Below are 144,179 nucleotides of genomic sequence, written 5' to 3' on the forward strand. Positions count from 1 at the left end.
AGGCTGATAACAAGTAGTTCAATCAACGCGGAGTTGCTTTAACCCCAAGTTAAGCACGCGCACGAGGATACATAAAGCCCTGATTAGTGGAGCACAGATTAAGCGAGTCACCATGGAGACGGAGGGAAAGAAGGCGCGGTCAATGTATTTTACAGCGCTTGACGCCGAAATTCTGATGGCAGCATATGCCGATAACATGCAAATTTTGCAGAAAAAAAGTAACACAGCCTCAGCTGCAAAAAAAAGGGAGCATGCATGGCAAAACATAGCCGACAGAGTCAATGCGTGAGTGTTAATTTAAACATTGATCTAGGGATTTCCACCCATTTAACACGTTATTTTATTATATTTTATTTTTTATTTTATACATTTTATTTTGTGACGTGATGTGAGCGCAGGTGCAACCCAACAGGCCCCAAACGTTCCTGGCAGCAAGTAAAAATGAAATATAAAAATATAGTCCAAACAGGTAAGGTGTAATTGTATTATGAGCCACAGTGCTTGGTCTGTTTGTCCGATGTAAATCAATTGCAGTTAGAGGCTACATTAATTTTCTTTCTGTAAGCACTTATTGAAATTATCTGAGCATTACAAGTACATATTTGCTTACTCTGTATGCTCAAATGTGACCCGTTATAGCCAACAGAAAAAAAGCGGAGGCCCGAAAAAAAGGTGGGGGTCCTCCACCACCACCACTCACAGAGCCTGGCCACTTGGCTTCCACATTTGTGATAATGTTGGCAGCATCACATATGATCTTCACAGTGCAGAGAACACAAATTAGCATCCATTACTATAATGAAATGATTTGTTAGTTTGAAATGCTACAGGGAACTATGTATCTGCACATTAATGCTGTGGAAAGACTTCCTGTTCACATAGCCTCCTTCATTTACTGAAGGAGCAATGATTGGAATGTGAGTGCCATCTATACAGCCAATCACGCCTGGGAACCCTGAAAATAAATGTAAAATTTAAGTAGTAGTTCAAGTATCACCACATCATGAATTAAGTTTTGTTCATCCTGTTACCTGCAATTTTGTGGAATCCCTCTTTGATAAATCTTGTGCGTCTATGACCTGGGAACACCACAAACGAGTGCAGGAGACATTTCAGTGCAACTGTAACATTCCTGACTGCCCGACAGACGGTAGCCTTGGAAACATGCTCAGCGTCACCAATATTATATAGAAAGCTCCCGTTTGCAAAAAACCGAAGTGCAATACAAATAATATGTACAGAACTGAGAGGATGTCCGCGATGTGTCTTATGAGCAATATTAGGCCTGAGGATGTTCTTCAAATAAATTATAGATTGTGCTGAAAAACGGTAACGTTCACACAGAAAATCATCAGGAAATGATAAAATGTCCAAACGCGCTCTAATCACTCTCTCCCGGCGGAGAGCCCTGCAGAGAATTTGGGCTTCAACATCTACTGGCTCTTCAAGGAAGGGGCACGCCATGTCTGACACTTCCTACAGTCAGGTTTCCGACACAGAGGCGGAGAAGGTCAGGGTTAGTTGAAGTAAACCTGCTAGGGGGCAGGTTAGCTTCACGGAGTGTGTCGTCATAGTAACTCACTCAGGATGAATCTAAACTCGCTTTGTGAAACTGAAAACCCAGAGTTTTCGTTAACTCAGGGTATACTTACTCAGTTTTTCCACTAAACCGGCTTCCTGAAATAGGGCCCAGATCTCAGTCCAGTATAAACAGTGGACTTTGCTACAGCATTTTGGCTGTTACCATATTGATTTGAGAAACCGAAGGCACTGCATGCTCTTACCAACCACAAAGCCACATAAGGAAGTTCTCCACTGGCTCCATGTTTATAGACCTCCATCTTTTATCTACAGTCTGTGGGTACATATAATTATTTACGATAGTTGATGTTAGTAAACATTAGATGAACTGATGGAGCACAACCGATATTAATGATATTACTGCTTGATCTAACAAAAGGCTTGCCTGCTTATGTTACACAAGATTTTTCATTAATCATCAGTGGATATTATTCACATCAGTGGCTGCAGTTTGGCAAGATTTGCATAGTTTTTTTAAAGGCTCGCAGACATCTCTTTATTTAGCAACACACAGCTTGCACACAGCTCGAGAGAGATGTCTGAAAACCCCTTAAAGTGCAGCGTGTTTTAGGAGGCACTTTAGGAATAAACATTTTAGGAGTGGATGAGGTTTAGATAAACCCCAGAAGATATTTTTTTACTCATAGCATTAGAGACAGAGAATCGTGACAGTAAAGCAACTTAAAACCTAGAATCTGCTTATACATAAACCCAAATATATCCATAAATTCAACAAACCAGTGACTAGACAGTTCGGATAAATGAGGGATTATCATAATAGTAGTTCATATAAACACAGGCAACTGAAATTTTAAAGGTACTTATATTTTAAGACACCATGTTGACTAAAATTGAATTATGAGAGTGTACAAACCATATTTTCATCCATCTTGGCTGTGCACAAAAGTTAGCTTTAGGGAAGTTTTATGGTCAAGGCTCGAGAGAAGTGTTTAATCAGGGTTTCCTACGGTGCGTGCGACACAGCAGGGTCTACAGGAACATTTTAAAATAGGTTACAGATACTGGTAACAGCAGCCATTAAGCAAGCTCACTGAATTATGACTCTCCCACAAATCAGAAACAATAAGGGCCAGTTCTGTATAATGAAACGATGTTGATTTATTATTCTAAAAAGTTTGAACTATGTTAATGGAGCTGCATCATTTAATTCACTCGCAGTCAGGCAAATGCACACTTGGATTGCATCTGCATTGAGCCATTTAAATCTGAAAAGCAGTTTTTTTGTGTGTGTGTGCCAAAGTGATTTGCGCGCACATTAGCATTGCGGTGTCATTTCTGTGTCCACAGTGAAATGTCTGAATGCCACCATTTTGCAACATCTCTGTTTGTCCCCCGTGCACAATGAAACGACTTTTCTGGCATTTTAAGCTTTAAACACTCCAGAGACCAATTTAGTAAAAGGTCTGTTTTCAGGGGAGAAAAAGGCTCTTTTAGTCTGAATGTCTGGGCGGAGAGCTGAAACAGAGAGAAAGAGACACATTTACAATTTACCTGGCTTAATGTGGACGTCCTCCTACATAGAAACACGAGAATTTATTTTAGTCTTTAACTTTAAATTAAGGCACCTTTGTTTACTTTAACTAGTTTTTTATTGGCATGCAGATGAGAAGCATACTGGCTCTATAACTACCAAGTGAATGATTCAAAAACTTGAAAAATTGTGCAAACCTGCACAAATAACCGAGCGCTAACAGTGCCCGAATATCATCAAGTCTTTCCAACTCAGTCTCATTCAAAAGTGAGGTTTTTTACCCAGTGAATCCACTGATATTTTACTTTAGATGCCAGTTTCCCGCTCTAAAGTGAATTCACACTTAGTGAATTCATTATAGAAGACAACTGCCACTTAATTAACAGACTGCATCCTCAAGTGATGTGTTACACCTTGAAAAAAGTGGAGAACCATTGAGATGCACAAGTTTGATTTTAGTGGTACAAGAACAAAGTCATCAGAAGTAGAACTATGTCCTTTAATAATGAATCACTTCAGAGGTTTTCAAACCTAACTTGAAAGTTTTTTTTCAAAGTTTCTTTCAAGGCTGAGAACAAATGCACTGCCTAAATTTGCTGAATAACTTTCCGCTGACTGGCTTTATCGCTGTGTAAAGGACCACACAGGTTCAGCCATATCTATAATGCATCATAATGAGTCTGTGTGGGATAATGTGTGTGATCTCAGGTTGCATAACACTTTATACCAGTGTCAGTGAATTGTAAATTGATCGTTACTTTTTACTGGTATCAAACGCATCATAATTATTGTGATGTTTCATTGTTATTAGTATCATTTGTGTTACTATAATTGTAGATTGTATTGTATAAAATAACGACTCTATGGATACATATTGTATGATGTATTGCATCATAGATATCATGTACAAACGTGTCGAGCCACCTCTTATTTCTTTATATTTTGCCCACAAGGAGCCAAACTTTCGAGTCATTGTTCTATTATAGTTATTCTTTGTACTCATTTTGAGTCCAGTCCTTATACCTGACCATTTTCAGGGCAATGTTTTTTGTTAGACGAACATTTAAGAATAAATAAGTCATCTAACTCAGGGGATGGTGCTGTGTCTACAAATAACAGACAACTCATTTTAAATTGTATCTTTGGGCACTTTGTTACTAGCAGCAGGTCACAAAAAATTATAATCTGTTCTCATTTCTTTAGCTGAATCTATGAAAAATACCAAAGATAGCATAGTTTTACAGACTTGAAATAGTATTTTCAACTCCAACAATGAGATTCCCAAATAGCTAATAGCTGGAAACTTGAAATATCTTAGAATGGCATGCAGTGTGTCCTTTATAATTAATCCTAAATGAATAGTAAAAAATCCAGCAAAAACCTGACACATAGCTGACACTGGACTTTCAACTAAGCTGTTCTCTGAAGCATTTCAGCCAGTAGTGTTGATGATCTCTTCAAAACTGAATTCTGATTGCAGATAAGTACTGTTAGATTTTCATTCACTGTGCAATACCATCTGGCAGCAGCTTCATTTTTCAGTATGACAATGATCCCAAACACACTGCCATCACAATAAAAGCATAGCTGGATAGAAAAACACAGTGGAACACTATCAGTCATGGATTGGCCTCCCAGAGCTCGACACTCGAGATTATTGAAGGAGTGTGGGATTGTGTTGAAAAAGAACTGAACAAAAAGTCAACCAACATCCTGAAGACTACTTAAAGAAATGACAAAACTTGACTAAGAGAGCTCAGACTGTGTTGAAGAATAAAAGTGATCATTTTTAATTTAATTCAATTGTATTTATACAGCACCAAATCATAACAACAGTCGCCTCAAGGCACTTTATACAATAATATAACAGAGAAAACCCCAACAATCATGTGACCCCCTATGAGCAAGCACTTTGGCGACAGTGGGAAGGAAAAACTCGCCTTTAACAGGAAGAAACCTCCAGCAGAACCAGGCTCAGGGAGGGGCGGCCACTGGACGTGACCGGTTGGGGTGAGGGGAGGAAGACAGCACAAAAGACATGCTGTGGAAGCGAGCCAGAGATTAATAATAAGTAATGATTAAATGTAGAGAGGTGTAAAAGCACACAGTGAGTGGAAAAGGTGCCTGAATAAGCATATTATAACCGATATGTGATATTGACTTTCAACCTCTGTTTTTGTCTTACTTAAAAAAGATAAAGCAGAATATTTAGCCAACATATCTTACACTTATTTGAGTGTTGGGACTGTCTCCTTATCATTATCAGAGATACACTTCCTCTTCTTTCAGCTGCTCGCCACAGCGAATCATCACATCTGCCTCCTCAGTCTATTACTAGCATCCTTCTCTGTCACAGGAACCCTCTAGGTGATCTGTGATCGTTCTCTCTTCCCTAGCAGCTCTGTCTTCACCATCCTTTGTCCAATAAGTTAAGTTAGCTACACTAAGAGTTCGCTGTAACAGTGGGAGAATATCTTTTTGTCATGTATGGTTGAGCAGGTACACAGCGATCCAAAAAGTGAGATGAAAAGTTCCTTTTATATTTCACTCCCAGATCTCTGAACCCTTTAATGGCCGGCCTGTTTTTGTTGTGTTTGTGCAGATCCTGGGTCTGGTCTTCTCCATGACAATGTTCTGTCAGGCAGTGAAAGTGGAGACCTTCTACGCCTAGCGATCGACCCTTCCCTTCCACCCTTTGGCGCACTTGGATTGTTATTCATCAGAGAGGAACGGCCATAGACCCACCCTGTTCTCCTCGTTCCTCTCTCCCTGCCTCTCCACCTGCTCCCCCTTCCCCCTCTTCTTTCCAGCGGTTGTCCTCTCTGTGACATTCGCTCTTGGATGTCACCGGTCAGTTTTCTTGCTAACTATCAACAAGCACAGTGTCAGTGTAATACCTGAGTTCCTATGGTTTGCTCTGTGTCGAAAGCTAATTTCTGTGATACATTTTATGAAACAGTATTACGAACATGTATAAAAAAGAAAACAAAACAAAATCCAGTGTAGCCCCTTTTTTAAAATCTGTGTTTCGGTTTTAAATTATTTTATGGTTTGTATGTGTTTTCAAAACGAGAGCTACAGTTGAGCAGTGTGCACTGTGTAAAGTGCTTTAAGTGCATGTCTCCTGCAATGATGTGTATTAAATGTTTTGGCTCAACCTTATCTTGTCATTCCTTAACAGAAAACACCATTCTGGTTTAATGTGTAGTCATGCTTTTTTCTGCCTGGTATCCTGGATACTAAACATGAGCAATAATGGATAAAAGGGAAAAAATGCCACGTAAAATTGTTAATTTGGCCTCTCTGCCACGGCACACTGCAGTCATTAAAACATTTTGTAGCACCTAACTAATCAGGCATTAATTAGATACTTTAATGAAACCTGTGACCAAGTCTGAAGCTTGTGACTTTTTTATTTTTTTATTGGCTGGAGTTTTTCATGAGACACGGGAATAAAAGGAGGAATTTAAATGAACAGTACAGTAGAAGGAGCCTTGAGACTGCCCTGGGGCAATTTCCCTTCCAGCACCAATCAACGCACCAATGACAAAGACTCATCTTTAAAGTCTCCTCTCGCCCTTTTATGACTCCCTAAGTTCCTTTTTTCTCCTCACCTTGGACCGTCGACTATAATACAAGAAATACACCGAGTGTGTACACCAGAGACAACCTTTGATTAAATAACCCCAAAGGGGGAAAACGCTTTAAGACTTGTTTTCATCTGTAATTTAAAGTGCTGCAGGTGCTGGAAGTCTTTTTTGCTTTCATTGTGATTTCTGGTCCATTGCTTCTTTTTATTTTCTTTAATTACAAAGTCATGACCTCAAAGGGCAAAAGTTCTAACATTATCAAATATGTGGAAATAGCCCTCCTGAAATCAACCCAAGAAATTACAGTCAGCAGCTAGGTAGAGCTACAGGCCTCATTACTGTTTTCATATGAATCCAAATGGACCATTTTCAGACATATACACAAGTGTTTCTTTTACCATATATGTACAGGATTATGGGAATGTTGGAAATAGGAAATGCAATAAACTGACAGAGCCTTTAACGATTCTGGAGATATCTTCAAAACAGCTTTTAGTGTTAAACCACTTTCCCACCAGAGAGTTGCAGATAATGGTTGCACCTGAGAGGCATAAACGGGCACTATTTTACAGAGAGGAAGAAGCTGAACTTAAAGATAGCATTAAGGCTCTGAGAAGAAATAAAATCTTTAAGTAATACGGCGACAAAAATGTATATTGTGGACCTTTTAATGCATGTCAGAACTGGGTGTCCTGTCATGGCTCGCTTTTCATTCTTCCATTTGCATCCATGTAATGGACCTGAGCGTGCATTACTTGCCCCAAGTTCACATAAATGGCATGTAAATACTACAATTCTTGCTATTTTACCAATTGATATGAATGTACAGCAATATTCACTGATTACTGATATATATATATACCGGCCAATCACATGGCAGCAATAAATTTAGGCATGCAGACAGGGTCAAGGTGACCTGCTGAAATTCAAAGTGATCATCAGAATGGGGAAAGGGTGATTTAAGTGACTTTGAACGTGGCATGGTCCTTGGTGCTAGATGCTGCTGATATACGGGGATTTTTCCGGCACAGCATTCTCTGGAGTTTAGAGAGATGGTCTGAAAAAGAGAAAATATCCAGTGAAAGGCAGTCGTCTGGGCAAAAATGCCTTGTTGATGTCAGAGGAGAAAAGCGAGACTGCTTCCAGCTCATAAAGAAGCTAAACTAACTCAAATTATAACCAAGGTATGGAGAATAGCATCTCTGAATGCAGAAAACAGAACATTGAAGCAGCTTGGCTACAGCAGCAAAGGACCACCCCAAGTCCCACTCCTGGCAGCTAAGAACAGAACAATCTCCTATTGGACAATAGGAGGGTGGACAGAAAAATGTTGCCTGGTACGAATTTTAGTCTAAACAACATGAAAGCAGGAATACATGCTGCTTTGTATCCACAATCCAGGCTGCTGTTGGTGTATTGGTGGTGGGGATATTTCCTTTAGCACACTTTGGGCCCAGGTTAGTAACTGAGCAGTGTTTAAACACCAAAGACTAAATCTCATTGCTGCACGTGGCCAGACCTTTAGGACCACAGTGTACCATCTTCTGGTGGCTACTTCCAGCAGGATAACGTATCATGATACAAAGCTCACATCACTTCAGACTGGTGAGGATTGTTTCCGGCCTCTTGTGGAATAGATGCCACAAAGCATATAGACAGTTCTGAAAGCAAAGATGGGGTTTTACACATTATTAGCTAGGATATCACTGAGTGATCCCTCCTCACTTTGAAGCCTCAAGATTAGCATTTTTGCCATCACCACATTTGACTTTTGGACCCAATATCTGGGCAAGAGTGATAAGCACCATATTAGAGGTTCAGTTCAATGTCTCTAATTAGGGGAGATGAGCCCTAAGACATAATCCTGACTTTCTGTTCTAACAAAATCCCCATTGCTAGTCATTATGAAGAAGAAAATTAGCCACAGAGACCAAAATTATCTCTGTAGCATGCTGTAACAGCATGCAAGTCTATGATGACTGACTCACTTGCTTTTGGAGTCAGCCTCTAGTGGCCATTAGAGGAACTGCAGCTTTTGTTTTTCCAGCCCTGGAGGTTGCTGCTTGCTTTTCACACATAAATAGTGCATGAGAACTATGTCAAAAGTATGCACTCCAGTAGCGGTGTTGGATCCCAGCATGCAATGTGTGAAAGACAGGAAACACGATGGAACAATCACAAGTCAATCCCATGGCCCACATAGAGACAGAAGCAGCTTTCACTCACACATTCACACATTTATTATTCATGTGGTATATCCCTGTTAAACTGAAGCATTTTCAAGTAAATCTCATACAAAGCACACTTTCAACAAGCACTTCCATTTTTCTAGAACATGTAATTGAACTTAACTATCCAGCAAGGACACCGATAATACTGACAGGATGTCAAAGACACGCAAATGTGACATTTCAATAAGAAATTTAATACATATGAGAATACAAGGAGACTCAGAATGGTGTCAGCACACAGCGGTTCGGGATTCTGTGTTATGTAAGAGTAAAGTTTGAAAATTTTGCGGTTTTGGAAACAGTGGACCACAGTAAGATCTCATATCTTGGGCTTGTATTTGAGTTTGTTTGTTTTTTTGTGTGTTAGGATGCCGGGGTCGTTGACCCAGTGTTTTGAGTTTATTATATCATTTATCATTTCTAGTCTTTGGTTTCTTTGTTAGAGTTCTATCTTATGGTTTATGTCTCTGTGTCTGCCCTGGTCCCACATCTCTGTTCCCTCTGTTGCAGTGCCTGCCTGTGAGTCTATGTCTGTAAGTTCAGTCTGTGTTATGTTTCCTGTTTTACTTTGAAAGTCCTTGTCTCATGTAAATGCTTCTGGTTGTGCTTCCTTTGTCTCGTTAGGCCTGATTTGCTCCAGTTGTGTTTCCCTCCTGTTACCCATTCCCCGATTACTCCTCTGTGTATTTAAGCCCTGTGTTTCAGTTTGCCTGTGTTGTGATCTACCGTTTACGATGCTGTGTGTTCTGTCTGTTTGCCTGAGTTTGGTTTTTGGAGTCTCAGTTTTGTTACATTTTTTGAGTTCAGCATTAAAGCTGTTTTGAGTTCACGTCTGTCTCCGGAGTCTGCACTTTGGGTCCTTTTCCTGCTTGCACACAGCCGCTCCTTAACATTTTGCCTGACTTGCTCTTACAAGAACGAAGATGTTGTTAAATTGGTTAGACATGTGTGGGAATTTCCTCAGCTCACTAATATCAAAACAAATATCCCTAGATTTTTTACATATTGATTTCAGCTTTGTCAGTTATAAACATTGGACCTTTATTACCTTGTTTTTGTAGGTTTTATTGGACCAACAATGAATGCAAACAGTACATGAAAATTATAGTCCTCGGTCCTTCGGTGAAAGAAAGCAGCCACGGCTGAAACCTTATTTCAACAAACAATTTGGATATTAAAATTCCCGCTCCCTGCCTGTAATGGCTCAGAACCTGCAATTATACAGAAAATAGAAAATATTCTAACCCCGGTGGCGATCATTATCCTCAAACCGCAACGAAAAAGAAAAGACAGTGTGTTGGTAAAGTGTAAAAGCAAGGTTCATGCTGAGCTAGGTTTAAATTCCAAAAACTAAATCTTTAAAACTTTAAACAAAATAAATCAGGGGATAGACAGCCCTTTTTTGAGGTTTCAGTTGGAAAAAACACACAAAAATAAATGAAAAATGACTACAAATTCACGTCAGAGGATCAGACGAGGGACATGTGATCAAAAAGACAGAAAACACTTGTTTTTTTTACTGTGTGTGTGTGTCTCTTTCACTTTCTTGCACCTGTGTAGTAGAGTCAAGGGTTTTTGTGAAGCCCATTGTGTCACATTCTGTCCACGGTCAGACTGCAATAGTCTGGATACAAAGAAAGTGACAAATCAGCAGCTGCAAAAAGCCCACAGGTGTGTGTAGCAATGCTAAAACAAGCGTGGTGCGACGTGCCAGTTCCATTAGCAGAGAAATGTGGTTGCTTTCAACACAGCAAGCCTTCTCCAAACCCCAATGCCTCTTCACCTCCTCGTCCCTCTGTTTCCTCACAAATTCACCTCAGTATTTTAGCACTTCTGCCCCCCCCCCAAACCTTCACATGCATTATTCACGCTCATGTTCGTGGACTTTCTCCCATCTTGTGCTTGATCAATAAAACATACCTGTGTGCTTGCTCCCTACACCCCTCAATCCTCTTGTCTCGCTCCCAGAGCGAAATCCTTGAGTCCCCGCTGAGGTGATAAAACAGGATGGCCTTTTCAAAGTGGGAGAAAATGACTACAATCCAGGCCATCTCTCACCAGCGTGAGTTGCGTCTCTAATTTGGTTAGCAAAAGGAAGTCCTTGTATTTGTCACACACTTAGAGAAACCAACCTTTTGTCATGTTCCTGGGTCTGTTGACCCAGCGTTTTAAGTTTTAGTTTATTTGCATTTTGTTTATGTTTAAGTTCATTAGATTAGCAAAGTTCATTTGGTTATTCGACTCCTTGTGTTTTCTTCCCCTGTATTTAAGTTTCCCTCACCCTTTGTGTTTCATGCTGTGTGTCTTATGTTATCAGGTTTGTATTATGTCTGTCTCGTGTTTCCTGTTTTATTTTGAAGGAGTCGTGTGTTCTTTGTTCATTGTATGTAGTTTCACTTCCCTTGTCCTGTCATTAGGCTCATGTCAGTCAGCTGTTCCTCCATGTGTTCCCATTTCCCCTAATCACCTCCTGTGTATTTAGGTCCTCTGTTTTCAGTGTGTCATTGTCAGGTCGTCAGTTGTCCACGCCATGCTTCCAAGTTTCATGTCAAGGTTGTTCTTGTTGTTTGTTTAGTTCTCCCAGTTTAGGTTAATGTTAGTTTTACTTCAGTTTGCCTTGCCCTTTGATTGTACCTTTTTTACCAGCCATATTAAACAGCTTGCTTTTTGTTAACATTCAAGTTTTGTTCCCTGTTCCTTGGAGTCTGTATTTTGGGTCCACTCTTCACAATACATACAGTCTCCCTCCGCCAGACTCTGACACCTTTATCTAAGTTTCCTCCAAGAAAGAGGAGGCACAATCCAAAATATTCTATCACCAGAGAACAAAGTAAGATAAATGAAGTTTAACTTCAGGCTGTTAAATTCTTAGAAATGCAAATCCAAAACAGACTAATATGATGCAGCACAGGGTGTCTTTTGTCCCCTCACTCCCAATGGCAGCAGATGGCTGCAGATGGAGGTTTCTTCCTGTTAAAAGGGAGTTTTTCCTTCCCATTGTGACCAAGTGCAAGACTGTTGGGGTTTTCTCTGTACTATTGAATGTTTTTGCCTAAAATGGCTCAGAACCTCCAACCATACAGAAACTAGAAAGTATTCTAACCTTGGTGGTGATCATTATCCTCAAACTGCAAAGAAAAAGAAAACTGACAGAGTGAAAAACTAAAGCTTTAAAAATTAATAATTAAATAAAACAAGCGTTTTTTGTTTTAGGGTTTGTTTTGTTTGTTTTTAAGAATATAGTGCACGTTGAGGCAACTCTTGTTCTGCTCTGGTGCTATATAAATAAAACTGAATTGAATTAAATGTTCTGCGTGCCAGATGTTAAAATGTGTTGCATCAAAGTGTTAAAAAAAAAAAAAAAACCTCCACGATTACGTGATTTGATTAGGATCCTCTGTATCTCACATCGGCATTCATTCACCCAAACATTACACCTACATATGATCTTGCTCCAAAACCATAAGAAATAACCTGCTGCTGCATCATCCTCCACTCCTCTGGGAGGCTCTCCATTTGCTTTTCTATTTTAGAATCTGGCTGCAGGGGGAGATGCTACTTCTGGCCCAATCATGGCCCACTTTCACTCGCTGGCTCACAGCTGATGTTCCAGTTCATCCACATTCCTACAGGGGATGATAATAGTAAGATAATCGAGCAGTAATTAGGTAACACTTAGCGTCAACTCACTGTGATGTATTACTTGACTCTGGGGTACAAAAGTGATGTTGAGGCACCGACTAATGAAAAAAAAAAGTCATTATTATATAATTTCTGTGCCAGTTCATGATTCATGAAGAAAGTGGTGAGTTTGATGAGTCACAGATATTTATGAATAAATCAGAACCTCCTCATTTTTTAATACTGCTCTCTGATCGCTGATTTTTATTTACACATCTTTGCTAGAAATTCAGCGACTACTTACTAACATTTATTATTGATGCTAACTCGTCTAGTGTATTTGTGTGTGTGTGTGTTATCATTTTAAAGTGCTTCTCGCTGTCTGTGATGTTGCCTGCCTCACATTTGAGCCTCATACCTGCCAGACATTTCCACTTCACTATGACAGCAGTCCAAGTTGGCCAGGGTGCTTAGACCTTTTTTTTCCCCCACAGCAGCATCTCATCACAGCAAAAGCACAGGTGTAACTGATAATATTAAAAATGACTGCATTTCATTTCATTGAGCCTGTTCCAGCGTCTTAGTATTGTGTATGCTGGCTCTGTGTCACAGCTCTCCGAGACACTCGATGGAACTGATCCACCATGAATGAAATTTGTTCACCTGTGCTTTCCCAGCTGGCCCAATTGAAAATAGCTGTCATGGAAAAGAAAAAGGCGAATATAACAAATTTAACTGATTCACTGGAAAGACGGCACTTATAATAGTATTTCATTGAAAATTACTGATTTAATCTACTACGTGTATCTGATATTTTCCCTTATCATGAAGGGGTTGGCTTATATTTAATAAAAACAACTTAACTGCAGCCGCTGAAAGCTCATAACTGTATCTGGATATTGTGCATCATGGCTCACTGTCATGGCTCATTGGGAAACAGATATGTAGTAAGCCAATTACATGGCAGCAACTCAGTGCATTTAGCCACGCAGACATGGCCAATGTGCTGATGTTCAAATCAAGCAAGAGACTCTGAACATGGCATGTTTGCTGGTGTTGGGCTGGTCTGAGTCAGCGAAGAACAGGTGACTGATGCTCCAGTTTGCTGTGGCTCTCCAAAGCTGGGCAACAGAAGGTTGGAAAAAGGTTACCTATGAGTCTCTATTTCTGTTGCCACGTTCAGATAAAAGAGTCAGTTGACCCAGTGCAAACATCATAAAAGCGTGGATCTATCCTGGCTTGTATCAATGGTTCAGGCTGGTGGGGGATGTAATGGTGAGGGCATTTTCTTGGCAAAGTTATTGCCCCTTAAATGTTTAAATATTTCACCCTAACTGAGTGTCACGGCTCATCAAGTCCATCCCTTCGTGACTAAAGTGTATCCATCTTCTGATTCCAGCAGGATGTTATCACTAAGCTCAAACTGGTTTCTTGAACATGGCAGTGAGTTCCCTGTACTCCCTGTAAATGGGCTCCACACTCATCAGATCTCAATCCAACAGAGCACTTTTCAGATGTGGTGAGAGATCAAATCTGCAGCAACTCTGTGATGCTATCGTGTCAACATGAGCCAAAATCTCAGAGGAATGTTTGAAGGACCATGACGAATGCGTGTCATGAAGAATTAATGCAGTCGTGAAGGGAACCTAGTATAAGCAAGGTGTACCTAATGAAGTGGCTGATGAGCGAATACACTTGACTATGTGAGCATGTTAACATCTGCATCATTCCACATGTAGTAGTGTCTCTGTGTATTGTGATTTGTGATCATACAGTATGCATTATCCTATTGTGTAACACAGGGTTTTTGACTCATTGAGACGACTTTAAAAAGGCTTCAAATTCTAAATAATTCCAAGTATTTATTCCCATCTTGTGCTTCAGTGAACAAAATCTGTGTGGTCAGACTTTAAACCAGCCATGTGAGGTAAAAAGTTTGACCTGGCAAACTCCCCTGCATGTGGTCATCAATCAAACTCTGGCTGGGGTCCTTTAAATCGCCACTGATCAACTGACATACCAGATTGCAGCGCAGTTTGTAAGCAGCAGAAAATAACTTTGGCTTCAGTAATTTTTTCTTTACATTTCTCAAGCTGAGAGTGAGAAAATACAAACCACACAGCACTGACTATTTTAATACTGCTCCAATTGCTTTTCCACAATGTGGGCTTTTTGTAAACTCTGGTTTACAATCCAGAACAACTCTTCCTCTCTTTATGCTGAATTGTGATGCCAGCACTGATAATACTGTCCCGGTGCATTAAAAGGACACGGCAGAAGTCTGGCGAGTGGCGACAAATGAAGAGCTGGGGGGTTTCTGCACAGAAGAATATATGTCCCTCACATTGTAAAATGTCATTTTTTAAAAAGCAGTTTAAATAATTTACGTATTTCATTAGCAGACATTTGTGTTTGGTAAATAATATCAGATTACAAAGAAATGCACAGTATTTCTATTCATTTAGCTCCCTGTTAAGTCCAAAATTGAATTTAAAAACCTTCTCTTAACATACAAGGTCTTGAATAATTAGGCCTTATCATATCTTAATGGCCTCATAGTATTTTATTATCCAAACAGAGCACTTCACTCTCAGAGGCAGAGTATTTAAAAGTAAAATGGAAGGCAGAGCCTTCATCTTTCAGGCCCCTCTTTGGAAATAGCTCCCAGTTTGGATTGGGGAGACAGACACACTCTCTTTTAGGATTAATGTTGAAACATTTCTTTTAGATAAAACTTATAGTTACGACTGGACTCTGAATTATCCCTCAGTTACTCTGCAATGGCTGCTGGGGGTGTTTCTTCTTTACTCTTGTTACTACTCTCATATGTTCACACAGCACTCTGCACTTAAACATTAGTTGTTTGCTCGCTTCCCTAGTGTGTTTTTTTTGTCCCGCCTCTTACCCATCCCCCACCCTGAGCCTGGTCCTTCCTCTTAAAAGGGAGTTTTTCTTTCCTGCTATTTCAAAGTGCAAGCCCACTGGGGGTCATCTGATTGTTGGGGCTTTTCTCTCTTTATCTTATGACAAAGTGCCTTGACTTGACTGCTGTTGTGATTTGGTGCTATATAAATAGAACAGAATTGAATTTGTGACAAATACAGTAACAGGAGCATAGATTGACTAACGTAAGTGGATTTTCTAGTTTTCTCTTGTTCCTTGAACACAGTGGATGTTACAGACAGCAGGGAGCTTGGAAATGTTCTAAATGATTGTCTTTGAACAGAAAGATCAAATATAATTTAGCTTCCAGTTTAAAGAATTTGCTGAGATTCCCATTTCAGAACCACACATCTTTGAAGCACTTCTTTATTTTAGTTATTTATTTTTAACCTGTGTCAGAAGATAAATTGGAGACGGCACAGACTGCCAGTGGCCCACCAAAAAAATCCTGCAGTGAGGTCAGACGACAGAATCAATATAAGATGAACCAAAAACAAACTTTTCCTCTGTCGCAAGCGGTTAAAACTTTCTTCATGTCGCTCTGTGGCTTAAAATGTGTCTCAGCTTCACTTCCTGTTGTTCACATATTAAGATGATGTGGTTCAGAGATCATTTACATAAAGGTTTGGCATACTTAGCTGATGAGCAGAGCACCTTCAGGTTTTTGAGTACTGCCTTCCATCTGATATAAACGTTTAAGGAGACCCTTGAGCTGAGTGCAAGCAGGCTCACATGCACAATTTAAGGCAGATGTTAAACTTTTATATACCCTTAAGTGAGAAGGAGTCACAGCTTTTGTCACAAAAAATAATTCCTAGACATGAATTCATAGAATTGTCTTATTTGCAGAGCAGGCAGGGTCCATCTCCACCGGGTTGTTTAGACTGCAGCACCTCGATGAGTGCATGGACGAAAATGAAAATGTGTGCAGACATTTAAGATTCCCGGTGGAGAAGTCATGCCAGCTTTGATGCTTCCACAGCGTTTCTCCTAATGCCCCAGTTTGCTGACATGTCTTGACAAAAATGTTGAAATGTGAATGAGCAGTCGCGTCCTTCTCGGGTTGAATAATAAAGCAGAAATCAGAAAGTCAGTCAATCAGTGGAGGGCTAAAGCTGCTGAAAACTCAGCCTTCTTAGGGTTTTCTGGAGTTTTTCTTTTTTATTGTTGTTGTTGTTGTTGTTGTACAATTTGGTTGCAGCCATGAACACAAAGCCAACGCCACAGGAAGCTGTGTGATTCTTGTTTGTCTCCCTGCTGTTGAGCGAGTGCACAACTACTACCAGATTACAATCTCCGCATGGTTATCAGAGAAAATCGGTGTTATCAGACACTTGCCTCCAGTCAACTAAAAATAAATAAATAAACTGAAAAAAAAAAAAAAGATTTGCTGCCTAATGTAGGGCACCTCAATTTGAATATTTCATGCAGTACACCCGAGCATCAAAACCAGTCCCATCTGAAGTTAACGCGATTAGAGGCACTGCATCATTAACACAATCGGGCGGAAATGATTGTGCAGGGCGTGCATTAGTGGTCTCAAGAACAGTTTTCCATCAAATTTTATCTTCAGTGTAATTTCACGGCGTAAGCTGTGCTCATTTCTGCCTCTAATTTAAGAAAGAGATGGCTGCTCTTATCACTAGTACACAGAGGAGCACTCATCGTTCCTTTTGAGTTGGGCTATCATGTGTTCCGTGCATTTGCCTGAAATCTTCACATCACCCTGTCAGCGTTCGCACACGTCTCCATCTTCCTACGCAATTACGGATAATTGTGGTATTGGAAAGGCAAGAGAGGAAAGCAACACTGCAATCTTCTAGTAATCCAATTCCACAATAGTTCTGCAGGGTGTAAAAAATCTAAAAGTATTAGTGCACTTTTTTTTTTCTTCCCAGCAACACAATGAGAAATTATTTCAGTATTTTGACATTTGAAATTTTTCAAAATTACACCTGGAAGGAATTCATTTCGTATTCCGGCAAACAAGATACCTTGGGCCTGGACTGGGATGTAAGACGGAAATGCTGAAAGGACAAAGAACAAAACAGCTCTGATCACAAGCTTGCAGAAAGGAGACAACAAACGGGGCACGACAGCCCCTCAGCTGCAGCAGGACAGGAATGGCAATAATAAATTATGTGCCAGAAAGTAGGGGCTCCCTGCCAGGGTCAAAAGCATTAACCATGCTGTTTAGAGTCCATAAAATAGTCCAGTTGTGCGCTGGAGGGGGAAACACGTTTATCTGGGGACAGTGTGGAGTCCCGCTTGCTTGAATCTGTGACAAAGACATCAGGCTTTTTTTGGAGACACGAGTAACCACAATATGAAAGGCAGCTGGTGCAAAAACGTGCAGAGCTGTCAAAGGAAAATCACACGAAAATGTTTTGGTGGTTTCAAACTGGGTTTCAAACTCAGGTGCAGTGCAGAGTTTCCCAACCTGAGGCTGGAAAAGTGTAGGCGGAGAGGTATTGGCAGCGGGAATGAAAAGGTTCACATGTTTAAGTTTGACTAACAAGAAGGGACACCTCCATTATCACTTCTTACTATTTTTCAATGAACTTTTCTCTTGTGAGAACCGAAATTTGTAGATCATTGAACTGCTGCATCATAAAGTCTGAAGAATCTGACCGGGACGTCTGTGTAGAACATTTGCTGTCATTTCTACAGAAACCTCACGTGTTCTTTCAAGAGACAATCCTGACATAATTCTCCATCCAACTATTAGTGGCAGTTATCAGGTCTACCGCCTAATGCAACATCATTAGTGCCTTAAAGACTTTAGACACCGCCTGAAGATATATGCCGTTATCGTTCATAATTCTTAGGCAGCAAATCTCAAGAATTAGTTATATTTATTTTATTTTTCCCCCACCCTGAGTTAGAAATCTTCACTTGCGTGCAACAAATTCACCAGTTTTATTCCTGCCTATACTCTGGAGGGATTTTCATGGAGAGGGTTCTTATATTATTCAGAGGTTGAATTATAGAACTTTTCATTTATGGAAACATTGTTGCACAAGAAAACGTTAAAAATGGATCACTAAGCCACACAGTTGGTGCTGGATGATGGGGTTTTGTTTTGTTTTACTACAGAGTCACAGTTTGGGAAAATCACATATATATATCACACTTTAAAGATTCCCTAATGAACTAAATGTGTATTGATCCAAGAAATGTAGTATGTGTTCCTGACTCACAACTACAGAGACCAGCAAGGGTAACCTAAGAGTAAGGACTAAAAACTAAAACTAAAAGTGTGCTTTAGCAATTTAATCAAACTATGACACTCGAGGAGTCTGCTGAAGCTCTCTGGGAGGGATGTTTTGAAGCCGGGGGCACCGACATCAAAGACTCAGTCACTTTTGGCACCGGGAATGGCCGGGGGGGGGGGGCTCTCTAGCTCTGGCTCAGTGGGATTAAGAGCGGCCATATGTAGCTGGGTGCTTGCTTCGGCAAGCGCGTACGCTAAATTGGATACGATACAGAGAAGATTAGCATGGCCCCTGCGCAAGGATGACACGCAAATTTGTAGCTGGGGGCCAGACCAAGCGGAGGTGTGAAAAACTTCTCAGTGAAAAGAGTCAGCCCTCCGAAACAGAGCTGCAGGGCTCCTCTCTGAGTACACCTGTTTAGAATCAGCAGATAACCACATGTCAAAAAATCTGAAATGAAATTATCTCTTTGAGCCTCCCAGCTGCTCCAGCAAAGCTGCAAGTTTATGATATGAGAGTGCAGATGTAATGGACAATTGCCAGAGGTGGTTCTACATGATTGACCTTCACCCATTTAAAGGAGAGTGTGATACGTGAAAGAATATCACCCATCAGTGATGGGCAGTGCCTTGCAGGAGGCCTTGTATGCAGCTTGAAACCCATCATCGGGTTAGAAAGAGTACATGAAGGGAGAAAGGGCTAACAAGCCACATACACGTTTCTTTTGGTTATTTTTTCTGCTGCGTATTGCTTGGTGTTATTTATAGTAATTTGAGTTCAGAGTTCACAGACGAGCCTTCAAAATAGAACTAGAAAGTGCATTTTCTGAAGAAACTGCAGTGTGAATGCTTGAATCTGAATGTATGCACTGAAATGAATTAATTACTGAATTTAAGTTAAAAATCTTGAATGAGATAAAAAAAAAAACCCGAATTTAACCTGAAAACAAAAGTGCTGAACTGCTAAAAGCTGAAGGTTACACAGAAGAAGAAGTTGGAAAAAAGCTGAAAATGTTTTAATTGTAAATTAGAAAAACCTAAGAAATGAGAAAAGAACATTTAGAGTCAGAAAACATCTGAATGAATATTAAAAGGTCATATTCTTTGAATCACTGAATGACTAAAATGTGATCCCTCCACTTGGACCCACACAGTTTAAAAAGTTTACATCTCTGAGCTTTGAAAGACAAGATGTTGGAAAAAGAACAACGATGGCGACGTTTTGAGGGTAAAATGATGGCTTTAACACTGTGGACACAGCAGCAGTTGAAAGAGAAGTGTTTAAGATGAATCTTGGTACAGTGGCAGGCAGAGCTCGTTAAGCAGGCAGGTGTGAGCCTGGTTGCTATAGTGACTGCACCCAATGGCTCCATACACACGGACACAGACATGCACCTCACTTTTGCTGCTTAAAATGAACAGAAAAGTCAGGCCGAAACAAATCGTTCCCAAATGAAAAGTAAAAGTCGTATTGACAAAATTCTTTCACTGTGAGTGACAGCAATGTCTAGTCTACCAAATTCTCAGTTTTCATGTCTGTGGAGTTTATTATATGGACGTGGTGACAGTGGAAAGACACCATGCTCTTCTGATTTTCAAACGAACCTTCTGAGCCATTTTAACATTAGAGTCTATGGTAGAGTTGGAGGGAGGAGGCTGTGCATTGGTGACATTTATGAAAGAACCATAACACCTAGTACAATAGTAAACACATTGGATGAAAGAGGACAGCCATGGCTACGTTTTGAGGGTAAAATCATACCTGTAGAGCAAACGCTGCGGACACAGCAGCAGTTTTAAAAAAGATTTTAAGATTATTTTTTTTGCTCCTCTCACTCTAGCAGTTGAGCTGCCTCACTCTAGCCCCAACATTCCGTCCCATACACACCCATTATAAACTCTGAAACGGGTGAAAAAACATCATGAAACTTAAACTGGAACTGAAGAAAAAGTATAATAGATATTGAAAAGATAAATACAAGTTGAATAGTTGAATGTCTTGTCTTCGTTTTAAAGTTTGAATGGTGGCTCTATGTGAACGTATGTTGAAGTAGTAAGAGTTTAAAAATGAGTAAGTTGAATGAGAATTTGAAGGGTCTCCCCATTGAAATACATGGGAAATTTTTGTTGAATAAAGTTGAATAAAATTAAAAATATAAATGTTAAAAATGAGAAAAATACAAGCAATCATGTCCAAAAGAATAGGAATCTAATGGTGTTTGAATGGTTTTTCTAAGTTGAATGGTTTTGAAGGAGTAGGCTTTCAAAAAACGTACGGAATAGATAATAAAATAGAAGAATAAAGATTAGAAGAACAATACTGTGAATGCTTTTCAAGCATTCACACTAATTAGTGGAACTTTTCTCAGAAAAAGAAAAACAGCTGCTGTTGTTCTAAAACTAAAATCATTAGCTGAAAGATGCCAGAACCTGCTCAGAGCTTTAAGGTCAACATGATAAACACATGGGTTAATCATCACAAGCAGCTCTTTTTATGTTACACACCAGTATGCTAATCGTTTCTGCTGTGGACGTAACATATTTAACAGTGCCGCTTTAAGGTTGTGTCTTTTGTAGTTGAAGAGCTGATTTTAGCGTGCATGTTAGGAAAGGATAAAAATGTCTTCCTTTGGGTTTTATGAAGACATCTCTAAATCCAAATGTATTTGATTTACAAGTCTGAGGTCAACACAGTGATGTTAGCCTACTGATTCTCCTCTGCTTTAACTATGATGCAGTGCTGCTGGGTGGCAAAGGAAGCAGTCTTTTGTGCAGCGTATGACACAGTAGACGTGCCATAGAAGAAAAAGCACCGACCCACTTAATAGCATTAGGGTCATATCAGCCTCAATCCAGCACAAGGCTTCTGCTGGACTGTCTCAGATTTGCATAAAAATGTATGCAAATCAAATTTATGACAGAAAAATCTCTTTTTTTAACAAAATAATTCCACTAGAGGTTTGAGTGATAGCAGCGCAGGTTAATCCTGACTGTACAAAGTTGTAATCATATTTAAATACAACCCCAGGTGAAGAACAACACATGACACATTGCACCATGTCATTAATTATTTAACAAACACTTAGATCCAGCTTTAGCAGCCATGATCATTTTCTTTATGCCTTTATCAGTTTTTCGCATCATTGTTGGGGAATTTTGGCTCACTCTTATCTTTACAAAGCTACTTCAGATGGTTAAGATTTGCAGGAATTCATTTAATCACAGTTCTCTTAAAGTTCCATCAAAGTGTTTTAATCAGGTTGGACTTTGAGTTCATAGCTGGCTCAATGACTGCAAAGTTCCCAGGTCCTGTGGCTCCAAACAAGCCCAAATCATCACCCCTCCATCACCGTGCTTGACAGTTGATATGAAGTGTTTGTGCTGATATGCTGCGTTCGGTTTTCTCCACACTAGCCACTGTCCATCATAGTCAAATGTCTCCAATTTGGCCTTGTTCGTCCAAAAGGACACTGCATCAAACGTCTTATGATATTTGTTCAGATGCAATTATTTTTTTCAGAGAAAAGGCTTTGTTCTGGCAACACAACAAAGCCGCTACTTGTTCAGTCTTTCGCTAATTGTATTCTCATGAATTTAACAGGCTAACTGAGGTCTGAGTCTGAGAGCTCTTAGGTTTTTTTTTGCAGTTTCTCTGAACATTGCACAGTTTGACCTTAGAGTGAATTTGCACTTCTGGGAAGACTGGCTGCGGCCTTAAATTGTTTCCACTTGTGAATAAAATCTTGCTCACTGCAGAATGATGGACTTCAAATTGTTTAGAAGCGCCCTCATAACCCTTCCCAGATTGATGGGAAGCAGCACATGCTTCTCTAAGATCACTGCTGCCGTCTTTCCTTCTTGACATTATGTTAAGATACACCCAAACACTCCAATCCAGGAAACTGCTAACACGTCTCCTTTCTTAAAGGCGCTCACATAGCTGATGATCAGTTAATAAGAGACATTTAATTAGCAGCACCTGGCTCCAACTGACCTCCTTTACTTGGTTTCTCACACGGCACTTCTGAATTTTGGATGAATTTTTGTTAAATAAGTCATGGCATGGTGTGGTATGTCATGTGCGGTTGTTCATCTGAAGTTGTTTTTACATAATTTATGTTTGAATGTGCCCTGATACATCAAACCTTAGAAGTGAAGGAGTGTGTGCTTTCTTTCTGTGGAAACGGGGTGAACTTGCTGTCAAAACATGCAAAGCCATCGTACGTAGTCATGCTTTCAGTTTTATGGTTTAATGGTGACAGATTTCCAAAACTCTTAAATGTGTTTTAAGCGAGTAATTATGCAGGCTTTGTGGAAACAGCTGGGGGTTAAAGCCTCCATTATTTAATACAAACTGAGATGAAGTGAGACAGATTTTAGACATAAACAAATCATTAAAACTTGCATTCAGTTACTAAATACAATGAGCCATGGGGCTCTACACAGCCACCTTAAAGCGTTAGAGTCTTGGTTGTTTCAGGGGTTTTTTTTGCCCTGTTGTCTGAAAGGGATTAGCTGAGTTTTCAATGAAAAATGCATGGCGATGTTTTTTTTGGTTTTTTCGCTTGAACCTCAGGGCTGATTATTTCTTTTAGTCCTGAATATTTCATGTTATAAATGTATTTTAACATAACATGTGAAAGCAAGCAAGTTTGCAAAGGCTTAAAATATTTAAGATCAGACATAATAGTTCAGAATATATTTGTGTGTTTTAAACTTTTAGTGAGGGCTGACCGCTTTGTTAACATTCGGGTTGAGGATGGACACACCCCTGGAGATCTACAAGGGGAATTATTATTTAACGGTGGAACAAAACATTGGGTCAAAGCGCCACATTAACCATTTTAAAGCTTAATATCTTACAGCAATGTTGCCTGGAGTGCTTTTTTATAAACCTTGCATTAACATTAAGAATGAATGCTGTGATATACACGGTTACATAGGGGGCTGTCACTGTGTCCTGCTTTCTGGTATGTCCTTGGTAAGGCATCAGTGTGGTGTGTATACACACAACTTACAACATGTGACTTACACAAAATAAAAAGCAGCAGTACTCAGAGTGATATGAGTTTCCATCACAGAAAATTGAATCCCCCATCAGTGAAAACAGGTACAAATATTGAGTTGACGTATTATTTTTAATGTCTGCACTCTAATTTGATTTCTTTGTGACATGTACAGAGGTCTCCAGTGAACTCAGAGTACAGTGGGTGTGAAGATGGAGGCAGAAGCAGAGCAAAAATGCCTTTGGATGGTGACAGTGGGACAAAAATAGCTCAGGAGAATTGGCAGTGGACTTTCGCTGCCAGTCAGTGACCAGTTTCCTTCAAAATCTCAGTGGAGAGAATCATTTCTAAAAGGCTGGTGCGCACAGTCAGCCCAGCAGTATTTCCATCTGTAAGACCTTTGATACCTTCAACAGGAGACGCTGCTTTATTCCAATCTGACATTGTTTACTGAAGATGAAGAGGAATGTGCACACGACATAAATTAATGAGATGCTTGAGAATACAATGCACAGCAGCATTCTGAATTTCAGCAGGTCTGATAAAGAAACACAGATGAGACTCTGCGTGCTCGGTACACAAACAGATTTACTGTCCCAGAAACACTTTTTAAACCAATTTTTCTTTATTTTTTTTTTGGGGGGGGGGGGGGGGGGCAAGTTCACTGTGGCTGTGGCGCTGACAGTAGCGAGTCAGCATTAACTGCAAATAAAACCCAAGGAGCTGTATTAATTTGATGAACGAGGCTGACTGCAGAGATCGTAGAGGGCACCTTCTGGAAGAATATTAAATAGTTGTACATATAAAAACGGGAAAAGACTCAACTTTGCAACCTAAATAAAAACAGTGCCGCCTGAATAAAGAGGCTATAAAGTTGTACGTTAAGAGCCGTGCCAGCCGAGCAGTGACATTTTTAGATTCTTTACATAATTATAAGTATTTATACTGCACTATAAAACCCTCCATTTCAGGTAAAAAGTACTAGCAATGTGCACAATTAAGCAGCACTATCTATTAATCTCTGATATCCTGGTATTTTAGTCCCGGTCTCATGTTTTGTTTTAGTGTTGTTTGATGTGAAGCACTTTGTGATTCATCTTGAATCTGCTCTTTAAATACATTTAAAAACTCAGTTGAAGATATTATTATTTTATCTCAACTGATTATTTCTTATCGCTTTTTAACAAAACAATGAAATTAAAGAAATTGCATTTTCCCATTTTAAAAGCTGGAATCAAAACTGTTTGCATCATCAGCCCAATGCAATTTAATTAAAGCTTAGTTATTAAAGCTCAGAGCAGCAGGATCACAGCACTTTGGCTAAACTGTAGATAAACATGTCAAAATGATGCAGTTTAGTGCATGTAATGTTCAGTATGGGTAGTTGAAGTTATTAGTATAATTGTGTTTTATCAGTTAGCACCAACCACAAATAACAGACAACGGGGATGTCTACATCTTTGCAAGTAAATGGCTCATATTAAACCTATCAGCTGCAGAGACTTTAGATTTGTTAATCCAGATGAGCTCCATGAAAAGCAAGAAGTTTAAACTAGTATGCAGAAGTCTTCATGAGTAACTCTAATTATTGACTTTTACATTAATTACTGACAGCGGTAACCTCGAGTGATGCAGTGCACCAAGGCTTGAGTTTGGACAACAATCAAGAACCGGAGATAAAGATGTGAAGAGTACTAAAGCAAAGTTTATTAGAATTAACAAAGAAAACATCACAAAGACAAAATATCTATAAATCTATCTTATTTTCTTTGTCATACAGCAAGTTTACTCCAGACTTGACGAATAAACTTGGGAACTGTAAAGCAGTCACATTTAAAAGGTGGGGTGTAGACAATCAGCTAACCTTAAACTGTCACAAACATCCCAGAGAACAGCTTCTGTGTGAGGAAAATCTCTGGATTTTTCCTGTTTATATTCCACACACACACACGCGCACTCGCACACACACAAACAAACGCACGCACTCAGACCAGTGTTTTCACTTCGGTCTTTCTGTTGTTCAGACAGGATGCTACGCACTTTGCCTGGAGACTCTCGTCTAAATGAAGAGTGCTACAGTCATCGTGTAGCACCTTCAGGGTCTCAACAGGTGACAAATTATTGAAGTCTGGCAGATGACCATGCGCACATTGTTTATTTATAATTATTTACATATCTGCAAAACAACCAAACCATTCCCTTCGTCAGCGTCTTCACTACGCCTCGGGACCGTCCCCTCGCTCGCTCGGCGGGGCTCTCGATGCCACTGGAAACTAGTGGATCCTTGTCAGCTCCTCTACAATCTTAATCACCTCGTCCACTGTGGCTTCACGCTTCATGCCGCTGCCGTCATCGATCTGAAATTGAATGACAATTGGAGCTATGAGGCTCCAATACTGAGAAAACCCCCCCCCCAGTGCCACTCAGCCTCACTCCTTCACCTGCATTTATTATTTCACTTGAGTGGACATGAAATGATCTAAAAAGCTTCTGAAAAAAATTACTCAACGCTTAGTTTCTGCCAATTTTTTTATTTATCTATTATTATTATTATTTTTTATATGATTGCACTTAATCCATGTCATTTTTTTCATCACTTTCTGCTGCCTGTAGAGGCTCTTGGGTTTTCCTGCTGTGAACCGAAACTTCTTTCTACTGGGATTTAAATGATGGGCTTTCAATGAAAGTGCAAGCAAACAACACAAAAGAACTGATTATATTTTTTTCTTGGACTATGTTTTTTTTTTTTGGTCCGAAAATGACTAAAATGGATAAGGCTGGATTCCAGAGTCTTCTTTGGACAGAGTAAATGTGATGGCATCACTTGAGCTTCATAAAGCTGAGATTTTAATGGGCTTTTTAGCGTATTAAGATGCTAGGCTGCTGAAAAACAAAACAAGAAACTGTTAGTTGCAGGCTTAATTTTTTATATCAAATATGCAATCAGTTTTTAGTGTACCTATTTTTAGTTGCACAGAGACACCAGTGAGCAGCTAACATATTTTATTTTTATAGCAGTGATCCAACTTTAGCAGAACCCTGGCTTTAAACAGGCATCTCCTGGCAAACAAACCATCCAAATACTTTGGACTGTCTTTATTGGCTGCTCTCGGGAGGCAAACAGGGAACAGCCTTTGTTTATCAGCTAAAAGTGTAATTTTTTTTTTTTTAAATGCAGTAAGGCTAAGAAGACACAAAGCAGTATATTGTTATTTGTTTATATGCCAAAATTTATTTTTCCACCTGTTCTGCTATGAATGTTATTTCCAGTTCCCAGTCAGCTAATAAAAACTGTCCAAAGAGTCATTCAAAGTTCAGCGTCACTTTAAGCCAAAAAACCACAAATACAAACTGCATCCTTCTTCACCAGCTGCTCCGGTTGGACCTGTTGGCTTCTGTCAACCTCAGTTATTACACCAGCTTTCATATTTGTTTGTTCACTTGAAATTTACTAATAACAATATGCAACTATACTAGAGGGAATAACACTGAATTTACTTCAGTGATATAGATGCAAGTCCATCTCTGCACTCGAGCTGAGTACACATGCCATAGAGAAGAGAGCTGTCTCACAAACCTAACACAAAGTATTTCTTTACACCAAAATGGCACTGCCTGCAAGATTTCCAAAGCAATTCAAGTTCCTATTTTAAAAGTTATGATACAGCTGCACACCCGGGAACAAAGTGTAAAATTTCCCGAAGGAGCCTCAGACTTTCAAAACAACTGTGGAGAAAGAGCCTCCATATTACCGGCAGGTACGTGCTGGAGAAAGTGATGGAGGCAGGAACAGACAGGCTGTAAGCTAAACACTAAACAGGCACGGGCCTGATGCCTCGCTGCTCTTTTGAACATAATACAACTTAAATATGAAAAGAGACGTGAAGACAGAGGTTTGGGAGGCGGTTTAAGATTGGACTAGAGCTGCTATAAGACTGACGAGGCCAATCTGACAAGCTGCAAGCGCTGGCAATGTTTGTCGTGAGGAACTGATGCTCTCTTGGTAATCACTGAACGTTCCAGGAAGACGGGGATCCTGAGCATACTGACTATCTCAGTTAGCAGACTTGAATCCAAGTGAAAAGATTTGGTGGGATAAAAACAATGAGCTTTTACAAATGAGGCAGATGGAAAACAGCAATTATAGACAAAGGCAATCTGACTAAAGTCAAAAGGTTCAGAAAGTTTAATGTCTTTCTTAAATATACTGACTAATCATTTGCAGAGGCCAGCCCACACTTTATGTGTAATCAGTGATGACAGTACCGAGGGATGTACAACTCTTTCTTGTACTCAACTAGAGGTCATAAAGGGAAAAGTCATCAACAAACTGTTGGCTTGGGATGAATAATGACTTCTATTTTGTTTTACAACATGTTATCACTACACTAAAAACACCAAGCGGACTCTAAAGAGACCTCTGTTGGTGTTTACTCATCACTTGAAAACCATCCTGGTTAAATGTAGATCCGAACGGACATGAGCTCCTACCTGCAGAGTGCTGACAACCTCCTGCATCTTTGCCCGGCCGAGATCCAGGAAGCTTTCAATGAGGTCCCCGTCAATGAATCCCGTGGCCTGCTCCGTCTTTCGCTCCGTGTGGAAGGACCTCCAGGTGCAGCGCAGTCAAGGAAAATCAATACAAGGCAGTTGCTTCGCCTGAGGACAGCACCTTCGGTACAATAACGCACACTTTACCTCAGGCTGAGTCAACAGATATTCACTATAGTGAGAAAGCAGTCTAATAAAAGCAGCACTGCTCAGAAGACCAGAGAGAAAAGGTTGGTTGAGTCACCACGTTACTGCTGAATCCATAACAACTGTGCAATGCTTAATAATACTTTGGGGAATGTATTATCTAGACTAACATGCCTGGACAAATCAATGAAATCTAAAAAACAGAAAAATGCCCTTCACAATTTCCTAAAACCAGAGGAGATTTTCTTAAGCTTAGTTTTGTCTGACCAGCGCTCTAAAACCTAAAAACAAGCTGTCGCAGTACGTCAGTAGAAGATCAATGCAACCAGTAAAACCTCACATCAGAGAAATCAGAAGTGGCTCAAGTTTTGCTTAAAAATGATAAAATAAGTCACAAAAGACTTCTTTTGCCAACTGCTAAATTGCTTTAGTTTAAGCTGTAAATACAAATCAAATGATGAGACAAAAGCCTGTGGAGCCGAATACAAATTTTCGCACACTTGAAATATCTATCAAACAAATCAAAGCTAATTAAAAGAAAACAGTATTACTCCTCTCGCTTCTCAAACCACAGCTGCCAGTGCAGTTCACCTCCATCTTTCTGACAGATGGCAAGCGTACTATAAAAGTAAAAAGGATATAAGCTGTGCTCGATTTTTCCCACGCTCTTGATGACTTTGTTGAGGCGGTTCTGCAGGTCCAACAGGAGGCTGTACCAGCCCTCGGACAGGGATGTCACCAGACCTAAACACACAAACACGCACACGTTAGTCAAAAACACAATGGAGGCGTTACAGATTTTCACCTCGGCAGTCTTTTGCAGCAGATGGGAAATACTTCTGGGTTCACATCAGCGAGAAGAATTTTAAGGACTAGATTCATAATAAACTCATAACAGCTGTATAATTAATAAATCAAAAGATCATTAGTGTGACTGCAATCTCCCTAATACAAATTTCATGCTTGTATGCTGGGACTATGTTGGGTGTAAAGAAGCATGATTTCAATAGTTCAATAATTTAAAAGATTTCCAAACGGTCTCATTTTGAGACCGACTGTGCTGTAAATATTGTAGTCGCACGGTTTTGGGGGAGTGGTGCGCTCTTCTCTGTGCTACAAATTAAAGTTCTGGCACACAGAGTGGGCTAATCTAACGCTCTGGGGAAGTAATGTGCACTCAAACTGACTGCCACAAAAAACAAAACAAAACAAAAAAAAAGCAACTTGTGAACAAAGAGTTGCACTGATGTGCAATGCAGAACTTATTTCTGTGTCTGTAAAGTCATGAAAGTGCTTTGGGACATGAGCCTGGAGGATAGCAGGGCAACAACTAACTACCGTAATTGTCGGGCTATAAGCCGCTACTTTTTGCACAAGCTTTGAACCCTGCGGCTTTTAGTCAGGTGCGGCTTTTCTATGGATTGTCCATGATTTTTGTGATATCGTAAGACGATTTGTTTTGTTTGTTCTGCTGTTGTACGGCACTACGTTGCCTGGCGGAAGGATCGGGGTTCAAGAGTGGTATGTTGGTCACATGTCCATCCGCCAGGCAACATAGTGCCGTACAAGTAGCGCGAAAAACAAACTTCAAAGTAGCGCTACGCGTTCAGCGGGAGTCGTGGATGACCAGCGGCGATAAACTTGCGAAAAGCAAGTTATGCTCAACACCACCAGTGGATTCTGACAGCGTGGAAAAGTGTGAAAACATCCACGATCACCAACGGATTTCGAAGGGCTGGACTGCTGCATGATGAAGAGGAGGACACCGCCACGGCCCTTCTGAGGGTGTTCGACTCTGACACTGACAATGAGGATTTCTTTGGTTTTGAAAGTGACAACGAAGGAAAGAAGCTGAGAGTGGATGACGAAGCCATCCTGAGCCTGTTCGTTTCCGACACTGGAGAAGAGGACTTTGGTGGTTTTAGTGCGCAGGAAGAAGAGAAAGATGGTGGTGAATGACTGACTTTTCTTCTTGTTAAAGCCGTGTCACTGCACCTGAGCCTAAAAGGTAGTCCGAATCTATTTTTCTGGTGTGCTGTAGGTTACTGTTATGTACTACATGTGCAAATATGTACCCATAACTTGTTTTTCAAAATATTAATAAAAGGGGTGTGTCTCCAAACAGCCATCTCTTTCCTGACAATTCGCTTTGTGCACATTCTCTTACATATGATAAGTCAACATTGAAACACCTGCGGCTTTTGGTCAGGTGCGGCTAATGTATGTACAAAACAGGATTTTCCCCTGATTTTAGCTTGTGCGGCTAATATTCAGGTGCGCTTTGTAGTCCGGGAAATACGGTACTATAATCATCTATTAATCTGATTAGCTTTGACTGAGAAATGTCAGAAATAAAAATGTAAAACAAAACTTGGAGCAACAACTTGATATTAGGCACTTAACGCTTTTATGTTTAATAAAAAATGCTAAAGTGAATACGCTGTATGGCAATGTGATGGAAGCCTGTGCCGTATGCGTCAATAAACAGTAAATTCTATTTAATATGCTTTTTGTGTTGCTGTGACTGATGTGGAGCAACAGAGAGACTATAAAAGTGTTCCAAATAAAAGCTGCAGAAAAAAATGCGACATTATTTTTCTTCATCAGAGGGTTAATGAAAGGTCTTTGATCATCAGTCTACCCTCTCCTTCTCCCTTTTCCACTGGAGGATTAGTGCCAGCAACTCAGTGCACCCAAATACCACATTCTGCATCAACAGTTCTGGATGAAAAAAAACCAATGAATATGCATTTTCTCCTGCTGATCTTCTAGGAACTTGTATGTAAATTGGACTCATGTTGTCTTGTTTTGTTTAACAAACAGTCAGAAATTTTTAGATAGAATATATATATGAAGTTGGGGAAAAAATTAAATCGAGAGGAATAAATAGATAAAAACTACAATTTATTCATTTTGGCCTCATGCTAGAACAAAACATATTTTGGAGGTTTAGCTAAAAGTGAATCAAAAAAACTAAATAAAACATTTTAAACTTCATCACACTGATTAAGCTCCGCAACTCCTTAGAAAATACTAACATCCAGTATTCTCTATTTGACTAATAACAAAAGTAAAATATTTAGAATTTACATTTAGCATTGAAAGACTGTTCCTAAAGCTCTGCCTTTCCCAAATAATGGACTCTCCCGCGTTACTTCAATCGATCACAATAATCTTCCCATCTAAGATTACCTACTATCCGTTTTCAACAAGTTTATTGCAAGTTTATCTGCTTGTTTGTTGCTATCTGGCTGGAATAATCTTGCGGCCTTGCAGCTTCTTTCCAGTAATGTCTAATAAATCAAAACATCTCAGAGCAATAACCCTGGCAGAGGTATTTATCTTCATTAGACACTGAAGCTCATTTTAGTTTACCAGCTCCTGTGGAAACCTTTAACTGGAGCGTACAATGGAAATTCTCGTATCCTGTTAAACTTTCTTCTGACACTTTTTCAGGAGTCACAGAGAGAGTGCTGAGGGGAAATTATGTGCTCTGGGAGACCAAGGGGTGAAATACTGCTGTGTCTGAATGTTGTGTCCTCCGCGTTTTTCATCCCTGCCTTCATTACTGCCAGGATGAAAGTTACTAGTTTTAATCTGAGTAATGAGGTGTAAACTGTGATTTCTTTTCCTTTCTTATTCCTTTCTCAAATGGAAACATTAGTTTTAAAGAAATGGCTTTGGAGACATTTGTGCACCGTCTAATTAGCCTGAGGAATATGAAAACACTGACAGTGACTGTAGCACTGCAGAGCAGTCATTTGCTAAAGGACTGTCATTGTGAGATTTTTCACCGGATTTATTTATTTTTTTTCTTTTTAAATTTCCTACCTAATCTGTTAGAAAACTGTTCACAGAGATACCTGTGGTTTATCCTGAGCAATGGAGGCAGCGTTTTGAAGCTTTTGATCAACAAAAAATATGCAGCTCTGTAAAACATAAAAACCACCTGGCTGTAATAATCTGCTATTGTCTTAAATATCACGGCGACGCCACTGCGTGCAATAGGTCGGCAGCCTCATGAAATTTCCCCTTGTGGGACTAATAAAGGTATATCATATCATATCACATTTCAAAACACTAGAAAGAAGTAAGAAAGAGAAACCAGGTTTTTTAAATTAAAACTCTAAAGACTTGTATAATTCTTCTCATTATTCATCTACATATGCTGATCAGCAAAAACACAGAAAACACAGAGGTGAAAAGATCAACATTGAGAATCTCACTAGAACTGGTTAAAAACAAAAAGAAAGAAAAAAAAAGCTGCCTCTTAGACTGTGTCCTTTCCTGGCGCATTTCATGATGCACGCCTTACTGCTTGAAAAGAAAAGAGCCTGGGTGCTATAAACTGGCCTGTCCAGACCAGTCACCTGAGCCAGTAAGAGAGAAGATTTCTCTCTTAAACCTACAGCAACTCCTCAGTTCATCAATAAAGAGCGTAGCAAGAAGAAGAAGAAGAGGGAGATTCAATAAAGTGCTCAACATCTAACCTTTGACAGCATTAAATTTAAAATGAACTGTATTTCCAAAAACAGTTTCATTTTATTATCTTTTAAAATTAAACACAGGGTTAAAATGAGCTTGTTCTATTTACATCTTACACCACAGAATAACTCCTGCTATCAATCCTCTATTGAATAACGATGGAAACTCTCAGCAGTGGCTACTACAAATAAATCCATGCTAATCTATAAAACTGGACATTACTAATGAGTGGGAAAATATTCATATTTTTGCCATTTAGGTGAAGTAACACTAAAAGAGAAATTTCAGCAGTTAAAAATCAGATTTAGCCAACAGTTAGATGACTGGAGCCCCTGACTTCTCAGTGCATCTTTGCACAAAGGCTGAAAAACAAGGAGGGCGGGGATAAATCTTGCCTGGCTCTGAAAACTATCTACCTCCCGTCACTTCCACTAATTAACAAATTATCTCTCATTTGTCTGACCAGGACAAAAGCCAAGGTGAAAGTAAAGTTTTGGAGTGCTACATGCTGAAAAGTTACTTGGCTGGGAGCCTCCACTCAGTTCAAGGAAACCAGTGGACAGTAGGAAGTTCCTACTACCAGCCAAGAAACAGTGCACCGTTTGTCTTTGTGTAGACTGAGAGGCAGTGGGAACTAAATATTGTTACCTTTGTCACTTGGCATGTAGTTTCCACCTCTTCTCAGTCTTGGGAAGCTAAGCTAACTAATACTGGCTAAGCTAAACTATGCTAACTAATACTGGCTGTAGGCTTACAGCAATTTGTCATTTGTCATCAGTGCACTTACCAATCATGCCATTAACCGTGCCAAAGAGCACTGAGCCCTGGGTGGGTGTGGAGCTCTCGCCGAGGTTCTGCAGCACCAGCGAACCATGGCAGAAGACATTTACAAACTCCCCAAGGTGAAACAGCCCCACTTCCTGCAGGTGCTGACGCTCCTCGTCTGTGGTGGCCGCACTGACCGGAGAAAGGACGGTGGGAGAGAAATGCAAAAGGTGGAGAGTGAGGGATTACAAACAATAAAGAATAAAACATGTGAGAAAAAGAGTTGATGTATGAGCAAACAGGAGAGAAAAAATAAAGTGCAAAAACAAAGACAAAATTATGTTAAGGGAGAATAAATTATTGGGGGACAGACTTGATCGATTAAACAAAACAAAAAACAAGGGGGGTAGAGATATTAAAAGCGTTAGAAAAGGTCAGAGAATGATAGAGAAGTAATGGATAAAAGGGTGAGAAACGGGGGAGAGCAACAGGAAGAGAGATGTGACACAAAAATAAAGGTCAAAAGCATTGAGAGGTCCAGCTTGATGTAGAAGGCGGATAATAAGCTGGGACATAAATGTAGCACACTCACTTCCAGATCACATCTTTCTTACTTTTCCTTAAAGTCAACACTTGTTTTATAGCAGAATTACTAAAGAGAGAAAGGCAGCAGAGTGACTAAAAGTTCACCGCTGAGATAACTTCCAAAACAAATGCAAGGACAATTGCTGCTGCATCACATTCACTCCAGTGATGGTGCTCTACAAAGTACCGTGCAACTCACGGTAAAAAACACCCTCCTAATAAGATGATACTGCTTTCAGTGAATAAATGTTGGAGTTAACACAAACTTTTTGATGGTTGACTTCAATGGAAAATGTAATGGGGCCGTAATGCTTACAGGAATCATTCACGTTAATGTGCAAAACTACTCACGGCACCGTTTATACTGCTCCTCCTCACCTGTCCTTTTGGCAGACAAACAGATTGAAGGCGTTCTCCGCCCCCAGGAAGTTGTCGTCATCCAGAATTTCCACTGCACTCATCCAGTTAGGATTGAAGTCACGGGCAATCTAAAGCAAATAATAAAAAAACAAAACAAACAAACGTAAGATATGTCAGAGAAAACAGTAAACACCAGAGAGGTCCTGGGCAAAACAAAGGTGGTACTTGTCTCCAAGTAGATACTGCATTATCTATGAGCTAAGAAGTGCTGACTCCAAACATACTGCTTTTATGTTTCAAGCCCCGAGCAACATGAAATGTCCTTGAATACAAAGGCATGAAAAATGCTTTTCAAATCTGTTCTATTCATGCTGATTATGCGCATAGAGGATCCTGAACTGGGTCTATGATGGACACTATATATAACTCAAAGTATTTGCACTGTGAGCTCACTGGCTTATTTTAAATGAAGGATGCTAGATCATGTACAACTCCAGCAATAAGCCAAACAATGCTTTATCATCTATTTATCATCTATTTTACTGTTAATAGGAGTCTAATTGGCAAAGTAGATCACCGTGCTGTATTAAAGATGACTGAAAATTAGTGTTTGAGATGATAAACACATTAAGATGACCCCTATTGATCATTACAAAGAATACAGGTTCACATGACTACAGATAAATATAAGGCCAATATTTACTTTTAATCTTGTTTATCTTCTAAGGTAAATATCTAGCTGTTTATCTGTTGAATGTGTCATTACATTCAAAAGCTAGTTGCAAACTATCTCTGCTTTCTGTTTGGTGTTGAGCAGTAGGGGTTATACTGTAATATCTATCTTGAAATATTTCAGGAAAGGTGTGATAATGATATTTCTGGCAATGTAGAAAAAAAAATACTGAACTGAAGCAGCACTTATAAGTGTAAATAAATGAAGGACATTTTCCAGCCTCTTCCAATGAGCTACTGTCCCTGATGACACACTTCCTAATTTGAAGTGTGAATCTACTGAAACAAGTTGTTAGCAGGAGGAACAATATAGTGCAACAGTAGTGACACAACATAAATCAGGTGTAGCACCAAAGTAGTTTGAGTAGCTAGTTTTCCCAGGAAATCGTTGAAAATAAAGTAAATGCTTAACACTAAGTAATTTAACATGGTAGCAGATAGGGCTGTTCGATATAACGATATATATTGGATGACGATATAAAAACGTCTATCGTTTCATTTTACGTTATCGTTTGTTTCATGGTGTCGCAAAATAAACTGTTTACGGCAATATTTTTTCATCGTTCTGATGATCACTGTAGTGGCTAAATTAATTATATTAATTTCTCTCTTAAGTTCTCTCTTTCTCTTATATATATATATATATTTATTTAATATAACCACACTACTGATGGACAAGCGCCTGTTTTTATGCCTTGTGGTTAGCAACAGCGACGGTAGCACCTTTGCATGTCCGCTTGTTTATGTTCCACATAAACCTTTCACAATAAAGCTCAAGATCCTGCTGAGACTTTTCAAAATAAACTGAATCACGTGAAAGAGCAGATTAGAGCCGCCAGGTGCTAAAAAATAAACCTTAGACTCAAATGTTAGAACAGGCAACCCACAGCACGCCATGTAATAAATACAAAGAAAACGGCGGCCGTTACAACTTATGTCTAAAAATGTGTAGTTTCATGCATCGGTTAAAACACTCGACTCCGGTTAAAGGACGCTCTTATATCGGGATATGAGATTTTGGTCATATCGCACAGCCCTAGTAGCAGATGGTGTTGGGCAGCTCCTGATAAGTTACAATGTTAAATTGCTTAACTTATCAGGAGCGGCCCAACACCATCACATAAAAACATCCCACATCATCAACTGCAAGCATCTACTTCTTTGTAGCCAAGCTGCACTGGACAGCTTTGACCTAAAGTGTTGAAACACATTTGTTGTTTCCTCGTTTTGCATGAATGGTTTTCTTGCATGTTGTCGCGCTGGGTTGTATAAGTAGCTCCTGTTTTACATACTAAATCGTCATTGCAGGCTGACAGGTGTGGCTGTTGCTCTCACACACGCCTTGGCTTGTCTCGTTAGTCCATGCACTAGAGTGTAAATGTATGCCACAGCTATAGCAATGATATCACAATACGACATTTTAATATCACATATCAAATTGATTGTGTTATTGTGAATGATGTTAGAGTCCTGATGGCCAGATAGAGAAATATACAGCACTGTACACTAAAACAAACAGCCTGTTGCACCGAACCAAAGCTGCTGGCAGAGAAAATTAAAGATTTTCTATCTCCCAACAGCAAACTACAGAGTTTAGTACTTGTTTTTTTTTTTAGTTTTTTTTTTTAGGTGCAACACTTTATCTATTTTTAATGTAAAATATTGATTATACTTGCTTTGGTATGTAAGTAGATAATATTTTCCATCTAAAATTTTAAGGCACTTGAAGGTATATTTTGTTTCTAAATAAATTCAAGCCCTTTTGGTCTCCAGGACTTATTACACTGAGCATAACAACACAACACGCACACAATAGGATGCGTGACTCATCATCAAATCTCTGTATCTTTCTTCCACAAATCAATTTGAACACTTTGCTCATCAGAAGGCTGGGAGGTATGAGGCTATGTGTGGTAGACATTAAAAAAAAACAACAACAACATTTATACCCTGAAGAGAAGAGTGACAACATGCAAATGTGGGTAAACAGACACTAAACCAAAGTCTTTAAAAATAAAATAAAATTCTTTCAAAACCAGCAGCCTTGAATGAAACTCAAGGTTAATTTGTGTTTTCACAGCTGTTTTCAGTACAGACAAACCAACTTGTTTGATATATTAAACCTTCTCTTCTTACCTCTTCAAAGTTGCCCTCCATGGATTTGTATGCCAGCAGCAGGACGGACCTCATCAAGTCTCCCACCAGAATGAAATCTCCTTTGGTCTTCAGGTAAAGGGCCATAATATTGTTGTAGTGGTTACACTCGGTCCTCAGCTCCTTCTCGGCCGTCCACTCGTACAGACGGACCTTAAACAAACAAGAAGTGTGTATAATTGTTGGTTGTCAAGCTGCCAAAGATAAAAGCAGCAGTGATTAGCTTTAGCCATGTTTGATGAAGTGTATGACATTTTACTTCCACAATGCTATCACTCCAGATTGTGTGTGTGAGCATGAAGGCGAGGTGCTGATTGAGTATGTGAATTATAAGCTGCAACATTAATGAACATTAAACGGCTATTTACACTCGCAGTTTCATGCTGTCTGCACCAGCTAACAACTTTTTTTAAATTAATTTGAGTCAAGCAATTGACAAAACAAAAAAATCAAGGTAGACCAAATTTCTACTCATGACGGTAAACTCAATAGAACAAAGACTAGCCGGTTTTATTTAGAATGATTATTATTATCATTATAGTCATCATCTATTGTTATTATTATTTCAAAAAAATGTAACTACATGTACAAAGTTTACATTACAACAACAACAAAGAAAACCAACAAAAACAAAACAACTTCATCCTTTATTCATTTAATGACGTCTTTTTGTTTTACTTTCGGATCTATTTTTTTCTTTGTTTTTATAGTTGAGTATAATTTAAAAATGTAATAAACATTTTCAAACTTTATTTACTCAGCTGTACTAGAGTTACTAAGGGGGAGAAAACAAACAAACAAACAAAAGAAAAAAGAAAAACGAAAAAAAGAGAACCAAAAAAAGATGGTTGCCCAGTGATTACATCAAAGTAGCTGCAATCACCATGCAATATCCTCAACCTCTGGGTCACCAATTTTGATCACAAGGTGATTGCACAGGTCACTCGTCTCTAAACAATCACGGTCTCACTTCAATCTATTTTGTATTCCTACGCTGCAATCAATCTGAATCAGTAATGACTCTTGACTGTTTGTCTTTGCAGTAGGGGACTCCACTCAGCTTGTAGTCCAATATAAGAACAACATTTCTACTTGAGTCAGGAATTTCTTAAATTTCCAGAAAAAATTTAAATTATTTGTTTGTCCATATCGTTAGCTTCATAGCATAAGTGCCTAAGTCATTTGACTAAGTCAATGACTTAGGCACTTATGCTATGAAGCTAACGATATCAAGTTTGAGCAGAAATAAAGAGTGTTGTGCTTAAAAGACACTAAGGTGCAGAAAGAAAGATCCAAGTGTAAAACTCTGTAGTTTAAAAACAAACAAACAAACAAACAAAAAAAGATAAGAAAAAATAAGAAAAATTGTCCAGTAAAAAAATCCCAAACATTTTGCATAATGCTCTACTGAGGTTGTCACCATAAAGAAAAATTAATACTGCTTCCAGGATTGATTACCCTTTAATCACTGTTTATCTTTGGGAGCTAGATGTGGAAAGTTAGCTGCAGTGAGTGATGAGTTTCAGATATCTGAAACCCATCACTAAATCTTTGGATAAACATGACTTTCTAGCTTTTAATCTATCTATATCTTAGTGTGAATGAGTGTGATATTACAAAAGAGTGGGGAGTGAGGCTGTTTCTTTCGCACTGTATGTCAAGAAATCCTCATATTCATCCATGTGGGATCAAATGATTTAGATATTGAAGAAAAACTGCTAAGGAGGTAGTTTTTGTCATTTCCTGTCACAATCAAAGAAAGTCAAAACATGCAAATCACTTGAAAGTGGACTAAATGAAGCACACTGAGCAGTCTGACTGAAAAAGTATTTGTTTTGTATATTTGTCACACTTAAATTTTTCAGATCATCAAACAAATTAAATATAAGAAAAAGATAATAAAAACAAAATGCCATTTCTTAATGAAGGTCTTTATTGAGGGCCAAAAAATTCACACCTACATGGCCCTGTGCAAAACAGTTAACCCCCTTGTTTTAACATAAATCAACTCCAGCCACACCCAGGCCTGATTACTGCCACACCAGTTATCAATCAAGAAATCACTTAAATTAGGACCTGCCTGACACAGTGGAGTAAAACAAAATTCTCAAAAGTGTGACAAATATTAAAAAGGAACTCAGGAAGGGGGCGAACACTTTTTCACACCACACTCTGCAAATTTAAAACGTTCACCACTAGGGGACAGCATTATATCCATGGTTGTGTTGTGCTGGTTTTGTTTTATTTTAAATGTTTATCTTTAGGTCTATTCTCATTTCCTCATTCCAACGTCGGACATGAGAATGTGTTATTTTGGTCGCCTACATAAATGTTATATTAATTCAATGCTCCATCTTGTGCTACAAATTCATATTATATGAAAGTACAGCCTGGTCCCAGGTCACCTTCAGTTGATGTCTCTCCAGCACAATACAAAGAAGTTTTACAAAAGTACGCTTAAGGAATAAACACTTTAGAGTGTAAATGTTATATATTCACATACTATTTGGAAGAGAATATGCAGCTATTCTTCACGTTAAGGTGAAATGAAGGATCCAAGTGAAAGTTTCTCTAGCTGGAAGCTTGAGCATCTGCAGAGCCAGGTCAGTTATAAAAGTAAACACAGTTTTTTCATAACTCAGTTTCCTCGACACATGGTGAGAAAACTGAAGCAAAATAGAGAGGTGCTGCTTTTAATCTCTGGACTACATGGTAAATTGTGACGTGTGCAGTGAAAAGCAATTGTGATGGAGGTGCACTTGACTCAGGCACCTTCCCAAGGGCCGAAAGTAAAGATTTAATTATGCAAGCAAGTTTTTTCAGTAAAAGAAAAAAAAATAGAATCTGACAAATTAAAACAATTTAACCTTCAAGCTGCACTTTTTCTTCAGGTCTTCAAGCATGACTATAAGAAAAAGTCAAGATTTTTCAAAGACCAGCTAAAAATACTAATGTCCACTTACTGTGCTATTTATGCTGGCCAGGAATTTGCCATTGAACTCTACCATAGAGTAGACAGCTCCTTTCACCTCCTTTTCAGCAACGGTTTGGAGCTTACCTGGAGGAAAAAGCAGAGTGTCTCCCAGTCAATCTTGTGTTAACTTTCAAAGCATTAGACATGAAAGGTTGAGTTAAACTAGCTCCTACAAAAAAAAGTGACTACTGCTTAATTACTGAGAGATGTGGGAAAAAGTGAAGAAAGGAAGACGGATGCGTTCAGAATGAGGATAGGCAAAATGAAGAGTTGCAGGAGGATAAACGAAAGGCACGCAATGCACCTTGAGAGGGGCGCAGTGTGAAAGGAAATGAGAAGAATCAGTAGTGTCGAGAGGAGGAACGTCTGATAAGAAGTGATAAGAAAATGATTAAGTGAGGAGGGAAACAGGAGCGTGGCAGGACAAAGTGTTCGTGCGTGAAATACAGGACAGAGGGTGGAGAGGAGAAAATGAAAACAGGTGAAGGATGAAGAGAGCAAGGCGAAATGAGACGGGCTGAGAAGGCAAATGGGATAAAGGTTGAAGAACAAGACAGAAAAGTGATTTTAGGTTTATTTGCTGCAAATGGAGAAACCTGAAGAATGTTTGGGTACTGACCGTCGGTGTAGTGGAAGACAATGATGCGTCCTTGCTTGGGCTCAGCCTCCTCTGGGTACACCATGGCGGTGCCGACGATAAAATACACAGACGGGTCTTTTCCCAGGCGACAAGACACCAGGCTGAGAGCATACTCACTGGGGAGGAACTGATGGGCATGCAGAACTGACAAATACACAAAATACAAATGACTTTGTTAGAAATGTAAAACAAGGAGAATGTTACTTGAATTTAAAGTTTTTGTTAATAGTTGAAGAATGAATCTCTTCACAAATGGAAACACTGTAACATTGCAATAAAAGTCGGACAAGGCAAGCATGAGTGGCCAAGCAGGTTTTTAACTACACTATAGAGGAAAAACTACTGCAATCGCTGTTATAATGTCCTTTCACAACACACAATGTCCACTTGAACAGTTAAGAAATATTATTTTAAAATTATTTAAGACGTTATTAGTATTGTTAGTATCTAAAAATCTACAGATAATATCCATGATGTGAACCTCTTTTCAGTTCACAATCTAATTGAAAAGCAGTGCCGCTGGATACTGTATAAACAACAGAAAATCAACAAACACACCACACCTGCCCAGATCTCCCTCTACCATCCTCTCACGTTGCTTCTTTTGAATCAGATTTATCTCGTTGAGGTGAGAGCTCAGGTTTATCTGAATATTGCAATCTCAGCAGCACATTACACTGGACTCAATGTCGTGCAGTAATTGTATAACACTGCACAATACATTCATTAGTAGAGCTATTTTAAACACATGTCCTACACATCGTCTGGTAATTATTCGCCCAGTTCAGCTCTCCATTCGTTGTTAATGGATGGCTTCATAATTAGACAGCATGCGTTTGTCTTCTCATCCAAATATCTTATAGCCAAGATGGAGGATTGCCTACAGCTTGTATACAGGTCTGTTTGATTGTTCTTGGCCCATTGTACTTTTTTTTCTCCCCCATTTGTGTTTAATGCCAATTTCGATGTGTGACGCTGAACAAGATTTTCAGAATTATGTAGCAAACCGGGCTGATCCCCTGCATCTGTATACTATGAAGACAGGCATAATTTCTAACCTCCCTCGCTCTCTTTTTAGTTTTATTGCACCTGTCTAGAGAGGAAATTTTTCAATTTTATTGCTGCTTTTGCTCATTAACCTAGGCAGTGTAGGTGGAGGTAATTAATAAAATATAACTGCATACAAATCAGGATCTGCACCCTAATGCATCAAAATGTGTCTCCATATCTGATGGAAAACTCACAACATCTAAATAAGCAGTTATCTGATTGCACATTAATAAAGCAGAATGGGATGTGGACACAGTGTGCTGAGCCAGTCCCTTATTTACATATTATTAACATATAACATACACTAATTTATGTGGGGATGGTCATGCCTGGGTATTTAAAAAAAAAGAAAAGAAAAAAGGCTTGGTGCAGTAAAATCTGCAATGCAAAACAGACTGAAGGAAATCCTGCCTGGGATTCAGCTTGAACTGTTTGCATGACTCCCAAAAATCATTCAGTTATTTAATAAAGAGCCAGAGGTTTGCTTTAGATACAGAATGCCAAAACATTTATGTTTTATGAACCTTTTTACAATCATAGAACACAAAAAACCCACCATAAAAACACAAATATTTAAGCAGAAAATAAGATTAAATAAAAGAAAACAGCAACTTTTATTAGCAAATGATGACCATGCACCATATTGCCAACAATTTTACATTACTTTACTATCATATGCTCCTAGTTCAAATGGAAATATATATTCTGCTGTCTCACCTTCAAAGGTGTGCTGATCCACAACCAGCAGATTGTGAACCTCCACCTCTTCCCCGAAGGAAGTCTCGTGGGGAGAAGTGCTGCTGGGAAAGAGCTTGCTGGAGCTCACACTGCTAGAGAGAGCCTAGAAGGATGCAGATTTATGAGATGGAACAAGCAAGAGAAGGGCAGACAAAGCCAAACACAGGTTTATAAAACAATTCAAATCCCCATTTCAACATGAGCTGTGTGAACAGCGCAGTCGGCACCATCTGTGGCAGCAGATGTGCAGCATTTTAAAATCAGGTAAACATCATTCTGGTCATCACATGTGAGAGGCGCTCTGGCAGTAAATGCAAACACAAATAAAAGTATACACCTGTCCCCTTGGAGAAGATAAAGAGCCATGCTGAGCGGGCATAACACATACTGCCAGTGTGGACGTTTCTGATTAGCTCTCCATGTGAGAATCCCTTTGAAAGTCTCATTCTACTATTTTTTTCTTTCTTTCTTGTCAGCTAAAAAGTCGTCATCTGCATTTCGTGTTAACAAATTAAACAAAAGCTGACTATGTTCCCTGTTGTTAAAATTTGATGTGAACTCTAAACTCTAACCAGATAAATTGAGCTTGACTGTGAGCAATAGTAAGAGATGACAATGGAATAAAGCAAATGCCCTAATCCTTCCTCATTCATTCACTCTGCTGCTTTCTAAATGGCTTTACAGGACAAATGTTCTAACAATAATTGTAATCCTTCAGGGTTCCTGCACCATTTGAAAATAAAAATTAATGTTTTTATATTAGACTTAGAAAATAACCTATTAATCATCATTTAGACATCATACATTTACTCTTATTGCTACTACATTATTTTTGTCACCTTTATTTTTATGAGATGCGTAGTTAAATGCATGCCCTAGCGCCTATATGGTCACTGCCACTACATACAGGGAGTTTTATTTTAATGGGGCGAGACAGAATATCAACCAAAAATGAAACAAAAAAAACAAATTTTAAATTGATCTGATTGAATGAAGTGCTGCGGACAGATGAAATCAAAATCCAGCTCAACCTGCTGTGAGGAAATACTGATTATGAGCTAAAGAATAACATTCCCACAGTCAAGCACAGAGGTGGAAACATTATGCTTCAGGGCTGTTTATCTCATAAGTTTACAGGATAACTTCAGTACACTGAGTAGCCAATGGATGGGGCTACGAACTGTAAAATCAAGGACGAGAACCTTTTTCTTTCACCGTGACAAGGACCTAAAACATACCACCACAGGAACAAAGGAGTGGCTAAAGCAAAAAGACATTAAGGTCTAGAGGCCTAGCCAGTGACCAGACCATAATGTTATAGAAAAGTAGGAAGGAGCTAAAGCTTCGAGTTGCCAAGTGGCAGTCACGAAACCTGCAGGATTTAGAGAGTTTTTCTAAAGAGGAGTGGGACAAATTCCCTTCTGAGATGTGTTACATGTTGACTTAAAGCTTGCACTCTATACTAAACACCTGCTGTTTCTTTTTACTCATGTGAACCACCACCACCGCCAAAAAAATTACTGACAAGTTTATTTCTTCTCAAGGCAAATGTAATGGAATTATACCGTTTTACCATCACATTTGAACATCGATACCATGATTTGCTGTTCTCCAGCCAGTACAACATGCTTTCTCTTCACACTGAAAGCCAGAAACAACCCGTTGTTATCTAATTTGTATATTTAAAATGCTAAAAATTTCTATGACAAACCTGACAATGGCTCAGTAGTTGATTACTTCAATTATGCTATTAGGTTAGTGTTTAATTAACAGCTCCCATTAATGCATTCTAAAATAAATAGATGTGATCAAAACATGAGAAGAAAAAAAAACACATTTACTTTCTGACTTCTCTAAACTCCACATAGCAACATTTCGAACCTTTTAAAACTTGCATACAGTATTGTTAATCTCTGAACAGGAAACCTTTTACTGTAACAGCTTCAGTTACGCTCAGATTACAATTATCAGGTTGTGATTAAGCAAAGTGTAACACTGAATACCACAGGAGTCAGATTTTAGACTCCTAGCTGAGAAATTTGGGCTGCAGTGGTCCTCACAGGTAACAAACAAGACAAAACATTTGGCGTCTTGACAGCTCACAGATTCATTTTATGAACAATATTCTCAGTCAGTGTGCCTGGCTAGATAAGAGTGCAGAACAAACAAGCCCTGTGGTGTTTATCATCCAAACAACAGGGAGGTACCGCACCTGAGTGCTCGCGCTGGGTCGTACAGCAGATGTGGTGCCGCTCACATCCTGAATCTCCACTCTGCTGGACAGAACTCCGAAACACTGGGAAACCTCCTGGTAACAGATCCGTCTGAGTGAGAAAAGACAGTGATAGAAACACGTTAGCGAATATGAAAACAGCAAATGGGTAAACAGGATGAAAAAAAAGCCCCTAGGGGAGCCTGCTTTGTGTTTTCTGACTTGATAACATAACCTTATCAATAACCTAACCTGATAGCCTTTATCAAATGATATTAAGCCATGGCTATCACTTAAAAGATTGGGGAAAAAAGAATGACAAAAATTGATCCAGCGTATGTAACAAAACCAGTGTGAGAAAGTGGTTAGAACAAATGGGCACTGCAAACATGAAGAACAAACAGCATTATTTGTACAGATGATGGATGTGAAATGCTCATTTCAAGTTCAGTTTAACTCAATATTTGACTGACCTTGGAGATTCATACAGGGGAACAGTGCGAATGTGGAGTTTCTGAATCTCATCGATGGTTCCAATAGTCAGAGTGCTGTTGTTGGCCAGAGCCAAACTGTGATGAAAAACGCAGCATTAGTAAGGGGCGAGAAAAGAGGCAAAATACACCCACTATCTGCAAATCAAAAAGTGGGATTGTATGCATCTGTAATCAAAAGAGACTACATCTGAGTCAGCTCTGTCAGCTAGAGGATCAAAACAAAAGACGTTAAGGGCTTACGGCTACCAACTCTTCAGAGCACAGAAAAGAAAACAGATGAATTTCCCATAAAACCACACACTGATAAAATATGATAGGGAAGAAAAGTTCTGCTGCTGACCTGTCGGGGTAGCCCTCAGAGTTGAGTGGGCACATATAATTGACCTCCTTGAGGTTGACATTGGAGAACACCAGCTTGTGGTTGGAGGAATAGATAACAGTGGGTCGGTCAGAGCAGGCAAAGACATTGGAAGTGGACAGGGATCTGAAGGTCCTCAGCACAGTGGGCTGTGTACCAAGAGTGACCTTCTTACGCTCGCTTAGGGCACCTAGGAAAAGGAAACGAGATCAAACCACAGACTTGAAACAGCTTGAGAAATGGGTCTACATCCGTATTTGGGTCAAAAGAGCCTTTCGCCAAGTTCCTTTAAGCCACCCAGAAAGACGCACTGAGAGCACATCCTCTGCCAAAGCAAATGCTCTATCAGGGGGTTCACGAAATTCAACTTGGTAGTTTTGTTGATCTTGCTGGCATTAAGTATTAATGCTTTGCCCTTGTGTTCTCCTTGTATACGTTGCTTTTAATGCTCACCAAACCATTCAGTGGCCCCATGAGGTCTGAATAAAAGCATCTGCTTTAATTACGTTTCACCGCTCCATTCAGTTTTTTCTTTATCTTTTGTACAGCCAGTAGTTATAACAGCAGTATACAGAGAATAACCTGCACAGGCGTTGGCCTTTAATTTGACTGAATTACTGAACCATATTTATATGAACACACATAAATTATTTATTAATTTGCGTAGAGATAAAATCTGAAAAATCTTGTCTTAAAGTAAGGCTGAAAAGCTAGTTTATACATTGATTAGCTCCAGACTGTTGTAAATCATTATTATCTGGTCACTCTAAAAGCTTGAAAAGCCATCAGCTGATTCAGAAAGTTACAGTGATTGTACTAACTGGGACTAGAGAGAGAGAGAGCATATTTTTCTCCCATTTTAGCATCTCTGCCTTGGCTCCCTGTTAAATTAAGAATAGAAAATCTTCCTCACATGCAAAATCCTGACCCCATCATATCTTAAAGACCTCATAGTACCTTGTTATCCTAACAGAGTACTTCACTTTCAAACTACTGGCTTATTTCTAGTTCAAATTTCATAAGACTATAATGGAGGGTAGAGCCTTCATCTTTTACGCCCCTCCTCTGTGGAAACATTAGGCTTAAAACTGTCCTTTTTAACAAAGCTTAAAATTAGGCCTGGATCAGGTGACCCAGGGGAATCTTTGTGATGTGTTTGTAAATGAAATATGGCATCTTTGAACTGCTGGTCTGACAAAACGAGCAATTAGAAAATGTATCTTTGTACTTTAATGGACCTCATAATTTCCACAATCAGTAATGAACACGTTAACAAACTGGCCTCCCCATTGGACTACAACATCTCAGCACATGCCTACATTTCACTGTAGAGGCAGAACAGATTAAGTCTTGATTAAGAGGCATTAATGGATTTAAATGTTCTGATTGGTTGTGACTTACATAACATTCATTCTAATACAGTAATAAAGAATAAGAATCAAAAACTTACAAAGATTGCTGTAAAACACTGCCAGATGTGTTTGGGTAAATCAGACAGTGATAATGCATGCAGCTATTTAAAATTCAAAAACAGACACCTGAAAATCGGTTTTAGTTTCGTCTGGCAGCAGTTCAGGACTATTCAACTACATTTGCATCAAATGACTGCACCGCCTGTGATAACAGTTGTATAATGTCTTCTGGGGCTTTTAAATTTACTTTTTTTTTTTACTACTGAAATGACCTCAACTGGGTATCTTGACTGCATGATATCATTTCAGTGACACCATCCAGTCGTATTCTGGGCTCAGAGATTATGCACTAGAAAGAGCTGAGCATTTAGCAGGCAGGGAATGTTTATTAGAAGGAAATACTAACATGTTGAAAGTGCAGGATGATGAAGTGGTCATGAAGCCTGAGACCTAAAATCCAGAGGTTACCAGCCTAAGCAGCTTTTATTTTAACTAGCAATATCAGAAATACTACATTAATGTTAAGCAAGCTACCAGAGAGCCCTTTCTCTATAACATGGTCAAATTCGTTTGATCTGATGTGAATGATGCAGCATACTAAATGAAAACCGAGGTAATTAGTGGAAAGTCTTTGCTAGTCCTCAGTGCGTAACATTAGCTAATGCACATATAAACACTCACTGGACTTTACTGAACTGCACAGCATCTTTTCAGGACCAAAAAGCAGACGGTTAAACACAGAAAAGCATTTATTGTCTCACTCTCAAGTCCTCCTTTTACAATTCCATTCAAATATATCCATCTCATGTCAGAGACCCTTTAATATTTCTATTCTTCTGGCCACATTTGGCCTTGATGTAGGCTGCCTTGGTCCTGTCTGTGAAACTGCTGCTTTTTTCTGCCTTTACCACATTGAAAATCTTTAACAGTTCAATGACAGCCTTTCAATCAAACTTATAACACAGCTTTCTTCAGGCAGTAGAGTTTCTGAACCAACACATCCAAATATAGTGCTGGCAGTTACGTAAGTCGACAAGAAATGATAAACTAAAAATGAAAATGCTCACAGACAGCAGCCTGTGGCCCAGCCTGAAGGTCCTCATCAGTCTGGAGAAGTCTGAGAAGCTCTCGTCTAAAGATTGTAGCGGTAACAGTGAGAAGGACCTACCAGTCTGCAGATCCAGACCAAAGTAGAAGAGTGCTCCATCTCCCAGGGCACACAGCAAGTAGTAGCTCCCTTCAAAGGTGGTCATTAGGATAGAGCGAGGAATGATTTCTGAGGACACACACAAACAAGTGATTTATTTTTGCTGTACTCTAGAGTCACTGGTTCTATACTAAAGTGATAAATGTTTGTAAAAATACCTCCGTCAGAAAAATCAATCAAGTTTATTCAGACTCTGTGGTAACTTTAAAAGAAACAACATTTGAATGCTTCAGGATAAATATAAAGAGTTCAGTTTTGCTCAGTTTCCCAAACACCGGTTTCTTTGACTGCAGGCCAGTTACATCAAAACAACTTTGGCTATGATTAAGTACTTACTGGCTGACTCACCAAAAAGCACCACTGTTCAGATAGAAGTGTACAAAATGAAAAGGGGGACATATTTCCATGGAAATGTACATCAATTATTTTTAGCTGAGCAGGACAAATTATTAAAGTTCAAACATGAAGATGTACTCTGAAGGACATGCATAGAAGGTCTAAAACACAATCAATGTAACAAAGCTAACATAGCTTAAGGGCAGGAGTGGGACGAAGTATTGAAATTCTGCTTCCACTGACAGATCTAAAAATGTCAACATGTTGAGTATTACAGTACTGTGCAGACATCTCAAGCCACGCCTTATTTCTTTATGGGATGCTAGGAAAATATGTGCAATGATTTATTGAAACATGTCCAAACATAAATGGAAAGACAGTATTAAGGCAAAAATAGTGGCAAAACTACCTCTATTCTTCAACAAAACCTGCACTCTCTCTTGCACAAGCTTCCTTCAAGTATCAAATCAAATTCAAATTTTATTTGTCACGTACACAGTCATACACAGTATGATATGCAGTGAAATGCTTAGACAACTGCTCGTGACCTAAAGAAAAAAAGAAAAGGCTACAAAATATATATATATATATCTCTATATATATATCTATATCTATATATCTCTATATATATATCTATATATATATCTATATATCTCTATATATATCTATATATCTATATATCTATATATATATATATATATATATATATATATATATATATATATATATATATATATATATATATATATCTATATATATCTCTCTATATATCTCTCTATATATATCTCTATCTCTGACCTGTCTCCCCATGTGATGTCTGTGTTGTGTATGTAAGGTCGGGGGGGGGGGGGGGGTGTCCCATTTCGCTGCAGGGCAACTTGCATGTGACAAATAAAGGCTTTCTTGAGATGATTCCACACTGCTTCAAAGAAGTTGTGGTCTGGGCTCTGGGGAGGCCAGTCCATGACTCATACTGTTCCACTGTGTGTTTTTCTTTTTAGACATACTTTTACTTTTCAGAATGGCCCTTTATTGTCATTGTACACATACAATAAAGCACCTTTCTACCATCAGTTCCATTAATATTAATATCTCAAACATCACTGGCTGAAAGGTAGCTCCTAACCATCGCTGCAGATACTTTTGCACCTCTCTTCTGACCTGCTCATATTAATGAAAATGATTTGAACCAACATTTCAAATTGGGATTTGTCACTCCATAAGACCTTTGTCACAGATTTTCAATTCTTGTGTTCCTGTCAGCATTTTCTCTTTGTTTGCCTTCCATAAGAATAGTTTCTTCACACCAGCCCTGAGACCATTCCTGATGAAGCTGCAGTGAACAGCAGATGGATCAACTGATTGTAGATTTTAGGCCTGGAACAACTTCTTGACTACATTTCCAGAATTTTATGAGGACACGCTGCAAACCATGCTGAGATAAGCAAAGTTTTCAGTTAATAGTTCTTTAGAATCTGATTATCTAACTCTGCTATCGTTGGCATTTTTCATAGATTCAACTAAAAAAAGAAAAAAAGAAAAAGGAACAAATTAAGAGTTTTTGCAACAGGATGCTAGTAACAAAGTGGCTAAAGATACAATATGAATCTAATTCTGTCAAATTGTCCGTTACGTCTGGAAACAACACTGGATCTTTAAAGAACACCAATAATGAGGGGTGGCTCAAGACTTTTGCACAGTATTGTATCTTAGCTACGAGTTTAAACTCTGCAGTCAGACTGTAGTTTGTATGGCAGCAGGCAAAAAAAGTGTAAAAAAGTTTGTTCACTGAGCATCTGTCAATCAAACACAGTTGGAAAATAAAGTGTGACACTGTGGGAAAGACTGTGGAGTTGTTCTTTGTGGAAAGTAAGAGGCCTGCCAGTGCCAGTTCACTGTTATGAATTTTTTTTTTCCCAGTAACTGCTGACTTTTTCATAAGTTCAACCCAAAAAGTATTCAAGTCCTCTCTTGCATACTTTAAACATTCAAAGTTTAAATTCTTCTCAAGTGTATAAGTGGTGCACTAAATGCATTTAGATTAGCAGCATATTTAATGCTTAAGCACTCATCAAGTACTTGCTAAAATGAGCTGCTTCATGTGAGATGCCATTTACATCTATTAAACTGGAAACTGGAGATACAATCCATTTCACTGAAGCCATTACTGCACTATTATGGACCCATGCCTTGGAGTGATTTATTAAAATTCTTAAAGCAATAGTTTCACTATTTTTTTTGTTTTGTCCAGTTCTGTCCGGTCACAAATCAACATGTTTCAGTCTGCTTATTTTTGAGCACAAAAACCAACAACTAGCTGTTTCAGAGGTCAGTTTCTGTAGGAGTATTTCTTAGCTGGGAGCAGTTGAAGGCAACAAGAGAAGAGCTACTGCTCTCATATAAAAAAAAACCTTAATATTAAAAGTTCATTCCTGAACTTTTAAAAGGTGCTAGTAGGCATATTTTGTTTTACCATTTGACAAAGCCAGGCTATCATTTTCTCCCATGGTAAGCTTAGTATCTAACTCAACTGTTTGTTGGATTTGACTTTTCCCCCCAACCATCACAGACCTAAATTGAAGAAATGTAAGCTTTTTTATTTAGAGAGAGTTCCACATCTCTTCAAATAAACCATGCACATAAAAAAATGGAACCAGTTCAGTAGATCAATGTGAACCAAAGTATTTTATATTGTTTGCCTTTTCTGTGGCAGGTATGTTTGAGAAATTCTGTAAAAACAGCTTCCTCAAATGAAGTTTGTTCCTGTTTCAGTATTCTTAATATTATTTTTGCTATCAAATCTTATTGGGATTAGGCTTTTGCTTAATAATTTTACAACACTCATGTTAGTAAATTACTGTGGTCACAGTGATATTGAGACCTCAAAGTTCATGTTATTCATACTTTCTGAGAACGGTTCAGGAATTGCTGCTTTTGTACAATTGTGCGGACCATGTATGCACTACTGTGCAACACAAATATACTTGAATGACATTATTTCCATCGACATCTCTCTCCACAAGCCACTAACAGCTTTCCACTGCTCTTGTCTGGGTAATCTCATTCTCATTTCTCTCACCTCCACCGAGCATTTCCTTGTGCAGGGCTGTGAAACAGGGTAGTTTGAGCACACGGGCTGAGATGTCAGTCCAGAGTCCCACAGCACAGAGCGGTGACTCACCGCCACCCTCCCCGAGAGGTGTGATGTCCAAGCAGGCGACCTCATGCTCCATTTCTGTGGTACTGAGAAAGGTGAGGAGGATTTGAGAAAACAGTAGCAAGTTGCCCTGCAAATTGTGAAAAGTGTGACCAAATTTGCGCGCGCACACACACACACACACACACACACACACACACACCTGACTAAAATAGCTAATGGGATAATTGTGTTACTGACACGGAGAAGGAGTTCTAATCAATTTTTCCTCAATGTGAGATACAAACTGAGAAATGTTACACTGATAAGTATGAGTCAGTTTAACACCAGCTAAAATTGCCAGACAACCAAACAACCAACCTTATTCAATTCAGAGTAATGGTTGGTGATGTAGAGGAAGAGGCAGTGTACATTTTGACCAGGTCAATAATAATAATAATAATAATAATAATAATAATGGATTGGATTTATATAGCGCTTTTCAAGGCACCCCATTCACAATCACAAATTAACCTAACATGCATGCCTTTGGACTGGAGGAGAAAGTTGGAATACCCAACTTTGCAGACATGGGGTGAACTCCAACAACAAAACTTCCTTCTCAAAGATGAGTGTCAGTCATACAGTTTACCTTCCTTGTTTATGCTCTGCTGAAAATATATATCTTTAACGACAAACCCCATTAGTGTGGGTGTATATGCTTGCTGAGTAAAAGCACAACATCAGGACATACAGCATCAATGTGGAAATATAAAATTACAGATGCCACAAGAGGCCTTTTCTTTAAATCATTTTAAAATGTCTATTGCTAAACTTGATAAGCGGATCTAAACATAGAAACAATTTTGAAGATGGAAAATATTCTAAGCTTTAAATTATAAAGGACATCAAGTTAAATGCCCTGGTATAAAATCTTTAATTCACTGTCATTAAAATGATTTTAAAAAACAGCCTTTTAGTATCACACATCAATCTGTACAACGAAGGTCAAACATCTAAATTGGTCATTACTACAAAGAAAGCTTTGAATAAAATGACAAGAAAAGAAGCTTTTCACTTTTTAATTAAAATGGCCAATGAACTGCATTGTAATGGAACAAGGCTACTCAACAATGCAAATATAATGGATAATCACTGTCCAAGGTGAGTACTCGCACTTTAATTATATTAGAGGAGAGCATTAGAGTCCTGTACACACCTTTAAGCCAACAGTGACTTTCTGGTTTACACAGATTTTTGTGACGCACACAGCAAACCAGCTGCTTATTGATGCAGCCCAAACATTATTTCAAAGCCTCCGTTTAAGACTCTTCCCTCTGTCTCCGTTTCATCATTTACGAACACCCACTGCAAACAAACACAGTGTTCCTCAAGCAGCCCTGGTGGCAAGCTTTACAACTGTGCATCCTTCTCTTCTAAACTACTGTGAAATAGTACATACATTACTGCAAAAGGGCCAAAAGACAGTCATACAAGGAAACCAGAGCAGCAACGTGAAAGAACAATAAAAAGTAACTCCACTATCCTCCTGCAACATGTATTAAATAAAAAAATAAAAAAAACATAACTGTGAGACTAATGAACTACTGGGGATAGAGTTAATTAACCTTTGTTAATAAGCTTCCATACCTCTGTTCTGTTGGGCATTGCATATGCAGTCAAATGTATCATATTGAATATTCAAATAACGTGAAAGTAGTCTAATAGTTATATAGAAATTTCTTTACGAAACATTTGAGCCCAACATCCTGAATTAAGAGTTCACTTTTTATTAATAGGACAAGATTTAAGTCTCTGCACTCAGATAACTGAATAGCATTAACTGCAGTATATAGCTTTATTGCTCAAGTGAATCTGTATCGAGGTCCTAGTGAAAATGATGAGATTGGACATTGGACATGCTTGTGAACTCGCAAGCTGCTCATATTTGCTCACTAAGGCTTTCCATGATAATTATGCAGCTAAGTGAGCAGCCAGTTGGCTTTGTGGAAAGACTGGAAGTAATAATAATAATAATGGATTGGATTTATATAGTGCTTTTCAAGGCACCCAAAGCGCTTTACAATACCACTATTCATTCACTCTCACATTCACACACTGGTGGAGGCAAGCTATGGTTGTAGCCACAGCGAGGCTGCCATATCGCGCCATCGGCCCCTCTGGCCAACAGCAGTAGGTGGTAGGGTAAAGTGTCTTGCCCAAGGACACAACGACCAGGACAGAGAGCCCGGGGATCGAACCGGCGGCCTTCCGGTTACAGATGCGCAGTGGGAAGTGGGTTTTAACAGTGAATAAAAAAATGTTAATAAGTCCCCATTTTTGTCCTACCTGATCTGTTTGAGCTCTCCAGCTAGGATCTGCAGGTAGTAGAGGGCTCGGCCCACAGCAAGCACCACTTGGGTGTGGTTGCACGCAGCCACACTGATGTTCCTGCCCTGTGGCTCCTTCCATTCACTCACCAACGTCTTGCTGTCCTGAAGCACCAGGCGCACAGAGCCTGATGTGATCTGGAGAAACATTATTTGTTATTTGGTGTTTCCACAGATGACAAAGAAACTGTGAGCTAGAAAGTATTTTAAAGAATATCTTATTGCACAGAATATCTTAATCTATGAAAAACCAAAGAGGTTTCATCCTTCTTCTAATTTTTTACATAAAATTTCCCATCTAATGAATTCCACTGATTTAGCACCGTTAACATATCAGATGCTAAGACTGCTTTAAAACACTTCCATTCATACTTATAGAGCTGATGCTAGACTTAAAGATAAAAGATAAAAGCAAGATAAAAACAAATGAAGACAAAGCAAAGGCTTCAGTAACATGCTTATTAGAAAATAAAGCAAAATCATTTTGTAGAAAATAAAGCAGTTTAACTACAATACAAATGTCAAGAAATATAGTATGATTAAAAGAAACATGAAGGATGAATGGCTGCCATTTGTTTGCTCCCAGAAATCACTTTTGTGAAACAACAAAACCAAATGTCACTGTAACATATAGTAATGATATTACTATTGTTGTAACGGTTCATTTCATTGCATTTGTATTTCACATCCCACAAAAGTCCCTGAGGTTAGGTAGCAAGACAAATGCAATGTTTAAAATATAATGGTGTATTGTAAAAGGGGAGTACTACTAGGGCTGGGCCATATTATACCGTTCACGGTAATACCGGTATAATGTTAGGCAACGATAGGAAAATGAAATATCGCGATAGAATGGGAGTAGAACGCGCATGCGCAGTGCCTTTGTTTTCATACGCACATGGCCGATTATTGAGTGAAACAGATGAACCAGAATTGGTTTGTAAAAATGGTGCAACTTCCGTGATGTGGAACTGGTTTGGTGTTTGTCCGTCAGATACACAACAAAGCACATTTTTTTGCAGAACATGCAAGCGGCCGTTGTTATTGTCATATTTGTCGGACTAAGATGCTCTTAAATCTGGGAGTAATCTGGGTCCTAAACTCCGTATTCTTCAGGTCAAACAACACTGCAGCATCACTTAGAGTTAAAAACTGTCTAAATTCTTTCATCTTTAATAAAACGATCAGCATTGCTGCTTTACCAGGTGTAACTATAAAGTTTAACTTCCAGGCATCCATGAAAACAAAAGTTATTACATTTAACGGAGTTAGAAGTTAGCAGGAAGCTAGCGGAAGTTAGCTCGCTAGTTTCGCTAGTTACCTAAGCATGATATTGCATGTTCTGACTGAGAGATTTCTGAAAAAAAAATCAAACGTACAGCTCTGCTATCACTTCCAACATAAATGAAGACAGGAAACTAAACAGCAGTGACGTTTGTAGGGTTACTGAAGTTGGGCTAGCTGGTATATAATGATGTGCTACGTGATCGCTAGCGACACAGCTATGTTAGCATAACATAAACAGTGAAGCTGGAGGACCAACACTAACACTTTTCCACTTATAAAAGTTAACGTGAAGGTTCTTCATGGTTAGAGACAAATGCAATCGCATGGCAGGATGCTGTAAACGGACCAAACTTCAGTCAGGAGAACAACTGAGATAATCCATCCACAATACGAGGTTAGTCATTAATATACTGCAGCAACATGGGAATAGAGCAGCTGCCAGAGAATTCAACATTAATGAAACAATGGTACAGAAGTGGAGGAAGCAAGAAGAATGAGTTTAATAAAGTTTGATTTATTGGACTGCTTTGTTTCGCTTAATGTGCCTTATAATCCCGTGCACCTTATGGTCCGAAAAATACGTACTGCACACTGCAGTTTAATGTTGCAAAGCACCTCTTTTTAACTTCAGTGGATATTATACATGGTTATGCTCAGGATATGTCAGCCCATTTCTACTGGAAATGCCTTTTGGTTAAACTTTCAGCAAGGAATTTGCATTTGCACTGTTACATTTTTATAAAGCTTTAATGTACATAAAAACCAGCTTCTTGTTTAAGTGAAAATAAATGGAAGGTTGTCTTTTTGCGCTAGTAATGTTGTGGAGTTGTATTTTGTCTCGCATCAATTATATCGTCGGTTATATCGTTATCGCAAATTTTCAAATATATATCGTGATAAATATTTTTGGCCATATCGCCCTGCTCTAAGTACTACTATACAGCAGTGAAAAAGCAAGACAGGACAAAGGCGCTGAAGAAGCCCTAATTACAGACTGCAGCAGGTATAAACATTAAGAAGTGAAGGTAGTGCACCGTTTAGACAATGCAAAACCTCACGCTGCAGCACAAATACAGTTTGATAAGAAAAAGAGAAGAAAAAATAAATAAATAAATCATGCACGGCAGTAAAATGCAACACTGTTGTAAATACAACGGCAAATTAATGCTGCAGAAAATAATGTTGGGATTTAGTGCACGGAACAGTATATAAGTGAATTATTTTATGCTCATTTTAAGTGTGCTCAGTGCTGCTGTTTATTACTAATGTGATGGTTGCACATTAGAGAGCTGTGTATTCTGTGTTATAGCATCTGCACTTCCAAGTGGAACTTTTGGAATTGCAGTAGATTAGCATCAAGTATAACACCATTTAGACTTTGTTTAAAATTACCTAATGAACTAAAAGGACATTCCAGTGAGAGAATAATGCAAAGTTTGCACTGTTGTAACTTCACGGTTGAGCTTCATGTGATGTTAGTAATGTACAGCTCAACAACTTGGACAAATAAAATGAAGAGAATCTTTACTGACCTTAAAACATGCTGCAAATAATCTACGAAAGCGTGAGACAAAGCTATCCAACCAAATTATGAATTAGGCACAAGTTACAGCGGTGGTTCATCCACGTATAAGGAGAGCCACTTTTGTAACACAGAAAATCTGACTTTAAGATTGACAAAGCTCGCTAACCCAGTCTTGCTTTGTAGTGCACCCCTTTGGAAACTACCTATGTATGATATGATGGTTAATCATACTGGTGTTTGCAATGGCAAATAGACAACATAAGCATCCCTCTGAAACTGTGTTTGTTGCCACTTGTAGGTGTTTATGTGGTGTTTTACTGCTTCTGAGAGAAATATCAGCATTGTTTACCAGCTCCTTTTTCAGACTTTTTGCAGTTTCGTGTAAGTATGGTAGTGCATAGTTGGCTTGTCTGAGCTTGTTTACTGGAATCAGCTGCCTAGAGCTTTTATTGTGACATTAATTAGAGCAGCGAAGCAGATGGCCTATGTGCAGGATGTTGAACCAAAACTAATGAGCTAAAAATAAGGCTAAAAGCTGCAAATAGGTACCAAGTCAGCCATTCATTCTGAGTTTAGTGCTATGAGCATGTTCATGGCACACCGAGTAATTAGGTAAATAATAATCCTATGTTGACAATTTCCTATTACAGCAATATTTAATGTGAATTTTACAAACTTTCAAATTTGGACACTACCACTAAAAATTAACACAGTCTTTAGTGTTCTCATGTCTCATGTCACCAGTGCCATCTAATACTATGCTGTAGTGTCCTTTCGGGACAACCCCTCTATCACTGGTGGCTTTAATGCAAACGTAAGGAAAACTCAACTGAAGGGCCAAAACAATGAGTGGCGTAGCAACACTCAGTCAGATAATAACGTCAAAATGTATTCAATATAAACACATGAAGTGTACGAGTTAGTAAAAAACCCCAGCACTGAAATACGAGCAGAGTTTTCATAACCTAAAGATTAATGGTTGAGGTTGTAACATTTGGCAGAATTCCCAGCAGGATTCATCCACATTTCCAAAAGGGAGGATGAAACTTGAGATTAAATTAAGTAAAATATTAAGTATAAAATACATGAAGTCTTTTTGAACTCTTCACATTCAGAACTGGCCCTTTTAATCATGCATGATTCAGCTCCGCCAAAGGATATGTTATTAAATGGCACAGGGCCACAGCTGAATAATTAATTTAGAATTTGTGAAACGAATTCTTACTTTCCAAAGCATGAACAGACCCCGTACTTTATATATAACAGATATGTGCATGTGTGCATACAAACCTGAATAAGTTGTTGGTGTGCCACATTTCCACAGTAAAATGTCTGCTGGTTGTCAACAAAGCCTGGAAGCTCAGTCTCCTCAACTTCCTCACCACTCAGCATCAACACTCTGGGGGGAAAACATACTCTTGAGATAAGATGCGCATTTTCAAAATTGACCCTGTCCTTATCTGGCATTCTGCACAAACGCTCACCGTGTCTGACCCACAAAAGACAGCACCAGCATGTCATCTGTCTCTCTGCCTGCCTCAGAGCGGAGAGGCCACAGACCTTGAAGGGAATTTGAGAGTGTTAGACTGAAAAAGTTACTTTCAGCACCAATTTGCAAAGAAATAAAAGAAATGCAATATCAAGACGGTGCCCAATGTTAAACTATTCCATTTGTCAAATGTTAACATGTTGGAGGATGTACAGGTTGCAAATCACTCTCGAGGAGCCATTGATTACCTAAGTAAATAATTGCCTCTCATAAAAGAGGCCAGGGGCAAGAGCCAGCAGCTAACTCTTTTAGGGCATAGATGGTCGATAAAGAGCTATAAACTAACAAGTGTGAGCAGACCTTAACTGGCCTGTGTGTCTCATTCAAGCACCGGAGAAGAGTCCTTTGAGAGACACCTAATTTTCTGGGATTAAGAGGTGTCTGCTGTCGTTAAAACCTGACGAGCTTCCTAAAATTGTCTGCTTACCATAGCAGACACTGCAGAGCACTTTGATTTTCTAAATTAAAACAAATGCCTCCAAACCAAACCTTGGCAATGTTCCTGTTATTTAGAAAGTGCAGAGGGAAGACCTATGACATCGGAGCCATCTGTTCCTGTTCAGGTGCCAAACCTGAATGAGCAACAGCTGGCATCTTGGCCAGCAGAGGCAAACAGATGTGCGGGGTGAAGTGGCTCTACTCTGAAGTCAGTAGAATATTAAGGTCCAAATAAAGTCAAGGCTCGAGAGGGAGATGGCTGATGAGACACAGACTTACACACACAAAACACACAAACCTTTGATTCCTGGCAGGTCAATGCTGGCATGCTCATGAATTCCAATGCCATTGCGGATTATCCGAAGAGAGCCCTCTTTAAATGCACCTGAGCATGTCACCAGCTGAAAGCACCAAAGAGAGACATTAAGACAAAGATTGAGATATGTCGCTTTCCTCCCCCTTTTTGTCAATTAAACAACACCTTATTTCTGCTTCCAACCAACTATTATGTTTTTGTAAAGAATAAATCCTTTCACACAATCTATAACTTTTTATATATTCTAACACATCATTCACATCTGTAACAAAACTGTCCATTACAGTCACTAATCACAAGGGAGTGAGCAAAAACTGCAAAGATCTGAACTCAAGGACATGACTAATGGGACAAGAAACATGAGCAGTCAGTCATACCATTTTACTCCCAAATGAAGTCATTTAAATAATATGGCTATGTTGTAGCGATGTCTTCATGTTTCAAAGACCCCAGCAATTAACTTGCTCACTGCATTGTTGTTATAACTATTCAGTTAATCAGCGATTAATTTTCTCCATTAGTTTCCAAACTGTAAAACGTGATAACATTAGGGATGCACAGATATATCAGCCTTAAGTTGGGATTGGCTAATACTGGGTGTGCTGAATGTTATGAGCCAATTAGTAGTCAGTAAAAGATATCCATCTGCTGCTGTGGTAGCTAAAGGTTCAAATTCAGTGTAATGAAGACATAAAAGACTCTGAAATAGTTAAATACTTTTGTTCTTTGTGAATACGGTATTAATGGGCAGAAACACAAAAACAAAAAATAACAATTTCATAGCTTAAAGATTTTGTACTAAATGAGTGCTTCAGTGCCAAGAGAAAGCAGTTTAAAACAAACAAACAAGCCCCCAAAATGTTAGTATTTTGGTTAAAATTCAGTCAGACACATTATTATCATTAATGCTAAAAGACCTAGTTTAAGTACTTGTCATAAAAAGTCATAAAAGTGCAGAAATCCTTCTTATACGGTTTCGATAGTAAAGCAGACATCAATACAACTAAAATGTAGTTTGTAGAAATTGTGAACTGGCTCACAGTAGAGCGTCTCTGAGACTGCCATTATAAACATCACGCTGTTGAGATCCAGCAGCCTCAAGGTAAATAACTGCCTGTACAGTATGACTGGAGAGCACCAGAATGTTATTTATGCATCCAGTCATGGTACACTAACAGGATTAATACCAGAGCCTGCATAATCTCAGCGTCTACCACCTGCCACCCAACAGTTTCCTCCCAATAGAAACAGTCATGATGATCTTGGCAACCCACCTCGCTCCCTTGAGCATGTTTTCGAATGCCCTCACACACTAAGCCACACTCTCATGGGGCCGACTGCCTTTTCTTCTGTTGCACATCCATGAGCACAACCCCTATTATGATTTATCTGAGAGAGGTCGTGTTATATTTTCTCCTGCGCCATGTGCGTCAATCCTCTGACATCTTAACTGCGTTGCAATGTGTTTGCATTAATTAATCAGGGTCAAATGTTTTCCAGATTTGCAGCTAATGGCAAATTAAAACAATTGTGACTGGATTTATTTCTGGCCCTTGAATTAGAGAGAATGGATGAATGCAGGCAGTGGCTGATGCTGCGTTCGTCTGTACCCAGTAGAGTGGCTCAGTGCTCTAGTGGACCACTGCCTTTGGAACCACATCAAATACCCTGAGGCCTGGTGTCAAACTCTGCCAACAAAACCTTCTGCATCTCCCTGTGCCCCAGTGATTCAACACAAAGGAGGACAAATGTTCAAATTAGAAATTGGGGGGGTTTTTTGTGTTTTTTTTTGTAGCAGATACCTGCAGTTATGTGTTGAAGAACATGCCAAAAGATGGTTGCATTTTAACATAAGCATTATATTTTGAGAAATAAGATAACATTTTCTGGATTTGTGGCTCCATTTTAAATCTGGCATTACCATGCAGTACAAGCTAGATCACATTGTATCCTGAATACAAATGGTTTGATATCTGCTTAAGGTAAACAGAACTAAGCACACACAAGTGCTGAAGATGATGGATTGTTGGGATACATGCAGACAGGGACAGGGTCTTCACTGTCAGTTTGAAAGGGTGTAAATATTATTAGAGGAAATTACATTCACAGCAATCTGGCTTTGTGCAATGGAATAAGAAAACCAATTTAGGTTTGTGTAGCAGAGGTGCATTTTAACATCCAGTGTAACTGCAGACCAGCTAACCAACATCTAGACTCGGCTAGGTGAAAAAAGGCACCATACATAAGAAGAACAACCACATTACATACAAAGCTCACAGGAATCTCCTGAGTGCACTGTACGCAGATTTTCTGGCTTTTGCAAGTTTGTGCTCTGAGGCATTACAAGCTCAATTCTGCTGAGAAGAACACTGTTAACATGGCCCTCGAAATCGCTGCATTGGTGGTATAAGCCGAGACTCCCTGAAGGCTGTGACAAACATGATAATAAGGAGGAAAACTCAGAGGGAGACTCAACATAAGGCAAGTGTATCCAGTGTCTGCTTGAAGGGTTTTCAGTAATCACCATGTCACATATAAACTCTCTAGCAAACACCCCCACCCAAAAAAATTAATTTGATTTTGTTACTGAATATGTGATGTAGCCTTTATTTGCTCTGAAGCTCTGTTTTTTCTAGAAATAAAGGATTAAGCATGTGGATTTTACCTGGCCTTGGCCTTGCCTCTCAAGGTCAACCACACACATATCCACAATAGGGCCCAGATTGGTGAATGTCTCCATCACAGCCACGTATGAGCCTTGCTCATTGCTGTCCACGTTGAGCTGCAAATAAACAAAATTGTCTTTACAAAGGATGTAATCTGTACAATTTCTCTGAAAATCACACACGGTATGTCAAATTACGATGATCTTGGAGGTTATTAATTCACTATTTACTATACTTGCTTATTATATTTAAATTTAGTAAACCAAAATGCAAACATAAAAATAATAGAGCAGAATAATGAAGAACAGAGGGAAAAAAATTAATTTTCAAAATTAATTTCTGAATCAGTTCATTAAGTATTTCCATTGTTTAAAACAAGGTATGAAAAACACTGCAGGATTTATCACACATTTCTACACACATCTACTAAAAGTTTAACTTCTTTTAACTTAGTTTACCTTTTTTTTTTTTTTTTTTAACCAGAGGAAAAAAACCCAGTGTGTTTAAAGTTATTTTCAATAACAAAAACAAAAACAAAAAAAAAACAAGACTCTTTCTGCTTACCTTTACTAACTGGGAGTCGCCTAATCTAGAGCCCACAAACACAACACCGTTGTCCAAGTAGGTCAGACATTCAGCAATAGATGTCTGTCAGTGAAGGGACACACAAACATTTCAGCCTCTTGATCATAGCACAGTGGGGCTGCAATTTACAATCAGTTACATTTTAATCAATATGAAAATGACTTTGCTGATTAATCCTCTACCAATAATTGTCAGAACTTAGTTTGAAAAAAAAAAAAGAAAAGAAAAGTCACAAATATGATTTTTTTTTTCCATCTGAAATTAAAGATTTTGACCTTTTATACATTAAATCATTAATAAAAAAAGAATTAACCTGATGATAAAAAACCCTTTTTTTCCAAGTATAATCCTCTAACAGGAGAATCAGAAAGGTCACCTAACGCACGACTGTTCAGCTAGAAAATTAAAATAACTTTGGCAGACAAAAGTTATTCATGTAAAGTGTAAAAAGAAAAGATTTTAAAAATTGAATTATTGTATTTCATAATTAAATGTCAGTAAATCTAAGTAATGTAAAAACAAACAATGTTTGTTATTAAATTTACCCATCACTGTGTACATGATTTTAGACATATTGACTTAATAAAGCGTTCTGTCTGACATTTTAACATACAGCTGTTCCTACGTGTTTATTGAACAGACTTGTCCTAATAGCAGTAGACTTTATAATAATCTAAAAAGCAAACAGCTCCCAACTCAAAAGCACTACTAGAGTAAAACTAGAAGACTAGCAGGAAAGCCTTTTCCATCTCTAAACTCCTCAGAAAGTAATTAAAGAAAGGTGCTACAAACCAAATGTCGTCTGCCTTGAACATGAGCCTTAGCTTCAAGCACAGTATTGAAATACAATCATTACCTAAATCAACTTTAAAGGGATAAGTGACAGCCTGGCAAGCAAGCAACAAAGAGGTGAGATAATTTGTTCTTATCTTCTGTGCAAGTGTAGACAGATCCATTAGCTCAGGGGCATAAACCACTAAAAAGTCAATTGTAACAAAAGACAGCACAGAGATGATGAGAACAAAAAGCAGCGGTAAGAAAATCAGAAAGAAACAGAGAGGGTCGTTGAGCCAGGAAGTGAGAAAGTGATGGGAGAAATGCCCGAGGAAAGGCAGGTGGATAAACAGATGGAAGACAGCCAGCAATACCTCGGCCTAAAGAAAAAGAGAAATGAAAGACCTCTCCAAGCAGCTCCACATGCAGGTCTTTGAGCACCACTGTGCCGTCCATTAGCTCCTCCTTCTCCAACAGCAGCATAAAGAGACGTCCCTCCATGTCACCGAGCAGGTACCGTGAGCCATTGGGGTCCACGCGGTTGTGGCAGACAATGGTGCTTTGCTGTAAGCGAGAGCAAGACACAAACACATCAAACACAATATGACCAACAGTGGTCAGCCAACACCTATAAAAGCTTGATTCTAATAGGGTCCACGCTTTAGCAAATCAACCATTAGTCAACTATTTATATTTGTGTGTGCAGGGAAGTAGCAGTGCTCCACCACCAAAGCACTTCTTGGAGTATTAAAGAATTCAGTATTATGTGTACACCATTTTAGGTACATTGCAAAAACCTTTCATGTTACTTTAAAAGATCTTTTAAATTGCATGTGGGTGCACAGCAATACATGTGCAGAGAAGGAAGCTGGAAAACTAAGTTGTCAGTGCTCTCTGTTGGACAAACTTTGCAATAGCAACAGTATTTCTAAACACATATTTTGTATGCTTGTAGAGAAATATCATGTCACTGATGTATTTTTGATATGCTAATATTCCCCAGGAGTAATCTGAAGCAGACTGATTTATCAGCCATTCGTACAATAATGTAATGCCACTCTTATATTGTCTTATCAGTGTTTGCTGTCATAATGTATCATGCTGTTTAAAATATGCTTTCTAAACTTTGAAAAGGTATAGGAAAGGACTATCAACTGAGGCTGTTGTAAAATATTTTACAGTACCTTCACTTTGAGGCTCGCTTTCAGCTTTCAGCATTGAGCTTTTCAAAAATTCTTACTCTAAACAAAACTGAGCAGCACCAAAACATGTTAGGAGATTCAAATAATACTCCAGATTAAAGCTGGCATTTAACTCCCGTAGTGTGACCGAGTTTGTTACTTTCTTTCAAAAGGAGATATTATTATTGTCAACGACTGCTGTATATGCAGAGTCAATTTCTCACTTGATCAAACCTTTACAAAACTCATTTTCACAATCACCCAGCCTGTAGCATTACTTAAAACTTTTGTCAAAAACTTTTATTTTCACAGCTTTGCAAACTTGTGGACTCCTCTTGACTGAATGGCAGGTAATTAGCTGGTTAGCTCTGACATGTGAAACCAGTCTACTTCCTCACCAGCTACTGTAATGCCCTAGATGAGCTGAGACATTTTCAGCAGACCTCCGTGTTGGCAGAAGCTTTGGTGTTCCACATTCATTTTTCACTTTGGTGCTCCAGAGTGACAATTTATTAATTAGCTGCCAAAACAGTTCTGTTATACATCAAAGGATAAGCCTCTGTGTTTTCTTGATACTTTTGAAAGGAGTGTGTTTGAACTGAATACAAATAACATATTAGGTGAAAAAAAAAAAACAAATTAAAAAAAAAATGTGGCTTCAATGATCACTTAACAACTTTCCTATTACCTGTTCCTATTCAAACACTAGAAAAGCTGGACAATGCTACCGTGCAGTTGTAGTAATGAAGACACGAGAGCTTGAATTAGAGAGGGAAAAAACCCTGACAGATCAGTAGGTCTGGAGGATGTTTTGAGCTATTGATAAGACATGAGAGGAATCTGTGTTTGAAGCCACCATTGTGTTGCATTTTCATTTGAGGTGTTAACTTTATTTTCATATGGTTCCAAAGTCCTTTTAGAGGCAGATTTTGCAACAAGGAATCCATCCTGAAACAAACCCACGGACTTATTTGAGCAGTTATTTTGAAGAATGAATTACATGAACTTTGATTCCTCTATAACATGAAAAACTGATTTAAATGTTTCCTGTCCTTTGTTAAAAATATTGCTTTAAAAAACCCTTTTCTCCTAGATGTCTCTCTTAAAATGTCTGTGGTGGTACTGATACAGTTACTACTTCTTTTTCCATTTTTGCTTCTATTATAATCCGACATCAACTAAATAATCAAGGGGAAAAAAGCTAAAGGGACAGCATACTTTGAACAATGTTGGTTAGTTATGAATATGATAGTAAAGTGTATCCCAGTGATAGCGCTGCAGCTAATAAGCGCCAAGCAATGCAATTAAAAACAAGAAAATGTCAGGAAAAGGGGAGTGATAGAGGACAATACCAGAAATGAGGCTCATGCCATCATGGGTGAGATGACACATCAGGGCCAGGAACACCAAGAAAGTATCCAGAGAGAGCTCCAGGATTTCTGCTGTACAGCGGGACCTTTTCTCAGGGAGAATTGGAAGTACAGTGGTCCCTTATTTATCTCAGGAGTTACGTTATAAAAATAACCTGCGATAGGTGAAATCTGCGAAGTAGCCAGCTTTATTTTTTACAATTATTATAGATGTTTTAAGGCTGTAAAACCCCTCACTACACACTTTATACACTTTTCTCAAACAGGCGGGAACATTTTCCCACAATCTCTCTTGTTTAAACTCTCTCAAAGTTCAAACCTTCGTAGAAAAATAAGTCCAGAAATAGAATGAAACCAAAGATCAAACCCTGTTTTCAGGTCCAGAACATGGGAATAGAGCAGCTGCCAGAGAATTCAACATTAATGAATCAATGGTACAGAAGTAGAGGAAGCAAAAAGAATGAGTGGAGTAAAGTTGGACTTATCTGACTGTTTTGTTTTACTAATGCGCCTTATAATCTGGTGCACCTTATGCTCCGAAAAATACGGTAAGTTCTACCTCATCTTCCTCTGCCTTTTGGGTGCTACTGCACGTGCCTTAGATGGTGCAAAACGTTTCGTCGACATTGTTGTGTTTGTTGGGGAGAAAACTTAAGCATACAGTACAGCACTTCAGAGTCACACTGCTAGTGATCGAAGATTTATGTAAATTTGACAAGCTGAACTCATTCTGTACTGTACAGGAGACACAGCACGGAGGAGATTGATTGACAATGGTCTACAGCCAATCAGGACGCAGAACACAATGCGCTGTTAAAACCCCCTGAGAAAAAAAAAAAGCATGCGAAATTGCACAAAAAAAATCTGTGAAACAGCAAAACCGTGTTATAGTGAGGGACCACTGTAGTTTTTTTTCCTCCTTCACTTTGATCCTATACCTTTAAAATGTTGTGTTATTATACAAATAGATGTTAACAGACTACAAAATCCAGTAAAAACAGTAAACTTGGTAAAAAAAAGAAAAACACATTTTGAAATAAAACAAACAAACTTCCAAGCGGAGTGGCAATGCTCAGTTGTAGAAGAATGGTAGAAACAACCCATCATTATGGAAACAGGCCATAATATCAGCGATCAAAGAAGGGGAAAGAGGGAACAGAGTAGGTCATACAGACCCATTTCTAGATCACATATTATAGAATATTTACTTGAATAATTCCAAAAAGACCAGAAAATATTTGACAGATTCTGGAAACAAAAAACAAAAACAGGATTTTCACGCAAGACAATGTAAGGCGAGCACTGCAACTTGTTGATATCATGAGCAATAGTGGTTCAAAGTCACTGGCCAGCACTCTTAATCTACAAAGGGCCCATGACGCTGTACAAAGCCTATCTTAATCAGATTATTCATCAAAAAAAAAAATGTAAATAAAAATACTATTTAAAATGGAATACCAATAATATGATGTACCTGGGGGCTAATATCCCAAAGAATCTAAAAAACTCTTTAAATTATGGCCACATCAAAAAAAGAAATAAAACTAAAATTTGACTTAATAGTGATGTAATTTAATATGATTTAATAAATGTAAAAGTTCTATACCGAAGATGAATATCTAGGTAATTAGTTGGGTAAAATATGATGCAAACTTCAAACTTTCTTGGGGACTTTGTTGGAAAATTTCCAACATCTCAGTGAAAACTACAATTTAGACATACATGATTTGTTTAGATACTTACAGGTGAAGCAACACTTTTATAGAAATGCTAAAACTATTGGGGAATCTGATAAGAGCACTGTTATTATTTGGGGCACTATCCACAAGAAACAGGTATCTACAATTTATACATGAATACAATTTCTCATGAAATATTCCACCTTATACATCAAAATCAAATGGGAGAAGAAGGCAAATGTCACGCCAATAGTTGACGATCGATTAAATATGTGAATTAAATGCCAGCTAGTGGAGAGAATATTCATGAAAGAATTTTATGTTTTATTGCTCCAAAAAGAAAATTCCTACAAAATAGCAGATATGACAAACAGTAACACAACCATATCAGGTTTTGAGATTGACAATAGTTGTGTTATTGTATATTTAAGTAATATACTCCCTGATTATTACATTCAAAACAAATATTTTACGAAAGTATTACTTATTGACAGTAAAAAGGAAATAATAGGGAAGTGGCTGGATAAGGAGCCACCGACTAAAGACTAAGCCTGGTTCAGCCAGAGGTTTTATCCAGTTAAAAGGGGAGTTTTCCCCTTCCCACGGTCACAAAGTGCTTGCTCATAGGGATTTGTCTGATTGTTTGTGGGGCTTTCTCTGTTTTATTGTAGTGTCTTCCCCTTACAATATAAAGTCCCTTGGGAAGACTGTTGTTGTGGTTTGGCGCTATATAAATGAAGTCAAATTGAACAGAGATAATGTTAAAAATGCCCACTGTCATGGTCAACTACTGACTACGTGTGCCTTATTGTATTACTCCTGGGTTTTTTGGGGTTTGTTTTTTTTTTTTTTTTTTAAAAAGGGCCCACACGTGAGCCCACTGTGAAATTCCTAACCTATAACGAGATAAATATATGTTAATATTTCGATAGCTGGTACATCTTCCTTATTAATGTATCACAAATTCCCTGACTATCTACAGCAGATATATGATCAAGTGATTACCTATATACTTTTAAGACAAACAAGCTTTCCTGTTTCCAAATGGGTGAATTCATCAAAAGTTTGAATCATTAATGAACCCTGAAAAGTCAATAATCAATCATCCTTAAATTGGGGAGATAAGTTAATTATTAGGATAGTCAACAGGTCTAGCAAAGATATTTGTTTTAAAATGAAGATAATGAAAACAGTGTAATTAGAAGATTCCTAATCTGAATGATTTCGAATTTTCTTTTCGTAATTCATGAAAATGTTCTTCTAAAGAGCAGCGAGGGAGGAAAGAACAACCTCTAATTATAGAAGCGAGAAACCGTTGAGGGGCTCTTGGGCCTTGAGCTCTTTTAAATGCCAGTAGAAAGACTACAACTAAATCTTGATAATACTAAAACCCTGAGGTATTGGAAGCTTAGCACCGATAAGAGTCATAACAAAAGAAAGCACATGTACACCTTAGGGTTTAAAAAATATAACAAAACAATCATGCTTACAAAGTGTGATTCTGAAGACAGCTCTACAATCACACTCTTGATTTCACACCGTTTTATACACAAGCTTCAGATTTGGGCTCATGTTCCCAGACAAGCTCGATTTAATTAGTTTGCTTCCATCAGCCCAATACTAACAGCTATTTTGATGCATCACTGAATTAGATATAGGATACTTACTTGTGATAGGGCACTACTACCCGCTCTGCAAGTGACTTCACCAACTAACTCTATTTTGACTGCCCCTGGTACAGAAATAGTCTATTTGCTGAGACTTACAGTGCTTAGGCTTCTAACAGCCACAGTCTAACTCAATTCTACATTATTGCAACTTAAATGTTTACCTAGCTTCTTTTGAACAGCTGAACGATCAAAATATCTAAAGCAGAAGTGTGCTATCTGTTATCATTACCTTGATAGTGGGTGGTGCAATGGCCAAGTATTTGTCTCCATTGTGGTAGGTGATAGACTCTTGTCCTATGATTATAGCTCCACCAAATGGCTCAGGGACTAAAATACAAGCACACAGACAGAGTGATTATTCTGGGAAGTTTCTGCTATTTTGGAGATGTTTACAGCACAGAAGCTAATATCCTCTGCATTACCAGTTATCAGTAGTGCTGTGGGTTAAATGTATTCAACAATTGAAATTATTCATGACTTGTAAACTAAACTTACACACTTATGAACTAGCAATTTATAGCTCACATCCTTGTGTTTTCACACAGCAGTTTTCGTTATTATCACGGCTATATGTTGAGTTAAATAGTTGAAGTACCTGGGATCACCATTGAAGCCTCAGCCTCCACATTCTCCTGTTTCCAGGGGCCTTTGTTAAACTCCTTCTCCCTCAGAGAAACCTCATAGGTCTTCACATGGCGTCCCTGAGGGTCCTATGAAACACAACACATGGAATAAAACTGGTCACTAATTGCACTTTGCTACTGTGCATTGCTTAGTTACCATAAGCTTGAAACCATTCTCCCGGAATAAATAAATTAAATAGAAATGTCCCGGATATATGAATTTTTCAACATATTCTTTTTTTCCCATTTCATTAAAGGCACATTCCCACATTCTGTACTGCTCATGTACCTGGTAGATGAAACAAACAGTTGGAGCCTGGCAGCCATACAGAAAGTGAACGTCGATGACCTGGAGCTCCTCCAGTCTGATGTTGAAAGCTTTGAGCTCACGGTTGTCCCTGTCCAATGGGATCACCTTAAACAAGCCGTCATACAGCCGCAGGCCAATCATGCGGCATTCTGGGTCTACAATTCCGATGATACCCGTCTCTGACGGACGCCCAATACGATCCTGCAAAAGAGCATTGGGTTAGGAACTGTTTAGCACTGGGAGTGTATGAGAAAGCATCACATTATGTAGCACATAGCTAGTTACATTTTTCCAGCTGTTATAGTCTAAGAAGTCCAAAATGTCACTGATATAAACCACATTAAAGAATACAAGAATTCTGAAATGTTACCTAACGGTGTTTACCAATTTAAATGGCAAATGGATAATTTAAAACAGTCTAAATTAAGATTTATTAATATGAATGTAGTGGAGCTAAAAAAGAGTGAACTGCTGCATTCAACCAAGAAGAACAAAATACATACTGCCCTTCATATGAACACACCATAACAAATAGAATGTCCTTACAATGTGGCTCATGTCTATAACAATATTAGTGTTGTTGTCTCACCTGGACATTGCCATGGGCTCGGGTGATGATGTCAATGCTCTCCCCGGTCTGTTTGTATTCTAGGATGCAGGCGTTGTACTTAGATGTAAGAATGAACAGCAGGTCTTTGCTCTCACCCTGAAGAATGAGGAGGAAAAAGGCACCAGAGTTACATGTTATACACCTGATCAGCCTCTGTGAGCCCGATTAGAAGACAGTGCCTGCATGTGTCATATCCTATTTGTAATGTGCAGACTTTCACTATTTTTGAGAGGCAAAATTTGCACCCTACTTTGTAGATGATTGAGAAACACACCACAGTACAAATCATTTATGGTGCAGTTAAATATATATTAAATAACCAGACCACTAACTAGTCGAGCAGGAAAAATAATTCAAAGTGTTGCCGACTGCACACAAAACCCCTTACCTTGGGCCTGAAGAGCTCCATAACAGCAATTCTGCCATACATGCCCACTTCTTTGACGGGCCTCAGGCCCTCTGCTGTGACCACATAGATTTCCAAACGTGTGTTTTTAGCTATGAGCAAATTGAGGTCTTCAGCAGAGGTGAAGTGACCTGCAGAAAAACAATGGTTACATTATGTTCAATACACTGGTTTTAATGTGAGAGTAGTGGGCACACAGAGAAATTAAAAATGTCCACAAATATCACTAAATTGGGGCATAAATATTCTGGTGCTTCTCAAATACATTTACATATCAGCTTAACTGCTGATTTTTAATGTCTTCTTTAGTCTTTAGCAGCTTAAAAACAACTTACAAGGAAATTATCCAACTTCCTTAAGTGTTCTAATTTATCACAATAAGGAAAATCGCAAACGGTTACTTGTGTTCAAAATGGTCTAAAATAATATATCTTGGCCAAACTGGTTCAGTCCATTATCTACTCCAACAAATGTAACTGTGTCAGAGTCAGTGCTACAATCAACGACCTACCATGAAAAGTAGTAATTTCGCAAGTTCTTTAAACATCTTTACACTCTGATTGCACTTGGCAGTATCAATTATCAGATTGCTTAACAATAAAAGTAACTTGTAAGTAGATTTCACGTCTAGACTATTACACGTGAGCATTCATCTCAATTCGTCACCTCATATCATCTCGAGGTCTCTACTATCGCCATGAAAAATAAAAAGAGAGTGAACATGAAGAGATGATGCATCCTACGCAGCCATTTCATGAGTGCATGTCAAACTGTAACTTTAATGTGACAGAATTCCTATTGGTCTAGCCTGAAATACAAAAAGACAGCAGCATAAGCGTCTCTATGAGCTTTAATGCATCACGGTTTTTGTGAGTCAAATGAACGAAAACGTAATCTAGCTTAACTCGTTTTAAGTGGGGCACTAAGTCTGTGTGATATGCTAATGTTTGTGAGCAGAGGAAGCGCATTTTGATCCGCTGCAACTGACGTGCAGGACACAGCTAACGTTACATCAAAAAGAAGAAGCAAGAAAAAAAACGTCTGCCGTGTGTATGTTAAAGCAGACGTGACAAGAGATGTGTGTGTTGAGACACGCATACAAACGAGCAGAACCTATGTGACAAGTAAACCGTTGACATAGCAAAACAAGAGCTAGCGGCTACTACAGGCCCGTTTGGAGCACTTTAGTTGTAGCGCGGGAGCAAAGCTAACATGCAGGTGGCAAATGTTTCCTTACTGCACAACGGCGAAAAACAGCGCGGATTTACCTGTGATGCAGGCGTTAACCGCCGTAGGTTTCTGGGCTGTTACAACGTAATTGTAGGACATTTTTGACAAAAACAAAAGACAAACACCAGAATAGTGTTTAATCTCTCTCAAGTGACAAAATCATTGATAATAAAGCTTCCGGAAGTAGAAAGCTGAGCTCTGTAGAGGTCTGAGATTGAGCGCCGCTAGCGACGCGGAGGACTACCAGCAAGGCAATGATTTTATTTATTTGTCCAACGAAATACGCGGTGCGTTACATTAAACGGGAAAAGCATTAGTCAATCGCTAAAAGAAAATATATTCATATGAAATGTACAAATAAATAAATAAAATGAAAGTACAACTCTGACCACTTAGGTGATCAGTAATTTAGCTTATATAAAGAGCTGTAACGCTGCAACAAAATGGTGTTGATATTTTTTTTAATGTTGCAAAAACTATATAAAACGGTCTCTTTTGATACATCCTGCTCGAGATATTAAATTTTTGCAGTTTTATGGGAAGAACACAGAAAAAGCAAATTAAACTCCCAATGCCTCAAGGTATTTCACACACAACAGCTTAAAAACGAGTGCGCCACCAGGATGTTTCCCCTGTAGTGAGCAGTGACCCCTGCTGTCTCACTAGTACTATTACAGAACAAAATGTTTCCTAAATGTTTTCCTGAATAAAAGCGAGTACAAAATCGATTCTCTCACATGTGTAATGCACCGAGGGTGAAAAGCAGTATTTGCCTGTAATACGAAAGATATTTCTTTAATATTTGTTTTTGAATATATCTTTGCAGAAGAATAAGATATCTGCGTTGAATGACGCTGCATTCATGTAATGACATGCATAATAGGCTATTCATGTACTATAATATTATAATATTAGCTGAACCTCTCACAAAAAAGCACTTTGAAGACAGGTACAGTGAAACAGGGCACTACTTTTATGAGTTGATTGAGTACATGTATCCATGTATCATGCTGTGCTTTGTTGTGTGTTGTGGTATATATGAGCACATTAGGACAGATTCCTATCAACCGCGTCGCTGAACTGGTAACAGTAAACTTGAATCTGAAGTTAATTTTGCCCTTCTTGTTGTATATTGTTCAGCATTTTCGAGTTCACGTTGAACCCACCATATCAGAGCCGCCGCCTGTGAGCGACGAGAGGTATCGTTGCCATGGAAACGCGTCCCCGTGCGACAAACTGACCTTTAATGGAGGCTCCAGGAAACACGAAAAGACACAGCATGAGTATAAAAATACATATAAACCGTGGAAATGACCTGGTAAGTCAACTTGCCGTTACTTAGAAATGATCCCCATAAACCTGTGAAATTTGCTAACACTGCGGCATAACAGTCTAACGGAAGTCTAGGTACGTGTTGTGTATGAAGTTTTTTTTACCTTAAAATTCACGAAGCAACAAATTACCTTGATAACCCAACATTACCGTCCAGCAGTTCCGAAAGAAACTTTGAGGTGTTCACTTCTAAGCTGTTATTGTTTGACAGTAAAAGATTATAGCTCACCTTAAGAGAGCTGTAATATTCCTTTATTCATAGAACCTGGAGTGCAGTATAGGAATATAGCATGCTATATATGTAGCTATAATTTTGTTGCAGTAGATTTCATCATCCTTATGTTCGTGCGATTCAGTACAGTACATATATATGTAGGGATGAAATATATAGAGAATGTAATTTATAGAGAAGAGGAAGTCATCTATAATGGACAACAGTAGAAACCCTCTCCACGTTCTGATGGCTGGCAGGTACCCTCTGTCCTCTCACCCCCCACCCATTTATTAGTTATCAGTCCATTAAAACAGTGAGCAAGTAATCTAGTACTTGGAATGTTGGTAGTTCAATTCCTGGATGTTCCAGTCTGCATGCCAAAGTGTTCTTGGGAAAGGCATTGAAGCCAAAGTCCATCATCCATCAGTGTATGCGTGTTAGTTTGAGGAAAAAGTATTTTTAAAAAGCGCTTGTATGAATGAGGCACATGGCAAGTAGAGTAGAAATGTGCTATGTAAGAACCAGTCCATTTGCAATCTTTTATTGTATTGTATTGTGTATCCCTCTTTTGAACTTTATTTATTTATGACTGGAGGAATGTTTGCTTTTTAAATGGAGCTGCTGGATATCTATATCTGGATATCTGTTTAATTGTTTTAAGACTTCTCAATAAGCTTTTTAGAGCTTCCCAATGAACTTGTTATCTTTAATTGGTTCGGTTTTTTATCATTACATGAAATTAGAATTGTGTTTGTTAAAAAAAGAAAATTGCAAATATTTTAGGTGGCTATTCTTTTTCTTTCTCCTTGTATTGTTACATAACTTTTACCACCACTTACCACCAAATATATAAAAAAATACTCAAGTAAATGGGCAAATATCAAAGTAAAATTTAACACAAGTAGCACTTGGTTCAAGATTATTTCGTTCAAGATTGTATGCAGTTATGTAAAGCACTGAAGTTAAAATTCTATTTTAATAATGTCATAGTAAAATGTCAGTCAGTTTTCATTCTCATCATTGACCATCCATCATTGATCTAATTAGAAAACTCAAAGTTAGCTTATGTGTATTTGGGCAGGTCAGCTCGCTCTATATTTTCAGTCCCATATCTCATAAACAGTTGTTTTCTTATCAGCAAAACTGCTTTTAGCACACAGTCTTCTTTTCTAGTTTCAATTCACATTGACTTATCCAAAGAGAGACATAAAAGCAAACAACTTCCCGAGTTATAGGTCTTAGAAGGCTTTGGTAGCATGCGGTACTAATAGCTTACATGGAGACTGGTGGAATATACTTTTGATGTTATGCTAACTACATTTTACTTCTTCAACAAGTATCTAAGTAAATTTAATGTAATTAAAGCTTTATTTTAAAATGTGATATAATCTTAAGTAAATGTTTACAGCTTGCTATGTATTTCTTTACTTTTCTTTTTAGCAATCAAAAAAAGGAGACAGCTTTCAGAGTTTGGTGCGGGTTGAGTTTGATGGAACATTGCTGGGAGAGTCAGATGAGAAGCAGGGTAACCCCATGCAGGACTTTATTGACTATAAATTTACCTGCATCTTCCGCTGGCCAAACGACGCTCAGGCTCTCAGTGACATTGCCCAAAAACCCATTGTATGTAAGTCGAGATTTGAAATATTCTCCTGTCTCTGATAATATGATGAAACTGAAAATGGCACTAACCAGCAGCTGAAACATTTCATTTCATTCTATTTTCTTTCAGTTTGATCAACACTTTTTTTGTTGCTTTTTTTTTTTTTATTACATTTTTGTTGTGAATACCTTGTGTAATTGGTGACAGGAATCTCCTTGATAACCAAACTTGCTAAAAATGTCCACTGTTGTGTTTAATGTATATGGTTTTGTGGTGGTCAGTGACAGTGATAGAAGTCCTGGCTGAGGAGAAGAATGATGAACCAAGACAAGTGCCTCTGGGCCAGGCTGTTGTTGACCTTCTACCACTGTTACAAGGTACAGCTATAGCTATCCGGTCTTTCCATACCAGATCAGTCAGATCTGACAAAAGTTCCCACCTGGCTTCTTCATAATCAGATGACTTATTTATTGCTCATGAAAAAATGTAAATTCATACTATGACAAGTTTCTGAATTAAAGGCCCTGGAAGGTGGGTTGAAATGTGGTACATTTTTGAGCCCCTAACTTCATAACTGTTGGAGCTAGCCATATGAAACCTTCAAAGCTGCAAAAACAAATTTAAGCTCTATTATAAACTGAAAACAAGTAATTTTATTTTCCCTCACTTAGAGTATAACACTCCAAATGCAAAATCTAGTTTTAATTTGGCAGTTTTTTTTTTCTCTAACCAACCTTTAGCATCAGTGTACCTACAGTATCTACATTTTCTTAATTTCTGATACCGGGCTCATGTTCTAGCAGTGATCCCTTTTCAAAATTGGTTTCTGATATAGTCAGCATATCGTCCCAGCTAACAGCTGCTTTGTATGGAGGTCAGAAAAGCAAAAATTCATTTCAGAGAGCTTTTCTTAGCAGAGCAGAACTTTCATTTGTTAGAGTGATTTTCTCTTTGTCTTCAGGTCAGTGCAGTTTCTCATCCACAGTCTCTGTCAATTCGGTGCCCAACCTCCGGGCCAAATCTGCCCAGGACACCGGCCTCAAGGTCAGTTGAGGACTCTGCAGTCATTCTCTTGGAGACCCAATGATGTTTGTATGAACATGCTTTTCAGCATGTCTCACTTTTCACACATGGTTGCTGTATGCATACAGCCGGCTGTAGCTTTTCAGCTCACAGCCCGACACACACCAACACAACAGCACAGATAGCACAGACTTTAAGGCGGCGAGGCGTGATTCCGGGTGCCGCTCAGGTGCGTCCGCCTCCCCTGCAGCAGCGCTGCAGACCACGCCCCGCCACACACCTTAACCTGGTAAAATACATATTTAGACAGAATTTTGCAAATATCTATTTTTCATTTTTTAGCAGCATAGTGCTTTTTTTCCAATTATTTTTTAAAAGTCAGGTCAAGGCTCCAAAATCCCAAAGGTGATATAAGGGTGGCGGCTCACAGCATCTTTTGTTTGCTGGATCATTTTAGTTCAGCTGGGTGTCTTTCCTTTTGTTATATTTCTTTAAGATTTAAAAATGTGTTAATTACATAAATAAAATGTAACTTTCTCTGTAGCACTTCATGGATTTCATAAGCAACACACCTTAGTTGTTCACACAAAGCATAAAGGTAAAAAACAATATATACAGTGTTATCTTCATTTTAGATGTCAAAAAGTATTTGCGGCTCCCAGCGTTTTTGTTTGCATGGAAACCGGCTCCAAATGGCTCTTTGGGTGTTAAAGGTTGCTGACCCCTGGACTACACTCTCTGCTATTTTTACATAGCAAAGTAACCCAAATAAATTACAAGTGTTTTTGTGTATTTTTAATATTGACAAAAGATTGAACATCTTTAAATGAACTTAAAAACAGCACTGATCAGACATGCTTGCATATAGTTCTGACTGAAAAAGTGAATTAACAATTAAACAATTATTTCTTATTATATTATTAAGTCTAGATTACCAACACAGACTCTACAATTATTTAGCATCTATTGCCTTTTTTCGATGGTTACAGCTAAAGTACAATTTTAAACCAAAACAAATGCCACAATTTGAGACTATTTATTGTCTGGTCAAAAATAAGGCTCCCAGGCTCAAGCGGTATCTGGTAAAAAAAAAAAAAAAAAAGTTTAGTATTTAGTATTTTTAACCCACTGACAGGTTGGGTTGAGTATATAAAAAGAGATTCCAAATATTAGTTTTGCAGACATTTTAAAATAATGCATTCAACACATTTGGCAAAGCCTAAGAAGCACACAGTGTGTTTTGTTAAATCAATACTAATTCCAGACATGTAGACACTTTAGTTATATATGAAATGTGTAAAATAACAACTAGAAACAATAGAAAGATAATGGACAGTTGAAAAATAGAATTCACAATTTAAGTTTTTTTTACATTGTTTTAAGAGTGTATCCATATTGCCCACAGTTCCCCAACAAAGATAGGAGTGCAACCAGAATGAAGCAAGGATCCAGCCAAGCAGTTTTTAAATGGAAAATGAAGGTAATCCCATTACTCTACAGGGACAGTTATAGTAAGCATAAATAAAATATCCCTCAGATGAGCCTTCAGGGGTTCAGGTCTATCTAAAAGTCCCTGCGCCCCCTTAGTTGAATTCTACAGATTTATGACTAGAAGTCCAAATTAGTCATAGAGTTTGGTAAAGAAAAAGTAAAATACCAACATCACAGGTAAGTTGCTGCTCAAAATCAGTTTAATAATTCAGCTAACAGTAGCTTCATCCATACAGCAACGAGCATGACATCGGAGGGTATTAACTCTGGTGCCCATGCAAGTTGGACTTTGAGAAATACCTCTCACTTTAAATGTGGTATTGCGGTATTATAAATTAACCAACAGCTTTTCTAATTAACACATTCATGGTGAGAAAGCCAAAGACCGGCACTTCATTTCATTTATCATGTGAAATGCTATGCTAGCAAGGTTCAACTCCTAATACTAAACAACCTTGTTGTTAGATTACAAATAAAATGTGATGTGCATCAAATAAAATACAGATAGAAATACAACAGATAAAAAGTGCAACAGGCCAGAAAAAAACAAACTAAGCTGTATAAACTGTTAGTGAGTCCTCTTATCCTTTTCAGTGGCAATATGTTTTTGTTGGTTTATTTTGTTATTTGTTATTGAGGAACATGTTCGTTTTAAGGTGTTGTTAAACATAAGTATTTTTTTGCTGGGTTATGATAAACGAGAAAAAAACAGCCACTTACATGTATTATATGTTAAATATGTGAATTTACATATAATGATAAAATGAGCTTTCATTGCACTCAGGAAATTGTTTAGTGTTGTGTATTATGGTTTGAAAAGCACTTAGGACCTAAGGATTTGTATTCAGTATGGTTAAAGCAGTATATCAATGAAAAATATAAACTGCTCTGCTTTTTAGGTGCCTACCCTCGATGTGAGTGTCAGTGTGTTGGATCCAATACTGTCCGAGGCTGACCTCTCAGCCTCTAATCTACTAAAGGTAACTTTGGAGACAGCCTACTCTGTCCCAGACTCATGGATGCTGCCATCCGGCCCTGCTCCCACTACCTTCACATACACTGCTGCCCTAGAGATCCCTCTTACTGCAGACGTGAGTGTTATACTGTGCTTTTTATGTGGCCTCTTAAGGCATACTGCTCTATTCACACTAGCTTAAAATGTCAATCTTTCCAAGGGTGATGCGTTTTTGACAAATGTAGCTTTACTACTGCTTTGCTCCCAGCAAGACCAAGTGCTAGTGTTCCCTGAAGGGCAGCTGAAGGCAGGGGGGCAGGGAGAAGAAAAGGAACGTCAGAAGAAGAGGCCCCATAGGGACACACTAGCTCCAGAGAACCACTTCCTGCCTGGAGTCTTTTTCAAGCCAGAGGAAATTGATCAGGAGGATGGTGAGCTGACTGCTCGAGAGGTAAATACAAATGCAGCTTGCAGATACTACCAATAATATTAGCTGGAATGTTGCAAAAAAAAAGAAAGAAAGAAAGTTAAAAACACTCTTAAAGTGACCTCGAGATTTGATAATCAGTTTTGTTCATCAGTTTCTTACCTGTTGAAGTTCAGGGTGTGCCTGCTGAGGTGGTGTCAACATTCACTCAGCTTTAACATCGCCCTGGGTTCTCGGCCTGCTTAGCATTACCATTCTGTCTGTACAGATGCTTGCAAAGCAGCATAATGCTAACACAAGTTCCTGGATGCAGTTTGCACTTTCCGATTGTGCTCTTGTCCTTTTGTGCAATAAAAATAAATGTAATGTCCATATCCGTACTACAGACCGTGCCATTTATTTCCCTTTTAAAAAGAAGGAAATAAAGTATTAATTTGCACATATGAGACACATGGAATTTTAGATTGGGATTTTATCGTATTTGCTACATCCACTACATCACACTGATGTAGAATTCTGAAAAACAGACAAATTTTCATCCATCAAATGTGATATACGTGTCATTACAGGGTTAGACAGACACAAAAACTAACAAAGATGGGTAATAAGGATCAGATGAACTGGATCAGATTCTAACTATCCCTGTCCCTAACAGGGACACCAACCTTTAGCATATCCATCCATCCATCCATCCATCCATCCATCCATCCATCCATCCATCTTCATCCGCTTTATCCGAGGCCGGGCCGCGGGGGCAGCAGCCTAAGCAAAGAGGCCCAGACCTCCCTCTCCCCAGCCACCTCCTCCAGCTTATCCGGGGGAACACCAAGGCGTTCCCAGGCCAGCCGAGAGATATAATCTCTCCAGCGTGTCCTGGGTCTGCCCCGGGGCCTCCTCCCGGTGGGACATGCCTGGAACACCTCACCCAGGAGGCGCCCAGGGGGCATCCTTGTCAGATGCCCGAACCACCTCAGCTGGCTCCTTTCGATGTGGAGCAGCAGCGGCTCTACTCTGAGCCCCTCCCGGATGACCGAACTTCTCACCCTATCTCTAAGGGAGAGGCCAGCCACCTTTCGGAGGAAGCTCATTTCTGCCGCTTGTATCCTCGATCTCGTTCTTTCGGTCACTACCCACAGCTCGTGGCCATAGGTGAGGGTAGGGACGTAGATCGACCGGTAAATTGAGAGCTTTGCTTTTACACTCAGCTCCCTCTTCACCACGACGGACCGGTGCAGCGTCCACATTACTGCAGCTGCAGCCCCAATCCGTCTGTCGATCTCCGGCTCCCTTCTCCCATCACTCGCGAACAAGACCCCAAGATACTTGAACTCCTCCACTTGGGGCAGGAACTCATCCCCGACCCGGAGTGGGCACTCCACCCTTTTCCGGCTGAGAACCATGGCCTCAGATTTGGAGGTGCTGATCCTCATTCCCGCTGCTTCACACTCGGCTGCGAACCGTTCCAGTGCGAGCTGGAGGCCCTCACCCGATGAAGCCAACAGAACCACATCATCCGCAAAAATCAGAGATGAGATTCTGAGGCCACCAAAGCGAAAGCCCTTCGCCACTTGGCTGTGCCTAGAAATCCTGTCCATAAAAATTATGAACAGAACCGGAGACAAAGGGCAGCCCTGGCAGAGCCCATCACCCACCGGGAACGAGTCCGACTTATTGCCGACAATGCGAACCAAGCTCTTACAACGGTTGTATAGGGGTCAAATGGCCCGTAGCAATGGGCCAGACACCCCATACTCCCGCAACACCTCCCACAGGACACCCCGAGGGACACAGTCGAATGCCTTCTCCAAGTCCACAAAACACATGTAGACTGGTTGGGCAAACTCCCATGCACCTTCAAGTATCCTCGAGAGGATAAAGAGCTGGTCCAGTGTTCCGCGACCAAGACAAAAACCGCATTGCTCCTCCTGTATCCGAGGTTCGACTAGCGGACGAACTCTCCTTTCCAGCACCCTGGCATAGACTTTCCCAGGGAGGCTGAGGAGTGTGATCCCCCTGTAGTTGGAACACACCCTCCGGTCCACCACCCCGGTCTGCCAGTCCACAGGTACTGCCCCTGATGCCGTCGGGGGGTTCCCCGGAGGCATCTTCCTTGGGGGGCTCAACCCGGGGTAACGGTCATGTCCGGTTAGGGGCTCTGTTGGCTCTGAGGTGACTGTTTCCTCGTGGCTGTGTGCAGCGGGGCTAGGGGAGGGTCTGTGCTGACGGACGTGGGTTACTGACCTGGTAGCCTGGCTGCCCCTGGGTGGGTCCAGGATGGGCGTGAGGTTCTGGGGGCGCTCCGTCTCTGGGCTGGGACCCGGGCCTTGGGGGCTTGGGTCCTGGTTGGTGTGTTGCCGGGGTTGTGGGCGGGTGGGTGCATGGGGGCCCAGCCCTGGAGCAGGGTGCCGCCGGTGCATCGAGCCACCTGGGGGGCTCTTCAACTGGTGGGGGAGATTGTAGCATCTTGCAGGAGCTTTCCTCTCCTCAGGAGCTCCCTCTGCAGGAGGGGGAGATACAGGAGAGGTGGAGGAAGATCTCAGCCTGGGTGTTTATTGTCTTATGTAGTCTGGAAGATGAGTGGATGGTGGGGTGGGTGCAGTTTTCTCTGTGGTGGGGTTGGGTGGACTGTCCCGGGCTCTGTGGGGCCGGGAGGCGCTGCTGCACTGGGCCCCGGTCTGGATGGGCCTGGGCCCCCTTTCCCTGGCGGGTCGCGGAGTATGGGGGTGCCTACTGGGGTCAGCGGGGGAGCTGGCCCCAGGGAGGGGTCACTTGCCCCTCCCTTCCTTCCCTCCCCATCTCCAGCTGCCTCCCTCTTCCCGCTCCACCACAACCACCCACACATGCAGGACCTTGGAGTAGGGGTATGTCACCAGGGTGCAGAGGAGGCTACCCCCCCTCTGTCCCCTTCTGGCTACCTCTGCCTCAATTTTATCCCACAACTTAGACATTCACATTACTCACACTCTCATTACACATACATATAGGATCTTGGGGGTGGGCACGATACACGGAGTCCAAAGTACCATCAGGGTGTACACCCCACCCCTGGCGTCGTTGCCCACCTCTCAATTTTAAATACACGTAGACATTGAGGGCTAGCGGGAGGGACCATGCGCTTACCTGCTGCTCTCTGGCAGGTAGCTCCAAGCCCTCCTGGGTTTTAAATGCACCTTAGAACACACATGCATCAACACTACAATGAGCGGGTGGAGGGAGGTTTGGAGTCTTCTCTCACCCCCATTCTCTGCGACCTGCTGGAGCGGGGGGGCTAGGAGGAGGAGTTGGCCGTCCGACTGCGGTCTGGAGTGTGGGGCCTTCCTGCTGCTGCGGAGTCGGGGCGGTCTGCCTCCCCCCACCGCAGGGAAAAGGGTAACACCACCTGGGTCTAGGTGCAGTTCCCCCCTCCAGGGGCAAGGGTACCTAGACCCGGTTTGTAGAGTACGCTTGGGGAGTGTGATCGTGTGTACAGCGTCTCTTTATGTCTGTCTCCATGTTGGTTGAGTGTGGAGTAAGTGCATATGAGAGCATGAGGGTGGGAATGGATGTTTGTATCTGTGTGTGCCTGTACGTCTGTGTCTATATGTCAGGTTGGGTGTCAGGCGCCACCTCTCTGGGGACATCTCAGGCCCTCCAAAGTTTGGAGGCCTATCTCCCCCTACCACCACTTCCCCTGCCAGTGGCGGACTCCCTCAGACATCGGTGCGTTGGTGGTTCTTTGTGTCCGGGGATGGGCGTCCAGGTACACACCGGCTCACTCCTTGGCGGCCGCTTATCGGGGCCTGGAGCCTGGGGCTCGCTCGGGCCACTTCGGAGGTGGGGTGCCCCCGGCCTCTCGGCCTGGGGCTCGGTCACTCAGGCACGGCTGGCTGCCGGCGGAGCTCACGGGCGCGTCACTGCAACTCCCCCTGGCTTCTGCTCCGCGGCTGCTGAGTGAGCCCTCATCTGGGACTCTCCTCAGCTCTTTCTGGGACAGTGGCGCGGCTGCCCCTCTGTTGGTCTTCCTTGGTCTCTTGTGTTCTGGGGGCCTCTGGATGTCTGGAGTTTTGATCTCCTCCATACCTGCTTCATGCCCTGGAGGACGGGGCTGTGGCTCCCCACACCCTCTAGCAGATTATTACATGAAGGAACCTTTAAAAAAAACAAAAAACAAGCGCGTCCATGCTCACAGGTGTACACACGGGTGATCACACCCACAAACTACACCCTTTTTGGCTCCTACCTCAAAGCACACTGTGTTCTGTTGATCTTATGTGCTGCACAATAATGTTTAATATTTAGTATTTACTGTCATATTCCCATATATCATTGTGATGTTGTTTATTCTATTACTCTTGTTCTCTTCTGCTTGTTTTCTTTTTTCTTTCTCAGCAGGTGATCCAGGTGATTGATATATGCATTTTTTTTCTCTGCCCGTTCTGTTGGTTTATGTTTTTTGCCCTTCTCCCCCGTCCCTCTTCTCAGCTGTTTCTCTTTCCCTCTTTCTTTCTCCCCTTCTTTCCCCCAGTCAAGTCTGTCCCGTATTCAGTAAGTGAAAATAAAATAAACAATAAAAGGTGAATCAAATGGACCATTACGGCAAGGCTGGGATGGTCAATTTGGTAAAGTAAATCCGTTGGGCATCTTTGTTTGCCTTTAGACAACAATTCTGATGGCAAAAGAGCCAAACGGGACAGGCAAAAAAAAAAAGAAAAAAAGGGAGGCTGAGGAGTGTGATCCCCCTGTAGTTGGAACACACCCTCCGGACCCCCTTCTTAAACATGGGGACCACCACCCCGGTCTGCCAGTCCACAGGTACTGCCCCTGATCTCCACGCAACATTGCAGAGGCGTGTCAACCAGGACAGCCCTACAACGTCCAGAGCCTTCAGGAACTCGGGGCGGACCTCATCAACACCAGGGGCTCTGCCACCAAGGAGTTGTTTAACTGCCTCAGTGACCTCGCGGGTCATTCCCCTCATCCCCAGACTCTGCTTCCTTATTCATATCCTTATTCACTATATCCATGAACCTCCTCTGAGGTCTTACTCTTTTCCTCCTGCTTGACAGCTCCCTCTTTATATATTTGTCCACTCAACAAATCAAGAACTGAGGAAAATAATAAAACCCAAGAATCAATGTCGATAAACTCAAAGGAAGACAAAAACTCAGAAATCTCAGAAAACCACAGATAATCCAAAAACCACAATTCCATTGAAGATAACAGCATGTGAAAGCTTATTTACAGGCTTGTGGTGTAAATGTTCCCACAGGACCGGGCATTTCGTGATGAGGCAGAGACCACGAAGAACAGAGTGAGCTGGGACACAGAGATGTACTGCTTTCTGGACGCAGGGGGAACTACAAGGTTGGAGGCTGAGCATGCAAATCACTCCTTTATTTCTCTGTGTACCGGACCACCATGCTACCTGCTGGCTACAATTTTACGAATTTAATCTAGAAAGGGAAAGTCAGTCACCAGTTTCTTTGTTACAGAACACATGTTATAGCAGAGTCTAAGAGCAGGATTTCCTTATTCAGAACATTTCAGGCATGCAAGGAAATCAGAAAGTAATGAAAAAGGAATTTGATCTTATCACTGATTTTAGGCACACAGTGAGCATGTGATCTGTGCAAGTATACAGTAAGTAAATAGGCTTAATGCTTAGAGTAAAGGTCAAATGTATGAAAGAAAAAACAACTAGTGCAGTGGTTTTCACAAAGGCCCACATGAGAAATTGGGACTGTTGTGAAGGGCTGCACCAATAAGCTGAACTCAGTTATTATGCTCAATATTAACTGTATCACTATAAAACGCTACTGGTAAGAGTAGATGTTACAGCTAGACAACGAAAATGTGAAATATCCATAGTAAAAATTTAATTTTTTTTTATCACAGTTTAGTCAACATTCTCCAAAATGACACCTTTTTTCCTCGGTGAAAGAAATCTAGTCTGTTTTACCAACCCTTTGTTTGCTTGGCAGTAGCACTGAAGTTGAAACTCTCTCAAACAAATACATGAATCCACTCCTTGTTTCTCTAAGTATCGCCAAGACAACAATAGTTCTTAACTGGAAATCAAAGAAATAGTTACATATTAACATCCAGACAAACCTTCTCATTGAAGACACACATTTAGAAACCATGACATTCTTGCAAAAAGACAATAGAGCTGTATTTATCAACATTTTAAACCCATTTTCTGAATTAATCATGTTGATTATTATTATCATTGTTGTTGTTTAATGGTAAATGGCCTGTATTTGTATAGCGCTTTACTAGTCCCTAAGGACCCCAAAGCGCTTTACAAATCCAGTCATCCACCCATTCAAATCAAATCAAATCAAATCAAATCACTTTTATTGTCACATCAATATTCACAATGATATATGGGAGTACTCATTCACACACACTGGTGATGGCAAGCTACATTGTAGCCACAGCCACCCTGGGGTACACTGACAGAGGTGAGGCTGTCGGACACTGGTGCCACCGGGCCCTCTGACCACCACCAGTAGGCAACGGGTGAAGTGTCTTGCCCAAGGACACAACGACCGAGACTGTTCAAGTCGGGGCTCGAACCGGCAACCTTCCGATTACAAGGCAAACTCCCAACTCTTGAGCCACGATCGCCCCAATTGTTGTTGTTGTTTATTTTGCCAGAACAATTTAATATGTGACCTTGGGACTGGTGGGATCTGGAGTTGCTCACTAGGTGGGTTTGGGCTGTGGTGGTACCTCGGGGTGGTCCTGGACCTCCATCCACTGTGCCCCATCTCTCATGTTGTCGGCCAACTAATGACATTGTCTTTGCAACACATTAGGAAACAAAAATAAAACAAAGGAATAAAGAAAGGAAAAAAATAATAATATAAAACAACTGTAATACACATGAAAGGGTAGGTTAAACATGATTAAAGTGGGATTCGCATCTCACAGTGTTTTGTTATTACATCACACAAGATTAGGGTTACCAAAAATATAGCAAGCTTTTAATATAACAAAAAAAGATCAAGGCAGTCATGTCAGTGTAAGCCGATATAGGTTGAATGGGTGCTTCTGGGTTGGGAGGTGGGAATGGGATGTCCCCTGGGCTGCACCCTCCATGCCTTTGGTGAATTGCTCTAGGATGATGGAAAACACAAAGAGAGAATATAAAAATGTGTGTATCAGTACTGATTATAATTTCAGGCTGAAGCAAAGGATAACTAAGAGCAGATTGTGGCCAGTGGAGATCATGAGGTCATTGGCTCCATTATCAAAGGTTAGTATTCCTTTTTATTCTCTCTTCTTTGGTGTTTGGATTTCCAGTATTTAGGATATCATATGCAATAAGCTTAGAAAAAACAACATGTGATTTTAAGTCTAACTGAGATGGAGACCAGACCAGACCTGTGTGTGTTTGTGTGTAGTTAGGTGCTGAGGACTCAGAAATCCCCTACCATGGTTTGGCATTTATAGACTTTGGGCAGCTGCTGTATCCTGGAGTCCAGCGAATCCGAGGAGCATACAGCGTTCAGCCTTTCTCTGAGGAAGATTTGCTGAATAAGGTTCCAGTAACACACACACATCACTCATTTGCTTTAAATTTGGTTTCCTTGTAAAATATAAATAAAAACAGAATGGAGTACTTAGTTAATCTCACAAACCAATATTTTATTCACAGTAAAAATCAGAAAACAAATCAAATATTAAAACTGAGAATGTATATTTATGCGTAAAATATGGGTTTATGAATTTTGGAAATAATTTTACTCTCTTTATAAATACAATTTACACAGTGTTCCAACTCTGGGGTTGCAGTTGATATTGCCTTTATTTAAATAGGGCTGTTAAATTGCTATGTGAATTGTTTAACCTCTCTTGCACTCAAAGGCCAAGCGAAGCATCAGTGTTTTAAAGGAAAAAGCTAAGGAAGCTGCCAGCCAGGCCAAAGATATTGTCAGCTCTAACAAAGCAGGAAAGAACATGAATGGAAGCAACAAGGGACCCACAGATTCCAATGAGCAAGGCAAAAAGGTCAGAAAAGTTTTGATGGTCACAAGTGAATAATTCTTTAGAGTTTTTATAAGTTTTCCAGCATAAGCAAAGTCCAACAGTTCCTTTCCCCCCCTCAAACAATTAAACCTGACTTCAGTTATAAGAATTTAGACCATAACATAAAGTTTTTTAAAATTATATCAGCAACATGCAAATCACAGTGAAGGAGCTGTGCCATTAACTGCAGCTGGCCTGCAGTGATTTATATGAACCTGAGCCACAAGTCAATGCCGAGGGAACCCTAAGCTCCATGTAAACATCAACATAACTCTGCACAGCATTAGCGAAGAAATCAATAAAATTATCAGTGTTCCCTCTAAGCTGCGCGTGTGCGCAATTGCGCACTGCTGGCACGGTCTCTGCGCACAGAAAATCTGCGTTGCGCACACACACAAAAAAATCTAACCTGAATTGAAATTAAAATCAATACTTTAACAATTCTGTTTTGCAGTGTTAGTCAGTAAATGACTGGCTGCTCCCATATGGGATCCAGCCAATAATGCGATTCACATTCGTATATACGCAGCTAATCAATGTCGTTGACAGGCTATGACAGCGTCCTTATGTGCCGACACCGGTGTTTTAGCTAGCAAAGCGGCGTGGCGACGTTTAGCGCAAATCTTGTATAGTTAGTGTGTATTGCAGTCAATAGTTTTGTTGTGTGTGTCAGAACAACTGCTGAATGTTACAGGTGTTACAGCAGTGATGCATCTCCTGTTGTCAGGCCTGCAGGTATCAGGTTGTTGTTCTCCTTTATCTCGTAGTGGACTGAAATTATTTTTGGGGTGGCACAAATAATTTGTGTGGCATCAAATTTGATGCAGAACAGCTGATTGTTCTGTAAATAATTTGAAATGTTTATTTAAAAAAAATGCCTTGGCTGCATTTTTAGGTAAACAGCTGCAAAAAACTTTGTTGTTTGCATAACTCAGTTACTTTTTTGAAGAAGTAACTATATAATTCATTGCCCAACACTGGTATATACTGTATTTTGCAGACAGAGAGTTACAGGACTCTCCCCCAGACCACAGACTCATACTCATAATACAAGTCAGAGCTTTATAAACAAAAAAACAAAACAAAAAAACAAAACAAAAAAAAGTTGTGTCTTCAAAATTGGGGTTTAAGTTATTTTTACTTCCAATAGTGTTAAGATACTACACAGGTCATGAACAAGATTTGTTTAAATTTTCATTGTAAGTGGGCTAAAGCAGTTAATTAAAAGTAGTCTAACATAAATGTAAATGCTGTAATTTGATTATTTTAATAAACCATGTAACTTGGATGGATTCGATGCTGGTGTGACCGCAGTGCACACGTCTGATGTTGCTCACAGTGGTCCAAGGGATCGCTCAGGGAGTTTGTGCGTTCGCTCAGAAACATGAATAAGTAGAGCGAACATTGATTAGGAGAATTTACTGGAGACTCCAGTACCAGTTGCAATTTAGTACAGCTGAGCAGAGATCAGCAGCAGTAGATGCTCAAACTTACTGCACATCCTTATTACTGCAATATATTATAAAGTCGTATTTAGCTGATGTGTTTTCTGTTTAAGCAGAAATTTGGAAAACTTTAACTCTTCACTTGTGTTAATGGCAGATGTATGTGGAGGCCAGAACTTATATTATCATTGAGATAGCCTTGGAGAAACCGCTGGTACCAAAACCATCACCAGAAGAGCTAGCCCAAAGGTAATGTGCTAATTAAACCATGTGGTGACTGAGTCTGACCTGCTTCTTTTGGCTCCATTATTAGATTGTAGCACCGAGATAGAGTTATACATTTATCAACACTTTCACACACACGTAAGTGTTAAATTTAGTAGTTGCCCCCTCTGTTTCTGACTGACTGTGAAACACAAATGAGTGAGTGTATTGAGATGTTTTTGTGTTTCTTGCAGGGTGACGGCATTGATCCCTCCCAAACCTAAACGTCCAGCTGGTCCTAGTAGAGCAGAAAGAGTAAAGCACACACACACACACACACACACACACACACACACACACACACACACACACACACACACACACACACACACACACACACACACAATGAATTGCCCAATCGAGGAGATTTGCATGCTTGATGTATTCTCTCCACCGGTGTGTGCTCCTGCAGGCTGTGCTGGACTTCCACAGGCAGGTAGCAAACACGGTGTCCCATGTTTCAGAACAGTGTGAGGAACTATTTGGAACAAGTTGTGAAATTCCCCAAGACGACAGCTTGGAGAAAATGAAGATTCAGTTGATAGGAGCGCTCAATGACTCTGGGAGATACTTTGTCTTCAAGGAACAAATGAAGGTCAGACCAACTGCCCACATCTATGATGGATTAATGAAATTTACAAGGACACTGAAACTATTTTTAGGGATCGATCTAATGGTTCTGGTCATATTTTTCTTCTACATTAGTGTCATTATTTCTCCACAACGGCTTGTGTATATTTCTGGTTTGTAGCATGCGGTGGTGAGGATCGTACGTGACAAGATGAGGCGGACAGAGCCATTCACGGATGATCAACAGCTGAAGGAATTTGCCAGCAAACTCTATGTCTACCTGGTTGATGAGATGCACGTTGCTATGAGCAAGGTACCAAACACACACTTTCATATACAGTCTGTGAGGACATCTTTTGACTTTTTTGTTTTATCCTTACTTCCTTAACAGATTTATTCTCCAGATGCTGTTGAGGGCTACCCAGATAACATCCAGTTACACTGTTCTCAGCTCTCACATTTTGCCAGAGAGGCACAGCTTACTGGGAATTACGAGCAGGCTGCATATTACTGGAAAGAGGTATAATAACAATGCTCTAAAGCTCATTGCGAAAAAAATAAATAATCAGGAAGATTTATGTAAAAAAAAAAACAGAATAAGGTTGACAGACAACTATTTGCCGGACAGATTTAATTACTTGTCAGAATGTCATATAAAGACTGGGTTATATTTGTCTGTTATTCTCAAGAATATTTATAATAATGTTATGTTTGAATGTTTTTCTTTTGTTTCGTCAAGTGGACACAAGTCACATTGCAGCACTGAATAATGATAATGGTTGTTAAAATAGATGAAGTGGTTTCTGATATTTTTTTATTAACCTGCAGCTAGTGGTCAGGCACCCAAATGAGCCCACCTATATGTTTGAGTGGGGGGGCCTGTACATGCTGACCGGAGACTACCTGAAGGCAAAAGAGTGTTATCATGATGCTGTGTCTATCGACCAAGTGCACCAACCCAGGTTAGAAATGCACTCCTTACAATATTGATCTTCACTTTAAGCAAATCATTAATTTAATAAGAGATTAATTATTGAATAATTATTTTAGCCTGCATATTATATATATATCTAAATATTATAGAGTGTATAAGTATAGTCTAGCAATCAGCTCAATTCTAAATCATGATGGTATATTATTTGTATATTATTATTTGACAGAGGAAGAGAGATATTTAGAGTTACTTCCTGTCACAGTATTCTTCATCTCCACTGTATTTTCTGACGTCACAAGCAATGAACCTACCTGCTCGTGTTTTATCTTTTATTGGAACATGGTTCAGTGGTTACTTACAATACAACTTTATTTGTATAGCACGTTTAAAAGACCAGCGGTACACCAAAGTGCTTTACAATAAAAACAGGAAAATTAAGACATGATTAAATAATAGACTATTAACAAAGTAGGGAATATAAGAACTATGTAACAAAGTTACTAAGAAGAGATATAGCTAAAAGATAAAGTACATAAATAAAAAATTGAACCAAATATAAAATAGGGACACTAACTAGATGGAAAAGCTATGTTGAATAAGTGAGTTTTTAAATGGGATTTAAAAGATAAAATGGAGTCTGACGCACGGATAGTGATAGGAAGGTTGTTCCACAGATTAGGTGCAACCAGGGCAAAAGCACGGTCACCCCTAGATTTAAGTCTAGATCTAGGCTGAGCCAAGAGTAATTGGGCTGAAGACCCGAGGGCTCACCCAGGGACATATAGACTAAGAAGATCGACAAGATAACGAGGGGCTAAATTATTTATCATTTTAAAGGTGAGCAACAATGTTTTAAATTCAATGCGATACTTTATGGGTAACCAATGCAAATCAATAAGAACAGGCGTGATAGAGGCATGCTTTCTAATGCCAGTCAGGAGGCGAGCCGCAGCATAAAAAACAGGTCGTCAAACAGTTTCACGAGTTCAAGACCGATGTTTCTTTATCCTCTTCTTGCTCCAGCCTGATGATGTGTGGGGTATTGGCAGTGATGTTTGAGCATTACAGTGAGGCCCAGACTTTCCTTGAGCGAGCCACCAGCCTAGACCCTCTCAGCGTGGTGGCCTGGACACTGCTGGGTGAGATGAGGATCTGTTTTGCTTCCTGCTGCTATTGTATCAGTGAACAGCAAAATGATACTACCAAACTTCATTTGTCAGCAGCTATTACTGTTTGTTGTCTACCCCCAGTGTAATGGAGGCCCCGCAGGTTACTCAAGACAGTTTGACTGTTGTGTGTGACTTTCATAGATTTAGGTTGGTTTGTAAATCTGTCTTTAAAATATCCAACCATCATCTTCAATTTAGGGTTGGGTGGAGCCCAGTTTGTCATAGGGTGAGAGACAGGGTAGACCCTGGACTGGTCTCTTTAAGAGTTGACACAGACTGAACAGACAAAATGATGAACAAACAAAAAAACATGAATATAAAACAATCTGTAACCTAAACACCCACAACAATAGTGGAAGAGGGATGCATGCTGGGGAACGTGGAGTAACCTTGTTGGGTGTTTGCTCCAGGTTTGTTCCATGTGGGTCAGAACGACTCCATCCAGGCTGCGAGGGCTTTTATGGAGGCCACAAAGCTGTTGAATGCAGAAGAGGCAAAAAAGCAAGAGCAGAGCGAGGAGAAGGGGGAGAAAGACAAGGAGGAGAAACACCAAGAGGAAGAGAACAAGCAGGAGGCAGATGAAACAACAAACTCTCCCAGAGTTATGCAAGGTGAGGAAAACAAAAAAACAGAAATACAGACATATACAAGACAGTGTCAAGTGCAATAATGCCAGTCTATGCATGAGTTCAACCCATTCTGTTCCCCTGAGCCCCATCTCCCTGTCAAGGAACTACTTTTGTTACTACTCTGTCTGCTAGAGCTCTCATGCACTTCAGCCCAAAGGGCATAGGGCAGAAGAAAATAAACCCTTGGAGTAACTGATTTTATCTGACTGTGTAGCTTTATTTTTCTCCTTTACCCAGAACTTGTTGACCAGGATTCAGAGATGCAGAAAGAAGAGCCTCCAGCACCGAGTGTCAGCTTGAAATCAGCTCCTGCTACTATTTACACACAGATCATCCAATTCCTGCTGCAGAACAATGCACTGCAGGTAAAACATACCCAGCGTGTTGGTTTGTACAGCACTGTGTGAACGTGACCATCGGTTTATTCTGTTACCGCACAAAAAGGGGCATATTACATATGGCAATCTGCAATTTCAAAAGACACTTGGTTTTAGAAACATGTGTTAGTGATATGTGTTTTATGAAAGTATGATAGCATCAGTTGCAGTTTATCATTTTGAAAAAAGATTAGATTTTTCTCTTTATTTATATTTTTGCAATTTTTAAAAAAAGTCTTATGTAATATTGGGAACAATAAATGTCTAAAAAATAAAACAAATGAAAAAAGCAATAGCCGAAATTGTTCAGAGATGACTGTTTTCTGTTGTCAGATGGCAGAAGTCGCTCTATCTGAGGAGCTCCTATGTTCAGATGGCGGTCGCAGTGCTTCCTACTTCATTCATCTGGCCCAGTTGCAGCTGCTTAAAGCAGACTACTGCAGTGCTGCTGCCAACCTCAAAGAGGCACTGTCCAGCATAGATCAGGTACTTCCACACTACCTCTGGCTACAACACGAGTATCGACTGGGTGAGGAATATTACATGAGTGTTCAACTGCATGTAGGGCATTACTTTTCCAGAAAGCATTTGGTGCTCTGTTTGTAAAGTGTGAAACCTGCAATTTATTGTCTAATTTATCATGCTATTCTTTTTTTTATCTTCACTAAACACCAAACAAATGAATAATAAATAAATATATTTGTTATTTTTATATTTTCAAGGTGCATATTTATTGTATATGACAAAGTAATCAGTTACAGCCACTGTTACTTTTTGATGCTCACCTTCTATAGATATGCATGACAACACATTCCAGTGTAGGATCAATTACTACACATAATATACATAATTTGTAAGGAGCTGAGTGTTATAAAAATAATTCCCAAAATCTAAGTGAATTGAAATCAGACCTAGTTTTATTCTTGAGATCATTCTCCTTCTGCTGGTCTAACAGCACAGATATACACCGAAGCTAACATCTAGTCTTCTCCAGCATCATTGCTCTAGTTCAGAGGTCGGAAACCTGCGGCTCTGGAGCAACATGCGGCTCTTTTGTTCTTATACTGCGGCTCCGCATGGTTTTGGAAAATAAATTATATTCATTTAACTGAAGTGTATTTTATTTGTGTTAGTTATTTTTTAACTTGTAGTTCTAAATTGGAAGATTATTGTGATCTTGAAATATAAAAATAAAGTTATATTTCATTATTCTTCGTCGCTCAAAATAAGCGCCACACTAGCGGATACTGGTATACCTGCTGAAACGCCGTGCATTTATTGAGACGTTCAACCCCAGGTAGGTCAAGTATGGAGAAATGTAAGAAAAGAAAAATATCTGAAGAAAATAGAACATTTAATGATGCCTGCGTAGATTAATTTGAATTTATTTTTGATGAGAGTGGCCTACCAGTATGCCTAATTTGTGGATTGTTGATCTTCGGATCCACATACATATGTGAGCAGCTATTCTCCACCGTGAACTATGTTAAAAACAAATATCCCTCATACCTCACAGACGACAGCTTACAGTCCTGCGTAAAGATCAAAGTTACTTCATACAGCCCGGATTTGCAGACGCTGTGTGCAGAGGTTCAGGAGCAGAAGTCCTATTGTAAAGATATCACGGCAGACCCAATGATGTTTACATGAACATGTTTTTCAGCATCTCTTTATTGACGACTTTTCACACATGGTTGCTGTACACACACAGCCGGCATCTACAGTGACTCCTGGTGACTGTGTGGGGACAGTTGGTTATAGTGCACCTGAGGTTATGCTTGGTAATACATATAATGAAGCAATAGACATGTGGTCTCTGGGGCTGGTAACTGTGGAGCTTGCTACAGGGGTGCCACTCTACCCTGTGGAAAATGAATATGATGTTTTGAAATTCATCATAGACACGCAGGGTCAGCCACTAGATCATGTTCTAGACTCTGGCTTGTACACTAATTACTATTTCATATGAGACGTAGTTGTCTTGAACAACTAATGGAAGCTACCACAGGACCTCAAAATGACCAACATTTATTTGTCAGCCTAATTAAAAAAGTGTTTGCCTTGGATGCAAACCATCGCATAACTTTTCCACCCTGGACCTAATTCGATACAAATTGGAAAAAAAAATTGGATGTATATTAAATAAACCAGCTTTAAGCATCAGCTAATTTTTGTTTGTAATTCTTTTTAAACATAGTGCTACCCTGTAGCCTCCTAGTAGACATGCCTGTGTTATAAATGTGAAAATCCTCTAATTTATTTTTTTTTTAGAAAAGTTGAGCTCTGACCTTGAAGTCAAGATCCCTGAGATTTAAACCTTAAAGAGATTTTCAGCAGATGCAACCATGGTATTGATTTGAAAATTCTATGTTGCCTCGTACTTGAGTTATTGCATTTACAAACTTGGGTGTCCACTGCGCCCCGCCATATACCAAACTCAAAAGATTAAGTGCTGGTTTTTTTAGTTCTTTCATAAAGTTTACAACACACAAATAAGAAAAATAGGAACACTATTGTCATTTTTGACAACACTATTTTCTTTTGTCTTTTGTGTGCACACAGTCTGTGTCAACACATAGGGGAACACTGACACTTCATAAGATTTTCACTGTATTTGTCTAATTCAGCCGCAACTTTCGGATTTTTCACATAACAAGCAGCATGAATTTTGTCCCTCATCATTTCAGCTGGAAGCACTTTATAAGGTGGTCTTTCACGTGAACATTGACGTTTCTAATCCTGGAACCCTGGGCAGTTTATATAATAAGTTTCATCCAGACTGAGAAATGTGTCTAGAAGAAGCATTCATCAAGCAACTTTGCTGACTATTGACCCAAAGAGTCTTGCCCACTTTCTCACCAGGATCCTGATGCATGGGCTTGGAATGGTCACTGTCACTATCTACGAGGGGAGTTCCATGAGGCTGAGGAGAGCTACGAGTGGAGCTTCAAATTCCAGCAGAAGCCATCAGACTCTCACATTGTCTTGCTCCGCCTGGGATCCAGCTACTTTATGCAGGAGAAGGTCAGATATTGAGACAGGCATCACTGTCTGATCAGTCAGACAGTTACTCATGTGTACTGGGTCTGCTAGCATCTATTCACTGTGTGAGAGTTTACCTCATGCATTTTTCAAGAAAGAAACAAAATGGACCAGCCATATGTCTTGGAAAATAACAGCAAAACTCAAATGTGACTTAAAACATCTCATGTGAAACCACAAAGTTATACAGTGTAACTCTGTCTTATTTTTTTTAACTCTCAGTTTCAGGAAGCCAAGGTTGTGTACCTGCAGGCCTGTGAACAGTCTCCATCCTGCCTGACCTGGCTAGGCCTGGGCGGTGCATGTTACCGGGTAAAACTCTTACCTTCAGAACATTGAAATTACATTAAACTCAAAAAAAGCTTCTATGTTGTGCCTTCAGAATTATTTTTGTTATATGGAAAATAAAATAAAATTGTAAAACCTGTGATTCCACTCAGTGTATGGTTCAAGGTTTTAAGTACACTCCTGTTTCTATTGTTAAAAGAAATACTTTTGAAATACTAGCTTAAAAGAATAGTTGGGAGCCCTACTCTGTTTGTTTTGAAAGGAAGTCACCCTTTGTTGTTTCAGTGGGCATTTCTGTGTCTGTTTAGTTGGAGGAGTTTTGTACAGCTGAGGAAGCTTTGACTGAGGCCAACCATTTGGACAACCAGAATGCAGAGGTCTGGGCTTACCTGTCTCTCATTTGCCTCAAGGTGAGTGATGATAAAACACTATTAATGTCATTATTAATGTCCTCCGTCTGTATTTCAAGATAATCTCGCGCACAGTGGCCTGACACATCCCCTTTTATGAAGACTACAGAACAGCGTGTCTTTGTTAGAAATTAAAAAACAATCTACAGGAGTCAGAAGAGCTGAGTGGTTAGGGTTATGGTAAGAATTGAGTCAGTTTAAGCTTTGGAATAAATGACTCTTCAGGATGAGGGATGGGTTCAGAGTAAAAAGCCCTAACCTCCATAGAATCTAACGCCAACATCCATCCTTTTGCCCTTTGGTAAAGCCAATGCTTTAGTCACTGAACACACTTTAATGAGACACCAATTAATTTGGGGAAATGCTTGTGCAAGTAGACGCTGCATGTCGATCAATATGATAAATGGCTAAAATCAATTCAGGAATGCAGACTTTGAAGTAGGACATTTTGATTAGTATCAATTAATATTAGTGACTAACTGTATTTTAATTGAGCTCTCTTTTAACCTTGACACCTTGTCTTCTGCACATGTGAAGTACTCACAACATATTACTGACTCTGTGATTCAAAAATCTGCAGAAATCAGTAGTCTGATTGTGACTCATGACATGGAACTGAGTTCTGCTTCCTTCGATTCGCGGTGTTTAAAGATACTGGACAAAGTGGCACCTCCACAAATTAGAAAAGACAGCATCGCTAAATCATCTCCTTGGATCACTAAATCTATTTGCAGTTTTAGTTGGCTTTGCCTTAAGACTGAGTACCTGTGGGAAAACCACAAAATGTCCTATTTACAATAGGAAAAGGGAATGCCAAGGTTCTATTTGACACTGAGAATAACATTGTTTCTCCTCCAACACCAAGTACACCAGGTTTTTCAGATAAGGACTACAACTCCCACAGATCGCCCTTTCGATCATAAACTCTCACACATCCCAAAATTGTAGAATCTTTTCACCCACTTTCTTTAGCTATGTATGTCAAACACTACTCCAAATTAAACCCTCAGCAAACTCAGCCAATGTCTTAAGTTTTAGACTCCATTTGGCCCTCTGTGGTCAGGCTGTGTCCTAGAGTTCTTTAAACAGGTGGTTATCCAACCAGGTTTGAAAAAGCTAAATCTGGACCTTACACTAAACACCAGCTATAGACCTGTTTCAAAACTTCCTAAATTGCTAAAGTATTACAAAAACAAAAATAAAAGGTGGTTGGGACACGAAGGTGTTGGAGAAGCACAATATTCTTGCTAACGTTCAGTCTGGTTTTAGGAAGTTGCACTCCACAGCTCTCCTTAAAGTTTCGATCTTTGGATGGCTGCGGATAAGGGTGATTGCTCAGCCAGCCCTTGGTTTGCCTGACCTTATCTCAGCCTTTGAAATGTCAAATCTCCATCAAATCTTAGTCCAACAGTTAAACTACATGGTAGGGATCTCTGGCTCTTTCTTAGAGTGGGTCACTTCATTTCTTGCTTATAGAACACTTTTGTCCTCATTGGGAAATTTTGGGTTTGAAACGGCTGCATTTCCATGTGGCATTCTGCAAGGATCTGGTTTAAGTCCCTTGTTATGGGGCAGCGATAGCTCAGTAGGTAGAGTGTTCGCCCCGTGATTGGAGGCGGTCAGGGGTTCAAATCCACCGAATGGCTACCCTGAGGTACCTTGGGCAAGGTACTGTCTCTACACACTGCTTCCCGGGTGCAGGATTGGTAGCTGCCCACTACTGAAGATGCACGTTGATGCCTTTATCTCCACCTGCCTAGACTATTGCAATGCTTTGTTTTTGTGCCCGTTTAAAGCATCTATTAATTGCTTCCAATCTGTCCATAATGCTGCTTCAACACTTTTAACTCAAACTCATAAGTTCACTCATTGTTAGATAGTTCAAAATCTTGATTCTTACTTCTGTGACCTTACAAGATGAGGCCCCTAGTTATATCATCAATCTTTTCAATCTTGTCTGCAGATAAAGGTCTCCTTGTGATTCCACATGCCCGTATGAAAACTAAGAAGGATTTTGCTTTCCAGACTTTAGTGCCAAAACTGTGGAACAGCTTATCGCTTTTGCTGCACACCAATGACTCTGTGGCTTCCTTTAAAAAAAATGCCTAAATGCATCTATTCAGACCAGCAATTTGGTAAAAATTTTGTTTTGTGTTGTTTTTCTTGATTCAGGTGTGTTCGTTTGACTGTATTTTTAATATTTGTGTAAAGCACTTGTCTTGAAAAGGAGTATACAAACAAACTTTACTTACTTACATAACTAAACACATGGTCTGCAACTCAATTAACACTGATGAACCTTTTGTTTTCAGTCTGGCAAAAAGGAGGAAGCAGAGAAGTTTTATAAATATGCAATACGGGTGAGTTTGGTTGTTGTTTTTGTCAGTCACTGTAATTTAACATATCAGTGGGGCGGTTAGTGATTTACTATTAATTATCCATGTTTTAAATTCTATATTAAGTAGTGATTTTTTTAAAAGAAAAAGTAGACATGCAACATTAATACTGAATATAAAACAACAAAAACAGCTTCTCTGTGAGTTCTCTGTAGCATTTGATTACTAAGGATATAGATTTCCTGCTGTCCTTGATTTTCTCGTAAATTACATTAGAGCCCTGTAATCCTTTATTTTGTCACAGTGAATCAGTTTTTACTAAATATTGCATCCTCTTATCCAAGGTGAATTTTACATTAAGATGCTGGTTTCTTTAAAAAAGAAAAAACATTTTCTGTTTTCTCGGTATCCACAGTTCAACCTACAGATGGAGTCACTCCACAAAGAGTTTGAAAAGTTGAAGAATCAGCTTCGCTTCCATCATCTGGAGTCATGCTTTGAAAGAAGCACTGAAGCAAAAGAATAAATCATATGTCCAAGTATGTACACATTATATCTCAATGACCAGTATTTGAAACAACATTTTATTGGGTTTTCAGCATGTGTAGTGTATGAAAATTAAATACAGAGAGTTCAGATGTACATGATGACTTAGATTTCACAGACAGTGAGGATAAGTAACCGGTTGAGCCATAAAAGTTAAGCTCTGATCAATATCAACATAACAAACACAGTTAAAGCAACACCATAATCTCAAATCTATATAAATCAATTGCAATATAGTGTTGTTGTTTTTTTGTTTAAATACAAAAACAAAGAAAAGAAAGGAGGCTATATGGTGACTGGTACCAGCAGGATATAAAACATTTACTATTTCACATTTGATGTCATTCTTTTGTTATCATTTATGCAGGAAAACAAGCCCTCATGACACTTTGTGGTGTTTTTGTTCTAAGACACCTTTCAAAATTTTGGCACAATCCTCTTTGTGTTGAAAGGAAATGTTGTGAAATATTCTTTTGAGCTTGTCAAATAGTTCACGAAGGATGTGTTAGAATGGGCCCTGAATAAATTTCCTTTAAAACCAAATGGATTACAGTGACCAGTTCTTTGTTTTGCATGGGTTTTCTTTGTAACATACTGTATTTTGATATTCTTTTAATGCCGTTTTTAAACTAGGCATCTGAGTGTTGGTGTGATCTATTGCAGAGAGATCATTGTCTGACCTGTGAAAACATATCTCTCAGCCACGGCGAATCCTCATAGAGGCGAGGGTCACCCAGATACTCTGAGGTTCTCTTGTAGAAGTAGTAGTACAGCACAGAAGCTGCAAACAGGAAATTATGTTAGGAGGCTTTAAAATATACGGATATTTAATTTACAAATGTCTGTAAATTAGAAACATGACTGATGTGAATGTAGATTTTCATATCAGTGACTCTTTTGTAATGAGTTTGCACAGTGATCAAGGTTATTCAAGAGATTTATGTGATTGCAAAATAAACAGGGAGAAAACTTGAAAATTCCCACCAGTGTTTAAAACTGAGTGAGGTAATGGCTGTGCTTACACACTGAGTAGCTGTCTGGACAGGTCTTAAGTGGCAGACAAAGCAAAGACAACAAATAGCACATGACTCTTCTCATACGCAGATCACCTACAGAGAGTAATGCCAGCTAGACGATGCAAGCTTTTATCCACTTATGAGCTTATACATGTATAAAAGTGGCACCCACATGGTGATGAAATGTGATGTCACTGCCTGGAAGAGTAACCAGTAACAACAGGCGACAGGTAAAGGAAAAATAAAAAGGTGGGTGAAATGATCATACAGTTTACTAGGGCATTAATGGGTTGTTGTTGTTGTTGTTTTTAGCTTAAATCTGTACTGCTGTTTTGAACTGCTTCACCTGCTTGTATTGTCTCCATGTATTTTCTCCTGTCTCATTTGCAAAATCTAAATTTAATTATTCAGTCAAAATGTAAACATTTATTTTACAAGTTAATATGTATAATCAGATTATAGAGTGGAAAAATCCTAACCTTTTGTACTGTATACTCTTCAGTGGTTACATGAAAACATTCTAAATGAAAAGAGGTACATTTGTTGCATGAACTTGTTATCTTACCAGCTCTTTGGAACACAAAAAGCACCTGAAGACCGTCGGTCCAAATAAATCTGTTTGTATTTAACCAGCGCAGATTCTGAAAGGAATAGAAGGATGACAAAAAGGCCACTTTGTGATAAATTCAGAGACTTTGTACATTATAGATAATTTAACAATTACAACCAGAATGATGAGAAATGATGATGTTATTTTCTCAGTCTCATATAATGACACATTTTAACCAAGTTTTATCTTCTTTCTTTTTTTCTTTCTCATGATGTTTTTCTCTTGGCAGTTATTAAAATCAAAATGAAAGCATTTTAAATGTCTGTAAGCTTGTTGTACAGTATCTCCCCAAAAAAGTGGCATATAAATGTGAATTTTCCAATCCGGCATTTTCGCCTTTGTTTTTAACGACGTACCATAAGCCAAGAATGGAGAATGATGCTGAAGGTCAAGTAAAGAGCAGATAGCATTAGCATGGTTCTAAACCGCTCCAGCAATATGGCAACCAGTCCAACCTGGAACACATAGGTGTTGAACAGCATCAACAGAATGATGATCAGGTTAAACAGGATGGCAATGTCCTGGATTCTGTTGAAGAAAAGGAAACAGTATAAGCAGCAGAAAAAACAATGATGAAAACAGGAAGAGCTTGTCGGCAGGATTATTGTCTTGTCTAAAATACATTTTACTTCAGCATTTCAAAAGATTCAGTGCAGATAAATTGAGAATTATTTCCCCCCCTTGAACTAGAGGCTGCGTTAGGCTGAAACAGTGAAAAAGTTTGACGTACATGAAAAGTACCAGCTGCACAGCTGGCTCAGTCCTCAGCAGCTCACTGAAGGAGTTGACAAACAGGTCAAAGGAGAGCAGGCTGAGCTGGATCAGTAACACCAGAGAGTAGTTGCTGGTATGGAGCGTCTCCGGCCCGAAGGCTGGGCGCCCGGGCGGACTGTGGTTCCACTGCGGATCCAAGGCTGCGCTGCACCCTCACACACACACATACAAACATCAATCGAGTTCTTTTTTTTGTTACAGTTTTGGGGTCTCAGTAAGGCATTCAAATGTCTCCACTCTCAATTCCCCAAATGTAATTAAAACATGACTGATGCCAAATGAAGCATATGTTGTTCAAAGCAGTCCTGTTCACTGGGTAAAAATGTATGTCCTTTCAAAAGAGGGAACGGAGTCCGTTTTAGGGGTGAGCTGCCAGGAAGTCGACATGTCAGAAGTGCTGATTTTTATAGCTCCAACACCAGCAGGTGTGGTAGCACGGTACCGTATTTGTTGTGGCTGAAACAGCAAGGTCTCTGTTGGGCCTCCATATCAAAACCGATGAGTAATCAGCACCGCAGTGAATGCAGCAGAGATCCTGTGGAAGGAGACAGATTAGTATTCTGCGACAACGCTTCAGGGTACACGCACACAAAAAAAGGCCAGTCTCATTTTATAGAAAAGCACCCAAACATTGTGCAAATTGCCATTTAACTGCCTTACACTCATTCAGCTGCTTCGTACTACAAAACATCTCCTGCCCCAGGTAAGTTACACTTTTATACCCTGAAGGGAGGGATACCTTGTTCAGAAGTGACAGTTTTATTGGGAACCCACACTGCTCTAAGGCAGTCCCAGAGTTCTGATGCCAGGAAAATATAGAATAACTGCTAAGTCAATTCACATAAATGGGAAATGTGTTACATTTCTAGTGGTTTCTAGCTAAATTTGAAATGCAGTTTAGACTTCTGCCACCTGCTTGTTGTCATTAGTTTTTATTGAGTGGACAGTGTCCAAAGCGCTAATCAAAGCATGAGAAAAAACAAAACAAAAAACATATCAGAACTAACTGACTAATTGTTTGTCTTTAAGCAGCTTCTCTCTCAAAAGAGCCTCATTTTCTGATGACAGAAAAACAGATTCTGATTTATTCCTTCCCAGCACATTTTATCCATCACATTAGGAAAAAAAGAAAACAAAAACAACACATCTTTACTCGATTTTTATAGAGAAACAGGTCCTTTCACTACTGTTGTCACCCCTCTGTGTATTTCTTAAGTAGGTACTTTAAAATCTTTGCCTGTGCCAGGATCACTATCCAGCAGGATCCTTCACACCGACACCAGGTTGATCCTCTTATGATCCCCGTATTTATGGCTTGGCACGGCCCTGGCAGGTGTGAGGAAGATTAGGACTATTTCTAAACCCTGAACCATCAACTACGAGGCTACTTCTTCTTGAAAGCTGTCCCACTAAGTTTCTAGGTTAGCAGCCCTACCTACCCCTTGGCAAAAACTGCTTTAGCAGTATGAACTAGAAAATAACAACATGTATTAAATGCAAAAAATTTTAAGTGCAGTGGACAACAACATATATGGACTGTGAGCAACTTCTGCTATTTTGTTAATTGATCAAAATGATCAAAAAAGTATATAAGTCTAAGACATAATGTTTTCCCTGTGTAAAGAAACGTGCTGTAAGTTAAAAAAAAAAGTCTTTGTTGTTGTTAGTGTTCTACCAGCTTGTAGTTCTTAGTACTGCAACACTTAATCTTCTTAGAAACATCAACAGCTTGTTGCTTTAGACAGAAACAACAGAAACAATGACATTCTTCAAGTTTCACAACATAAGCTACTGAAACTGGATCACAAACCTGCAAACGAAGGTGGGTTTCAGGGGCTGAAGAAGTATGCAACTCTCCAAACGACGCATGTGGCCACCATCAACACAGCGTACAGCAGATTGGCAGCTTTTGTCTGTCCTGGTAACAGGTCTGATCCCTCCAGCTCTCTAAAAGACAGGCGCAAAGGTTTAGTCATGTGCCACCAATCATGTTGAGTTTGTTTACACACAGCTTGTTGAGATTGTAATGATGAATAAAGCTGTGCAAGCACAGTTGGATGCAATGTTAGTGATTACCTGTGATGAGTCTATGATTAATAGAGTGAAAAATGTTCCCAGTGACTGTGCCACATTTCCTTTTAATTTGATTGCAGGTTCTTCAACCACATGCAAGTGAATGTTGACGGGTTACAAATGGATGCTGTGGGAGCTTTTTTCCCCTAGCTCTTTCAATCACATTTCCATTCAAGATTACTGTAATGCTTCTGGGAAAGATAATTAAAGTCAAGCAACTAGGAAACTGTTGTCATCTAGTGGTAAGTATGTATTATTGCATACACAGTGGCAGACCACAGAGAATCAGCAGAACAAGCTAGATTGAAGTCAATATCAATTTGATAATGAAATAATAAATTAATGTACTTAATTGTAACATATTTGTTGATTGTTTGGGGAAAAAAAAGATGATTCAGACCAGGCTTTCTTCAGCTCCCACTTTGGATTTGGGAGACAGACACCCTCTCTACTTTTAAGATTGGACTTAAAACTTTTCTTTTTGATGAAGCATATAGCTAGGCCTGCATCCGGTGGCCCTGACTCCTCCCTTTGGCCCTGTTACGGCCCTAGCAGGGCCTCCTCCTGAAGGTGCCTGTGTGGGCGTGTCCCACTACCTCTTCTGCCTGAGGTGCCACCTTTTCCCTTTTGTGCAGCTGACTCTCGTCAGTAATTAAAGAGATTTAAGCCCAGGGAAAGGTGAGCTCTGGCCAGAGTGCCATGTGAGTGGTTACAGCTAGTGAGCTGTGTGTCTGGGTTTGTGTCTAGTGAGCTGCGCTCTCTTTTTGACTTACGTTTTACTTTATTGACCAACGCCTGAGTTTTGTTTGTTTTCTTAAATGGTGATAGCGGCTTTTCCGTCTCTTTTAGTTGAGAAACTTGAATAAAACTCTTTAATTTAACCCTTTTGCCTCCTTGACTCCTTTTTCTGACCTGGACACTTTTTGTTACTTCCCCCTCACTGCCTAGACCCCTCAGGGGAAAGTAACAAGTGGGGGCTCGTCCAGGATATTTGAAAAGGGAGCTTCAAGTTGGATTTGATTATCTTGCTTTGTCACCTATTTGAGAACTACAACTTCCCAGTTAAGTTAGGTGAGTGTCCAGCTGAGCTTCGTTTTAAGTTCTTCCTTCGGGCACTCTTTTGTTATTTTGCCTTTATTATTTTTGGAGTAATCCTGGGCGGGGATTAGTTCCCTGTTGGGGGTAGGCAATTCAGGGCTCCAGTCGCTGAAGTTTCGCCTTTCAAGTTGCCTTGAGCCCGGCACGCTCCAGAAGATAGGTAGGTAAAGTTTGTTGTGCTTAGGAACTGCGTAAGTTGTTTGTTTAATGTGTATACTGCAAGAGGTAAGTTGGTCAGTTAAAGTAAGTTGTGTAGTTTTCCATTAATGGGTTAATTATTGGGTAGTCTGAGTTGGCAGAGAAGTGTGGTTGTGTCTTAATTAGGGTGTGTTTTCTAACCCTTCTCCGGCCCCCAAAATGGATGATGCAGCTATCAATGCACAGGTGTCTAGAAGCTCGTTTGTGGGCAATAACATCCACCTGGTTCCCGTTTTCTGTGAATCCAGTGTTGAGAGCTTCTTCAGTGTGTTTGAAAGCATAGCAACTTCATTACAGTGGCCTGAAGACGTGTGGGGGGGTGATGTTGCTGTGTAAATTCACGGGTAAGGCTCAGGAAGCTTGTTCTGGTCTGTCTAGGCAGGACGGCCTAGTTTATGAAAAGATCAAAAGTGCCGTCCTCCAAGCCTATGAACTTGTACCTGAGGCCTATAGGCAGCATTTTCGAGGTTTGGAGTTGGCACAGGGTCAGTCCTATCTTGACTTCGCTAGGGACAAGGCGAAGCTTTTTGATAGGTGGTGCTCTGCAAGCCAGGTTGATGACTTGGGGTCGTTACGTGAGCTTGTGCTGGTAGAGGACTTTAAGAACACAGTGCCTGACTGTGTTGCTTGTTATTTAAGTGAACAAAGGGTTTTCACATTACAGCAGGCTGCCACACTGGCAGATGAGTTCACCCTAAGTCATAAAATAAATGCTGTAGAATGTGATACCCCTCTGTGCCATAGTACATCTTGGAGAGGTAAGAGTGGGCCAGCTAACCAGGCTGGAAAAGTTGTGGTTTCGAGACCCGAAACAAAGCTTTGTTTCTTCTGCCACAAACCTGGGCCCTGTTTCAGGAAGCCGGTTTGGAAAACTCAGAGTGGAAAAACGACACTCACGGTTGAGTAACCCCGAACTGTCCAACTCGGAATATTCCGTTTCAGAAAGGCTGATAACAATTAGTTCAGTCAACGCGGAGTTGCTTTAACCCCAAGTGAAGCGCGCGGACGAGGATACATAAAGCCCTGATAAGCGGAGCACAGATTAAGCGAGTCACCATGGAGACGGAGGGAAAGAAGGCGCGGTCAATGTATTTCACAGCGCTTGAGGCCGAAATTCTGATGGCAGCATATGCCGATAACATGCAAATTCCGCGGAAAAAAGTAACACAGCCACAGCTGCAAAAGCATGCATGGCAAAACATAGCCGACAGAGTCAATGCGTGAGTGTTAATTTAAACATTGATCGAGGGATTTCCACCCATTTAACACGTTATTTTATCATATGTTATTTTATTTGTTATTTTATACATTTTATTTTGTGATGTGATGTGAGCGCAGGTGCAACCCAACAGGCCCCAAACGTTCCTGGCAGCAAGTAAAAATGAAATATAAAAATATAGTCCAAACAGGTAAGGTGTAATTGTATTATGAGCCATAGTGCTTGGTCTGTTTGTCCCATGTAAATCAATTGCAGTTAGAGGCTACATTAATTTTCTTTCTGTAAGCACTTATTGAAATTATCTGAGCACATTACAAGTACATATTTGCTTACTCTGTATGCTCAAATGTGGCCCGTTATAGCCAACAGAAAAAAAGCGGAGGCCCGAAAAACAGGTGGGGGTCCTCCACCACCACCACTCACAGAGGCTGAGCAGTTGGCCCTCAGCCAAAACAGTGGGCGCCCTGTGGCCGAAGGCATCTCTGCGGGGACATCCTCTGAGGCAATAACCCCGCAAGACACAAGTGCCTACATAAGGGGTAAATTCAAAATAATACATGATGTGCATACATCCTTTCTTCACAGTCACCTTTGCAGTGCGACACATTCATTTGATAAACTCTTTACCATAATGAATTATTTTGTAGTGAAGTTATTTTCCTACTGATTTTGCCTTCCCTCAGTCTTGGTTGTCTTTGAGAGCATAATGACAATGAAGTGTAAGGTGATTGGTATGTTTGTTAATTGCCATTTGGTCCCTTGTAAGTTATAAGTGACCTGTATAAACCTCATATTCTATCAGTTGATGGTGATGGTGTACTGCATCTGGTGCAGCCTCCTGTTGAGCCAGACCAACATGCAGTTGTGAGTAATACTCCACAGATTATATGAGTTTACAGTAGAACAGCAATGTTGTCTATTTCTTTACTACAGGAAAATAATGAAGAAACATTGACAGCTGTTACAGAGGAGGAAGCAACAGAGACACTTTATGAGGTTTACATCTTTTAATACTTTGTGTACAGGAAATACAGGCGACCAATAAAGCCAGTTGAACAAAAAATCTGTTTATTCTTCTTTCAACATGTTGAGGTGATGGGTCAAAAGAAATGATTGTGACATATGGTGTCTCTGACTGCGCTTCCATCTTGTATGTCCGTGGGAGGGTCAGGATGTTCATGGTTTGGATCACTGCTGATGTTTGGTTCAGAAGGACAGTGTTCTCCTCTAATTGTGGCAATGTTGTGAAGAATCACACATGCCACAATAATGTCACATGCCCTTTCTGGGGTGACCCTGAGTCTTTGCAGGCACTGGAACCGGGCCTTAAGCATTCCGATAGTCATTTCAATTCTGGCTCTTGTCCTGCAATTAGCCAGATTATATCGCTGCTGTGGGCCCGGGTCAGGGTAAGGGGTAAGCAAATAGGGGGTATCCATGTTTACCCTATCACCAAGCAAGTAGCCAGTGAACTCTCCTAAGACAGAAGGGTACACTTCAGTTCAAATGTCCCTGAAGCAATTGGTCTTTATATATTTTAAAGTATTCTCAACTCACCATGTCCAAATTTTGTGCTCAGTGTACATTCACGGAATATTTGTGAGTCATGGACAGAGCCTGGCCACTTGGCTTCCACATTTGTGATAATGTTGGCAGCATCATATATGATCTTCACAGTGCAGAGAACACAAATTAGCATCCATTACTATAATGAAATAATTTGTTAGTTTGACATGCTACAGGGAACTATGTACCTGTACATTAATGCTGTGGAAAGACTTCCTGTTCACATAGTCTCCTTCATTTACTGAAGGAGCAATGATTGGAATGTGAGTGCCATCTGTACAGCCAATCACGCCTGGGAACCCTGAAAATAAATGTGCAATTTAAGTAGTAGTCCAAGTATCACCACATCATACATTAAGTTTTGGTCATCCTGATACCTGCAATTTTGTGGCATCCCTCTTTGATGAATCTTGTGGGTCTATGACCGGGGAACACCACAAACGAGTACAGGAGACGTTTCAGTGCAACTGTAACATTCCTGACTGCCCGACAGACGGTAGCCTTGGAAACGTGCTCAGCGTCACCAATATTATACAGAAAGCTCCCGTTTGCAAAAAACCGAAGTGCAATACAAATAATATGTACAGAACTGAGAGCATGTCCGCGATGTGTCACATGCGTAATATATGGCCTGAGGATGTTATTCAAATAAATTATAGATTGTGCTGAAAAACTGTAACGTTCGCACAGAAAATCATCAGGAAATGATAAAATGTCCAAACGCGCTCTGATCACTCTCTCCCGGCGGAGAGCTCTGCGGAGAATTTGGGCTTCACGATCTACTGGCTCTTCAAGGAAGTGGCACGCCATGTCCGACACTTCCTACTGTCAGGTTTCCAACAAAGGGGCGGAGACAGTCAGGGTTAGTTGTAGTAAACCTGCTAGGGGGCAGGTTAGCTTCACGGAGTGTGTCGTCATAGTGACTCACTCAGGCTGCAGCTGAACTCACTTTGTGAAACCGAAAACCCAGAGTTTTCGTTAACTCAGGGTATACTTACTCAGTTTTTCCACTAAACCGGCTTCCTGAAACAGGGCCCAGGACACCTTGTTGCTAACTGTTTGAAGTTGAAACGCAAACAGAAAGCCCACTCAAAGCAAAAAGGGCCTGCTTTGAGAAAAGTCAGTCGTGGCTCTCAAACCGACAAGGTTGCCAGGCCTATTAAAGGCTAAACTTGGCGCAAAATTGCTCAGTAGCACCCTGTAGTCAGTGTAAGAGGTCAACTAGCCCTGAGCTGCTGCTGGTTGACAATGTCCCAGTTCCTCAAAATGACCTGCAGGTGGACAGATCATGTATAACACCACCACTCAGACCTGCACCCCTGACTAACAAACATGCCTGTACCCGTGACCTGAGCAATCGTCTGAAAACTGTTACAGTAAGGTCTTCTGACTGCCTGCTGTGTTCTCCACATGTGATGGCTCAAAAAAGCCCTGGCTAGCACATGAGACATTGTTTTGAGGGTCTGTGGCCACCCTCAGTATTTTGAGCCCATTGAGATGGGGTTGGTAGCTTCCGCAGGCAATGCCTAACCATTGCCATGGGGTCTGGTAGGTGGAAAGCCTGCAATTTGTTGATGCGACGGTTACGGACTTGATTAGTTGTTCTGGTTATCATAATCATGTGACAAACCCGTGGTTTGTATTTATGGGAGGGTGTTACGGCCCTAGCAGGGCCTCCTCCTGAAGGTGCCTGTGTGGGCGTGTCCCACTACCTCTTCTGCCTGAGGTGCCACCTTTTCCCTTTTGTGCAGCTGACTCTCGTCAGTAATTAAAGAGATTTAAGCCCAGGGAAAGGTGAGCTCTGGCCAGAGTGCCATGTGAGTGGTTACAGCTAGTGAGCTGTGTGTGTGTGTGTGTGTGTGTGTGTGTGTGTGTGTGTGTGTGTGTGTGTGTGTGTGTGTGTGTGTGTGTGTGTGTGTGTGTGTGTGTGTGTGTGTGGTGGTTGCAGCTAGTGAGCTGTGTGTGTTTGTGGTGGTTGCAGCAAGTGAGCTGTGTTTGTGGTGGTTGCAGCAAGTGAGCTGTGTGTGTGTGTGTTTGTGGTGGTTGCAGCAAGTGAGCTGTGTGTGTGTTTGTGGTGGTTGCAGCTAGTGAGCTGTGTGTGTGTGTTTGTGGTGGTTGCAGCTAGTGAGCTGTGTGTGTGTGGTTGCAGCTAGTGAGCTGTGTGTGTGTGTTTGCAGCTAGTGAGCTGTGTGTGTGTGTGTTTGCAGCTAGTGAGCTGTGTGTGTGTGTGTTTGCAGCTAGTGAGCTGTGTGTGTGTGTGTTTGCAGCTAGTGAGCTGTGTGTGTGTGTGTTTGCAGCTAGTGAGCTGTGTGTGTTTGCAGCTAGTGAGCTGTGTGTGTTTGCAGCTAGTGAGCTGCTTCTCTCTCTCTCTCTCTCTCTCTTTTTGACTTACGTTTTACTTTATTGACCAACGCCTGAGTTTTGTTTTTCTTAAATGGTGATAGCGGCTTTTCCGTCTCTTTTAGTTGAGAAACTTTAATAAAACTCTTTAATTTAACCCTTTTGCCTCCTTGACTCCTTTTTTCTGACCTGGACACTTTTTGTTACTTCCCCCTCACTGCCTAGACCCCTCAGGGGAGCGTAACAGGCCCAGGCTACTGAAGGCTTCCCATCAGCTTGTTTCTTCTTCACTCACCTTTTTCCATTAACTGTGTGTTTATACACCACTCTACATTTAATTGATTTTTTTAATTTGATTTTATTGATTAGCATTCAAATATCTCAGTGAAGACAGAACAAAGATCTACCACAAAGCAAGAAAGCATGAGACGAGGCTAATCAAAAGGTATTGGCTGAAGCACTTGCTTATTACGCCAACCCTTTTAACAAAAGATCTTTTTGCATGCAGCTCCTGTACACAGGGCTCGAAGCAAATAATAAAACAAAGCAAAAACAAACAAGAAGAAACTTTCCACCTTAGATAAGATGTTTTCCTCTAACAGAAACACATCTCTGCTTTATATTTGTCCTTATCTTGGTTTTTTTTTTTTTTTTTTTTTTGTTTGTTTTTTGTGTTTTTTTTTTTTTTTAAGAAATCTTTTCCCCTTTAAGTCATATTGACTCTCTCTGACTTTGAACAGCTTCTGAGTACTGGGACAAAGCAAGGTTTCTTCCTGTAAGGGAGTTTTTCTTTCCCGATGTAGCAGAGTGCTTGCTCAAAGGGTTGTTGGGGTTTTCTCTCTGTTATTGTAGGGTCTTTACAATATTAAAGCACACTGAATTGACTGTTGTTGTGATTTGTGATCAAATAAAATCTAACTTAAAATTTTACGGGTAGATTGCATCGAATCAATCATAATTACTAAATACTAATCTCAACTAGTAAAATATATATTTTTTTAAATCTTAGAAATGAGACAACAGGTGACTTCTTCATAGGGCAAGATATAAGCCCAGATTGCTGTGTTTAATTTTAGATTTGTTTCACGTTTTATCATTATATTTGAAAAATAACTAGGCTAAGTCTTATGTAATTATTCTTCAACTTTCTTTATACTCTTTATACAAGAGTATATTTCTGCGACTCAAATGTTTAGTCCCGCATTTTTAACAAGCCTTACAAATGCACTTAGATCCTAGATCCCGTCTTTCTCGGCTTCCCTCTTTCCTCCCTGTGACTGTCTGCTCTTACTACACAAAGCATCGCCCCGGGACGTGAAAAACTCAGTAAACGTGCAAGGTGGCCCGGGGTGGAGTCAGCACTCAGCAGCTTCAGCCTTACTGACTGCGTGAGCTCAGCGTTTTGATTCCCTGCCCTCTAGCTTCACTTCCATCTGAAAAACGTCTTTATCCTTGGAAAAGGCGTCCTTTAGGAATACCCACACATTTGTTTCGTCGATAGCAGCTAGAAGAACGGCAGGTAAGTAGAAACAGGAAGTAGTCTGCGTACAAAGGTTAGCGTATGCTGCGGTGCCGCAGTGGCCCGTTGAGGTGGTATTGGAATATTTTGTGAACTAAGCGAAAGGTTTAATTGCTTCTGATGGAAGCTTGGCTTACATGCACTCTTTTATTAAGATGATATAGCGTAAAAAAGTAGGTCGTTTTGAGGGGAAAACATGGCTGTGTAAAACCCCAAAGTTGATTCTGTTCATCTGGACGTAGCGTCAGTGGGAGAATGGCTGTTTTAACATTTACAGCCGCAAAGGACAGTTTTATAAGTGTAGCGTTAGCTTACACTACAGCAGCAAAAGAGATGTGTAACGTAAGTTAAAAACCACAGAAAAAAACATACAATATTGCTTTTATTTCATTTGTTTTATTTAATAGATATGGTTAGCTAGGGGGACTTTTCCTTGTGGTCAATGCTACCTAACGTGGCTAATATGCTTTAATGGGCTAATCTTGGTATTATCGCGAAGCTTTAGGTTTTCTGTTTGAAGCTGCGCCGATCTCAACGCAACATGACACTATCGCACAGCTATAACAGCTCATTAATGAAGGATTTATGCTTATCGATCCCAGTTTGCACACATGTATTGTTAAACTACTGTGGTAAGCCGAACGTACAGTGCTGTGTATGTGAATGTCATCCAAAACGGAGCAGGGTTCCCCTTAAAAAGAGTAAAAAGTAAATTTTGAAACATGTTTAGCTTCCCAAAAACAGTGGGCCTCTGTTTTCATCAGTCACAAGTAGGTTGCACGTAGGTCTTAAAATGTCCACAAACAGGTTGCTGTGTACATTATATGCTTTTATGGAAATGCTGGATGAGGCTGTAGCATTTTGGATGGAAATTTCTAAAATGTAGTTTTTGCATGTAAAGATAAATTAGAAGTAGCAACATTTTATAGGTATGACACTAGAAAGTGACACTAGAGTGGTTTACAGCAACAAAAGCAAATGAAGGTTACATATGGGAGATCTTAGAGGGACAGGCCTCACAAATCTTACAGTTTCCTTTCTCAGAACATTTCTCATCATATGTAAAGCTGTCAAATACAGTGATCAAATGTATGTTTAAAACTGGTGGTTGGTGCTTTAAATCAAGTACAAACAAAATGCTTGATCAACCTTCACTAACCTGCAACATATGTAGCACTTTAAAAAAATCTGTACACTTATGTGGATGATAAAAAATCCTTTCTGCACCCGTTCCAAGTGATTCACCACTGTAATCTCACACAGCAGACAAGACTGCTGTTAGCTCATGGACATGAGTGTGTCAGACAGGTGGTGCATGTTGGCTTTATTTACCAAGAGGTAGTCTTGTTTAATTTCCTGATGAGTAAAGACACCTCATCCTGAAACAAACCAAAGATGGCATGACACATAGCTGTGGAATTGTGCCCTTTGAAAGTAAACCCACTTAACAGAAGTGCTGTTTCTCCTGTAGTGCTTTTTTCCATTCTAAAAAGAAAGCTTTGAGACACTTAAACAGATGACTGCTCCTCTTGGCTCAGCAGACTAATATCCAACCCCGAAAAGCAAAAGGAGGAGTTGTCAGTTATGTCTTGTTTAAATTTAGTTAACAGGAGCACACCAAGAGAGAGACCACCATAACAGATGGCCAACCAACGGAGACCAGACATACTCACTCATTCATGCACAGCCCATGTCTAAATTGACGGTAGTCTGCAGTATGTGGGGGTGGGAAAGCAGATGGGAAAGAAGAGGAGTGCAAGCCTGGGCCTGACTTGCAAGTTTGTAGCGTGAAAAAAAAGTGGATGGGAGATGTGGGAAACAAAGATTTACAGGGAAGCAGTATGTTGTTTTAGACAATGGGATATATAAAACTTAACTTCAAACTTTGTGAAGTGGAGTTGTAATGAGACTGCTCTCAGATTTTAATACAGTGCCTGTGTTTAAATATAGATGGGATCAAATATAAAGAAAAAATGTAGCCATTAAGCACTAATGCAGGTTGATTTTCATTTGTAGTATTAGTAATAAGATTTATGAAATCCACTCTGTTTAAAACATTCATATAATATTAAACAAGTGTTGGATCCTGGTATCAGGCACTAAAGAACTAAGAAGCGGGTGGTTATAATTTGCAGCCGTTGGCTACTGCTCAGCTCCTACTCACTGCTTAGTCATGGATCTCTCTGCATATACATGTAATAACTCAGCTTGCTGATTCTGCCTACACTGCTGATCTGGTGCTCACTCCCCCACATACTACATTAGCTTTGTAACAACTTATTTGTTAAAAGCCTGTTAAAATATTTCACTCCTTTTCTGTTTTATTTATATTGCACCAAATGACAACATAAGTCATCTCAGGGCACTTAAGATAGTAAGGTCAAGACCCTGCTTCACTTTTTAAGCAATCAACACTTTTGGCTATCAGGAGATTTCCTCTCATTCTACTTTTGGAATGTCTAGGTCCCAAAAGTAAGCCTGCACTCAGAGAGCAAAGTGCTCTGTTGGGATACGAGGTCTTTAAGACATGACGAAGCTTGATCATTAAGAAAGAGAAAATAAAATTTGGAGAAATCTGATCTCACTGGCTACTTCCCATCAGTACAGCAGCATTTTGGTTACACTGGAGGCATTTCAGAGTGCTGGAAGGCAACCTTGAGAATCTGAAATGTATCAGCCCTAGCACAAAACCCTGTGAAACCATATGATTAACTTTGGTATGTTTGTGTTTTGTTACTTTAACAGAAGAAATCTGGTAAAGTGTCTAACCATCAAGCCAAAGAGTGTGTTCCAGTCCCAGCACAGTTTAAAATGTAATCAGTGATGGGAAGTTCCTCTGGTCTTAGCTTCTTAGATTTTGATTGTCATACATGACGACACAGTGAGTCAGAATATCAATTTATATGGCAGCCAGAGTTTAAATTGATATTCTGACTTTAATCAAAGTAGTAACTTTGTGTTTTCAGTGTGTGAAGGGTTCACATAATGTCTCAAACCTGTGACCCTTTTGCCCATTTTCAGTGGCTTCCTGTGGTTCTGGTAAAAACTATATTAATATAACTTTAGAAATGAACATGAATGTTAACATTTTTATGTCTCTATACTTTCTTTAGCAATTCTTTACATTCTGCAGTTGTAAAACTGTGTGACTTATAATCAAATTAAAAAGAGGTTTTAATATTTTGTTAACTACAATGCTTGTCATAGCTATAGTCTATCACCTGGCACTTTATCTGCTTACTTTTGGATTCCAAAAACAAAAAATTGAAAGGTTGCCATGGAAAACAACAGTAAGCACATTTATTTGTTCACCACCCGAGCTGTTAGCTTACTGGTATGCTTCATCTCTCGTTGGTCTTTAACTTTTTTTTCTTTTCATTGTTCTTCCCTTTTTTTGAGCAGTGACTGCAGAGTAGTCACATGTTAAAAGATTTATTGTTAGGCTCAAATATGTTTTGTGACTCCACATTGATTTCTTTTGGTTAAAAATTACACAAAAATGTCTTTTGATTGTAAAGGTTACCAACCGGTGGCTTAGACAATAAATTTGCTCTGTTTTTTTAAAGGTGTAAGATAACGGCTTTGTTTAATGGTAGTAAAATACGTTTTTATTTGTACTATAATCACATTTATAGTTATTAGTTGTATGTGTGAAAGCTGGAGATTGTAGTGAGTGCTTGTGTACTGACTGTATAAACAGAACTGAAAATGCTGTTCCGTTATGAAATCATTATAACTGACTGAAAATCTGCTGTCTCTTGTAGCATGGGGGTCTTAGAGGAGAAAAAGGAAACATGTGGGACCATCTGCCTGAAATACCTGCTGTTTGCTTTCAACTTTCTCTTTTGGGTAAGTTTTCATTTAAGCGACCTCGAGCCTGTGCCGAGGAATTAACTGTTGAAATGTTTGCATTGAGCACAGATGCACAAATGCTTTGGACAGATTTTTTTTGTTATATCTGATATCACTGTGGTGGTGTTGTTCCTGCATCATTATAATAATGTTGGTCCAGGATCAATATTGCAACTGACCAGTCACGTTATCGTGAAATACTTACTTCTTTTGGTAAGTATTTCAAGTGTTTTCTTTATTAATTTATGCAATATAAAAATATATTATCAAGTCAGTTTTGCTGTTAGCCAAATTTAGGTTATTAATGTTAGTTTGCTAGTGATAGTTCGTTAATAGCATTAGCTAACTTCTTGCTAATGCTAACTGAATGCTTAGGCAGTGTCATTGGTCAGTTGCAGTGCTGACATCATTACGATGCAACGCAATGTCACAGCAAAGCGTGTAATAGATGCTGGTCCACTGTGTGGATGTCACGCTTTGCCTCTCGTAAGCGTGAAATGGACAGGATGTTCAAGTTGCAGTAAGCTGCAGTACCAGCAGAGGGCGATATTTTGTTTTAAGCAACCACAAATACAGTCACAGGGAACCATTTAAAGAGACATTACTAACACATTTGCGTGTAAATAGATATCAGGCACCTAGCTTAATAATTTCTGGCATACAAGGGGCCTAGAATGTACTTTATACCATCGTTGGTCACGACCATCTTCTTTGCTTTAAATATATTATCTCCCACTGCTGGTACTGCCTCTTAAGCATGTGTGACTTCTACACCCTTCTGGTGGATTCTGGCTGGTGAGATGATGTAAGAACAACACCAATACAGGGGTATTTTTTTCTTTTTCTTTTTTTAAAGAAATCCAATGGAATTGTATATGTTTTACCTGTTGGCTTAGCTGCTAATTTTATTAATTATAACAACATTCCCCCACAAATCAGGTGAGGGGAAAATAATTGAAAGCCACAAGTTTTCACACAAGCTTTAACAAACTAAAGGTGTAAGAGTCTCTCTCCTTTCACACTAATATGCATACACACAGTATACCTTCATATTAACCAGCTCTTTTTGGTAATATGATATAAATAGGAGAAATTGGCTCGAAAACCCTCTCTGAGGACATTAACAAAGCCTTCTTTATTCGGGCAGTAGATAAATGCCTGCTGCTATTCCAGTTCATGTAGTCAAAGGCAAGCTGCATATTTTTACAGAGGACAAAGGCGATGCGTTCAAAGCCTTATTTCCCTCAGACTTTCCAATGTCAAGAATGTGTTGTTCTGAACTCATCATCTGAATGCGTGTGTAAAATAAGAGTCAAACATCAGTGTGGCACCCTTACTGTCTGAACCCCACTCATTCTTGGTGTGAAGTCACACTTGCAGCTCTGCCCATATGTGATAATCATCTGTCTGCCAAAGAATCAGATCTTTCTCAAATTGGCAGACAAATAGAGCATCTTCAGTGCCAGAGTTACAGCCGTGTGAATATTTCACACTAAACCAAATCGTTTGAAATTTGCCTTGCAGTTATTTACATGGTCTCTGGTGGTTATTAAATCAGTTTGGAAAAAGGTATATAGCAACAGTCATTGCAGCCAGAAATATCTTGACTGAAGTTCAGACACCAAAATGAACACTTTGCCACACTATAAAGCATTTCGCTAAATGGCAGCCGTCCATTTACCCCAGGAGTAACATATGGTCACAGTGTCTGGGTTTTTATTGAAGTGCGTGGTTTGATCAAATTTGAAGAGAACTGAACACGCAGATTGAACTCAAATTGAGTGAAGAACAAAATAGGTAAATATTTTTAAATAAGATTAAGATTTACTCAGACATTGCAGGTTTTTCATAAAGTAAAAACACTGCAAGATCAGTTTGGGTTCTTTTGGACCATTACATCTTTGGGGTTTTAGTTTTTACAGTTGTGACATTGATACAGTATTTTCAGGACACTCCCTGATTAAAAATGAGCAAAAATTTTACATTTCATGCATAAAAGGATTTGCTATTTGTATCATTTTGTGTTGTATATGACCTTTTAAATATCATCAAACATCTGCTTCATATCTACAATATTTTAAATACAAACAAACAGACACTACATTACAGTGCAGTACGTTGCCCTTTAAACAAACTACTCCTTGGAGGAAATATTAAAAAGAAATGTAACATTTGGGGATCAGTGATAACTTAAACTTTGTTAAAGATAGACAGAGGAAGCTTCCTATTTGTTCAGACCTTCTCGACTGTCAGATTCTTCCCCTATTACCGCTTGCTGCCACTGGGGGTCACTAAAGCTTGCATGTCTTTTATACAGCTTTTGAATACAGAGAGGTAATAAACTAAAGAAAAACCTGAACCCTAAAGCAAAGGGGTCCAGTGGACTTGATGTGCTGTGCGGGGAATTTTGATGGCATGGTTTAGGCCAAACTGCCCAACCCTAAAAACGATGGTTCACTCTGAATCAATATAATCTACTGGTTGATTGCCACTAAAAGTAAACAGTATAAATAGATTACGAGTAGGGCTGGGCCATATTATACCGTTCACGGTAATACCGGTATAATGTTAGGCAACGATAGGAAAATGAAATATCGCGATAGAATGGGAGTAAAACGCGCATGCGCAGTGCCTTTGTTTTCATACGCACATGGCCGATTGTTGAGTGAAACAGATGAACCAGAATTGGTTTGTAAAAATGGTGCAACTTCCGTGATGTGGAACTGGTTTGGTGTTTGTCCGTCAGATACACAACAAAGCACATTTTTTTGCAGAACATGCAAGCAGCCGTTGTTATTGTCATATTTGTCGGACTAAGATGCTCTTAAATCTGGGAGTAATCTGGGTCCTAAACTCCGTATACTTCAGGTCAAACAACACTGCAGCATCACTTAGAGTTAAAAACTGTCTAAATTCTTTCATCTTTAATAAAACGATCAGCATTGCTGCTTTACCAGGTGTAACTATAAAGTTTAACTTCCAGGCATCCATGAAAACAAAAGTTATTACATTTAACGGAGTTAGAAGTTAGCAGGAAGCTAGCGGAAGTTAGCTCGCTAGTTTCGCTAGTTACCTAAGCATGATATTGCATGTTCTGACTGAGAGATTTCTGAAAAAAATCAAACGTACAGCTCTGCTATCACTTCCAACATAAATGAAGACAGGAAACTAAACAGCAGCGACGTTTGCAGGGTTACTGAAGTTGGGCTAGCTGGTATATAATGATGTGCTACGTGATCGCTAGCGACACAGCTATGTTAGCATAACATAAACAGTGAAGCTGAAGGACGAACACTAACACTTTTCCACTTATAAAAGTTAACGTGAAGGTTCTTCATGGTTAGAGACAAATGCAATCGCATGGCAGGATGCTGTAAACGGACCAAACTTCAGTCAGGAGAACAACTGAGATAATCCATCCACAATACGAGGTTAGTCATTAATATACTGCAGCAACATGGGAATAGAGCAGCTGCCAGAGAATTCAACATTAATGAATCAATGGTACAGAAGTGGAGGAAGCAAGAAGAATGAGTTTAATAAAGTTTGATTTATCTGACTGCTTTGTTTCGCTTAATGTGCCTTATAATCCCGTGCACCTTATGGTCCGAAAAATACGTACTGCACACTGCAGTTTAATGTTGCAAAGCACCTCTTTTTAACTTCAGTGGATATTATACATGGTTATGCTCAGGATATGTCAGCCCATTTCTACTGGAAATGCCTTTTGGTTAAACTTTCAGCAAGGAATTTGCATTTGCACTGTTACATTTTTATAAAGCTTTAATGTACATAAAAACCAGCTTCTTGTTTAAGTGAAAATAAATGGAAGGTTGTCTTTTTGCGCTAGTAATGTTGTGGAGTTGTATTTTGTCTCGCATCAATTATATCGTCGGTTATATCGTTACCGCAAATTTTCAAATATATATCGTGATAAATATTTTTGGCCATATCGCCCTGCTCTAATTACGAGTGAAGAGTGAAGGCTGTTGTGCTACACCTTTGTTTGGTGTTTTACTGCCACTGTTTCTGGGTGTGGTTCTGTCTGAGTCAGTGTCTAGTTTCTGTGGCCATCATCCTCTCTTTTAAATTAAATCTAAATTAGGCAGGCAGTTAGATTGACTGCTTTGGCATGAAGACAGATTTCTGTTGCACTGCTGCACCATCTGCTGACTCGTCTTGCTAATATTGTATTGATTTAATTCTCCTCATATTCTCTTTAACTGTTAGCTCGGGTAATGCCGAAGATGTGAGACAATGGCGGTAGTTTCGTGCTGGGTTTAATGACTAATTCTCTTTAATTAATCAGGCAGTAAACCATATGGTTGCTTTAAAAATGTTTGAAATTGAAAATTGTTAAAGAAGTGCCACAGCTAATGATAGTTTTATTTGAATAAATTAGGCAATTATTTTTGACATTTAATGCGTAAAATGTTAATAACAGCAAACAAATGTCATTCACAATTCTTCGAGCCTGAGCCTAGCCAAGAACTTCATTACTTTGCTTGTTTGGTCACCGTCCAAAAATAACTATAAATAACAAAGAAGCAGCGGTTCCTTAAATGAAAATCATTAAACAGTTAAAGTGCGTGATTTAGTTTCAAATTCTTTCTGTCGAGAAACGATTGATCTGTCGCTGGGGCTGAGTTTGTATTCTCTTTAAACATGTCACCACAGCACCACAACCCCAACCTTCAGTTATCTCGCAACAGAAACTGATTCAGGTCTGGATCCTGTGTGGCAGCGGTGGGTCGTATTTTTGACAGATATTAATTTTAGGCTCCTACTTTGTCACTCTGAAGCCGACTTGGGAGATTAATAATTGAAACCTTTTTATCACTCTCAGCTTCAGTGTTGTTCAGTGTTCTGCACCACAGTCGTGGTTCTCGTTTCCCAGGCTGGCCGCTGGCAGAAACTGAACTCATCATGTGCTCTTCTCCCAGTTGGCAGGGGGCGTTGTAATGGCGGTGGGTGTTTGGACCTTGGTCCTGAAGAGCGACTACATCAGCCTTCTCTCCTCCAAGACCTACGCTGCCTCCGCCTACATATTGGTCCTGGCTGGAGTCATCGTCATGGTAACAGGCGTGCTGGGCTGCTGTGCCACCTTCAAGGAGCAGAAAAGGCTACTGAGAGCGGTAAGAGATCACGTCAAGGTAGAGAGAAAAAACATACGAGTGTGAAAATATCACAGAGTAGAACAGTAACAGCTAAACTGTGCCGCTTAAACAAAAACTGAGAGGATGACAGAGGCTGTAAGTCATTTTGTATATTCCTCCTACTACCATCTGTAATTAGAGAGTTCAACTTTCTTAGCCAACTGCACTTTACAGTATTAGCTCATAAACAATAAAAAAATAACATCATAAACAGTAACTTGTTGTTCTGTTGCTTAATGACTGGTCAGTTTATTACATTACAGCAAATATTGTTCTAAAACTGCCTTGGTGTACAGAACAGGAAGGACATTCAGTTAACTAAGAACAAAAGGCATTTCGAAGCATAGATATCAGTTCAAGAACCAGACTGTGTAAATATGTATGCATGTACTATGACTTAGTATGTACAGTATGTGCTACAATGTAACCACCTCCATTTGGAAAGCCACCATCAATACTAAGCAGGAGTAAAGAATTTGCATTCATACAGATTAGTTGCATGCTGTGGTGCAAATGTTTTCTGCGTGTTTGTTGAGGTATTTCCCCTCTTTGTTGTGATTAGGAGTCATGAGTCAAAAAAGTCATTATTACACATATTACACTGGACACTTTTCTTAAAAGTAATGCAATAATGTTCCTTAATTACTCCCAGGAAAAAGTCATTTGTTATACTAGTCGTTACTTTACTTTCATGTTACTAAATCCTTAATGAGGACACACATCTCTAAGATCTTTCTCTTAGTAGAAACAAGGTACATGAACAGGTAGAAAGTGAGGCTGCAGCCTGATGGGCAGTGTTGGTCAAGTTATTTGAAAAAAGTAATCAGTAACTAATTACTGATTACTTCCCCAAAAAAAGTAATCCCGTTACTTTACTGATTACTTATTTTCAAAAGTAATTAATTACTTAGTTACTTAGTTACTTTTTAAAAACACGATTTACAACCTGAAGAGGTGATAAAGCGATAGATCTTTCAGCCCAATTCTACTTTTTCTACATAATCCATCATACAAAATGTAATCAAATGGAAAAGTCCCTTTTTTAAAACTTGTTTTATTAGTTTTAATCTTTTAACTTTATGCATCAAGCAAAAATTTAATTATATGCAACATTCTCTGACTGGAAGAAATTTGTTTAATATTTAAACCTATTTTCTGCACATTCCAGCACATAAAATAAAATATGTTTTGTGTTTACACTCAGTCTTTCAAATAGATGCAAGTAAAACACAGCAGAAAATAAATAACATCAAAGACTAGCGGTCCTTTTGCTCTATTTTCACCTGTAAAGCAGGAGTAGCGTAGGCGGAGGCTTGCTGACCACTGACCACTGCCCTTGCAGCAGTGGTCAGTGGAAGAATCCGCGAGTTTCTCTGTGAGTTTCCCATTACGTCGTAGCGCACTCGGTGCTTGCTCGGAAGTTTAGGGGTTTTTCTTCGGTGTAAAAAGAAGTTTTCTTCCCACGCACGATGGACACTAATGTTTATGTCACTTTTTATGGAATCAAACTCAAAGTAAGGTCAGTACTTCCACGCTTTAAACGCCGCACGCTCATACTCTCTCCCGCACTCGATATATTATCCATTGTTGATCTGCACACAGCTGTTGTCATCAACGTCGCACTTGCTTACGTCACTGTCATGAGACGTTCTCGCAAAAAAATCACGGTTTTAGTAACGCAGCGTTCCTACGGGAAAGTAACGGTAATCTAATTACCGATTTTGCAATAGTAATCCCTTACTTTACTCGTTACTTGAAAAAAGTAATCTGATTACAGTAACGCGTTACCTCTGCTGATGGGTCATCAGTTTGTTACCTGTTGGAGTTAAGGGTCTGACTGCTGGGCTCGGCATTCACTCAGCTTTCATTTTGGGTTCTTGGCTAGCTTAGCGTTAGCATTTTGTCTTGGTAAATGCTTGTAAAGAAACGAGGTTGTGTTAGTAGCATAATGTGGCTGTTTCTGTCCTGGATGCAGTTTTCCACTTTACTATTTATCTCATTCATTTGTGCAATAAAAGTAAATGGCCATATTCATGCTCTAGACTGTGTTGGTGTTTTCCTCCTCTGACATGCAAACTGAAATCAACAGATTGTAGTGGAAGTGCAAGAACCGATAACTGGTATCAATAAGCAGACAGTCTAACAATTCCCAGGAATTGGACTACCTGGAACTGGTTTTCTACAAGAACCGGTTCTCGATTCCTCATCGTTAATCATCTTGATAGAGAATCGAACAAAAGGCAGCCAGCGTCTTTGCACTTTTAATGCCCTTAAAAAAGCCTGGAGAATTATTCTTGAAGATCACGGTGTTTCTAAAAAAATGTGGCCATAAGACATGTCTGTTTGCCTTATTCCATGTATATTTGCGCAATGCGACAATACAATGTAAAGGGGTAGTTCAAGACTTGTACACAGTACTATGCAGACAGACATACACACAGACATGATGAGAGCAGTCGAGGTTGAGGTGTCAGCCTCAGTTGCATTCACTTCAGACCAAACAAACACTTGATGGGAGCGTGTGCCCATATTTGATTTGGCACACGTCGTACACAGACTCAGCACAGGGTTCTGCCAATAGAGACACCTGCATGGCACTAAAACCAGCTCAAAATAGAAACGCATAGAAACCCACTCTTGCACAAACGCTCACTGTGCTCATCCAAACATTTCCACATGGTAAACTTATGCAAGCGCACCACTGTGGGCAGAGCTTAAATGTTTGTGTTACAAGCTTTGCCAGAACAGCTTTGCTTCATTGGCATAAGTCCACTTACTGTAAGTATTTTCTGTATTACAAGAATAGCATTTCAAACAAAGTTATGTGTTATTGATGACATTGATTCTTCCCTCACAGGAAGCAGGAAAGGTATTGTTGTCTGCATAGCCTCATATGCCAGTAGGGTGCTCATACATTATCTTATTCTTGCATTTTATTAGTGTGCTAGTGATGAGCAGCACTGTTTGTAATGGCTAAAGTTACTGAAAAAGACTCCCTTTAATTTCCTATCTGGAAACAGCCAACCGAAAAATATTCAGTCACATGCAAGTGGAATTACGATCTAGTTAAATGGAAAAACAAGATTAGTTACCTCATCAAGATTGGTATCTTGATGATTAGGAAAGTTTTTTGTTGAGTATAATTGATTTGGAGCTGTCTGTTGCTTTTGTCCTTATTGAATTTTGAAGAACAATACACTCAAATGTGGGTGTTGGCTGTAGTTCTCAGAGCAACGAGTGATGGGAATCTGGGCTTTCGATGTTTCAAAATGTAATTAAATAGCCTAATAGATTTGTGTAAAATACATGAAGAAGTACCCACTTTCTCCATTTTATTTGATTCATAACGAGATGCGTGCACCACCTCTTATCGTTTTTCTGTGTGTGGGAGGGGGGGTTGAAATGCTTGGTGCAACTCGAAGAGTTGAGATTAGGGCGATAAATCACGGTGAAAGAATGAACTTGTCGACAAGGAGAGATGCTATCGAGATTGTTAAAGAGGGTGAGCATAAGGGCGGGGGGTGGGGGTGGGGGGGGGGTGGAGGCGGATTAATTGTTGTTGTTATATTTTGTGTGCGGTGAGTGCCTGGTACCTGCTGAGAGTACACAAGAGCGGCGGTGATTGGCAGCACAGTCCTGTACCGTAAAGGTCACAAGTTCTAACAGCAGAAAAAGCTGATCCAGCCTTGGCGTCATCAGGACATTCTGCAGCTGTATGACTTAAACAAAGTCACTGCAGTTGCCTTTTAATTAAAGCGAAGGTCCTGTCAGACAGTAAGTAAAGATGTTTGCGATGTATGCTCTGTGCAAAGTATGAGAAGTCAGAAGGACAAAGGAGAACAACTGTCCTGTGGGAAGAGTCGGTTGGGATCTGTCTGCAAACACACAACTTCATTGTGTTGTTGGAGAAAAGCAAAAGAACAAAGGAATGACTCGGGGAAAGCAGAGAGAAACTTTTGCTTTCCAAATGACAGAGCCAAATGGAAAGCAGTCCAAACAGAGGCCGGATCCACCTGTGGAGAAACTGACTTCATGCAGTTTGACTGCACATGTTACAAGCTCGAGTGTTCCTTGGTCTCTGCCCTGCTCTCCCTTTTCTGTGTTTGCCTTGACTTCTTAATGCATTTACAATATAGGGCATTAGTGTATCAACTGAAAGACCACAAAAACTGCTTACAATTTGTTATTAATAATCAAGGTATTGATGTGTTTGATATGAAAGATACCAGCACAAATGAAAAACTGGAGCAGTCATTCCACTTTGAGTCGCACCGTCTCTCATCATCGGTTTTACTTCAAATCATTTTTTTCTTATCTGCCTATATTTGTTTTTTTTTCTTTCTTTCATTTGAATTATATTTATCTCAGTCAACAGGCAGACAGTTTTGCATGCAGAAGCAGAGGTTAATGATGGCTACTTTATAGTTCAATTAAACTTGCAGCCTGCCTGTTCTGTTAACTGGTGGGTTTTTGCAACCTGGTTAAAGATCACTGTCAACATTTGACAAGCCACACAGCTGATTCTGAGATCTCTCATAGGTTTCAAGAAACTAGAAGAAAAATTTGGTGTTAGTGTTAAAGCCATTCCTACTCCTGTAAATACATCTAAATGTGGCAGAAATAATGACATACATAATTCTTTGTGTAAAGCTTGGTCTCGGTTTGTGGTCTAAATCGTAGAGTTGGTGCTTAGTTTGACATCTTTGAATAGCCTCTCTGTTTGTGTTTGTGTGCTTGTTTTTTGATGCATGGTGCATTTTGAAGAGTTAGGATTACAGCCATGAATCACAGCGAAGGAATGAACTTGGCAAGAGAGAGCAAACATGGAGAACATAATGGGAGTTTTGTGTGTGTGTGTTTGTGTGTGTGTGTGTACACCATCCTGACTTTATGTTGCACATCAAAAGAAGCAAATTCATGGCATCTTGTCGCTACATCTTGGAGGCATTTGCATTTTTAACTCATTAGGACATCTTCATCCAGAATCTTTTATTTATGAATTTCAAATCGTCCATAAAAGTGCAGCTGACGTCTCCCTCTTCTATAATAAATTTGACTGATCATCTTATTTATTTATATATTTTTAATATCATTCAGCTACATTTGCTGGCGATATTGCCTGCATGCATTTTTTCCAACTTACCTTTTATGAGCTGGACAGGTAAGATAATTTTTCAGTCCACATGGAAAAAACAAGAGCCTAAAATATCATGTCATCACTACCTAATAACCAATATGTGTTTCATATTGTACCAAGTCTTTTAAAAACAAAGTGCATAAAGATAGAATTTCAAAATCGCTCTTTGCTAAATTATTCTTATATCTATTGAGTGTAGGCACAACAGTGGTTCATCTTTTGACTTGGGTGCCTTTTTATACTTGATTGAATCATAGGTCAGTGTTAAGTGGCTTGACAAACAACATGTGCAAAGGTTTTTGAAAGACCTTTAGAAAGCCAGAAGAGCTATTGCTCAAGATTACTTTAAAGACTTTTGAAAAAGTGGCTCAAGAGGGCTGCTTCAAGACTTTTGCACATTACCTGTTGAGAGAATTCAATAAAAAAACTTAAACTACAGGTAATGGGTAAATAGATAAACAAAAAACTAAATAACTAATAACCACTATCAGAAAGTTGTGGACTTCTGATTCAAGTTTCTCCAGTTTGAGGATTTTATATTTTTTAAATAATCAACATTTTTAAGAAATGCAGCTGAACCTTTGCATTCACCAGCAAGCAAAGTGCATTTAATGAGTAAGGCGATTACACGCCCCGCTAGCAACTAAATTACAAAAGGTGGCTGGTTCAGTACCTTGAAAGGCCAACACTCATCCAACTGTGATCGGTACGATTAAAAGTCACCTTCAGCATGACTTTGTTGCTCCAGGCTTAGTAATTGTAAAGGCAGCACTACGCTTCCAATAAAACCTGAAATGGAGACACAGTTAAACATTGATGTGCATGCAAATATGGGTTTCTTCTTTGCAGCACTATATTGTTCACTGTGGCGGAGGTACATTCAGATGAAGGAGAGAAAATGTTACATACACTCTGGAGTAAAACACATGCTGTCAAAGTAGGACACTAAAAGCCAAAGAAATCTGTTCAAATATTTTCTAATAACCACAGCAATGTGCGAGTGATTTGACTCTGATATGTTAGCTGTGTGAGAGAAAAAATGGTAAATGGCCTGTATTTATATAGCGCTTTACTAGTCCCTAAGGACCCCAAAGCACTTTACATATCCAGTCATCCACCCATTCACACACACATTCACACACTGGTGATGGCAAGCTACAGTGTAGCCACAGCCACCCTGGGGCGCACTGACAGAGGCGAGGCTGCCGGACAATGGCGCCACCGGGCCCTCTGACCACCACCAGTAGGCAACGGGTGAAGTGTCTTGCCCAAGGACACAACGACCAAGACTGTCCAAGCCGGGGCTCGAACCGGCAACCTTCCGATTACAAGGCGAACTCCCAACTCTTGAGCTACGATCGCCCCAAAAAGAAAACTGTAGTTCAGTCAGAAAGCCTACATGGAAAGGATGCAGTGGAGTCTGAGGCCAACACAGTGCTTTAGAAAGCATTTTATTCATATGAACCTGCTGAGAGTCATTTTGGCAGTAATTACCCTGTACCCTTAAGTCACCCGGGAGAAGACTGGAAGCGCAGACGTAAAATGAGAGAGACTGTGCCTGAGATCTCGAGGAGGCCCGCAAAGTCGATGCAGTCAGTAATTCGTCTCTATAGCCAACAGCAAGTTCTCTGTCACGCCCTGTGTACGTCACTGTCCGTGTGGGATCAGTCTGGAAAAGCTGTGCGTGCGATTGTGTGCAAAGGAGTGAGAACAGGCAGAGCCACACGACACAGTTATGTCACAGTATCAGGGAAGTGGCCTTAATTCTATGTATGTTCAATTGCAACTGTATATACTGTAGGCTGCAGGTGATGTTGTCATTGATGTTTAAAATATATACATATATAAAATATTAAAATATTTACATATATAATCATAAATTGGAGGAAGGTGTTTTTTTTCTATGGAATGTTATTACTAAAACCACAGATTTATATTTGGGGTATAATATAAGTGAGAAAAATCTAATAATCCTGTTGCCTAATAAGAGTTTCAGATGACATCAGAGACATTTTAAGCAAGTTTTCATCATTGTTTTGACTTTTTTTTCCTTTTTGCAGCAGAACATTTTACACCTAAAATATATTATCTAACTCAATAGTCTCCGGAAATTAAAGAAGGAGAAATTAGATGTGAAATATCATTGAAAATGCGATAAAAGCGTATCTAATCCTGCAGTGTCTCCTTTATAAGTCATCCCACAGATGTCCTCATACACGCGTATGAGATCACTTTACACGTGGTAAGTATCAAATCCAGATTAATCCAATCATGGGAGGAAAATGATGTAAAAACAACATCATGCCAGGTGTGCATGGATTAAAAAAAACGAAACTATATCTGTATTTTCATGTGTTGTCTTTCTCTTCAAACCCTCAACACTGCATCAAATGCATCTTGAAGTCTGCTCAGCATTCAGGCTCAGAGCTGCTCGGAGATCTAATCAGCAGCAGCTATCAAATCAAAGGCCCAAGTCCTTTTTACCGGGCTGATTTTCTCCCCTGTGGAAGCAGCAGTCCAGAGGAATTTAGGCCAAGGTTTGGGTCAGATAATAATCTCTTCTTGTCTTTAATTCTGAAGAGGAGAAGTTCAACTTTTCACTTGGCTTGAAAGGCAGACGCTCCCCCTAATTTTCCAATGGGCTTGGTCACGAATCAGATGCAAATGATAAACTCTGTGACATGTGCCACTCTGCAGTGACTCAAAAGTTTTGCAGTTTCATCCTGGAATCTTACTCAGAGCAAAAGAGCAGAACAAGAGTGGATGATTAAGCAGAGAACGGTATTATTGTAATTTTGTCATCTGTTTTATGTTCTGGCAGAGTCATTTATCTACTTTACACTGTTACAAGGCTCTTAAGTCCACCTGTATGATATAATACCGTCCTTGGATTGGGTTATATCTACATGCATGAATGCCATAAACACTCAGTCTTGTGAATTTCCCGAATGTGTGAAATTTTTGTCTGTGTAAAGCTCTGCCATTTACTACCCTTAGAGTTCTAGAGTTCTACTTACAATATTTATATCAGCTGTACATTACTACATTAGACATTCTTGTTTTGACAGACAGCATCATAACAGTTTTGAAATAATGTCATTTAAATGTGTAACTTTTTTTAAAATGACAATTTAATGCTGCGTAATGATGCGTGAGCGTAATCAAATACTCTAAGGGAGGTTGTTGCATAGAATTCTTTCTTTGGTCATTATAGATAGACAGACAGCTTTTGCTTCACTGAAACAATTACCCACATCATTCCACCACTTTTATACTCGCAGGAACATTTCTCCTCCAAAGGTGTGTGACTGTGCAACTTTCTGCATTGTCTAGTTTTTGTATTTCTGATAGACAGCTTAATATAAGTTAGCCAACCCTTTGCCATTGCATTGTTTCTGTTTGGTTCTACCTCTCTAACAGTGCTGTGTGGATGACTTTGCTGCATGAGTGGGTTTGATTACATTATTCTTGCTCAAGGAAGGATGACACAAGGCCTTGGAAAGGAAACATAGTTCAAGCTGGCTTAAGAGAATCATGTCAAAGTGGTGTCAAAGGCAGCCCCGCAAGCTGCCACATCACATTTGTAACCAACTGGTCGTGTCGCTTTATCACCATCCACTAACTGTAATTCCTTCTTCTCTGTGTTTCCAGTACTTCATTCTGCTGCTGTGTATCTTCCTGTTGGAGATCCTGGCCGGTGTCCTTGCTTATATCTACTATCAGCAGGTAATTCCCATTGTATCATTAAAAAAAACACCTTTCTTGTAATGTATGTATGTGTGAAATTGAAGGAGGAGCAGGTGGCAGATATTGCAAGAGTGGATATTTATTTTAGATGACAAAAAATGTAATTTCAACTCAGGTTAGCATTTTGTAACTTATTATAGCATCTTTAGTAAATCTGTGTTACCATCTCGCGTCGACTCCAGTCTGCTGTATTACAGTAAATCATCATCTGATATTAAAAAATGATGTTAAGGTGTGTAGCATATATTGCATTGTGCAAAAATTCAATAGAGCATGCTTGACAAATGTGTTGTGTCTCCTAATCCAAGCACGTAGTCAAAAGCATTGTAATAATACACAGACAACTGTTTCATTTCCCACATGGCATGTGCTCTGCTGTAATTTTAACCACGACAAAAACCAGCGTGAGAAACGAGATTCCAGAAAGGCCGTATAAGACGGCCCATTAAAAATACAAATATCTGACTGCCCATATTACTTGTGGTACATTGAGTCCAAATGGAATGAAAAATGCCTGCAGCAGGACACATAATAAGCCTGAATGCACTGTGTCAGAATCATTTCAAAGCATTTGCTTTGATTTTGAACTCAAATACACAGAATTTTCAAACTTATTTCATTTCACTCCACTAAAGAATGAAGAACCTTACTGGCAGGTTAATGACTGAAAAAAGTAGAAACACCACAGACTGTGTACTAAATGCACACGGTTTGGTTTTCAAGTGATTATTTTCTCGTGTGTAGTTAATGTATAAGCTAAACTAAAACTGACAGCCTCCCTCGGCACATTTCTGCTGTACCACTGTAGAGTTATACTGACTGCACTGCAAACGAGCAAATGACAAGCATTTTTCCTTTAGGAATATTAACATGACATTGCTCTCTACCAACATCGCTCCCACCCCGCTTAGTCTTATTGTAGCTCAGGAACAGGACTTTTCTCAGTCTAGAGGTACACTGTTTTCACTTTAACTGCCTCTTTCATTAATGCACAGTTCATGAGCAGCCACTGAGGTCCATGGCTGTGTGCCGCTTCCTAAAGCTCTGTCTACTTTACTTGCCTCAAAATATTCTCACAAGCATTAAGTTGTGTTAAAGTCTCTAAAGCCTCTTCCCCTGTTATTAATCTTTTCACTCTCTCTGCTAATAAGTTGTGAGAACGATACCAAGATGAACAACTCATGTAACATGCTTGTAATTCACAAACGCACCCATTTTTAGCTACAGATTCTGCACAAGGGATTTGCTCAGACTTTATTTTGTTTTTGTAATCAGACATGATCATAAACCTCTTTGTGATTGCTTTGTTTGCGAGCTGCTTCCGTAGGTTGCTCATAGTTTGCATGAATTACTTGTCTGCAAACCTTCACCATTTAACTTTCACTATTATTACAAAAATAATTCTCATTTTTCAGGAGCCATTTGAAATTTCTCTCTGTCCCCAAATGGCTGAGATTTAGTGAACATGGTCAAACCTATGCAGAGGTGGTTATTCTGTCTGTGTTCAGACAGAAGTACCATGACACAACATGATATCCCTGTAAAGCTCGTTTTGTGTTCTTTCCAAAATCATTTTATATTTTGTCTCTAGCAAATATCTAGTAAATTGTAAAATGAGCTCACTGCTGGTCTGATCTTAAAGAAAAAAGTGTTAATAGACTTCAAACAGATGCCATGTATTAAAATACACACCTTATTCATAGACTGTTTTTAACAGGTTGTATTCATGCTGGTTTCTGATCTAAAGTTGTGCTTTGTAATATAAGAGTGACAGGGTTGGGCACTAGCAAAGTACTGAGCTTGCCCATAGTTTGATGAATGAAGCTGACTTGTCTACAAACACTCACCATTTTACTCTCTAAACCAGCGGTCCCCAACCCCCGGGCCTCGGACCGGTACCGGTCCGAGAGTTGTTTGGTATCGGGCCGCGACAGTTGAGGCTCAGGTGTGAAATGTATGGTTTTCAGGGTTTTTATCAGTTTTCAGCGTTATTTTGTTATCCTTTTTATCGTTAACTCTGTTTTCCTGGGTCTTTTCACGTGTGTTATGAATAAATCTTATTTTTTTCGGTACCGGTACTAGTTTTATTTTGTTGTATTTATCCGCAACACCTTAAAGGCCGGTCCGTGAAAATATTGTCGGGCAAAAAAGGTTGGGGACCGCTGCTCTAAACTGTAGTAAAACTTGAAAAAGTGCAATGCAAAACAGAAAACGTTGTGCCTCACCACAAGACGCAACTTTTATGTTGAAGGTAAACAGTCTTTGTTTACAGTGTGCGTCACACTTTTCAGAGTTTCTCTACGACTTGGCGAATAGTTTGCTACTGTTTGCAGACAAGTCTGTATGTGTCATACAAATGATTCGCAACCACAGCGACCTACTAGCAACACATGTAGGTTTATACAGTGCAGCACCGTATACTTACTAGTGACAGCTAGCAACCTCCTGGAACAGCTTATAGCCAGAAATACATTTTTTCCTAGCAAGCAGTGGTTGTCAGGGGGTCACTGACGCTGACAGTTTCCCAGGGATTGCCAGCAACCTTCAGCAGCAAATTGCAACTGGTGGTCCAGCCTTGTATGGCCTATTATTATCATTAACAGAAAACAAGCTAACAAAAGAAAAAGCATAATTCAAGTATATCAAATACCCATGATGCTGTTCTTGCTTTTAAATGAATATGTATTCAATAAAACAGCAGACTCCCATACTGGCTCTCTCATACTTACGGAGTCCCTTTAAAATGTGAATGACTGTTTTCATTCACCGCTGCAGTGTTTCTGAAACTGTCAACAGGTAAAATGAAAACCTGAACACCTCCTCTTCTTTCCTCTTCTTTGTTTTCACCTCGCGTCTCTCATCTTTCTCTGCCCTCCCTTCCTCTCTTCATCATTCATTCCCTTGATATCTCCTTCATGCTTTGATTTACAGTGGTTTCCCAGCTGGCTTGTTGCCATAGAAACTGAGCCCCCCAGACCTTCCACTCCTGCGTTTTCTGCCACTGGTCTAGAGAACAAAAAAATAAATAAAATAAAACCCAAAAAACAGACTTCCTCTGCTTTTACACTAGCTTCGTCTTCATATGCCTCTCTGTTGTTAGAAGTACTTCCGTGATGTGTATTTTAAATCCCGTGTGCTATGATGTGCTGGAGAATCAGTAGTCGAAGCGACAAATTCATCACTTTAGGTCATGCTCTGTCGTGCTGCCTTCCCATTTTTGTTGGCTGATACTACATGTACACCTGTGTGCGTGTTTCTGAACAGTTGAATGATGAGCTGAAGCAGAACCTAAAGAAGACCATGACTGACGAGTATAATCAAACAAACTCCGAGCACATCACCAAGGCTGTAGACAAGCTGCAGCAGGAGGTAAGTGTCTGCAATGGATGAAGGAGTCCAGACACAAATGTTGTGCAGCTTTGTGAGATTTCTTTGCACATTTGGATTTCTACATTGGCCAGCGTGGATGGAATTTAGGTTGTTGCGTGCATCCACTTTTTCATATTGCAAATGAACCTGGACTTCCAAGCCAAAGTCACATGGACTCACATGTGGTTTGTTGATTGGACAGCCCTCATGCTACCCTATCATCTCATCAGATTAGAGATTTTGGAGATGGGAGCGAGTCAAAGTAAATCCAATTCAGTCCACGACTTCATCTAAGCATGATGGACTGGTCTGCACTCTCTGCTGTAATTTACCTTCTCTTCTAGCCAAACGAGCTGACAGTGCGTTAAGGAATGTGTAAATCTGAGGTGCTGTTAAGACTTCTGTTAGTTTTTATACTCATTGCTTAGTTTTTTGAGTATAAAATCTTGTCGTTCACACATCAACATGTAGTCATTCTTCTAAACTTCATTTTGCATAATTTCCAAAAAAACATGAATTTGCACTATTAAAGGAATTTGTAAATGTTCTTTTAATGGAGTCATTTTTATCATATATTCAAATAGCATCAGTATGAGAACAGAACTACAGTATACATGCATACATACATTTCCCTCAAAGTAAATATGAGGAAAATGTGAATCTTAAAGTTTACTTTAAAAATAAAACAATTGGCTCAAACTGAGTTGTAAATCTTGAGCAGGAGCTGCACCTCCGTTGAATATGGAAACAACATTTGGATTTGCAAAACAATTCACATTTCAATCACAACTGTATTTTACTTTACAGCGGGCCTTTTTGAGTGCAGCTTTTCAAGTTTTGCCATCAGATTTGATTGTGAATTCGATTTTGATATCAAAACTATTTGATCTTCATGTGAAAAAGAACATTTTCACAACTAAGTACATCCCACGACTCGGTAGCTTGGAGAACCACCTTTAGCAACAATAACGTAAAGTAACCATTTGCTGCGTGACCTTGTCAGTCTCTCACATCGTTGTAGAAGAATTCTGGTCCGCTCTTCTTTACAGTGTTGCTTCACGTCATTGAGGTTTGTGGGTGTTCGTTCATGCACAGTTTGATACCTTGCTCAGCCAGTTGTAGATTTGCTGCTACTGATTGATCTGCTGCTTGACCCAGTTTGGCCAATTAGCAATTATACATATTTGACTCTAGAATATTTGGTGTACAGAGAGAGGAATTCATGATTGATTTGATTACTGCAAGGTATCATCAGCCTATTTAGGCCAGCTTAAGTTTACTTTAAAGACAGGAATGTGGGAAATGGTTATTCTGACTCTATCGAAAGTCAACAAAATCCACTTACTGACTTGCAGTATAAAAAACCCCTTTGTTTAAACGCTAAAAAAAATAAAAATAAAAATGGCACATTAAGGTTTTACATAAATGTAATTTCCAGTTTTAACGTGAAGCCAAGCAAACTGCCTGCTGATGCCTAATGTTTGCCTTACTGGGGGAATCAATCATCTTATAATGCTCGTAATAATGCTTTGAACCAAGAGAACACGTATGCAGAGTTTTGCTCAAGTGAAGTGCAACACTTAATTATTTGTTATCAGTGTAAACCAGTTCTTTCATGGATGTTTGTCTGAGTCTTTTATACTTTCCTGCTGTCAGTGAAGTGTTTTTCCTCCATCTCCTCCATCAGTTCAAGTGCTGTGGGAGCAACAGTTCAGCTGACTGGGCTGAGAGCGTCTATATTCGCTCTGGTGCAAAAGGCAGGAAGGTGCCTGACAGCTGCTGTAAGACCATCACCAACATGTGCGGTATAAGAGACCACCCATCCAACATCTACAAGGTGGAGGTGAGTGCGTGAACGGTGTCGGGGGGTGGGGGTGGGGAGGGCTTCATCTGTATTTCTCTCATGTCTCGAGATGTCAGCATAGAGGCGGTGTGGCGTGAGCGTAGCAGAAAAAAGAACAGCCATCACATCCAAACTGTATACATAACATTGTTTGCAGTGAGACTCCAGCAACACTCCCACATCAACTGATGCAACATGAAGACAATCTTTGTTTTTCATTTAGGGTGGTTGCATCACTAAACTGGAGAATTTCATCTTGGACCACCTGAAGATCATTGGAGCCGTCGGTGTTGGGATCGCTTGTGTACAGGTGAGCAAAAAAAATAAAGAAAATGCCTTTAGCATTGTGCTTACACACAGAGACTCAATAAATGTATGTACACCTATGGAGAATACAGCTTTTCTAAATTACGTTTTTATTTTCATCTGTTTTAATCCCCAGATCATCGGGATGGTGTTTACATGCTGCCTATATCGAAATCTAAAGGCAGAGCCGTACTAAGAGAAGCAAAAGAAGAAAAATGTGTGAGTGAAGGAGGTAACTTCATCACCGCATGCCATACTCAAATAGCCCATAGGTTCTTTTCTTTGTCCTCCGCATAGGGGAGGATTTGTTTGGCAAGGGATCAAATTGCATATCTGAGCATCTCATTTTGGTAAACAAAGGGTAGAAAAAAAACCCACTACAAGGTTTCTTGAAGTAATTAGGCTCTCAAATTGCACTCTCAGCTCCATCTTCAAGATCACAGCACTCTGAGAAAAAGCCTCAGAGAGAAACTGATGAGAATTTTAACTGATTGTGTAAATTAGTGTGAGACAGCCTCCCTGGGACTCAAACATTGTAGTTTTCTTCCACTCGGATTCCCTCAATGTACTTTTATATGTGTAGACCAGGTGCTACACCCGAGAGTGGTGTAAAGATCAGTGGAGTAAAACTGGCACTTTGCAGGAAAATGTTAATCCTGGTCACAGCAGCTTCTTTTCTCCATCAGCATAGCTTAACAAGCTCACCTCTGGGGCCCTCTTCAACTGCAGTAGTGTTTAGTTTCCACATTAACAAGACAGTCCTGTGTTTTAGATCTTCTTCTGTAATGACCTTTAAACATGGGAACAAATATATATATCATCTATTTTCTTTTACATATGTACTTTCTTATGAGCTGTTAATACTTTTGCCTTTATTACCTAATCTGTCTCCTTACTGAGACGTGTCTGATCATGTTTTAAGTCTCCTAAGAACACATTTTCTGCCAGAATGAAGGTGAACAGGTTAGTGCCTTGCTCAGCACCATAACTGTGCCATTTGATGTCCTAACACCAGCCTTTAAACACGGTTTGACTAGTTTAGGTGTAAACACTGATCTCATTGAAGGGAGTTTGTGATTATGAGCAGTCCCACTGATATTGTTCAAACGAAAGTGCGTCTTGTTTTTGATTTTATTGCCTTTTGTTTTTATACACTGATGCCAAAGTCATCAACTGTAACACTGGACCTACTCTGTCTCCTCCAGCCTTATTCCTATACATACTGATGTCTCTGTTTTTGTAAATGAAGATTTTTTTTTTTACTCTGCTATAAACTGCGACTATATTATTGTATTTAATACACACTATAGAAAATGATATTCTCTCACTGTTAGTAATGATCTTTCCTTTGTGCCTCAAAGCTAAAACCAGGCTAATCTGCTGTATTTCTGTCCTCCTGGTAATCCAGGATGTATTTTAGTTTAAATAAACATTGATTAAAAATGTGCTTTGCTTCTGCTGTGTTTGCTCTCATAGGAGAACATTAGCATTGTTAATGGTGTATTTTAAACAGCAGTATTGCACAAATACTGAGTGATGCCCTTCACAATAAAGGTTCACTCAAGTCATGTCATCACAGAAACTGCCAAAAAAAGGCCCTCACATTATTGTATAAAGACAAACCATGTGCCTGTGACCAGTGGCCCTTACCAAATTGGCACCAGCTTACAGGTGCATTAGTGTATTAACCAGAAGTCAATTGTCTGTACTGTAGTACTGTGATGATGAAGATTTGGGATGTGAGCCATATTCCAGACAGCTGCTTTTACAATGTATTACCTATACCATGATGACAGTTAGATGGCCTTGTAATGAGAGCCATCGTGCTGTTGGGCACGAGGCAGGGTAGTTTAAACCCTAGTAATGTTAAGATTAACAGCGGGACATTTGTCATTTGGGTGAGTGGCAGCAGTTAGTGCATGCAAACACAGGGAGGCAGCACTCACCTGGCTTTCAGCACCACAACATCACACTGATGAAAACAGCTGGTGTGTGAGTGTGTCTGTGTGTAAAACACCTAGAGGCTATTGAGGATCACCCCCCCCCACACACACACGCACACACACACACATACACACATCCCACACCCACCCACCGACACTACAACCACCCGAACTTTCCCAGTCATTCCTATTACAGAATGACATTATAAGCTTTATTAGTTTCCCGAAGTGTTCGGGGGGGGGGGGGGGGGGGGCAAAAAGGGCAAATTAGGCCTTTCAAACATGCACATGGTGACAAATGTCACTTGGACAGTGAGCTGTGCCTACTCACAGTTCTGTTTCTACATAATATTAATTATTTCCAAAATATGCTTCTGTGTAACAAGCAGAAAGGAAATCAAATGGCAACCGGTCAGCTCACAGCTACTAATTGGTTTCCACTGGGACTGCTAACAATGCAAATTAAGCCATTTCTCAGTTAGTGAAGCTGGCAGTGTAAAAACATTTCCCCCTGTGTGTAGCAGGCACACATGGCGAAATGAAACGACACAAATCAGTGTGTATTGTCACACCACCCCTTTAAGGTGCTCTAAACAGTACACCTCACGAAAGCTGAGTCATCCTCGGCAAAATGGGAGGGGTTCGTGTTTTTTTTTTTTTTTTTACCCCCCCCACACCTTCATAGGGGGGATTTGGCATTTAACGTTTCCAATGGAGTGAAAGTAGTTGAGCACATGGCGATTTTTAACAGGGCACTTTTCCAAAGAGCAGACATCTGCAGAATGCAAGTTGTCCTGTGCTCTTGAGACTTTGGTCTCCACCTGAGTTTGACTTTAAATAGATGACAGAAATTATGACAACCCTCTGAACAACCATTGCGCCTCCAGCAATTGAGTCCTGCTGATGAGAACCATAATAAATTCCCTCCTCCCCACCCCCCCGTGCGGGCCTCCCTGCCTGTTGCGCCTGCTCACTGAGACAGCCTTCATACAGCCTAACACAAGGGGTATGCTAACAATGGTAGTGCATGACATTTCCAAAATATCTCCTCCGGTACTCTCTAAGCAGTTGTCAATTTGATGCACATGTCACCTGCTGCACCTTGGCCAGTTTGGCCCGTCCACCAGAGAGTGCTATTTTCAGTCCAGTGGCAGAAGCTTGTGCACCCTTCACCTTCCACCTTTGTCCTAGGAGGTGATGCGATTCCTGAGTCTACAGGGTAAAACCGGCAGCAGGGAGCTGTGCTGCAGTTTGTCTGCAGCTGGTGACAGAAGAAGGAATATGCAACCATTTGTTCCCAGGGTCACCCAAGGGCAAAGGAGTCCAAGGGTACAGAAACCTGTGTCTAATTTTGGCAATGGTTTGTATATTTTCAACTTCGGACTGCTGAGGTTAATAACTTGTTCTTTTGGATTTGGTTTCACAGCAATCGCAAGGTTAGGTGAGTAACATGCTTCAGTCTACAGCTGCCTACAGGGAAATGAATGCAAACTGTAGCGATATAAACTGCAGGTTTCCATCTGGTACATCAGGGTGATCCTCAGAGTGGTGATATTAAAGAAAATGGGAAAGAAAAGAGAATTTCCAAAATATGACCAATTCTTTGCTGGTGTTCTGAATGATTTTGTGGACAATTTGAGATGATTTGTCACTGAAAACTCTTTTAAAAAAGAAGAAGAAATGTGATCTTAAATGGTAAGCAGCTAGATAGACATTGCAGTCTTTTAAGGTTTCACAAACTCAATATGTGAGGAACAACTTGTTTGTGTGTGAAACAGGACTGTGGTATTAGGAAAGCAGTGCATGGCTGAACCATTTTAGCTGTGACTGTGACTTTGAGCCACTTCGAGCAACTAATACTGTGCTGCTGCTACAGGTCAATACAGGAGAGCCTAAACATGGCGTGCCTCTATCCTTTTCCATGTGCACGCTCTGGTTCCTGAATATCTCTGCCGCAGAGATCTCCGCTCAGTTCATTCTCATTCAGGGCTTCAGCTGTTTACTTTGTGTGCGTATGAAAGAGTGGGAGTGGGGGTGAGGGGGTGATGTTGGTGGATGGTGCACGCCAGGGGTGGGGGAAGGCGGTAACAAATGTAATCTTGAGTCTGTAGATGGCAGCAACACTCTTGGCCAATCTGTCTCAATAAATGGAAAAAAGTCTTTTGTTTTGGCTGTCAGGGGCTGCCAACTGAAATTGAAATTAATTTGAAAATCCAGCATAAAGCGAAAAGAAACACTAAACTAAACAACCTCCCCAAAACATCAACGTAATGGTGAAATAAACCCACTCAGAAGAGCCGTTTCACTGCCTCCTGCTGTATACCTGTGTCCAGACCTGAATGTATGCAGAGTCACGCTCTGCGCGTGTTTTAAATCAAGCCATGTTCCTTTAATAAAACGCCCAACATGCACAAAGGGATAAATACAGTGTGATTAATAAAGAGAACAGCTCCACTCATATGAGGATCGTGTCCCTGGGTCAGGCTTGAGCCTCTCTATGAAGCAGAAGATGCTACCGGACAAATTAGGCTTGTTCTGCTCACTTGGACAATCTGTAAATTGACTTGCTGAACATGACTGATTATATTTGGCAAATTTTGAAAAAAAATTCTTTTTACAGGTTATCAACACTTCTACTAAATGCTGACTACACTTTTTTTTTAGTGTGTGTGTGTGTGTGTGTGTGTGTGTGTAGAGGGGGTGCTGATTATGTAAGTCATTTACATTTCCTCCAATTTAAGAGTGACTGGCTCAGTGAAGTGAGAGACTGAGCCACAGTAGCTTTCAAGCTCCCCTCAGACTAATACTGAAGAGCTGCGTGAAATAAAACCTCTCACTGAGCTGCCTCTCAGCTCTGAGGAGATGTCGCTAGTGCATCTGTTAGGGGGGTGGGGGGGTGCGTGAATGAACGTATGGGTAAAGCTCCAGTTTGCTCACAAGAAGTTCACACTTATCCCTCTGCATTCAGATACTGTACCATGCACGCTGCACACATCACTCCCTGTCACTCACCTCAGCCCTGATTCGCTCCCTGAAGCATAACACCCCAACATCTGGCTCGCTCTGTCCTCTTCCTTTTCTGGGTCACATCCCATTTCAGGCAGAGGGAAGTCTGAGTCCTGTGTAAGACCTTCTCCAAGGTGGTTTGACCAGCTGGCTTCTGATCTTCCTCTAGGCAGTTGTGTTGTTTCTGTGTGTTGGAGGGGGTGGGGGTATTAACTTTGGTATGTTCCCTCAGGGATAGCATCAGGGTTGCAGCTGCACATGTAGAATGAGTAGGAGTCTGCAAGACCACGGCCTTGGAAATGAATATACCACGCAAATGAAAAAAAACGTATGTATGATCTGCCAACCGGCACCTGTGTGACATCATTTAAAACACACAAACTTAAACCAAACAAGTCATTTGTTAAGTTTGGACCATATTTCCAGTGTAGAGATGATTTCTACAGTCCAGATTACATGTGTACGTGCATATTTATATCTTTGTTTACTTAAAATTCACTTTAAACATTGTCAAACCTTTATACTTTGAACACTTTAAAATGGCCAAATGCCAAATGCCATATTTCATAATACAGTACTGTGCAAAAGCCTTGCCCTTCAGTTCTTTATATTCTGCAATGAAAATGGGAAATAGATGCAGTGATTCATCGAAACATGTGCAAACATACGTGGAATTACAGTAAATAAGGCAAAAATAGAGTTTGTACAATTCAACTCAGTTCAAATTGACCACCTTTATTCTTCAGCACAGTCTGAACTCTCTTTTAAGCTTTCTTAGTATTATTTCTTTAAGTAGTTCTTTAGGAATATTTCTCCAGGCTTCTTGAAGAACATTCAAAGCTCTTCTTTGGATGTTTCTGCCTTTTGTTTTGTTTTCTGTCACTGCTTCAATAATGTTGAGGTCCAGGCTCCAGTCCATGACTGATAGGGTTTCATTGTGTGTTTTTCTGCCAAGGTATGCTTTTACTGCACTGGCAGTGTGTTTGTCATACTAAAAAAATAAGGCCTTTGCCAGTCAAATGCTTTCCAGACAGTACTGCATTGTGGATCCAAATCAGACACCTGTCTGAATTCATAATTCCATCAGTTTGACAAGATCCCTACAAACCACCAGCTGAAATGAAGCCACAGTCCATGAAAACACCTTGGTTGTGCTTTACAGATGTTGTACCCTCACTGTTGTGCTGCTCTCCTGACCGCCTCCTTATATAATGACAATTTGAACTAAAAATTTCAAAACACTCCACTGAGATTATTTCTGATGGAACTTCTGATTCCCTAAAAACTTTCAGATGCTTTTTATCTGCTGTAGATATTTCTTAGGTCTACTACTCCAATTGTTCAGTTTCCTCAGATTTTATAAGGACACACTGCAAATCGTGCCAAAACAAATGGTTTTTACAGGAAAATCTGACTCCTAATATAAAGAAATACGGGGCGGATCAAGACTTCAGCATAATATTGTATGTCAGTCAAATGTCAATTAAATATTCCCTTGTTGGTATCGCTTATCTGGATTTTGATTGCAGTTTTGTTCCTCTGCCAGTTCCTCTACAATTAGTCTTAACACAAGTAGTACTGTGTAGATATGACTGTTGTCCACATGTTATTATATTGTTTCATAGATGGGCGATATGCTCAGGGAACGACGTGAAATGAGCCAAAATGACTTCTTTCAAACAGAGGGGGAAGTCTACATGATGAATAGTGATCATTCTGAACCATGAGCTACTCTAGTAGAGTCCAAGAGTAAAAAAAAACCAGGCCTATAAATGCACATAATAGGCTTCGTTTAAAGTTTGAAAGTGTAAGATATTGATTATGCAGAGTGAGAACATAACTACTGATGAATGAATGTAAAATTAAGTGGAACTTTAATGTGAAAATGTTATTTTCACTCCTTTTTCACAGCTTTTTAGCAGTTTAATGTGTAAAAATTAACTCGATTTTATTACCTGATTCTAAATTTTGTATGAAAGCTATGAAAAAGTGACTGCATCGTTAGAATAAATATCTCAGAGAGGAAAAGGGGATATTACTTATCCTGAAAAGTGTTCTTTTTCTTTTAGAAAAAAAAATCAAATATTAAATACTTTTCCGTTGATTGATTTTTTTTTCCATACTTAAACTGCAGCAGATTTTTAGAGACTGCTAACTGTTCTAAAGCTGAAAATGAGACTTTCCTTTATCTTCTTGAAGCATGACAGCAGTGACCATACATCTGCCCGTACTTTATTAACAATTAGGGTAAATTGCTCACATTTATTAAAGGGTTAATGACAGAGCATGAGTCAGCAGGCATTTTCCACGGGTATGGCTGTGTGTATTTTAGGTTTAAATGCTTTAAATGCTGCACTTTAACTGATCACATCTCAGCAGTGCTGAGGTCAATGACTCTTAGCTGCACCTGATCAGAGCACCCAGGGACATTAAATGTGCATTAAAAGATTTTCTGGAAATGCTTATCGACATGCTTGGATTAAGCCAATGGGCGAGATGGGAATATTGATACATTTTTTAATATCTTTAACTTTACATCAGAAATGTGCTCATGCAGGTAAAATCCTAATTAGAGAATGACTTAAAGGTCCAGAAATGAAGGGCCTGTAACAGAATCTGTTGAGTTATTATTGACGTTTTGAGGATTCTTTGGTTACCTGAACAGGAGGAACACGTTGTACGCTCCTTATGGCAAAGGGGAGAGAGACCCATGGTAAATGTATAAATATCCATTGCACATTGGCTATAGATGCCTATATAGCCATCATACTAATTTCAAATGAATTACATATACAGTCCATGCTGTCATCAAAGGGATAACACAACACGAATCACCAAAACATATCAACTGACTAGAGTACGTTGGAAAGATGCTACTAAATATCTGCACGACTAGTTTTATTGAGGTGTAGCTGAAATGCGTAACAGTCTGCAGACACTTTTTTTGTTTTCTTTCTAATTGGTCTTTCCTGACTGAGCAGCAGTGATACGAGAACCCCCTCAGGGTGCCTGAATGCAGCACAGCATTGGCACAATAGTCAACGTTCTGGGGCATTCTCCCTGCTTGAAACATTTTTAAGTAGGTAATTGCGTACTTATACAAATGTGCAAACATACACTAGGAATGATAATCTGATACCTAAACATTCATAATTCCATTGATGTTAAATACTGTTTGTAATTTCAATTCAGTTGTCCCATACGTACATTGGGGAGGCTTGTTCGACTTCAGACACTCACATAATCAATCTGAGGTAGTGCAGGATGATTCAAGAGGAGAAAAAAACTGCTGCTGTGTATTCTAATATATGTGCCTTGCTAGGAATATTGAATTGTATCTGTTTGGGTTAGAAAATGTCAATGTCTTTTTCATAAGGGACCAGAAGCCCAATAGAGGGTTCAGTATTTAACAACATAAGCCGAGTTGCATGGAACCTGGTAAAGAAAGGGAGTGTGGATAAAAGAAGAACTTACTCAATGTTGCTATCGACCTGCATCACTTTCTTACAGAGGGTTGGCCTTGGCAGGGGGCTTAGTTTTTCTGATAAGTTTTCTCGTTGGTGGTCGGATGATCTCTGGTCCTCTTGGTCTGTTCTGCCCCAGGACACCATTAAGACCCCAAGGAGAGGATGTGGTGATGTATAACAAATCCCAACCCCTACATCGGGTTTGTTGTATTATTATAGGTCTACCTTAAAGTATAAGTGCGTTGAGGC

General features: G+C 39.7%; 5 protein-coding genes and 1 non-coding gene across 7 annotated transcripts in view; 4 read left to right on the forward strand and 2 right to left on the reverse strand.

Annotated features, from left to right (window-relative positions):
* The window catches only part of tspan4a (tetraspanin 4a), a 180,753-nt gene extending 174,677 nt beyond the window's left edge, over positions 1 to 6,076 (forward strand). For both annotated transcript variants that reach the window (XM_085357304.1, XM_085357296.1), the window contains one exon: positions 5,676 to 6,076. In XM_085357304.1, coding sequence (XP_085213430.1) covers positions 5,676 to 5,744 — 69 coding nt within the window. In that variant the 3' untranslated portion in view covers positions 5,745 to 6,076. The remainder of the gene's footprint in view (positions 1 to 5,675) is intronic.
* Positions 6,077 to 18,901: 12,825 nt separating this feature from the next.
* LOC146640051 (U6 spliceosomal RNA) lies at positions 18,902 to 19,010 on the forward strand. Its single transcript, XR_014906391.1, has one exon. It is a non-coding gene; the product is annotated as a U6 spliceosomal RNA (small nuclear RNA).
* A 6,462-nt stretch (positions 19,011 to 25,472) lies between these two features.
* Positions 25,473 to 72,811, reverse strand: ddb1 (damage-specific DNA binding protein 1). The gene is made up of 27 exons (XM_085349903.1): positions 72,662 to 72,811; positions 71,376 to 71,524; positions 70,967 to 71,083; positions 70,357 to 70,578; positions 70,040 to 70,154; positions 69,674 to 69,771; positions 63,950 to 64,108; positions 62,750 to 62,833; positions 62,185 to 62,301; positions 59,502 to 59,604; positions 58,701 to 58,776; positions 58,507 to 58,615; positions 54,364 to 54,542; positions 51,958 to 52,121; positions 48,504 to 48,611; positions 45,906 to 46,113; positions 45,545 to 45,640; positions 45,072 to 45,183; positions 42,839 to 42,962; positions 41,051 to 41,215; positions 40,421 to 40,515; positions 37,440 to 37,610; positions 34,590 to 34,699; positions 33,649 to 33,818; positions 29,018 to 29,120; positions 28,170 to 28,293; positions 25,473 to 26,035 (listed from the first exon to the last, which is right to left on the reverse strand). The coding sequence occupies exons 1-27, from the start codon at positions 72,720 to 72,722 to the stop codon at positions 25,952 to 25,954; spliced, it is 3,423 nt and encodes a 1,140-aa protein (XP_085206029.1). The 5' UTR covers positions 72,723 to 72,811; the 3' UTR covers positions 25,473 to 25,951.
* A 1,058-nt stretch (positions 72,812 to 73,869) lies between these two features.
* cfap70 (cilia and flagella associated protein 70) lies at positions 73,870 to 99,671 on the forward strand. Its single transcript, XM_085357316.1, has 26 exons — positions 73,870 to 73,941; positions 75,610 to 75,796; positions 76,054 to 76,149; positions 76,734 to 76,816; positions 78,201 to 78,275; positions 79,186 to 79,377; positions 79,510 to 79,692; positions 84,917 to 85,011; positions 86,836 to 86,908; positions 87,057 to 87,194; positions 87,520 to 87,663; positions 89,284 to 89,375; positions 89,585 to 89,645; positions 89,803 to 89,985; positions 90,142 to 90,273; positions 90,352 to 90,480; positions 90,789 to 90,922; positions 91,918 to 92,033; positions 92,474 to 92,674; positions 92,930 to 93,057; positions 93,403 to 93,555; positions 95,932 to 96,093; positions 96,334 to 96,423; positions 96,708 to 96,809; positions 99,122 to 99,169; positions 99,561 to 99,671. Exons 1-26 carry the CDS (start codon positions 73,870 to 73,872, stop codon positions 99,669 to 99,671), a joined length of 3,180 nt encoding a protein of 1,059 aa, XP_085213442.1.
* A 688-nt stretch (positions 99,672 to 100,359) lies between these two features.
* LOC146640054 (transmembrane protein 138-like) lies at positions 100,360 to 101,799 on the reverse strand. The gene is made up of 3 exons (XM_085357329.1): positions 101,674 to 101,799; positions 101,273 to 101,348; positions 100,360 to 100,472 (listed from the first exon to the last, which is right to left on the reverse strand). The coding sequence occupies exons 1-3, from the start codon at positions 101,797 to 101,799 to the stop codon at positions 100,360 to 100,362; spliced, it is 315 nt and encodes a 104-aa protein (XP_085213455.1).
* A 10,131-nt stretch (positions 101,800 to 111,930) lies between these two features.
* On the forward strand, positions 111,931 to 136,881 carry LOC146640055 (CD151 antigen-like). The gene is made up of 8 exons (XM_085357340.1): positions 111,931 to 112,104; positions 115,869 to 115,953; positions 120,900 to 121,091; positions 129,901 to 129,975; positions 133,261 to 133,365; positions 135,053 to 135,208; positions 135,432 to 135,518; positions 135,651 to 136,881. Exons 2-8 carry the CDS (start codon positions 115,870 to 115,872, stop codon positions 135,708 to 135,710), a joined length of 759 nt encoding a protein of 252 aa, XP_085213466.1. The 5' UTR covers positions 111,931 to 112,104; position 115,869; the 3' UTR covers positions 135,711 to 136,881.
* Positions 136,882 to 144,179: the final 7,298 nt, after the last annotated feature.

This window comes from Diplotaxodon limnothrissa, linkage group LG1 (assembly GCF_057381915.1).
Source record: "Diplotaxodon limnothrissa isolate DT_005_m linkage group LG1, D_limnothrissa_male_GT1.1, whole genome shotgun sequence".
NCBI lineage: Eukaryota > Metazoa > Chordata > Actinopteri > Cichliformes > Cichlidae > Diplotaxodon > Diplotaxodon limnothrissa.

Bases quoted from the DNA above. Each gene is read 5' to 3' on its own strand.
- ddb1 (XM_085349903.1), bottom strand. From the start codon at position 72,722: ATGTCCTACAATTACGTTGTAACAGCCCAGAAACCTACGGCGGTTAAC. The intron at 52,122-54,363 runs GTAGGACAAAAA...CACCTTTCTCAG, and splicing joins GGAGAGCTCAAACAGATCAG to TACCACAGAAATGGAGCATG. The intron at 33,819-34,589 runs GTGAGGAGGAGC...TTCTCCGGTCAG, and splicing joins TTTGTCTGCCAAAAGGACAG to TGCGGCCACCACAGACGAGG.
- cfap70 (XM_085357316.1), top strand. From the start codon at position 73,870: ATGGAGGCTCCAGGAAACACGAAAAGACACAGCATGAGTATAAAAATA. The intron at 89,986-90,141 runs GTCAGACCAACT...TCTGGTTTGTAG, and splicing joins TCTTCAAGGAACAAATGAAG to CATGCGGTGGTGAGGATCGT. The intron at 92,034-92,473 runs GTGAGATGAGGA...TGTTTGCTCCAG, and splicing joins GGTGGCCTGGACACTGCTGG to GTTTGTTCCATGTGGGTCAG.
- LOC146640054 (XM_085357329.1), bottom strand. From the start codon at position 101,799: ATGCTGTTCAACACCTATGTGTTCCAGGTTGGACTGGTTGCCATATTG. The intron at 101,349-101,673 runs GTACGTCGTTAA...TATTCCTTTCAG, and splicing joins TTCTCCATTCTTGGCTTATG to AATCTGCGCTGGTTAAATAC. The intron at 100,473-101,272 runs GTAAGATAACAA...TCCTGTTTGCAG, and splicing joins TTTTGTGTTCCAAAGAGCTG to CTTCTGTGCTGTACTACTAC.
- LOC146640055 (XM_085357340.1), top strand. From the start codon at position 115,870: ATGGGGGTCTTAGAGGAGAAAAAGGAAACATGTGGGACCATCTGCCTG. The intron at 129,976-133,260 runs GTAATTCCCATT...GTTTCTGAACAG, and splicing joins CTTATATCTACTATCAGCAG to TTGAATGATGAGCTGAAGCA. The intron at 135,209-135,431 runs GTGAGTGCGTGA...TTTTTCATTTAG, and splicing joins CCAACATCTACAAGGTGGAG to GGTGGTTGCATCACTAAACT.